General features: G+C 33.4%; 10 protein-coding genes and 1 pseudogene across 28 annotated transcripts; 6 read left to right on the top strand and 5 right to left on the bottom strand.

The window, feature by feature from the left end:
• Positions 1-7,948: 7,948 nt before the first annotated feature.
• LOC145936425 (tubulin gamma-2 chain-like) lies at positions 7,949-11,077 on the top strand (annotated as a pseudogene). Its single transcript, XR_014425394.1, has 8 exons — positions 7,949-8,220; positions 8,472-8,672; positions 8,773-8,919; positions 9,083-9,218; positions 9,294-9,600; positions 10,022-10,153; positions 10,345-10,527; positions 10,672-11,077. The product of XR_014425394.1 is annotated as a tubulin gamma-2 chain-like (transcript).
• Positions 11,078-16,188: 5,111 nt separating this feature from the next.
• Positions 16,189-33,214, bottom strand: Hppy (MAP4K3-like protein hppy). 6 transcript variants are annotated; one of them, XM_083038495.1, is made up of 21 exons: positions 32,878-33,214; positions 32,741-32,798; positions 32,319-32,474; positions 31,899-32,131; positions 31,552-31,815; positions 31,226-31,421; positions 31,040-31,143; positions 30,736-30,803; positions 29,875-29,958; positions 28,928-28,966; positions 27,254-27,307; positions 26,463-26,530; positions 26,191-26,337; positions 25,651-25,829; positions 22,037-22,241; positions 21,768-21,951; positions 21,288-21,565; positions 21,000-21,083; positions 20,833-20,925; positions 20,626-20,752; positions 16,189-20,239 (listed from the first exon to the last, which is right to left on the bottom strand). In XM_083038495.1, exons 1-21 carry the CDS (start codon positions 32,989-32,991, stop codon positions 20,140-20,142), a joined length of 2,835 nt encoding a protein of 944 aa, XP_082894621.1. In that variant the 5' UTR covers positions 32,992-33,214; the 3' UTR covers positions 16,189-20,139. The 6 variants fall into 6 exon arrangements, with proteins under 6 accessions (XP_082894621.1, XP_082894630.1, XP_082894640.1 ...); XM_083038504.1 differs by lacking the exon at positions 27,254-27,307 and having other exon boundaries at positions 32,878-33,213; XM_083038514.1 differs by lacking the exon at positions 29,875-29,958 and having other exon boundaries at positions 32,878-33,213.
• Positions 33,215-33,270: 56 nt separating this feature from the next.
• Mrps9 (mitochondrial ribosomal protein S9) lies at positions 33,271-36,393 on the top strand. Its single transcript, XM_083054941.1, has 9 exons — positions 33,271-33,285; positions 34,599-34,755; positions 34,873-34,976; positions 35,060-35,233; positions 35,308-35,387; positions 35,506-35,581; positions 35,875-35,917; positions 36,004-36,119; positions 36,388-36,393. The coding sequence occupies exons 1-9, from the start codon at positions 33,271-33,273 to the stop codon at positions 36,391-36,393; spliced, it is 771 nt and encodes a 256-aa protein (XP_082911067.1).
• A 1,064-nt stretch (positions 36,394-37,457) lies between these two features.
• Positions 37,458-48,287, top strand: LOC145945308 (uncharacterized). The gene is made up of 4 exons (XM_083054261.1): positions 37,458-38,196; positions 39,132-42,052; positions 45,165-47,900; positions 48,149-48,287. The coding sequence occupies exons 2-3, from the start codon at positions 39,163-39,165 to the stop codon at positions 47,879-47,881; spliced, it is 5,607 nt and encodes a 1,868-aa protein (XP_082910387.1). The 5' UTR covers positions 37,458-38,196; positions 39,132-39,162; the 3' UTR covers positions 47,882-47,900; positions 48,149-48,287.
• Positions 42,183-51,193, bottom strand: Argrs-m (arginyl-tRNA synthetase, mitochondrial). Of its 3 annotated transcripts, none has more exons than XM_083038635.1 (6): positions 50,871-51,193; positions 49,604-50,759; positions 49,337-49,464; positions 49,025-49,248; positions 48,781-48,946; positions 42,183-44,373 (listed from the first exon to the last, which is right to left on the bottom strand). In XM_083038635.1, exons 1-5 carry the CDS (start codon positions 50,904-50,906, stop codon positions 48,796-48,798), a joined length of 1,695 nt encoding a protein of 564 aa, XP_082894761.1. In that variant the 5' UTR covers positions 50,907-51,193; the 3' UTR covers positions 42,183-44,373; positions 48,781-48,795. The 3 variants fall into 3 exon arrangements, with proteins under 3 accessions (XP_082894761.1, XP_082894757.1, XP_082894751.1); XM_083038631.1 differs by lacking the exon at positions 42,183-44,373 and adding an exon at positions 45,367-45,499; XM_083038625.1 differs by lacking the exon at positions 42,183-44,373 and having other exon boundaries at positions 48,619-48,946.
• Positions 51,194-51,769: 576 nt separating this feature from the next.
• On the bottom strand, positions 51,770-54,379 carry Dnz1 (DNZDHHC/NEW1 zinc finger protein 11). The gene is made up of 4 exons (XM_083038736.1): positions 53,650-54,379; positions 52,960-53,241; positions 52,708-52,866; positions 51,770-52,620 (listed from the first exon to the last, which is right to left on the bottom strand). The coding sequence occupies exons 1-4, from the start codon at positions 53,760-53,762 to the stop codon at positions 52,341-52,343; spliced, it is 834 nt and encodes a 277-aa protein (XP_082894862.1). The 5' UTR covers positions 53,763-54,379; the 3' UTR covers positions 51,770-52,340.
• A 132-nt stretch (positions 54,380-54,511) lies between these two features.
• Positions 54,512-56,036, top strand: Pex10 (peroxisomal biogenesis factor 10). The gene is made up of 3 exons (XM_083038698.1): positions 54,512-55,205; positions 55,294-55,545; positions 55,618-56,036. Exons 1-3 carry the CDS (start codon positions 54,903-54,905, stop codon positions 55,930-55,932), a joined length of 870 nt encoding a protein of 289 aa, XP_082894824.1. The 5' UTR covers positions 54,512-54,902; the 3' UTR covers positions 55,933-56,036.
• A 215-nt stretch (positions 56,037-56,251) lies between these two features.
• Edtp (Egg-derived tyrosine phosphatase) lies at positions 56,252-60,574 on the bottom strand. The gene is made up of 6 exons (XM_083038555.1): positions 59,400-60,574; positions 58,746-59,308; positions 57,847-58,163; positions 57,328-57,754; positions 56,902-57,255; positions 56,252-56,823 (listed from the first exon to the last, which is right to left on the bottom strand). The coding sequence occupies exons 1-6, from the start codon at positions 59,484-59,486 to the stop codon at positions 56,697-56,699; spliced, it is 1,875 nt and encodes a 624-aa protein (XP_082894681.1). The 5' UTR covers positions 59,487-60,574; the 3' UTR covers positions 56,252-56,696.
• A 637-nt stretch (positions 60,575-61,211) lies between these two features.
• Positions 61,212-114,823, top strand: Siz (Brefeldin-resistant Arf-GEF family protein schizo). 11 transcript variants are annotated; one of them, XM_083038451.1, is made up of 10 exons: positions 87,552-87,882; positions 100,325-100,721; positions 109,503-109,865; positions 109,974-110,255; positions 110,358-110,622; positions 110,749-111,111; positions 111,225-111,601; positions 111,717-112,372; positions 112,448-112,789; positions 112,980-114,823. In XM_083038451.1, the coding sequence occupies exons 2-10, from the start codon at positions 100,528-100,530 to the stop codon at positions 113,252-113,254; spliced, it is 3,117 nt and encodes a 1,038-aa protein (XP_082894577.1). In that variant the 5' UTR covers positions 87,552-87,882; positions 100,325-100,527; the 3' UTR covers positions 113,255-114,823. The 11 variants fall into 11 exon arrangements, with proteins under 11 accessions (XP_082894527.1, XP_082894606.1, XP_082894577.1 ...); XM_083038433.1 differs by having other exon boundaries at positions 87,552-87,951; XM_083038417.1 differs by having other exon boundaries at positions 87,552-88,115.
• A 2,241-nt stretch (positions 114,824-117,064) lies between these two features.
• Positions 117,065-118,882, top strand: LOC145936454 (uncharacterized). Its single transcript, XM_083038709.1, has 5 exons — positions 117,065-117,679; positions 117,854-117,986; positions 118,103-118,323; positions 118,413-118,560; positions 118,646-118,882. Exons 1-5 carry the CDS (start codon positions 117,386-117,388, stop codon positions 118,708-118,710), a joined length of 861 nt encoding a protein of 286 aa, XP_082894835.1. The 5' UTR covers positions 117,065-117,385; the 3' UTR covers positions 118,711-118,882.
• Positions 118,883-120,709: 1,827 nt separating this feature from the next.
• Deltacop (coatomer subunit delta) lies at positions 120,710-123,741 on the bottom strand. The gene is made up of 8 exons (XM_083038274.1): positions 123,563-123,741; positions 123,309-123,348; positions 122,807-123,030; positions 122,333-122,721; positions 122,078-122,248; positions 121,666-121,979; positions 121,256-121,572; positions 120,710-121,168 (listed from the first exon to the last, which is right to left on the bottom strand). Exons 1-8 carry the CDS (start codon positions 123,563-123,565, stop codon positions 121,079-121,081), a joined length of 1,548 nt encoding a protein of 515 aa, XP_082894400.1. The 5' UTR covers positions 123,566-123,741; the 3' UTR covers positions 120,710-121,078.
• Between the last annotated feature and the right edge of the window lie 13,581 nt (positions 123,742-137,322).

The following is a 137,322-nucleotide window of genomic DNA, read 5'->3' as shown; positions in this document are numbered from 1 at the left end:
TTGATTATGCATATATATGAATATGTATGTACATTTATGTTTATGCATATATATGAATATGTATGTACATTTATGTTTATGCATATATATGAATATGTATGTACATTTATGTTTATGCATATATATGAATATGTATGTACATTTATGTTTATGCATATATATGAATATGTATGTACATTTATGTTTATGCATATATATGAATATGTATGTACATTTATGTTTATGCATATATATGAATATGTATGTACATTTATGTTTATGCATATATATGAATATGTATGTACATTTATGTTTATGCATATATATGAATATGTATGTACATTTATGTTTATGCATATATATGAATATGTATGTACATTTATGTTTATGCATATATATGAATATGTATGTACATTTATGTTTATGCATATATATGAATATGTATGTACATTTATGTTTATGCATATATATGAATATGTATGTACATTTATGTTTATGCATATATATGAATATGTATGTACATTTATGTTTATGCATATATATGAATATGTATGTACATTTATGTTTATGCATATATATGAATATGTATGTACATTTATGTTTATGCATATATATGAATATGTATGTACATTTATGTTTATGCATATATATGAATATGTATGTACATTTATGTTTATGCATATATATGAATATGTATGTACATTTATGTTTATGCATATATATGAATATGTATGTACATTTATGTTTATGCATATATATGAATATGTATGTACATTTATGTTTATGCATATATATGAATATGTATGTACATTTATGTTTATGCATATATATGAATATGTATGTACATTTATGATTATGCATATATATGAATATGTATGTACATTTATGATTATGCATATATATGAATATGTATGTACATTTATGATTATGCATATATATGAATATGTATGTACATTTATGATTATGCATATATATGAATATGTATGTACATTTATGTTTATGCATATATATGAATATGTATGTACATTTATGTTTATGCATATATATGAATATGTATGTACATTTATGTTTATGCATATACATGAATATGTATGTACATTTATGTTTATGCATATACATGAATATGTATGTACATTTATGTTTATGCATATACATGAATATGTATGTACATTTATGTTTATGCATATACTATGAATATGTATGTACATTTATGTTTATGCATATATATGAATATGTATGTACATTTATGTTTATGCATATATATGAATATGTATGTACATTTATGTTTATGCATATATATGAATATGTATGTACATTTATGTTTATGCATATACATGAATATGTATGTACATTTATGTTTATGCATATACATGAATATGTATGTACATTTATGTTTATGCATATACATGAATATGTATGTACATTTATGTTTATGCATATACATGAATATGTATGTACATTTATGTTTATGCATATACATGAATATGTATGTACATTTATGTTTATGCATATACATGAATATGTATGTACATTTATGTTTATGCATATACATGAATATGTATGTACATTTATGTTTATGCATATATATGAATATGTATGTACATTTATGTTTATGCATATATATGAATATGTATGTACATTTATGATTATGCATATATATGAATATGTATGTACATTTATGTTTATGCATATATATGAATATGTATGTACATTTATGTTTATGCATATATATGAATATGTATGTACATTTATGATTATGCATATATATGAATATGTATGTACATTTATGATTATGCATATATATGAATATGTATGTACATTTATGATTATGCATATATATGAATATGTATGTACATTTATGTTTATGCATATATATGAATATGTATGTACATTTATGTTTATGCATATATATGAATATGTATGTACATTTATGTTTATGCATATATATGAATATGTATGTACATTTATGTTTATGCATATATATGAATATGTATGTACATTTATGTTTATGCATATATATGAATATGTATGTACATTTATGTTTATGCATATATATGAATATGTATGTACATTTATGATTATGCATATATATGAATATGTATGTACATTTATGATTATGCATATATATGAATATGTATGTACATTTATGATTATGCATATATATGAATATGTATGTACATTTATGATTATGCATATATATGAATATGTATGTACATTTATGATTATGCATATATATGAATATGTATGTACATTTATGTTTATGCATATATATGAATATGTATGTACATTTATGATTATGCATATATATGAATATGTATGTACATTTATGTTTATGCATATATATGAATATGTATGTACATTTATGTTTATGCATATATATGAATATGTATGTACATTTATGTTTATGCATATATATGAATATGTATGTACATTTATGTTTATGCATATATATGAATATGTATGTACATTTATGTTTATGCATATATATGAATATGTATGTACATTTATGTTTATGCATATATATGAATATGTATGTACATTTATGTTTATGCATATATATGAATATGTATGTACATTTATGATTATGCATATATATGAATATGTATGTACATTTATGATTATGCATATATATGAATATGTATGTACATTTATGATTATGCATATATATGAATATGTATGTACATTTATGATTATGCATATATATGAATATGTATGTACATTTATGTTTATGCATATATATGAATATGTATGTACATTTATGTTTATGCATATATATGAATATGTATGTACATTTATGTTTATGCATATATATGAATATGTATGTACATTTATGTTTATGCATATATATGAATATGTATGTACATTTATGTTTATGCATATATATGAATATGTATGTACATTTATGTTTATGCATATATATGAATATGTATGTACATTTATGTTTATGCATATATATGAATATGTATGTACATTTATGTTTATGCATATATATGAATATGTATGTACATTTATGATTATGCATATATATGAATATGTATGTACATTTATGATTATGCATATATATGAATATGTATGTACATTTATGATTATGCATATATATGAATATGTATGTACATTTATGATTATGCATATATATGAATATGTATGTACATTTATGATTATGCATATATATGAATATGTATGTACATTTATGATTATGCATATATATGAATATGTATGTACATTTATGATTATGCATATATATGAATATGTATGTACATTTATGTTTATGCATATATATGAATATGTATGTACATTTATGATTATGCATATATATGAATATGTATGTACATTTATGTTTATGCATATATATGAATATGTATGTACATTTATGTTTATGCATATATATGAATATGTATGTACATTTATGTTTATGCATATATATGAATATGTATGTACATTTATGTTTATGCATATATATGAATATGTATGTACATTTATGATTATGCATATATATGAATATGTATGTACATTTATGATTATGCATATATATGAATATGTATGTACATTTATGATTATGCATATATATGAATATGTATGTACATTTATGATTATGCATATATATGAATATGTATGTACATTTATGATTATGCATATATATGAATATGTATGTACATTTATGATTATGCATATATATGAATATGTATGTACATTTATGATTATGCATATATATGAATATGTATGTACATTTATGATTATGCATATATATGAATATGTATGTACATTTATGATTATGCATATATATGAATATGTATGTACATTTATGATTATGCATATATATGAATATGTATGTACATTTATGATTATGCATATATATGAATATGTATGTACATTTATGATTATGCATATATATGAATATGTATGTACATTTATGATTATGCATATATATGAATATGTATGTACATTTATGATTATGCATATATATGAATATGTATGTACATTTATGATTATGCATATATATGAATATGTATGTACATTTATGATTATGCATATATATGAATATGTATGTACATTTATGATTATGCATATATATGAATATGTATGTACATTTATGATTATGCATATATATGAATATGTATGTACATTTATGATTATGCATATATATGAATATGTATGTACATTTATGATTATGCATATATATGAATATGTATGTACATTTATGATTATGCATATATATGAATATGTATGTACATTTATGATTATGCATATATATGAATATGTATGTACATTTATGATTATGCATATATATGAATATGTATGTACATTTATGATTATGCATATATATGAATATGTATGTACATTTATGATTATGCATATATATGAATATGTATGTACATTTATGATTATGCATATATATGAATATGTATGTACATTTATGATTATGCATATATATGAATATGTATGTACATTTATGATTATGCATATATATGAATATGTATGTACATTTATGATTATGCATATATATGAATATGTATGTACATTTATGATTATGCATATATATGAATATGTATGTACATTTATGATTATGCATATATATGAATATGTATGTACATTTATGATTATGCATATATATGAATATGTATGTACATTTATGTTTATGCATATACATGAATATGTATGTACATTTATGTTTATGCATATACATGAATATGTATGTACATTTATGTTTATGCATATACATGAATATGTATGTACATTTATGTTTATGCATATACATGAATATGTATGTACATTTATGTTTATGCATATACATGAATATGTATGTACATTTATGTTTATGCATATACATGAATATGTATGTACATTTATGTTTATGCATATACATGAATATGTATGTACATTTATGTTTATGCATATACATGAATATGTATGTACATTTATGTTTATGCATATACATGAATATGTATGTACATTTATGTTTATGCATATACATGAATATGTATGTACATTTATGTTTATGCATATACATGAATATGTATGTACATTTATGTTTATGCATATACATGAATATGTATGTACATTTATGTTTATGCATATACATGAATATGTATGTACATTTATGTTTATGCATATACATGAATATGTATGTACATTTATGTTTATGCATATACATGAATATGTATGTACATTTATGTTTATGCATATACATGAATATGTATGTACATTTATGTTTATGCATATACATGAATATGTATGTACATTTATGTTTATGCATATACATGAATATGTATGTACATTTATGTTTATGCATATACATGAATATGTATGTACATTTATGTTTATGCATATACATGAATATGTATGTACATTTATGTTTATGCATATACATGAATATGTATGTACATTTATGTTTATGCATATACATGAATATGTATGTACATTTATGTTTATGCATATACATGAATATGTATGTACATTTATGTTTATGCATATACATGAATATGTATGTACATTTATGTTTATGCATATACATGAATATGTATGTACATTTATGTTTATGCATATACATGAATATGTATGTACATTTATGTTTATGCATATACATGAATATGTATGTACATTTATGTTTATGCATATACATGAATATGTATGTACATTTATGTTTATGCATATACATGAATATGTATGTACATTTATGTTTATGCATATACATGAATATGTATGTACATTTATGTTTATGCATATACATGAATATGTATGTACATTTATGTTTATGCATATACATGAATATGTATGTACATTTATGTTTATGCATATACATGAATATGTATGTACATTTATGTTTATGCATATACATGAATATGTATGTACATTTATGTTTATGCATATACATGAATATGTATGTACATTTATGATTATGCATATATATGAATATGTATGTACATTTATGTTTATGCATATATATGAATATGTATGTACATTTATGTTTATGCATATATATGAATATGTATGTACATTTATGTTTATGCATATATATGAATATGTATGTACATTTATGATTATGCATATATATGAATATGTATGTACATTTATGTTTATGCATATATATGAATATGTATGTACATTTATGATTATGCATATATATGAATATGTATGTACATTTATGTTTATGCATATATATGAATATGTATGTACATTTATGTTTATGCATATATATGAATATGTATGTACATTTATGTTTATGCATATATATGAATATGTATGTACATTTATGATTATGCATATATATGAATATGTATGTACATTTATGATTATGCATATATATGAATATGTATGTACATTTATGATTATGCATATATATGAATATGTATGTACATTTATGATTATGCATATATATGAATATGTATGTACATTTATGATTATGCATATATATGAATATGTATGTACATTTATGTTTATGCATATATATGAATATGTATGTACATTTATGTTTATGCATATATATGAATATGTATGTACATTTATGTTTATGCATATATATGAATATGTATGTACATTTATGATTATGCATATATATGAATATGTATGTACATTTATGATTATGCATATATATGAATATGTATGTACATTTATGATTATGCATATATATGAATATGTATGTACATTTATGATTATGCATATATATGAATATGTATGTACATTTATGATTATGCATATATATGAATATGTATGTACATTTATGATTATGCATATATATGAATATGTATGTACATTTATGATTATGCATATATATGAATATGTATGTACATTTATGTTTATGCATATATATGAATATGTATGTACATTTATGTTTATGCATATATATGAATATGTATGTACATTTATGTTTATGCATATATATGAATATGTATGTACATTTATGTTTATGCATATATATGAATATGTATGTACATTTATGTTTATGCATATATATGAATATGTATGTACATTTATGTTTATGCATATATATGAATATGTATGTACATTTATGTTTATGCATATATATGAATATGTATGTACATTTATGTTTATGCATATATATGAATATGTATGTACATTTATGTTTATGCATATATATGAATATGTATGTACATTTATGTTTATGCATATATATGAATATGTATGTACATTTATGTTTATGCATATATATGAATATGTATGTACATTTATGATTATGCATATATATGAATATGTATGTACATTTATGTTTATGCATATATATGAATATGTATGTACATTTATGTTTATGCATATATATGAATATGTATGTACATTTATGTTTATGCATATATATGAATATGTATGTACATTTATGATTATGCATATATATGAATATGTATGTACATTTATGATTATGCATATATATGAATATGTATGTACATTTATGATTATGCATATATATGAATATGTATGTACATTTATGATTATGCATATATATGAATATGTATGTACATTTATGATTATGCATATATATGAATATGTATGTACATTTATGATTATGCATATATATGAATATGTATGTACATTTATGATTATGCATATATATGAATATGTATGTACATTTATGATTATGCATATATATGAATATGTATGTACATTTATGATTATGCATATATATGAATATGTATGTACATTTATGATTATGCATATATATGAATATGTATGTACATTTATGTTTATGTTCTGTTTTATATATCTGAGTTAGAAGAATATGTTTTACAAAGAGATCAGTGGAACCTTATAGTAATGCAAAATTTTATGTGATAAATTCGTAAATTAAAAATAGAATGTGCATATTTATATTTATCAGTATATAATTTTACTTTTATGCATTGACAAAAGCATTTCTTTCTTCTAAGTTTGGGATTTTTAATTGCAATTTATTTAAATAATACCATAAAGAAACAAATGTAACGCGTGCTTTGTAATATTCTAGTAATATTCTAATAATAAAATTGCGAGATAGTCTGTACAGACTGAAAGCATTTACTTTAAAAGGTCAAAAGAAAAAAACAATAACACTCATGATCAGCAGAAACAGTAAACCGCTGAAAGCATAACGTAAAGCACTCACTGAGCCATTTCCTCTGCTGAAAGCAGCCTATACAGTTGTGTGTGGTTTTTTCGTATCAAGAAAATAAAGTGATTTATATTTGAATTGTTAGAACGTTAAAATGCCAAGCGAGGTGATAACTTTGCAGCTTGGCCAATGTGGCAATCAAAGTATTACATGTTATTTTGTCTCATATAATATAAATCCTTTTCATACGTTTTATAATTTTTTGATACAAATGCTACAATATTTCCAAACACTTGCAAATATGAAAATAACGAATATCTTTATCGTCTTTTTTTTTACATTATGCCTCAATTTTACAAACTTAAAATTTCTCTTTTATTATAATTTGTATTAAAACCTATATATTTTCTTTCTTAGAATAAAATTTATATATTTTTATACATTTTTTTTATAGTTGGATTTGAGTTTTGGAAGAGATTATGCACAGAGCATGGAATCAACCCAGAAGGAATCTTGGAAGATTATGCAATAGAGGGAACGGATAGAAAGGATGTCTTTTTATCAAGCAGATGATGAGCATTACGTACCACGAGCTGTGTTATTAGATTTAGAGCCTAGGGTTATTCATACGATTATGAATTCTTCATATTCAAAGGTAATACGCATCTTATAATTTTTATATATTCTTTTTATATACCTATATAGTTATTTTATAATTGACATATAAAAATCAACATTTTTTAAATTGTTACAAGCTATACAATCCTGAAAATATCTATTTATCAAAACATGGGGGAGGCGCTGGAAATAACTGGGCATCTGGATACCATCAGGGTGAAAAATTACAGGAAGAAATCTTTGATATACTGGATAGAGAAGTTGATAACAGTGACAGCTTGGAAGTAATTATTTTTATTCTTTTACATTTTATCATTAATAATATATGATTTTAGTCTCATATCTATAATAAACATATGAAAAGATTAGTGTTAATTTCTTGTCATATAGAGTTATATACAGGTTTAAAATTTTTTAAATACTATTGAAGGGTTTTGTCTTATATAGGGTTTCGTTTTGTGCCATTCGATAGCGGGAGGTACAGGTTCTGGTTTGGGATCTTTCATGTTAGAATCTCTTGCGACAGATTTCCTAAGAAATTAATGCAGACATACAGTGTCTTTCCAAATCAAGATGAGATAAGGTAAATATGTACTGAAAAACAATTCGAATTTAACATTTCAATTATTCGTATTTAACAATCAAATTTTTATTATAGCGATGTTGTAGTACAGCCATATAATTCATTGCTAACATTAAAAAGGCTGACTCAATGTGCGGATTGTGTGGTGGTTTTAGATAATACTGCTTTGAATAGAATTGCTTCAGATAGATTACATATTCAGAATCCCAGCTTCACACATATTAATAAACTTGTTTCGACAATAATATCCGCCAGTACAGCCACTTTGAGATATCCTTCGTATATGAATAATGATTTAGTTGGTTTGATTGCACCGCTCATATCAACTCCTCACTTACATTTCCTAATGACTGGATACACTCCACTTACAACTGATCAAGAGGTAACTAAGAATCAGAATTCAGAATTTATCATCTCTTATGGTTGGCTTACAGCATGTTAAGTAAAAGTATTATTATGACAATGTTGCAGTTGAGTTTGAATGATAATAGGCTTCTTTAGAAAGTCAGCCATAAGAGACGGTAACTTTTGAATCTTGCTAATGATTATTTATATCCATTTATAAAATAGATAACATTTGTTAATAAGTACTCTGCGTTGATACCACTGCTTCGTACACATGTGTGTGTATGTGTGTATTGTATATTTAGTATATAATCTGTATTTATCAAAGTTCAATCTGATTTAAACTTTAAGGCTTGTTACATAATTGTCACGTAAAAGAAAAATTATCTTATATATTGCTAATTATGACTAAACTTTGTAATTATGATGTATTCATAAAAAGTATTGTTTAAAAACAGGAGCCATCTGTAAGGAAAACATCTGTTTTGGATGTAATGCGACGATTACTGCAACCAAAAAATATGATGGTTTCCACAGCATTAGATAGAAATGCATCTCATTGTTATATATCTATCTTAAATATAATTCAGGTAACATTCCTTAAAAATAATCTAAAGTTTAAGCTTGATCTATTCTTTTATGGAACTTTAAAATGATTTAAAATTATGATTATCTTGAAATTCACTTAAGAATCAGACATACAAGTTATAAAACACTTGGTACAAAAGATATAATATATTAAAAGATATAATTAAAAAATATATTTAATAATATATTTTAGGGTGAAGTAGATCCAACACAAGTGCATAAATCTTTACAAAGGATTAGAGAACGAAAACTTGCACAGTTTATTCCTTGGGGTCCAGCTAGTATACAAGTAGCTCTTTCAAAAAAATCTCCTTATATACAAAGTACACATCGCGTTTCTGGTTTGATGTTAGCTAATCATACTAATATATCGTCAGTGAGTATTTTATTCCCATCCAATATTACACAGCCATTAAAATTGATCACAATATGTGATTTGCAATATTGATTGAAACTTAATGCTGATAAACATAATATATATATATATATATATATATATATATATGTATATATTTTTTAGCTTTTTGACGGAGTCTTACAACAATATGACAAATTGCGTAAGCGAGAAGCGTTTTTGGAACAATTTCGTAAAGAAAAAATGTTTGAAGACAATCTTGACGAATTGGATAATTCGCGAGAAGTCGTAGAATATTTAGTGAAGGAGCATCAAGCTGCAACTCAACTCGATTATCTTAGTTGGAATCCAAGCAAAACAGATACATAAAATATCTAAGAAATACAAAATATAAGTGTGATCATAAATATAAAATTATATTATATTATATATATAATATTATATAAATATTATATAAAATATTATATATTAGAAGAAAAATATTTCTATTGCTTGTTTTCAAAATTAAATATTTTTTTTCTAAGATTATTCTACAATTTTAGAAAATATAATGCGAGTGATTAATTTTTTATAATTCCATTCTGATATTTCTGATTATTTTATATTAGAAAATATATTGTTACCTGAAATAAATATTTTATTTATTAAATATTACTCGAAATAAATATTTTATATTTAATAAATATATTTTCTAAAATTCAATATATATATGAATATGTAATATAAATTCCACGCGCATGCGCGAGAAATAGAATACACGATTTATTAAAATTATTATTGATTAATAATACGTAAAAAATAATATAATAATGTATTTTATATTTTATTTATAATATAAATATATATATCTATTATTTATTTTTATTATTTATATTTTTTTATTGTAATATATAATTTAATTAATTTTTATTTATGCAAGACCGTGATTACAATAAATTGTACAGAAAACAGAAAAATATACATTTAATAATAATAAAACATCATTAATTCTACTAATTTCTTACTAATTCTATTTTTCATTTAATGGCTTGTCGATTAGCGATTTTTATTTATTTATTTGATTTATAATCTCAGGACTCTTGCGCTTATTCAGTGGCAGAATCTGCGAGAAAAATCAGTTTTCATATATTTTTGTTATTAATTTACAGATAATTATTAATGCAATTAACGTGCAATAATACGAGTCTTTTAATATCTTCGATAATTCATCTAAATTAATAGATTATATTTTGCGAAGAGATTTAACGAGCAATAATATATGTCTTATTGCGCTCGAAAAATCGTCTGAGTTAATAGGGGAACATATTTTGCAAAGAGGTATAGTGTAGCAATATGTGTCTTTTCAGGTCCGAAAAATCATCTGAGTTAATAGGAATACATATTATGCAAAGAGGTAGATCGAAGTAACGTCGGTAATAAAAGTTGCTAATTTATCGATAACGTCGATAATTTACCAACAACGTCGATAATTTACCAACCTTCATTACCGATGTTACTTCGAACAACCTCTTTGCATAACATGTATTCCTATTAACTCAGACGATTTTTCGGACATATTAAAAGACATTTATTGCCGCACTATCGACACTACCTCTTTGCAAATTATATTCTCCTATTAACGCGGATGATTTTTCGAATATATTTATTGCTGCACTATCGACACTACCTCTTTGCAAATTATATTCCCCTATTAACTCAGACGATTTTTCGGACATAAATGACACACATATTACTGCAGAGATAGTGCAGTCTGTTCTATAGTTATACATATATATTTTTTTTTTTTACATTATTACTTTATATTATTTGTTATATATTTTTACATTATTATTATTTTATATATTTTATGCATTATTTAAACAGATAAAAATAAGAATAATAATTAAAATAATTAAAAAATAATGTAAAGAATAATTATATTATTTTTTTTCGAAAAAGTAAAAGTTTGCGCAATTAAGTTATAGAACATTCTATATATAATTATAAAGTTTTTAACAAGATGATCTTGGAAATAATATGATTGATATGCTTAAAATAATCTAAATACAAATGCAATAAAAATATAAATCAAGGTTAAAGAAATTTTTAAACGACCAACTGGCTAGTGATAATGCGTTTATTTATCGTAAAAATATAAATGTGTACATAAATGTATATATATATATAAATGCGTACATAAATATATATATATATATATATATATATATATAAATGTGTACATAAATGTATTTATATATATAAATGTGTACATAAATTAAAAAGTTAAATGTAAAACGGTGACATAAAATAATGTAGTAAATGTAAGTAGTATAGGTCAATAAAAGTAGTATAAATCAATAAAATATTAAAAGTTAATATTTATAATAATAAATAATAAGCAAAATTAATTAATTTGAAACATTATAATTAAGGGATTAAATGCAAAACAGTGATATAAAATAATGATGTAATCAATATAAGTGGAATAGGTCAATGAAAGTAGTGTAGATCAATGAAAGTAACATAAATTAATAAAAACACTATCAATCAATACATATAACAATAAATAATAAGCAATATTAATTAATTTTGACATCATAAATTAAAAAGTTAAATGCAAAATGGTGACATAAAATAATGTAATAAATGTAAGTAGTATAGGTCAATAAAAAGAGTATAAATCGATAAAATATGACAAGTTAAAATTTATAATAATAAATAATAAGCAATATTAATTAATTTGGACATCATGATTAAAGGGTTAAATGCGAAACAGTGATATAAAATAATGATGTAATAAATATACATATATATACGCGAAAAGATATAGCAGCGTTAAATTAATCATTTATGAGATATTGACGCTAAATTGAGAATAAAATAGTCCATTGATTTTAAAATGGAATCGCGCATAATTCTGTATTCGCAAGCTACCTTAAAGTTGCCTCTTTTTTGCGATGTTGATTAGCTGCCTCAATTTGCATTGTAAATTATATTCATAACATCGAGAGGCTGTCATTGTGAGGGTTAGCAGTTTGACAGTTTGTCCAAAATAAAATAAAATAAAATAAAATAATAATATGTTTTAATACTTTAAATTCGATTAATATTTTTGACAGTTATTAGCTGATTTCTGCGTCAAAAAATATTAATCGCGGATAAAGTATATATACATATATTATAACTATATATTATAACATATAATTTTATTTACAATACATTATTATAATTAAAATAATAATATATTTTAAGTAATATAATATGTTATAATACTTTATCCGCGATTAATATTATTGACAGAAATCAACTGATAACTATCAAAAATATTAATCGAGTTAAAGTATTATAACATATTATTTAAAACATTATTTTATTTTATTTTATTTTGGACAAACTGTCAAACACACTGCTAACTCTCGCGATGACAGCTGCTCGATGCTATGAATATAATGCAGTAAATGCACAACGCGAATCGAGACAGTCAATTAGTATCGCAGAAAAGCGACAACAATGTCAATAACATGCTTTTTTTTAGAAAGGGATATCTGGCGCTTTATTTTGTATTTTTCATTTTTGTCTCGACCAGAGAGTCGGCACTAATAAGTATATCTTCGGGTAAGTATCTCTATAAATTATAATTAGGATTCATCAACAGGATGATGGACTGCAACATTACAAACTATACATATATTATATTTTTTTCCTTTAGATGGATTTTATTGCGGGAAGGTCTATTTACAGAGAAGTTTGTCTAATTGTTTCTATATAGATATATTGGTAAATTAAATACGTTTGCGCGTAATTATATAAATTATTTTCTTTCTCTCTTTCGCAATACTGTATTTATATAAAAAATGACTAAAACGAAGACTCGGCGAACGCAAGATTAACATATGTATATATGTAATACGTTATACACATTATATACAACTTTCGCGTATAATTACAGACTTAGTCGCTAGAGTACAGTTCCAATTAATATTTATTTATAAGGAAATTCTCTACTCTCTTCTCTTTCATCGGTGTATGTAATACGTAATTCTAGATTATAAAGAATAAATCAACGTCCTCTTTCGCAATTTATCTCTGCTAAATTTTTTTTGAAGGGGAAGAGGACAGCGTTACATAATATTCTTTAAATAAATAATTAAATGCGCGTAACGGAGTAACATTTGGTGAGAACCTTTTCTTTTTATACAACAGAAGCTCTTTATATTCCTCAAAATCTCTCTGTACGATGATTAACATTTATATTTCTGTTTCACTCTCCTCTAATTCCCGGTTGGAAGAATAATTTTGTTCGTTTTTGTTCTACTTGTATCGCTACGGCTTTTTAGTTAACAACTATTACTGATATATATCGGCAATTCGTATCTTCAAACACCTTCGTCGGCTAACAAAATTATCGGAATCCATTTTATTAGATATTAAGTGAATATCTCTTTGAATTTACAATATATATATGTCAAGAAATTTTATTAAATATATTTATTTATGTTTATGTATATATATATTTCTCTCTTTTTTTATCCATCTTATGTAATTTACGAATTTGCCTCTCAAAATATTTTGTATATCTTTCTGCATGCAAAACGTAATATACGTATTGTTGTCAATCGCCATCAGATTCTTAATTGGAAATAATGATAAGCGTACATGTGCATGCTTAATCTTCTATGTCCTTTGGATTATCGGATTAACATATTTTTTTCTTGAAACCAACATATTTTACTGAAAATACTTTTTGACATTAAAATTTACTGTATCATAAAATCAATTTTAAAGAAAATCATTTTTTTGGGTAATTTTTTAATTAAATAAAAATCAAATAATAATATAGAATAGATTAGGAATCTTTATGTACAGTAAAATTCTGAAAATTATATTATATTAATTTATATTTTATTATATTAATTTAAATTAATATTATATCATTTTAAAACCGAATAAATCCGAGGGATAGAAGATTAAGGAATAAATATATATTACTGTCTCTCTACACGTTTGCTATGCAGATTTCAAAGTTCAAAATATGCGAGAATCGAAGATTTTGGAACTCAAGCATCGGTACGTAGAGGCAAACCATGTAATATGGTCAATGTGTACAGGTACATTTTATCGCTGTATCAATTGTCCTAGCACTTACACGTGTATTACATACATGTCTGCGCAAAGGGACTTTTCGAAGATTTTTGCTAATATGGGTGTACGATACTCTTTTCGCAAAGTGGACGCAACGATTCATTAATATAAATTAACAGTCGCATATCTCTGTATTTCGTTTCCTGAATCTGTTTAAAAATAACGAGCTTCCCTTTTTTTAAATCTTTTATATTAATTTATTAAAACGTAAGATAAATCTTATCTTGTTTGAAATAATCGTCTTGAAAAATAAATAATAAAAGTGCGAATTATTCATGCGTTTTATTTATTTGACAATCATATAAAATTATACTGAAATATAGAGATATCTCTTCTATTGCGTCTTACACCCATACTTACTATAAATTTTTACTATTCTCTTGTGAAAATTATAGAATAAAATTTCATTTTAAATCGTTAGCAGAACATGGATATGTTAAATCTACACAAAGTGCATGTGTGTGTATGTGTATGTGTGTATGGCTTTTTAGTTGACATAATTGTTTTCTAATACTTGGTCTGTGTCAGAGAATTAAAGACTCTCTAATTATGTCTTCTATCTTTTTTTTTCTTCGCTCTAAAATTTATTCTTTTTTCTAGATTTGTAAGATGTATATCTATTCTGATGTCGCCGATGTAGCTATCCTTTTTTTCCTCCCGTGTGATTCGTTCGATACGATACTCCGAATAAAATTATTGTCTTTACAATAATACAAAAATTCACATCAGGTAACATTGCAGTTACTATTTACTGTTATTTTTATCAAAATATCTTTTAAATATGTATTTCTCCGGAAAAAAGCAGAATAATCTCGCGCAAATAAAATCGTCCATACAGAGTTAAAATAATATCTATCCCTTCAAATCTGACATTCTAAATTTTTTAATAACAACCTTCTCAGATAACTTTTCAGCTGAATTACATCTGCATCAAATAAAGATAATAATTCTCCGCATTTCTTTTTTTCGATATATATCACAATCTTCCTCCTTCTTTTAGACATCGTAAAAAAAATGTATATCGGAAATTCGCTTATCGCAAAAAGCAGATTTATACTTCGTACACTAAGATCGCTCGAATAATTCTTACAATATTAATAAAGCGGAGATTGTCAGCTAAATAAATGTTGAAATTACGTGATTTCACGGATATTATCAAATATATATGGGGAAGACAATTGTATGTTTCTATTTACCTCTGTTTATAATGAGTATCGTGTAGATTTGACGTAGAATTTGATCGAACGTGGAATAAATCGACAATTGATATAAGAGCGATTGACAGAAATATCAGCAGATTCTTTCGATCAATTGCGCGATGCAAATTAAAAATTCCGCAAAGTCAAATTGCGAACTTAAATATATATATGCGTGATATATTCTAATATTTTAAAAATGTTATCGCTTTGACTTATATAAGGACTTATATAAGCGCGAAAATTCAAGCGAAAACAATAAGACACCGATTCATAACTTTGCTAGGGTATATTTTGAATTTTTTTTTCCGATAATATATAGTACTTTCTTCAATAATCTATTCTCTATGTACAGAGAAAAAAGATCCATATAAAACATTAAAATAGTTCAACACTCCGCACAGATATAATTTCGTGAGTTTCGCTTTGACGATTCTTTACAAGTTCGATTTACGTCTTTCTCTCACCAAAGAATTGTAAATTAAAGATTCTGACTCAAGGCAAAATCTCGACGATATAAACGGAAAAGTGCCAGATACTATATAAATATATATACATATCAGTCTGAAGCAAATAAAATACATGTTTTTTCACGCGACCAAGATTTTCAAGAGCTTCTGATCTTCTTATGTCATAGTGTGACTGCAATAATGAATAATTTGACTATAATGTGTGTCAACAGATAAGCTCGCGAATTAATTACGCTTCCTCGCGATAAATATCTTACGAATTATAAACTAAAAAAAAAAATGTATATCGTCATTATGCATCAATTATAGTCAATATAACGAAACGATATATCTTCACTAATTAATAAAAATTGGTCAAATATTCCAAATTAAAAAAAGGGAATGTTTTTTGGTTCAATCATTATCGATCTATAGACAGATCGATCGGATTTCAACAAATGTCCCAGGATATAAGTTGTACATTTAATTAAAGCGAAATCTCTCTCGTTAAATACTCAGTTTGCAAATATCGACTGCGCAAAAACATAAAACGCGGTCGACAATTCTTCTCGCCTAATAAATCCTATATGTAATCCAGCACTCTTCCTCCTCAAGGATTATAGAAAGTCTACTGTAAACGAGAAAATACATTTTCTCCCAGTCTTGAAACCGATCACATGAAAGTTATATCGCGCTCGTCGCTTCACAGATATATACTATATAATATCGTCATTGACGATATATGCAATATATATTGATAACAAAAATGCTGAATATAAAAGAAACTGCTGCGGACAAATATATGCGCTCTCGTGATCTCTGATGCGAATTATATATGCGACTGATTTATATAAAGAGAACGATCGGAAAAATTGCATTAAAAAAATTATTTTAATTCCTCTCATCTGATTTTGTTCGCGTGACTGCTTCTTTTTTTCCCATCACATATATCACAGTGGCGCTTCATCAGAGAGCACTGTATGACTCGATAAAAGAAGCGTTTACTTCGTAAAGCGAAAGAACGGATATCGGGGATTATTGTTGCGCGCAAACCAAGGCTGATGATCATGAGTTTATTACAGTCGCGATCGATATATCGTGCAAACGAAACGATTCAAACTTAGCAATGTATTGTATATATCTCAAGATAGATATATATTCGCTATCGATGACAATTGTCGTGCAATTTATATATATATTTCAATATCGCCGAAAAATTAGAGACACCGCGAGACGAACGCAATGTCTGAATAAAGCTAAATCTCTCTCTCGAAGTTGTGATCCCATGCCTAACGAAATGAAGCTCGAATAGCATAATTTTTCGTGCGTACGCAAGAATGACACACTGTGTACAAGTGAATTTTTGTACTGCTTATACATTGTGTGTACATATAATATATGTGTACACGATATATTATATATAATTCACATAGTGGAATTCATTTCTACGCGAATCTTTCGAGAACGTTTTTTTTTTACGGGGCGTTATACATCGATTAGCTACTTTCCTTCTATGTCGTTGCCGTTGTTTCTACGATCTATCGTCTTTGGAAGAAAATACACGTAGCGTCCCACTTCTACCAGATCGAATTTGAGTGCCAGATTCGTTAATTAATTAATTCAGAACTATTTTTTTCCTTAACAAAAACTTTTGTTTGGAATACTGATGCAGTTAGAAATAGCGAAAAATAAAAAGAAATATTAATTTAAGTAAAACTGAATAAAAACATCGTTCATTCAATTTTGTATTTATATGCAGAAATGTGTAGATGTCGAGAAAATGGAAAGATTGTAAAAAATGACACGCACTTTTATCAAATGCGTCAAAAGATCCGGCCACCGGAAATTCGAATCTCGTGAAAGTGAGACAACAAAGATATATTAAGCTGTAATCTCGATTAATGTCACACAGATTCCGTCAAAGTTACATGGAAATTCCATCGGATATTGTATCTGAATGCAGCGCTTTAACCTTCGAAAACTTTACGCGACCTTCTCTGTGTGTAAGAATATAAATATTGTCACGTCTAGAGAGAGAATAATCTCCCGCACTCGTCGAAAATACAAAACGCATTAACCTCTTATCCTATTAAACGCTATTACGATCAAAACGGTTCTCGAAGGCTAAGAGCTAGAATTAGAATATAGCGCGATTCTAGAAAAAAAAAAAAAAGATAAAATCCGAAACTGTACCATTTTGTACAGCGTTGCAAGAACTTCGTTGCCTTTAAAACACGCTGCGCAACAATACTCTTGCATTATATGTTCTAGCTAATTTAGCTATATATATTATAACGTCGGAAACACGGAATAATCTTCACATTAGTTTTACAGCTCCCCTTTCCGAGGCTTTAATTTCATCATAAATCTCTTTTCGTAATTGTACATAGTTTATATAAGAGCGTAATTTACACATGTATAGCTATATAAACTAGGAAATCGCCTTTTACAAGCAGTACGGCTTTTATTGGCTTCATTTAATCAGGCATAAGGATATACATACATATTCTCTCTTTTTTAAGTTTCGTGTCTTTCTGTTAAACTCAATATCTTCCCCTATTGCAGTGCGCATCTATTAAAAGAACTGTCCAAGTTCTAAACGCCTCTCGTTAAAAAAGTTACCGCGAGTAATTATCAGTTTACGCGATATCAACTACTATCGGAGAGACGGCGATAATCCATCGCAGCAGCGTTGGAATTGCACATTGCAAAGTAGTGAAAATAATTAATTGTAAAGCTTTTACCTCTCTGCATATACTTTAATCTCACCGCTCTCTCGTAGTCGTTCCACGTGCAGTTCAATCACAAATCGTCAAGAGACGATGATGCAGCGTGTGACCGCGTGCTAGCGATTTGAAAATTCATATTTAATAGCTGGCTTCGTGTCCAGCGAGTATGTAGAGATCCGCCCCTTCCGATTCAGTCAGCGTACCACTGTGAACCAGGTGACTCTCCAACATCACAACCCTGTTTAACACATAATTAATCTTACTTTCTTTTTAATTACGAATATTAATCTTATTTATATCTAATTATGAATATGAATAATAAATTCTATAGATATACAGCATTCTAGTTTAAAATATTTTTTTATATATGAAATATCTCTAAAAGAGAAAAATTATTATTACCAAATCAATTTTGATATTATGAGTTAACATATATCAATACCAAGCAATGTAGAAACTTAATGAAATATCTCAAGTTTATTTTAGATCACAATTAAAGTTCCAATAAAAAAGAGATTTAGAAAAATCTCATTAATGATTCTTTTTTAATTATTCTCTTCCAAACTCTTCTATTGCGTTAATATGCATCATCTCCTCAAGTCTTTTAAAACATTTAATACATACTTGTCTGAGCCTAGTAGCCTGTAAGTCCTGCTCGGATCACTAATCTCTTGAGTAACTTCGCCATTCTTGAAACTTCTACCTTGCATACCATGTTTGTGGAACGCCAATACACTATCTGGTAGACAAACTGAAAATAAACGACACATTGTTTTATTCACAAAGACTATGATATAGATTGCGAATGAACAAAGTGTTTTGTGTGCTTACTGATAGATTCAATCTGGAAATTAAACTGCAGCTCTGACAGCTGTTTCTTGCTAACTCGGGGTTTCCCCTGTAAAGTCACCATCTTCACCACGTCTAAAAATACGAACATTTAATTTATAATACATTATTGTATACGTGATAGTAAAATAACTTCTAGTAATACTCACTATCGTAACAAACGAGTATTGCATCTTTCTCGAATTGTGTGACATTAATAACGTTCAAATTCTCTCTTCTTGGTATCACAGTTGCTGAAACAGTATTCTTATTTAAAAAAGGATAATGATTCTTCCAAATATAATGATTTTAAGAAATTATCAGATTTTTAAAAATAAAGAGAAAATCAATTACAAAGCTTTTTGTAAAAAAAAAAATAAATAAAAAATGAGATCAATAGGGGTTATAATTCTTTGTAAACAAATAAAATTTGTCAGACATGTATGACATAAGAATACCTGAACCATCCATATCTTCTAATTCGTCACTGTGGAACCAACTCGCTCCTGAGTTCATATTAATCAAATCCAATTTCAATTTATTTTGCTGATATGGCTGCTTAACCGATACACATACCATTGGATATTCCATCTCAGGTGTGATAACCATTTTAAAGACGTTTAGAGGCGACGGTAAAACGCAGTCGAAATGCTTCAGAAGCATAAATTTATTCAATGGATCGTACCATTGCATTAGGAATATACCAGCCGGCATCGCGCCGCACAGATATTTGTACCTGTATGTTTAAAAAGATAGATTATTATATTTGTTGAATTTTATTTAACTGACAAGCTTAGAAATATAATGGATTATTGCGTATCTGATTTTTTCTTTACATGTAAAGACTAATATACTTTATTTCCCTTCCTATTTCATCAAAGAGTTTTACTTTGTATATTTTACAGAAAACGTATGATAATTACAAAGTTTTCACTCACCCATTATATGGATTCCTCCCAACGCAGCATTTGGTACATCCCTTTGTGTCCGGCACCTTTGTAGTGAGGGCGAATTTCCTAGGGACTAATCTCTCTGGTATTTTATTCATGTGCAACGAAAACCTATGAGTCTGTTTACTTAGCATTGCTAATAAGTCGTGCCTATACAACTGAGGCGTCTTTCCTACAATACATATCAATAATATTATTCAGAAGAATGAATCGATCATGCAGCAGCATCAACGATAACAATTTCAAGGTGCGCTTACCGGAAAGGGACATGAGAACATCTTTAATAACGTACATCCAGATAGTACGTCTCGGATATAACTGGTCTATCGCAGTTTCATGGAGCTCGTTCAAGTTCAAATTGTAAATCCCTTCCTCTGCCGCGATCAACAAGTGCTGATCCCTCGTATCCGGATGAATCCAACTCGCGGTACAGTGTATTCTCAGCGGACAGCCATTGAATACCTATTGAAATTTGCAACAGAAATAAAATAAATAAGATTTTATACGTTATCGAGAAATAATGCAGTAAAAGAAATACTTTCACGTAATAAAATTTTTGTAAATAATAATAATAATACAACAGGAAATAAAAGTTCATTATGAAATCAAATGAAAGCTAATTATGAAACCAAAAATATTAAATAAAATAATTTGCTAACCCCCCCAACCCCCATTACCGACGTCAGGAGACGCTAGTGTGAATAGGTATATATGTATATGAATGTGTATGTACATTTATGTTTATGCATATACATGAATATGTATGTACATTTATGATTATGCATATACATGAATATGTATGTACATTTATGATTATGCATATACATGAATATGTATGTACATTTATGATTATGCATATACATGAATATGTATGTACATTTATGTTTATGCATATACATGAATATGTATGTACATTTATGTTTATGCATATACATGAATATGTATGTACATTTATGTTTATGCATATACATGAATATGTATGTACATTTATGTTTATGCATATACATGAATATGTATGTACATTTATGTTTATGCATATACATGAATATGTATGTACATTTATGTTTATGCATATACATGAATATGTATGTACATTTATGTTTATGCATATACATGAATATGTATGTACATTTATGTTTATGCATATACATGAATATGTATGTACATTTATGTTTATGCATATACATGAATATGTATGTACATTTATGTTTATGCATATACATGAATATGTATGTACATTTATGTTTATGCATATACATGAATATGTATGTACATTTATGTTTATGCATATACATGAATATGTATGTACATTTATGTTTATGCATATACATGAATATGTATGTACATTTATGTTTATGCATATACATGAATATGTATGTACATTTATGTTTATGCATATACATGAATATGTATGTACATTTATGTTTATGCATATACATGAATATGTATGTACATTTATGTTTATGCATATACATGAATATGTATGTACATTTATGTTTATGCATATACATGAATATGTATGTACATTTATGTTTATGCATATACATGAATATGTATGTACATTTATGTTTATGCATATACATGAATATGTATGTACATTTATGTTTATGCATATACATGAATATGTATGTACATTTATGTTTATGCATATACATGAATATGTATGTACATTTATGTTTATGCATATACATGAATATGTATGTACATTTATGTTTATGCATATACATGAATATGTATGTACATTTATGTTTATGCATATACATGAATATGTATGTACATTTATGTTTATGCATATACATGAATATGTATGTACATTTATGTTTATGCATATACATGAATATGTATGTACATTTATGTTTATGCATATACATGAATATGTATGTACATTTATGTTTATGCATATACATGAATATGTATGTACATTTATGTTTATGCATATACATGAATATGTATGTACATTTATGTTTATGCATATACATGAATATGTATGTACATTTATGTTTATGCATATACATGAATATGTATGTACATTTATGTTTATGCATATACATGAATATGTATGTACATTTATGATTATGCATATACATGAATATGTATGTACATTTATGATTATGCATATACATGAATATGTATGTACATTTATGATTATGCATATACATGAATATGTATGTACATTTATGATTATGCATATACATGAATATGTATGTACATTTATGATTATGCATATACATGAATATGTATGTACATTTATGTTTATGCATATACATGAATATGTATGTACATTTATGTTTATGCATATACATGAATATGTATGTACATTTATGTTTATGCATATACATGAATATGTATGTACATTTATGATTATGCATATACATGAATATGTATGTACATTTATGATTATGCATATACATGAATATGTATGTACATTTATGATTATGCATATACATGAATATGTATGTACATTTATGATTATGCATATACATGAATATGTATGTACATTTATGATTATGCATATACATGAATATGTATGTACATTTATGATTATGCATATACATGAATATGTATGTACATTTATGATTATGCATATACATGAATATGTATGTACATTTATGATTATGCATATACATGAATATGTATGTACATTTATGATTATGCATATACATGAATATGTATGTACATTTATGATTATGCATATACATGAATATGTATGTACATTTATGATTATGCATATACATGAATATGTATGTACATTTATGATTATGCATATACATGAATATGTATGTACATTTATGATTATGCATATACATGAATATGTATGTACATTTATGATTATGCATATACATGAATATGTATGTACATTTATGATTATGCATATACATGAATATGTATGTACATTTATGATTATGCATATACATGAATATGTATGTACATTTATGATTATGCATATACATGAATATGTATGTACATTTATGATTATGCATATACATGAATATGTATGTACATTTATGATTATGCATATACATGAATATGTATGTACATTTATGATTATGCATATACATGAATATGTATGTACATTTATGATTATGCATATACATGAATATGTATGTACATTTATGATTATGCATATACATGAATATGTATGTACATTTATGATTATGCATATACATGAATATGTATGTACATTTATGATTATGCATATACATGAATATGTATGTACATTTATGATTATGCATATACATGAATATGTATGTACATTTATGATTATGCATATACATGAATATGTATGTACATTTATGTTTATGCATATACATGAATATGTATGTACATTTATGTTTATGCATATACATGAATATGTATGTACATTTATGATTATGCATATATATATAAATATGTATGAATATATATATAAATATATATAATTAATATATTATATATTAATATATATTAATATATTAATATATTATTATTATATTTATATTTTATTTATATATATACATATATATATATATACATATATATATAATATATATATAAATATGTATTATATATAAATTAAAAGAAACAGTTTTGCTGAATTCGTTTAAAAAATATAAGTAAAGAAAAACAAACATTAAAGAGCTATCGACGTCGTTGATCCTGAAATAAAAGCTAATCATGAAACCAAAAATTTTAAATAAAATAATTTTGCAACCCCCCCTCCCCCCCATTATCGACGTCAGGATCCGCTAGTGTATAAGTATATAATAAATTATTTTATTTATTACTGATTATTATATTATTTAGATATTACATATTTTATTACGTGAAAATTTCTTTGTGCATTCTTTTACACGCACATAAGAAAATCAAATAAACTCTTTTGTAAGCTGACCTTTGAGAAACACGCTCCCATATGCACTTTCGGCGTGGGAGGTAATCCATTACTAATAGGTCTTGGTGGCGTGTGCCTTTTTCGATCCCTCCTCCTCGGAGGAACGGGCGGTGTATCCGAAAGTAAATCGGGACTCATGCTTTCCCTATCTCTATCGACTGCTATTTCATTGCTGTCACCTAAAAAAAATTAAGATTGTCTAAAATTTGATTGAATAAACTATATATTAATATCGATAATTTCTCAAGATATAACGTTTTTTTCCAATAAAAAAGATAAATAATTAATATATTATGTGTATATTGTATTTATATATAATATTTATATATATAGTATTTATATATAATATATATTATATATTATATATAATAAATATTATAATATTTATATATTATTATTATATATTATTAATACATTAATATTAATATTATTATACAATTTATATTTAATATTTTATATATTATATTTAATATTGTATACAATATTTATATATAATATTTATATTATCTCTCTGAAGCACTAAACTCATGACGCTCTTACCATTTGACTGCGCAGATTCGTCCCTAGGTCCGCTATCCGACAATGATCGTTGACGTTGACCATTCACGGTTGTTAGGGACTGAGAATTGTTAACGAGACCGTACAATTCGTCCACAGAGCTGTGACGTCGAGGACTTGCCTGAGACCCTGTGCGAAAAAATTTACTCTTTATTATCTGAACGCGCTAGTGTGAATTAAAAGGAAACAGTTTAACTAGATCATACGCGACGAAGTGTTTTTTTTCTCATCAATCTCCAGTGTAAATCACTTACCGGACACGTTGTAATAGGGGCAATGGACCTCGCAATCGTTCGATGATTCCCCGAGTGGGAGAGTGGCTCTAAAAAAGAAAGTGCAAAAATGCAAACATTATGATTTTATTCTCCTCAAACGCTTTTATTTTATTATGAAGGAGGAAACATACATGTTTGTTAATAGAGACCAAATAACATACAAAAAAATAATTTAAAAAAATAAAGCATATATTAATCGTAAATTATAAAATTAATAATTAGAAGATTGTGTATTTCTCTGAAATATACGTGACTTAATAGATCTTCGAATAAAATGTGATGCAAAAAAAACAAGTTAGACATGTGAAAGCTGCATATTTCAATCAGATTTTAGTAAGTCACAAGGCAATCGTGTTATCAAAGAGTGTTAACAAGATCAATCGTGAGGCCTATTCTGGTGTTACGTAATATACATAGAATGAATTTTTTTGCCAAATATTGTGAATTGAACAAACCGTAGGCAAAAACAGCCATGAGATATTCTCCACGTATAATAAAAATCACAGCTTTTCTTCCTCTTTCTCTCACATCGATATCATTTATAAAAAAAATTAAATCATTCATAAAGTATGTTAAATTAAATATTTAAAAATACAGATATTATTACAGTAAAATACATATCTAGAGTTATATTAATATGTTTTTCGACGTGTAAAAATACATAGAATCAAATAAATATTTGATAACTTTCACGATAATGAATCAACTAAAGAAATATATGTGTGTGGAAATAAAAAAATTATTTACTGTAATTTATTTTATCTACTTACTGCAGGGAATATAGCTGATCGCAATGCCCATCGACCATCGACATTGCATTCCCCCTGCACACATGAAACTATGGGTCACATACTATAAAAATTAATAAACTCGTTTCTCGATACTGCCCAAAATATTCTGCGCTTTAGAATCTTGTAAACAATATATACGTAATTGCGAAAATATAAGATGTTTGATAAAGCGATAATACTGTTTCTCCTTTTTAGATACATTGTACGTTTACATTGAAAATTGTTAATTTTAATAATTATTATTACTATAAATATGCTTTAATGTGCACATCTCTTTCTTTTTTAAATATCATAATTTTTTATATTTTATTCATAATATATATCTTTTAAAGAAAAGAGTTCATAGAAATTTCCATTTCCTACAATCACACACAATTTTCATAAATCTCGTTTCAAATCTTTAGTATGAGATACTCTTATGAGTAATCTTATATTATTATACAGTTCGATAAAAAAACATAAGAAAGAGAGTAATTATTTTCTGCAGTTTTTTTTAACTATTAGATTGTAACAAAACTTTTCCAACACATATGTAGCTATAACACAGCAATTTTGATCATAAAAATTTCTCAAAATTGCAAATGATAGAGCAATTTGAAGGCAAGTATCAAAATTTATAGCGTAAAAAAAAACTACAAAAAATCTTCTTTCTTATGTTCAAAAATTATTTTTTTATGTAACAATGTTATAGAATCGAAAGAGGCAATCTTATATGATATGTGTATGATAAATGTATGATAAAACGTATTGAAACTGTAACTGCATATAAATTAACAATTCTCTTTCTCTTCGTATTATAGATACAGAAACTTCCCCACCATCATGGCTGATACATTTTAGAAACAACTTTAATGTGTCAAGATGATTGAAAAAACTAACATGCAACAAATAACATCAAATGCATAACACAGGAAGAAAGCATAATTCTACATCTATCTAAAATTGTGTTTGTACACTGACAATGAGAGAAAATTGTGTGTATTTGTCACTGTAATTGCACGATAAAATAATTATAATTCAGATTTCTATTTTTATAATTATTACTACTATAAAGTTAATAATATAATAATCTTATTTATATAGAATAATAATCTTGTATATAGTTGGCATCAAAAATAATTATAAATTATGATAAATGATAACTGTTTTTTCTCTCAGTGTAATATCAATATTATTTTAATCACGCTGCGGATGTTGATTAAATTTGTGATAATTAATTGTGTTTTCTAGAAACTTATAATATATCATTTTAATCACTTTTTCTTAGTTATATTTAAAAAATATATTATTTATATTAATAATATATATATATATATATATAAATATAAATATATATTTGTTTTTTAGAGATCTCTTTTATAATTTTTTTTTTAAGTATATTTAGCTAAACTAATTTTCTTTAGGATAATTTAAAATTTATACATGTAATTTGTACGTAATTTCAAAGGAGTCTTTTGAGACTAACACGAAACCGAAGACAAAATGCGCGTTAATTCGAATTATGTTAATGTTTGCAATAAAAGAAGAAGATATCGAAAGAACATAAGCGTATTAATTGTCCGAGTAATGCAATTTACAAGAATTATTACGCAGTTATTAGGATACATAAGTGCAAGGTGCAAGGTGCAAGGGAAAAGGGTTACCTGCCAATACCTTAGCAACAACTCCTCATCAATGTACTGCAATAGACTCCTGTTGGGAGAAATTATTAAAATTACAAACTGATCAGAAAAATCAAAAAATATATTAAAAGAAAATATAATTGGAAATGTGGATTACAAAACAAAATTTAGGGCGTGATGTGCTACGGGAAAAAGGACTAATAGTGAGAGGATATAAGTATTATTTTTTTAAAGCCGAATATATTACGTTAAGTTGTTAAGATGTATTGAAAATACTCGGGCAATCTCTAATTTTCGTACGAATAAAACGGCATTTTTAAAAAGTCTTTTCTTATCAGACATTTTCTCTAAATATTTATGAAGAAATGCATAATTTTAGTTTTTAGAATAACTAATTCTAATAGATGAAACCGCGATATCTTGGTGTATGTACAAATATATCTCAAATAGTGATCGTACTTACTTTAATAAAATGCATGTGTACGATATATCAGCAATTCTTCGACAAATTTACTAATCAATCATGCATACAAGCAATCGTATCTATCGCCTAACATGCAAAAAGTGGTGTACTGTAATTTCGTATACACACAATACATTATTAAATGTCTGTCCCGTTGAAATGTACCTGTATAATTGTCTTTTATTATATAAAAAAGAGTTTGATACCTGGTTAAAAAGCATTGTTAACTCTATCCGAATAATTCTTACATTTAATTTATACGTTTTTTAGGATCACTTTGACATGAAAAAATTTCAATGCAATCTTTATATGTTACATTACACAGTTATGACTTAAATTGCTTTAATGTTATACTGGCGACAAACCAATCAAAACTTTTCAAATATTTATAGCATTAAGAGAATGTGAATATAGCGTGTAATTGTGTCGATAAAGCTACATATTTTTGTTATGTTAAAAATAAAAAAGGATTTTTTCCACTCCAGACACCAAACCGGGAAAAATATTGATATTACCTTATAGTCATATGAAATATCTCTGTGCCAGTTTTGCTACGACGTTTCGATATTTTACTTGTCTTAAGGTTTGCGCCAAGTGTACTGATACAAAAAATGAGCATGTCTTTATCGATTCTCTGAGTAATTTAGATACTTTTTATATATGGTAAGAGTCGAAAAAAAAAGGATTAAAAAAAATAACGATTGGAGATGCGAAAATTGCAAAGGACAAATTCCTGTAACATATTCCATATTTAAAGATTTTGTAACATCTGATTAATAATCGCCTATTTTGTTTTATAAGAATTTTCTCTCTACCTATGTTAAGATATTTCAGAATATGATGTGTTGCTGTTTTAGGTGTAAGAGTAATGAATGTATATTCTTCTCTTATTTAAGATTATGATTTGAAACTAGTATGACATGATGTAAAGCAAAAGCACATGCCATATGCAATGTACTTATTAGTTACTATCAACCAAGAATAAAATGATGATAATCCTTATGAATGTTGATGATCCTTATAACACAGCATACTGCATTGCTGTCTTGTTTAATAATATATATGACAATTGCATTTGGCTCTCACAACTTACTAATCTTTGTAATCGATATATGCATATAGGTGATGAAGACGAAATACATATTGCAAAATCAAAATACACACACATATATGAATATATATATGAGGAACTGTAAAATCCTTTTACAACATCAAACATTTCTGAAATCCTATACCAGATATTTAGAAGACATATATTTACGAGACGAGAATATTTTTGAACAAAACAGCAACTACCATATTAATGAAGGTGATAGAGAAGCTTTCATGTTTTCAATGTTCTCTTTCGCAAAGAATGAAAGTACAAAACAACTTACTTTTCTTGCTCGTCTTCAAACGCGGAACCAATCCCACAGTCCGGATGCACATCGCAATTATGTACAGCCTGTATATACAGATCAGATGTTTTCATTGTCATAAATCTTGCATTAATTATTTCTAATATTTATATTGGATTATTTAATACAATTTAATAATTTGATATATAAATACTAAATTAATCATTGTAATATTGGAAAAACACTTAGCTATTGCAACTCTTTTCTCCATTAATGACATGTTCAATAAAATATGCTACAGTAAACAATTATAAGCAGAGCAAAGCATTTGCAATGGACTTACCTTGACATTATTCATGATGTCCATGATATCCCACGCCGGATTACTGTCCACAGGTGGCGACATAGAGTCTCTGTGTAATGTCCCTCCGTCAATGTTGATCTGATCTGCAAGACAAATTATAATCACTGAGTTAAACTGTAAAATGTACAGTCCATTAGTTATTATTTGCCATTAATCAATGCTTACCATCACTATCTAATTGCGATATGGGACTCTTTGGCCTAGGCCTTGCAGTGTGACGCGAGGCTATTCTTTGCGGAACATTGGGTACCGCCCCGTCTTCGTCAGCTTCTAAATCGGCAAACATATGACTGGGATTCGATACCTTTTGCAATAATTCTAACGCCAGTCTTTTATGCATCTCCCCTTGGAAAAACGCGTGCTGCAGAAACATAGAATAATTTCCTTCAGATTAGCATGCAATTCGGCTTTGCAGATATTTTTCTTTTTTTCTTTTCTCGTCACACATACAAAAACAAATCTCATCGATCAATGAACAAAACAAGACTAACCTGAAGCAACTTCTCCGCTGTCGGTCTTTTCTTGGGATTCTTCGTGAGGGCGACTTTGACGAAATTGTGAAACGTTGGACTCCACTTATCGCGATCCTTCAATGTTGGTGGTTTAAAGCCCGACTTGGACATGAGAAATAGAGCGCGCATCGGATGCAGATCAAACATCGGCGGTTGCAACTCCGCCAATTCTATCGCGGTTATTCCGCATGCCCAGATATCGCACAGCTGATTATATCCACCTTTCCTCTCCACGGCTGCAACCTGCACAAATAGTTGCAAAAATATTAATTGCATTGATCTTTAATGGAACTCATATTAAATATTGCAAGAAACTGTGAAAGTACCTCAGGAGCCATCCAGTAAGGTGTACCAATAAAACTCTTTCTCTTGTTAATCGTCGCAGTGATCTGTGCCGATACTCCAAAGTCTGCCAATTTTACATCACCAGCCTCGGTCAATAATATATTGGCACCCTTAATATCACGATGCATCTTGCCCATACTATGTAAGTAAGCTAAACCAGTGAGGGTCTCCCGACACATGTACGCTATTTGTATTTCTGATAATGGTCCGGTTACTAAAAAGATATATTAAAGATATAATTATTATATGTATTATAACTTTGATTAAGAAAATAATTATCACAAAAAAATGTTAATTTATAAATCACTATAAATTTATATTTATAAACTTTTTACAAACGTGAATTGAATATTAATTGTCAAATTGTTAAAGATATAAATATTAATCAATATTATACATACTATGATATATATCCTGCAACGATCCACCTCCGCAGTATTCCATACATATCCATAATTTGTCTCTCCTTAAATAACTGCCATAATACGCAATAATATTTGGATGCCTACAGTCCTTCATCATTAGAATCTCCTGTTGAATGATTGCAAAGTCGTCACCTAAAAAAACATACAAATATACTGTAAACTATCCTGCTAATTCTGATAAAATTCGTAATAACTCAATATCAAATCAGTTTATATTTTAAGAATTTTTCTAGATTTCAACATCTGGACAAATAAAACAATTCTGCATGTCCTCTTTACTTTTACTCCACATATTTTACACGAGTAATCATGATGATACACGGAGAAAGCATTCCATATCAAAAAGAAAAATGAAAAAAAGTCAATCGTCCGACAAACCAAGTACTCATCACGCTTACCTGGCTCCAACTTGATAACCTTAATCGCTGCGAGATCGTTCATGGAGAGACGTTTGGCCTGCGAAGAGGGAAGAGGATAATTGATAATCTCGTCGACGTCGTCGTCGTCGACGGAGTGGAGCCGAGGGGATACTGACCTTGTAGACGTCGCCGTAGGTACCGCTGCCTATTCTCTGGATGAGCTCGTATTCATCCTGAGGATTCCTGCGACTTATGTCACTCGACAGCGCGTTCGCGTTCACCGTAGCCATCGCGGGAGCGGCGAAGAGAAGACAGGGAAGGCGAGAGAGGAGCGGGACACCACCTGGTGCTGCGCGCCTGGACGTGGCTCTCAGCCACCGCGACCTGATGCGCGTTTACGTGCAGCCGCACAACGCAACGGAAACATTTAACCCCGTCGGGATGTCACACCGTCCCACGAATCATCGCCATTGTCCGTCGACAACAGCTGAACCGCTCTGACATTGGCCGCGGAACCGTTCGTGACGTCATAGATTCTCTCGACAAGCACGAAGCGCGAATCGACCTAGATGGGAGAGTCTCAGGTTAGAATCTGAACCAGGTTTTCCGCGCATGCGCAATACACATTAATATTATTAATTATTTTTATTATTAATATTAATATTAATTATAATATTAATAATATATTTATATTATTTATATTAATATTAATAACTAATTATTTATTTATATTATTTATATTAATATTAATAACATTAATTATTTATTTATATTATTTATATTAATATTAATAATATTAATAATATATTTATATTATATGTTTATATATAATATTTAATATTAATATTATTATTAATATTAGATATAATATTATTTTTTATTATACATATACAATCATGGGCGCCCATGGGGGGGTAGGCAAGGAGGGGCATATGCCCCCCCTTGGATTTTAATATTTTAATTTTTTCAATTTAGAATGATAATTATAATTGTCAACCAAATAATTTTTTGTTTGAAAATAACATTAATATATATCAAAATAATGAATAGTGTCTATACGAGCCAACAATAGTGTGTTATGTATCTTATTTTTTAATCCTTTGTCCTTCACAACTTGACAAAAATGGTGTGTGTGTGTGTGTGTGTGTGTGTTTGTACACCACACACACACGCACACCTAAGTATATGTACACTCTGCCCCCCCTAGAAAAAAGTTGTAAGGGCGCCCATGTATATAATTGTCTCAGATTATTAATATTAATAATAATTATAATATTTAATTTATTATAATATATATATATGTATTTATATTTATTATTATTTATATAACTATAATTATTATTATTATTAATTATTAATAATAATTATTTTTTAATTTTTTGTAATTTTAAATAAATTATATATGACATGTAAATTATTATAAATAATAATATATTAACATGATATTCGGGGATATTGCGTTCAAAAATTATTCGTCGAATAAAACAGCGTCTGATTGACCAATCAGGATGGAGAAATCTTTTTTGTTTTGACAATTCATAGGTAGATTTTCGAACACAATCATGAACGTGTGAGTTAATAATGAAAAGTTAGGCTACCGACTCCGAATTTTATGTTAATTGAATAGTAGTTTGTATCTGTTTATCTCAAACAATTATGTCTGTTTTCACACGTTATTTACATTTTCGACGTTTCGGGATTGCTATAAGTAACAATGCCGCTGTTTTGTTTTCGGATGCTGCACAATATTCGGTAGGTTCAAAGTGAAAATAAACAATGAGATTTCGTAGGCTTGAAGCTGTTAAAACTATTAATCCAATGCGGTTTTTCTTATATTTTAATCATATTTATGTTAATTATTTCGCGATTGTATGTACTGATTATTTTATAATTGCAGAATCATATACAACATGTTAAATCACGATTATATACCACATCTACCACTGATGAACTCAACGAAATGTTGTCTGTTGTCAAGTCTGATGAGGCGAAGAAACCAGCTAAGAAGATGAGCAAAGCTATGATGATGTACTTGCAACGTGCGAAAGATCATGGTAAGAATTTTTCTTTTGTATATTAATAAATTAAGTAACATTTTATACAACTCTTTGTTAATATTAATATACTTTATATAAAAGATATTTTATAAATCTTTTATTTACATTTTTCAGATGAATTCATGAAGAAAGAGATTATAGAATACGAAATAGGAAAAAGACATCTGGCTAATATGATGGGTGAAGATCCAGAGTTCTTTACACAAGCAGATATAGATGTATGTAATTGTATGAGAAAGGCTATTGTTAATTTATGGAAAATATCTAAGGCTGATATTCAGAGTCATATCGTTACTTTCAGAGATCAATTGAGTATTTGTTTCCATCGGGACTGTTCGATCCTAAAGCTCGACCAATGATGCGACATCCAGAAGAGATTTTTCCAAGCCAGAAAGCAGCAGAGTTTGATGAAACTGGAAGACCTTTTCATTCTATGTTTTATACCTCTAAACCAAATTATTATCAAGTACTATATGTAAGTTTCTGTAATAACGTTTATGAAAATATTAGAGAGCAATTAACAGTTGAAAACATTATTTTTGCATACAGGAAATTGTGGAGAAAATCAAATCTTTAAACAATATTGAAGATTCATTAATACGGCAAGGAACATTACCTATGGATAAAATGTATGTTGAATATCAATGACTTACATTGAAAAAATGAATTGTACCACAATATAATTTTATAAACTTTATCCTATACAAGCATATACAATTAGTTTTCAAGATTATACTATATTTTTAGTAATCTGGTAGGTTCTACATGGTTACCAAAACAGGATATTGAAAACCAACTACTTGAAACTCTTAAAGATTTGGAGGTGAATAATAGTAATATTAATAATAATACCAAAGTCTATGCAATTCTTTATAAAAAACACATGATTTAATTCATAAATGTAATAATTTTTTCAGTACAACTATTTTATAACATCACTAGAGCGATTATGTGAGCACCCACTATCAAAGCGTGAAAAAGATTTCATTATGAAGTATCGTAAAGTACTCGTTACTCACTCCAGTGAGATAACTATACTACCTGTAAGTTATATATAATAATGACAAGGAAAAATATAATTATGATTAATACAGGGACTTATTTTTATATGCACAGTTGGAACATGACAGCACAGGAAGGCCTTATATTACAGTCAAAAGTAAGTAAATAATCTTAATATTATCAAATGACTAAGAAATATTTTATATATATGTATATATATAATCAAATTCATTATGATTTAAGATTGCTCGAGAAAGTCTGCAAGAGGTGTAGTGACAGTCTGGGGAAATGGTTCTGGCAATATCACTATTAATGGACGTGACATCACATACTTTGAAAATATGCATCATCGGGAACAGGTGAGTTAATCTCGATATTTTATCCCTTTTAACGATTTTTTAAATAATTTTTATGTGTGTCGAAAAACATAAATTAGATTTATGGCATTACATAAAGTTTTTAGATTTTTACAAATACATTTGACATATTATTAAATATTATACATAATTAGATATGCAAATTAGTGTATATATGTATGTATATAAAATTAAAACTTTGAATTAAGATTCTATTACACAAAATTTGTCTGAAAAAAATGAGGGCTTAAGATCTTATTATTGTTTATAGATTTAGAACTAAATCTTTTTTAAAATCTTTAATAACTTTTATTTTAAATATCTTTATCCTAATCAGAAAAGAGTCAATATTATATTCGTTAAAAAATATTCTGCGTTTTCATCACTTGTTGAAATAAAAAATAGCGACACGTTCTATCATATTTGGACATATGATGGAAAATTAAGCAAACAAAATAAAGTTTTCTGTGAATCTGTATGATAATACTTCCTAAGAAAAGATCAAGATATCTAACTAAACTATTCTTATAAATACATATATACGTGTTGTTTGGTTTACAATCCACTTCTCATTCTATTCTAACTATATATGTATTCCATTTTTTTATACGATAATTATAAGTAATATAGCATCTATAAAATAGACAAACAATTAAATTTTTTACTTAAATCTGTTTCTTAGTTAAATGTAGAATAATCTTAAATGACATTAATATCGATCTCAAGATTGCTTTTACCAAGATATCTCTGATATTTGTAAATATTTGTCTTTTTAATTATTTTAATGATAAAACGATTACTTTTCACATTTTTTATTATACTTATCTTGAAAACGCAGAACGAAATTATCATAGTCGAAAGTCAAAAGACTGAATTAAAAAGATCAATCTTAGTCAAAATTCATATTCAAATAATCTCGAAGTTAAATAGAGATGCTAAAATTTTCTACATAAATAAAAAGAAGTTATGTCTATTACGCCATATAGTGATTAGATAATTATGTTAATTATCAAACTAGCACCTCAAAGTAGAATTATGCAAAAAAGAATATTATAAATGCTACTTTAGACATTCAGAGAAATCGCTTAAACATATCTCAAATCGATCAAGTTTATTGAACTTGAAACATTTGATTAAAATGCCTTTTAAGAGTTTGTTTCATGAAGAAACAACCGAATTCTTCCTGCTTATAAAAACTTTTCGATTTCTTTTGGCTCTTATTTAATTTAAAAATTTATTTATTTTATATTAATATATTAATTTTATATTAATATATTAATTTTATATTAATATATTAATTATTATATTAATATATATATATATATTATATTAATTTTATTTATTATATGATTATCAATATTTTAATATAAATTTTAATATAATCATATTTCAACTTTCGCTCTCAATGACACGTTTCTCCTGACTTTCAAAGTTTTCAAAATGCCACTGTCTTTTTAGATCCTAAATGTATCGTATTGTTTTTGCGATGCATTTAAATTTTAATTAGAACAGGGAAACTTTTACTCTTCTGTTAACTGCTGAAGATGAATATATCTAAATATTTGTACATCTTTTTGCAACAATGCGCTTACATTGAACTTCAAGAGATCCTTAAGAGCAAAAATCTACAATACAGCGCAGAGTGCTAAAAGTTACGATGAATTTAATTAACACCGATAAGAGAGAAAAGATTTATTATCTACCTCTCGGACCGGATACATCATGAAGAATTTGAAGAAGAACATCGACACGATAAGAAGAAAACATCGGAAGAGAATCTATTTTCTTATTCCTCTTCCTCTATGATGCGTATGGCTAAAAATGCGAAGCGCGAAAAATATGCGACGTCCTTGAAGAGGAAGATGACCTTCTCTGCGTATCTGCGATAGCCGGTCGGTTTTATCGAATTCATATAGCACCCAAGCCAGTATAACCGGTACACGATGGAGCCAGAAGTCTATCTTTATACGCTCTCTCGCTCTCAGTGTTAATCGGTCTAGCGATAGAACGAGGTGATGCGATCGAGACGACCCTCAACTCCTGGCGTCGAGTTTTGTCTTGTGTCGTAGATGTGTGCAAGGTAAACTTTCTGGAATGATCTGCATCATCTAAGCCAGTTATCCAAGATATATTCATGATAACCGAGCTGTGAAATTAAATCTGAGATATATCATTATCTGAGGGAAAGTTTATTATTTACTCGATTCACGAAAGACTGACTGATACACAAAGGGCATTTCGTAATGTTTACCTCCGTGTAATTGAAGTTTCCATCTTTACTTTCGCGTATATTTAAAATTTATCTTATTTGGAAATTTATTTATTTTTTATTTCTATTTAGCTTTTCAATATTTTATTTTTATTTAGAAATTTTTATTAATTTTTATAAATTTTTATGTTTATTATTATTATATTTTTATATTTTTTTGCATAAATGAGTAATGCTGCGAAACGTAATTTATTATTTCTTATCAAATCTGTAAACTTTCTGTATTTTTTTCTTACCTTTGTAGTGTATATGCATGATATATCATTATTGTACCAAAATACATTATCGGTTTAATTAATTTTTTTAAAGATATAAATCTCACTAGCTCGAAAAACAAATTACAGATTGCTTCTCTTAATTATTTAACAAATTTTGTAACAATTGCATTTTTTATCTATAATTTTAAAAGAGTATGTTGCTGAGTATTATATTATTAAACTTTCGCTTTTTTGGAAAATACTTTTTTTTCGAATATTTTCATATAATTTTATTACATTTTAAATGTCTTATATATTTCTCGTTTTATATATCGCAATAAATTTGCAAAATTATTTACAAATATTCTCCACGTGCTTTCTGACATTTTACGACATTTTGAAATTTACATACAATTTTTTAAATAATTATATAGACACGAGATCGTGAAAGGGAGGGCGGGGATTGATTCAATTTATCAGAATTTAATTCTTTAGTCGAGATTACTTTTTGTCAATTAATTTGTCAAAATAGATGTATCACATTTATAGGTAATTGAATGTAAAACGGCGACAGGCGAAGATGGCGGATAATTTCAGCAACAGATTCGTATCCTTCTCGGCGAAAGAGACAGAGGAAAACAACGAAGAACATGGATCACTGAAAACAACCAACTCGGTTTTATTAAAGCGCACGAGTGCGGCTTCCTTGTTCCTGACTCGGTTGAAGAACAGACGCGCCTCGTCCAAGCAAGACTGCGAGCTCGAAGGTGGTCGTCCTCAGTATGAGTGCCCGATCCCTTCGTCCTTCGACAGCCCGATAACTTCCGCGGCTCATATGGAAGACTTCTTCGTCATCAGCGAACGCGCCTGTGCCGAGGAGATCAATCGCACCTCCCTGCGCATCAACGAGGACTTCCTCGGCAACGTCCTGACGGAGCACAGGAGACGCGTGGCCTGCAAGTCACAGCTCTGGGAGAACCTGGAGTTAAGCGCGACGAACGAGACCACCCTGGCCGAGTCGGTCCTGCCGGCCCCCAACTCGAGCGACATCAACGTTCTGCTGATGCAGGCGAGTTTCATGGGTCGCGCCGATATCATTCGTCATCTGTGCCAGAACGGTGCCAACGTCAACTACGTCGAGCCCGAGCACGGTCTCACCCCGTTGCACCTGTGCGCGTTTCGAAACTGTCTGGATGGCGTCAAGTATCTGATGGAACAGGGCGCGAAGGTCGACACCAGTACGAAGCACACGCCGTTTCATTACGCTGCCTTCGGGGACGCGTTCGACGTTGCCCAGTACTTTGTACAGCATGACATCAGTCCGGAATCATTGAACGATACCGAAGAAACGGTGCTGCACGCGGCAGCACGCACCAACGCTCTACGCGTGCTGTCTTTGTTAGCTCCTAACAGCAAGGAACTGAATCGCCTGGATCAGGACGGATATGCTGCTATCCATCACGCGGCTGATCGCGGCGACCCGACTTGCCTGGACGTGCTACTCAAGGCCGGCTGCCAGGTAGACCTGCTTACTGCTAAGAAGAATACCGCTCTGCACCTGGCCGCAGAAGCCGGCTGCGTGGACAATCTGACTCTGCTGATCGAGGCGAAGGCCGACCTTCAGCTGAAGAATCATCGAGGATACACGGCTCTGCACCTGGCCGCTCGCTCGCATTCCCTGGAATGCGTGGAGATACTGCTGAAGGGTCACGCGCTTCCCAACGCGGAAGACGACGAGGGTCGGACGCCGCTGCATCTGGCCCTGGGCAAGTCCCTGATGACCGACGAGATCACCGAGCTCCTGCTGAAGTGGCGAGCGAACGTGAACAAGGCCGACAGATACGGTTACACGCCGCTACACATCGCCGCGTCCAACGAGCTGTCGCGATGCGTTAACGTACTAATAAAACACGAGGCGGATCTCAGTGCGAGGACCATCGGGGGTAACAGCGCCCTGTCCATCGTTCTACGTAAGACCCCGACTTCCCTGGACGTGTTCGAGCGTAGACTAGACTCGTCTCTCACCTTGAACCGACAGGGATTCGCGGGCGAGCTCGAGCTGCAACTAGACTTTCATCCGCTGTTGCAGCACCGACGAAACCGACAGAGTCGCCTGCCCGAGATCGATTACCTCAACACCTTCGTGAAGGAGGGCTACAAGGAAATTCTGGAGCATCCGTTGTGCCAATCCTTTCTCCATCTCAAATGGCATAAGATCCGAAAGTATTACGCCGCCCGATTGCTCTTCTATCTGATATACGTGATGATATTCACGAGCTGGGCGATAACCGTTCTGGCGCACAATTGTTACAGCGAATCTAAAATAACGAACAAAACCGTGATTGAAATAAATAACAAAAATAATATAACGTTGTGCTGGGAGAGTTCCTTGTACGCTCGTCTTTTCAAATACACAAAGCTACTTCAGGGTACGTGGTGGGTGCTGGTGATACTCAGCTTACTGGAGGCCTTCCGTAAAGTGAGCGTCATTCCCAGTTATCGTTCCGTCAGACAGTTCTTCCAGATCGAAAATCTGATCGAGTGGTTCGTAATATTCAGCGTGTTCGCCACTTCGTACATGTACGGAAATGTAGAGTGGCAGCGTTATCTAGGCGCCTTCGCCGTGCTCTGCGGCTGGAGCAACCTGATGCTGATGATCGGCCAGCTACCTGTATTCGGTGCCTACGTCGCCATGTTCACCAGCGTACTAGTGGAGGTGTTCAAGCTACTTCTGGCCTACGCTTGCCTGCTGATAGGCTTCACGGCGAGCTTCTGCGTAATATTTCCGCGTACCAATTCGTTCATCAGCCCGCACCTCGGTCTCGTCAAAATTCTCGTGATGATGACCGGCGAGCTAAACTTCGAGGACCTCTTCTTCGCGACCGAAAAACACTACGATCAATTCAAAGACAACCGTTCGGCCTCCGGTATCCTCCTGCAGATCACGGTCGAGCTCTTCTTCCTACTGTTCCTCCTGTTCGTGACGATCGTGATGATGAATCTGCTGATCGGTATAGCCGTGCACGACATCAAGGGCCTGCAGAAGACGGCCGGTCTCGCGAAACTCGTCCGTCAGACGAAACTCATCTATGACGTGGAGCTGGCGATCTTTTTCGGATTCACGCCGTCGAAGCGCTTCGCCAAGCTCCTGCGGTGCACGTTGCTCCTACCGTCACCTTTGCGCGCTGTTCTGACAGTTCGTCCGTTGAACCCCAGAGAGAAGAGGCTGCCGCGCGACGTCCTCCTGGCCTGCTACAGGATCGCCAAGGAGGGAAACGGGCAGAACAACTTCGTCGTGGCTCGCAAGAAGAGTTACTACGTGAAAGCGTGTCTCGACGGTGACGCGAGCCGTCGTCGCGACGAGGATATGCTGATACAGGATTGCAACAAATTCAGGGACGATATCGCGCAGCTCAGAGAACTTTGCGAGAAGAATCATACTCTGCTGCGAGAGTTCGTGAAAGCGCAGGGTGCGAATAAATGAAATTGTCGAGACGCTAGAGAACTTTATATTCGTTGAAATACTTGAATATTCCGCTCCAAGTCGACAATTTGGAACAAATAATTAAAATAGCGCAGAGTCGCTTCTATTTCTTACATATTTTTCAGAAAGCTTGTTAAATCTTTTTGCTTTATTTCCGTGATACAAATATGATCGGATGTCCAATAATCAGTCGTATTAATTCCGTCCATTTTTATACATGAATCTTATATTGAAAAAAAATACTATAATTTGCATAATAAATGCAAATAAATTAGTCTGTCTTTTACGTAATGATTATAAAAGAGATATTCTATTATGAGAGAAAAAACGCTACTATTCCAATCCTCTAAAATACATGTATTTTCGAATATTTAGTATGCATGTACTTTGTATTCCTAATCACCAAAGTAACATTGGTTTCGTGACGCGGATACTAATATGCGTATATTGATGGGACCTTAGAGAAAACAGGACGATCTATACGTTATTCTAAACATTCTTTCACAGTTGTGCAGGTTTTTATAAGATGTGCGGTTCGTCAGAAAAATTTCCTTATTTTTAAAGTCAATATATCTAGTATATAATTAACCGGCTCAGCGTATTATTTTAAGACCGGTATAATTTAATTTTCGTGGCTTTACGCCTTTTGCTCTTTATTATAACATATTTCAATATTAATTCTCTCTTTTTTTTATCATTATTATAAGTTTTTGTAAAACTACATTAAATTTTAAATCTAAATAAATAGTTATATACGAACTATTGTTGCGTATTTTATTGATCAAGAATTATTGTTAAATGCACGAGTAAAATTTATATACAAATTGAATTTAGTAGAAAACTTAAATCTCGCGCTAATCAAGCTTTATTTTAATATTTTCAATCAGATTCGAAGAATACATATACATGCACATACAATGTTAACGGTATGCGTAGGTCGACAATCAAAAACCGGTTCCTTTGTGCATAAATTCTCTCATATGATCTCAACTTTCAAAATAGGAAACCCGGCAACGAGATAAAACGAGGACGTTGAATTATAGATTCATTTCTTGGAGAAGGAGAACTTAGTAGACTAAAGTTTAAGAACTGTTGAACTTTGTACTTTGAACAAACGCTATTTTCTATGCGCATATCTGTCGGATTTACATCGTCACGCAGATGATTTGATACATATCTTAATTCTCCGAAGTGGCCTCCGCGGTTGGGAAAAAAAGTTTTATAAAAAATTTATTTCACGTTCCATTGCGTCGTGAGACCCCGAAGGAATCTCTTCTCTTGTCGGCTCCTAAATAAAATCACCGCGACGTAAAACTATTTCGTGTCTCGAATTCGATTCGCTATTTTTTTTATTAAACAAGTACTAACGCGAAATATATACATATTTCATGTCCAGCGATTTCGTGCATCAATTTCAAATTTTTAGGCAACTCGAGAACATCAGAATATCTTGGCGGAGATTTTGCAAATATACCGAAAACGAATACAAAATTTAAAAATTACGCAAACGAGTCGTGATATTATATTCGCGATTCACGCAGTGAAAGTCGTTCGACTAGAGATTCACGTAGTTCGAGAAGTTGCAAAAAAAATCTCTGGCGAATTTTTTAAAATATAAAAAATAAACCCGCTATTTAAAATTATTAAAGTTTGCTATAAAGATTAATGCGCTTAGAGGACTCAATTTATGCAGTATAAATACTTTTATATGCGTCTTCTTATCTCTTATGCATTTAGCCTTCATCCTCATTGATTTTCAGCAAGAGAAACACGGTGATTAAGAACAAATATCTACATCTATATAACAATACTTTCTCAACGATAGCAAATATAAATGATAACAAATCAATCTGTCCTAGAATAAAAGCGAGTACCTCTTCCAACATCGTCCAGATTAATCCGGATTAATTCAGCAGAAGGACGGTTTACTGTATGCACGAGAGAAGTAGATCTCGATATCGACCTACATCTCCGTCTTTATATTTATATATTTTGTCCGTCGCGCTTCTACCTCCCTGCTCGCGAATTCTTCTTCTCCCGTGCAATCGGCTGATCGGGCAAGAGATGTATGCAGAGTAGGTACATCGTGCAGTACGTGTAATGCGATCGTACGAAGTAGTCAAGTCCTCCGTAAATCGTCGATAAAGATCGCCTCAGCAATGACAGACATCTCCAGCTAACGTTATCTTCTTTGCGTTAGGAAATGTGCCTCCTTCTTCACGTTAGGAAATCCTTCTCGACGTCCGTCTTCGCATTTCAAATAGGTCCTTCTTGGTCAGTTCTTGGGCTCTTATAAATACGGGACTCCTAAGGCAGGAAGATCATATAATGAAGACTATACAAAGTCGTCGATGGTGAGAGAAGAGAAGTCATGTTGGTGAAAAACATTATTGGCCTCTTTTTATCATTTAAAATCTTGACTTATTAAGACACAGTGAATATATATATTTTAACGCGTATATTTATATATACAAAATTAGCATCGATATTTCTGTTGGACCTTCAGTGATAAACTAGGAACGATATATTGTTAATGCAAATCGAGAGAGAAGATTAAATGTATACAAAATTCAACGTGTGTGCGAATGCGATAGATTATTCCGTTTATTCTTGCGTCAGAGAATATAAAATATATCGGCAATAAGAACCTAAAAAAACTTTAGCCGCGAGATGTCATTAAGTTCAGATAAATGCAAATTATTAAGTGATTAAATCGGTGCAGCTCGGAGGAATAAATAATTGGAATGTCATTAGCAGCGAATCATCGAGAATTACTTGGTGCTAGTCAATTGCGGACGCTTACGTCGGAAACTAAACACATTGTACACAATAACATATCCGGTGTAATTGAAATAACTCTGAGAAGGACACGTGGATGACAGGATTATTATAATCACAAATGGTTCGAACGAGATAAGATCTTGAGCATGAGAATGCAGAAATAACTGAGATAACAGAGAAAAAACGATTGTACAAATAACAACGATCAAGTCACTAGATCGCAAATGAGTCGAACAAGATCGGATTAAAAAAATATCCTCAAATTTGACTCGAAGAAATAGAGAAGAAGGCAAAATTATCATCCTTAATTGATAAATAAATCTCGATTCTTGGCAGGATGCACGAGAATAAGCGGGAAGAAGTGAAAAACACGAAGACGGACACTTTGTCCCTACCGATTATTCTCGACCAGGATAGGCAACGTCTCTACTCCAGCTTCAACCTGGGTCGTCCCAAGGATGATTCGCTTTCCGCGAGACTGGCCTCTACCTACAGATCCTTGAGAAGCGCCTACGCGGCGAAGGATGACGATTGTCCGTCGCGAAAGATCACCATCATCGATGACATGATCGCGGCATCAGAAGATAGCGAGCGGATTGAGATCGATGCCGGCGTGCCGCCCCCAGTGGACGAGTCCCTCTTCTTCGACAACCTGGAATGTTGCAAGAATCATTATGTGAACGGCACGAAACTGCGATCGGCGATCTGGTCCATCGTCGACCTGGCAGAGACGAAGCTGTTGCTCAACATGGAGAAGAGCCGCGCGCTGCCGGAGGACGCGTGCAAGAGCGAGAGATTACGGAATGTCGCTTACGTCTGGGCAGCCTATCGCGGTCTACTACATCTTCTGCCGGAGCTGGAGAACGCTGGTGCGCGTTACGATTATGTGGAGTCGCGTACCGACGTGAACGCCATCCTGGCGGCGTCGCTGGGCAACCGAGTCGACTGCGTGGAGTACCTGATAGGGCGAGGCGCCGACGTCAACTACGAGAGTCGCATCACTCGTTACACGCCTCTTCACTTCGCGGCGCTCGGCAACAGCTGGCGAGTCGCGGCTACGTTGCTAAATAACGGCGCCAAGCTCAATTACATCTGTCAGGAGGTGGTCGAACCGGTTCTGCACAGCGCGGTGCGCGCGAAGGCGGTGGAGACGGTGCGACTGCTCCTCGAGCGCGGTGCCAGCGTCGTCGAGAAGAATCACCTGGGTCAGACGCCGTTGCACGTGGCCTGTTTCGTCCAGTCGATACCCTGCGTCGAGCTGCTGTCGATTACCGGCGTCAACGCCGTGGACAGGAAGCACAGGACGCCGCTGCACTTCGCCGTGATGAGCACAGACTCGTCCGCCGAGCTGGTGCAGCTGCTGCTGAAGCGCGGCGCTCATGTGAACGCGGCTGACCGGACTGGCTTCACGCCTCTTCATATTGCTGCGTTGAACGAGCAGTCGCGGTGCGTCGACGCGCTCATCTGGGCGGGGGCAGACGTCAGCGCGACTACCTGTACCGGACTGTCAGCGCTGAACGTGGTGTTGAAGAAGATCCCCGAATCCTTGCACGTGTTCCGACAGCGACTGGACGCCTCGATCAGACTGAGCCGGCCGGTATCGCACAACCGCGAGTTCGAAATGCGGCTGCACTTTGACATTCTCTTTCCCAGCAACAGTCAATGCGAGACCAGCTTAATCAACACCTTCGTGCAGGAGCACCGGAAGGATCTCCTGTCGCATCCGTTGGTCATGGCCTTTCTACACCTCAAATGGGAAAAGATACGCAAGCTCTATCTACTGAGGATACTTCTATACGCCATGGCGGTGATATGCATGACTACTTACGTGCTCACGGCTTTAGCGTACAAGTGTTACAATTATAACGAGGAGGCTGCCGCCGACAGCTCGAAGATATGCGGCAGCAAACGAGCGGCCGACTTCCTCTTTCGCAGACCGTTCATCGAGATCCAGTGGTATTTCGCTCTAGTGTTGACGTGCATCACCATACCAAGGAAGATATTCGGCTTCATGGTCTTCAAGTCGGCGTTGCAATACTTCTCCAACATCGACAACGTCCTGGACGGCGTGATGATCGTAAGCGTCTTCGTCACGTCCTTCATTTACACCGGACGTACTTACGATTGGCAGAATTACGTCGGCGCGTTCGCTATACTTTGCGCCTGGACCAACTTGATGCTGATAGTGGGCCAATTACCAGCCTTCGGCACCTACGTCGCCATGTTCACGCACATCCAGTTCGAGTTCGCCAAGCTGCTGTTGGCGTATTCCGGCCTGCTGATTGGCTTCACCATCAGCTTCTGCGTGATATTCGCGGGCGAGCCCGCCTTTGGTAATCCCTTCACCGGTCTGATCAAGGTCCTGGCCATGATGGCCGGCGAGCTGGACTTTGAGGGGTTCATCAATCAGGCGGATAGTAATTCGACGACAGGCGGCTCCTTCGTCATCTATAATCCTTTATCGGTTTGCTCGCAGATCCTCTTCATTCTGTTCATAGTGTTCGTCACGGTGATTCTGATGAATCTACTAGTCGGTATCGCTGTGCACGATATACAGGGTCTGAGAAATCACGCCGGACTCACAAAACTGGTGAGGCAGACGAAGATGATCCTCTTCACGGAGATGATTCTGCACAACACTACAATCCCTTACGCTTTCCGCAAGTGGATGTCGGATCATAAGATCGGTATTGAAAATAGGAAACGCGTGCTCGTGGTGAAGCCACTTAATCCGCTCGAGAAGCGATTGCCCAAGGATATAATGAAGGCCGCTTACGAGATAGCGCAGAAGAACGTCACCTTCGCGAATGACGACGTCAATCTGAACGATCACGCTGACTGGTTGAAGCAACGAGGAGAGAACGAGGAGGTCCCCGATACCGCCCTACAAACGACGATCGAGAAACTGATCGCTATGATGAAAGTGAACGAAGATGCTGTAAAATTGTTGAGAGCGCAATTATTAGAAATGAACAAAATGTTGGAAACTGTCGTAACAACGTTGGCGAAGGAACAATATACAACCTCGTCGTAAATCAGATGGTTCGATATCGGTATGATTCGACGCTCTATAATCGGCTAATGTCATAATTGATCTTTTATCGAATAGAATTATTTCTGCATTTCTATCGTTATTTAATATTCAATATTTTTATTCTCCAAGTTTACTTTTCTCCATTGTAGCTACATCTCTTTCTGCGACTGACAATTACACCTGATCGAAATTCGAAGAGATCTCTTGACTTATACCTATACTTTAGATGAATTTTCTTTAATGTTTCTTACATTTTATCTGTTACAGATTATATTTCCATTAATTTTTACAAACATGACCGATAAGGTGGACATCGAGGCCAGAGTTGAGCATGGAGGACCTACTGGTCAATGTGGTGCTATACGGTGGGGGATCGCATGGGCTTTACGCAGCTTCATAGACAGATCATTGATCGAAAAAATGCGAGTTGGTAAGAAGCAATCGATACGAGAAATCACGTGCAAATATAATTTTTTAATAAGATAACTATATATTTGTTTAATATTTTGTCTTGAAACTATTATATTATGAATTAAATATATATATTAAATAATAAAAAATTATATCATTATTTATTTTCAAACAGCTGGACTTTTAACGAAAGATTGGAGAAGACGCGAGAGGAAGAAGTGGGGTCAAGAGGGTGCTAGGAGAAAATTCACTTGGAAGAAACGTTAATCTACTTATTCTAATATGGTGTAATTTTCATTATGTTACGTATAATAAAATCATATATATATAAACAGTGCTATTTTATTGCAAAAAAATATTACATAAAAATATTACTCAAAGAAAATATTACTGTTTATTTTTAAAAAATTAAGTTATCCCACACGTATATTTTACAATATATAATTACTACAGCGAGATTAGAAACGATACACAGTGTTGCGACTCACCATTTCTTTGCTGTGTTACATTTCCTCCAGAGGCATTAGACCAAGCAATTTCATACCTTGTGCGAGAACATTTCTGGCAACGTGAAATAACAGCAGTCTTTGACCAGCAACGTCAGGCGATTCATTTTTTATTCTCAACTCTTTGAAAGCCTTGTTAATTGCATGGCTATGTAAAAAAAAAAAACTATACATCGCACAAGTAGATAATTATGGTAAACGTTTGATGCGTAGAATATGTACTTACATTAGGTGAAAAAGATACCCCGTTAATATGCAGGGTTCCATTTCTACGTACGACTTGAGTACTATCTCTTCGAATTTGGCAATTGACATGATTAAGTCATCGACAACTTCTTCTCGTAAAAGGCTCGGGTCGCATTCAGAAGGTAAGACAGCACCGCAATTGCGCTTCAAGCTAACGAGTCGACAGTGAGTGTATTGCAGCTTCACACCAGTGTCCCCTTTCAACTGACCTTGCAAAGAGAAATTAAGAAATCAGATCATTGAATGTAAAATTAGATAATTGTGCGCACACACATAATGATAAGAAACTTACATCAAATGCTGCATTTAAATCGAATGTGTAATCTCGTTGTCGTCTTTTCTTCAAATCGTTAATTATCATCGCGGAAATGCCTAATATATCCGAGCTATTATCTCCCGAATCTAGATGAACTTTGGTAGCTGAAAAAGATATTGCAAGATAATTAGATCAATATTAGATATTATATTTTAATTATATTATATTATATTTTATTTTTATCTTATATTTTAAATCTTAATTTTTTTTAAATAAAAATTTAACATTTATATTTATACATACTATGTGAGTCCAATTGTTTCTGCTTCATGATATCTCTAGTGGTATTCAAGATATCTTCCAGAAACATTGTGTTTCCCTTTCTCGTACGCATACCATGTAATCGACCGAAATTTACATGCTTCAATCTATCAACCCACGGCATTTTCATTCGTCTTAATATCTCCAACAGATTTGAGAAATGTTCAGCTTGAGTATTATCCACTACGTAATACATACAGTCAAAATTATATTTTTCAAATCTGTCGATAGCTGCGGCGATATCTCTAGCTATGTACAAAGTAGAACCGTCGCTTTTGATTAAAGGAACGATTTTATCATTATCTAGATTTACAACTTTTCTATTTTGTTCGTCCATTATTAATAATTGCATTTTCTCCATTAACGTAATTATTTTCTCTATATTCTTGGCATTGTACATAGATTCCCAATGATACTCGTCGAACGTAATACCAATTCTACCATAAGTCCTCTTCAATTCTTCGATAGTGTACTGCTTAAACGTTTTCCATTGTTCACACGTGACTTCTGTGCTAGTTTCCAAGTTGTTGAATATTTCTCTCGAACGATCTAATATAGAGGGATCGGTTTCAGCCAACTTATTGGCGGTAATGTACGCCTTATATAAGGCCTTTATAGGATTCCTTTTCATCTCGTCCTCGCTAATATCTGCCATTTCAACTCCCAATTGAACTAGACCGTATTGCGTGCCCCAGTCACCCAAGTAATTTATTCTCTTGACGTTATTTTCTACAAAGTTGTTGATATTAGCGATGTAATTTCCTACTATTGTGGATCTTAGATGTCCTAGGTGAAAGGGTTTTGCAATATTAGGTGAACTGAACTCCACTATTACATTTTTCTTATTATTGACAAAAGATGGAGCCGATACTGTGGAACAGTTATGCTCCAAAATTTCCTTAATGCATTTCTCTCTGGTAAGATTGAAAGAAATTGCATTGTTTTCTATACCGACATTAAAAATACTACTTGGATCATTATCTATGATATTCTGTGCCTTATCTTGCATATTATATTGTCTAGTTTTTAATGGAAGTAAAAAAGAATAGACTCCATTTGTTTTCTGTGTTTTAAAATGCAAGTAAGATGCGATATCAGGCATGTTTATACTGTTATCATTTTGTAAAGATTTTGTAATCTGAAAAAGAAAACACAATTGAAAGATGATTAAAGATGTCAAAAGAGATTCACTTTTCTGTAATTTATCTCAATAGTAATAAACATTTTTATATTACAAAAGAAAGAATACCTTTTTTAAAATTGCAGTCCTCAAACTATTACTCATAATGTTTGATAATGTATAAAACAATCGATTATGTATTTTTTATTTGGAATTATCTTTAATAAAGAAGTGACTAGCCGGAGCCGGTATTATCATAACACAAACTGTGTGTGATGTAACATCAGATTATATATTATTTATTCATATACGAACAATGTTGGACAAGGAAATCAAAAATATTTAGCGTCATAAATCAAAATTGATGATTGCACCAGTCGAGTTTATTAAATACAGCTATATAAATATAACTAAATGTATGTAAAAAATAAACAAACACTGATCTAACCTAAAAGTACTTGCAAGAAATATAAAGTTCTAGATTCAGGACTACCAACATTGAAAAATAAATTTTCCATTAGGGTATATTTACAAAGAAATGTTTGAAAATTCGCCTAAAATTTGATTGACCAATCAGGATGAAGAGATCTTTGCTTCTGATTGGTCAATTAAATGCTACTTTATTCTTATAAATAGATATTTGAACACAACTTTTTGACACAAAAATGCATGAAAAATATACAAAATGAATTAATAAGAATTATTAACACTTTTAATATCTTTGACAATGTAAAAATTAGAAAAAATTTTATAAACAAAAATTAAACGATGAAAAAGAGATGATTATAATTAGTCGCAATGATATATTAACATAAAACTTTAATTCATTATGTTTAATTAACAAAATATAATTCTTAAGCAACAAAACAATATAATTAATTAATAAAATTGTCATTAATTATCAAGCGTCTGATATCGTAATTTTAGATATGATAAAACTTATTTTGAAATCATAAAAATTGTATTATATTATTAATAATAAATTTCTTTTAAAGTTAATAACAACTTTATTTTCTAAAATACCACACAATACAATCCTTGCAGCAAATAAAAATTATTAGGCGAGGATAAAGAGTTCTAGCAATAATTGCTATCAATTAAAGAATTCACATTCTTGCATATATCACATATTATTCTTAAATATCTCAACTTTAAAAGATAAAAAAATTAATTTATTAACATAAAAAAAATATAGATTACATTTTCATTTATATACTGTTGCCATATGTATATGTTTCAACATAAGCAATATTAATTAAAGCTATTGTTTGTTTACAGTTTAAATATCTAATTATATATAATGTAATATATAGATATAATGTATATGTATATGTACTAATCATCTTATTATATGAGAATATAATAATAATGATGATAGAGTTCTTTACAGAGGTAGGATATATAAATATTTTATTTTCGCGCCGTAGAAAAATTATAGCTACAAGTCTCAAATCTATAATAATGTCAATATATAGTCCATATAAAGACATATTAAGTTAATAATCTAAGAAAAGAATTGCTAATGAAAATTGTTATATAGAAAAATAATATAAAAGGAAATAAATACTGTGTGCAGACATAATACTCTCGTATTTAATTTCAAACTTCGTGATCAATTAAATACGCATCCTTCCTGAAGGAATAACGTGGCGGATTGTGACAAGGCAGCAACCAAAATATCGGATGACTCTTGCCACACACTTGGGACAAAAGTGTAAACGTTCGTGGTGTATTCTTATTGTGATAGCGCTGTTGTATACCTTGTACGCGTTCCACAGCGGTTTCATCGCCCAGAATCGCTTGGAACTGATCCACCAGAATCGCTATGACGAACATACCGAACAATGCAGATTCCAAAACTAATATCACACAATGTAAACTGCAATACACATCAATATATAAGCTTTTCAGTTTTCATAGAGCATTTCTCTAAATAAGACATTCTCTAAGTAATACAGGTACGTACATGCGATTTTGCTTGATTGCAATGTCATTATTGCACTGCGGGCAGTCATAAATCCATGATGCAATAACTAAAACAATAGCGTATATAGCTAATGCACCGACATATACCAGAAACTGTATGAAGTATTTTTGATTCCTTTCGCCAACACAATTATTGATCCTAAAAAATTCAATTATAAGAGTTAATTTAATAATTGTAAATGTAATTTTTTAAATGTATAAATAATATCTTATTTAATACTATAATAGTTACCAGGGACAATGATGATCCATTCTCCTAATGCAACGTTTGCAGATTCTACAATGGTGCGCTCTAGGTGGCCTATATGTTTCGCATCTAGTGCACACTGTCCAATCGTCCTTCTCATCACTCTCATGATCATCATTACCTCCAGAAACATGAATATCGGAAAAGTCCATTCTATTTTGCGGTAAGGGTACTATACCAGGATCACTGCAGACAGCTTTCAAGTGTGCCATCATTAAAAGAAGTACAACTGTGTTAAATGCTACTACATGGAAAGGACCCCATAAGCTAAAACAGAATAAAAAATAGTATTGCGTTAAAAATAATATCTAACTGTTATAATTATAAAAAATTTTTTTAAATGTTATATTTTAAAGAGTAGGAAATCTAGGAAATATAATATTTTAATAATTCTGATCTAATTATTTTTAATTAATAAACAAGACTATACAAAGTATTAGAATCACTATGCATTCTTTTTCTCTAGCATTACAATTTTTTTTTTCAATTTATAATATTTACAGTATATAATAATTCTTAAGAGATTTTCAAATTATTCAAGTATTTTATATTTATTTATATTTTAATATGCCAACTTTTATAAGGATGTGTTGCGTAAAATATGACATAACATGACACGACTGTATGACGATTATTTAAATGTTAATTCCTGTCGATCAAACTTGCTGTACAAACCTGTCTTGCATGGTATACAACACAATCCATCGTACCACAACGTAATCAGCGTAAAACACCGCTATATAGGTGACGATAATGCATATGATGCCACAGGGATCCCTGACGAACATTTTTCGTTTTCACTAACGGCAAATATCCCACCCGACTCTCAACAATATCCCAGTTCCTCATCACGTTACACACAAGTCTCATGTCATCCGATTATCGTCGAACGGCTGCATATTATATATTATATTATATTAATCGCTTGACATTAAATTCGGACATCCGTCAATGTGTCGATCGAGACGACGTATGTATATGATACATCATCCGCGCAAAACCGTCGCGTCTGACGATTCTGACGGAGGATACGACACGAAGGACTCTCTATTCGAGTTTTAAGACTTGGATAAGGTTTCTCGATTTTCCATGGAAAAAGGGAGCGATCGTAAGAGCCGATCTGTCAAACGCAGCAGCGGAACAGCTGTGATAGAGACACTTGAGCGAGAGTCCGACTAATTCACCATTTTTGTAGCCAACGTACACGTTACATGAACAACTCGTTGTCCCTTTTACATCGCAAAAGACGTGATGGCATAAAACGATCCGTCGACGAATCGTTATGTAATAATTGGGTTCATTAGATTAGAATCGTGCAATGTACTATTTTATTTTTTTATCGACAATCGCGCAAATGATATAGAATCTCTATGTCGTTCCTATTGGCCGGTTCAGATTTCACTGCGCAATCAGCTGTCAACTCGACAGGTTCGCCAAAGAAAGTGTGCGCAAACTTCCGCGTTTCTCGATTATTATGTAATTCTGTAAACATTTATTTCTAAAGAAAGAGAGGTTCTTTAATTTCCTTTTCGAATTTGACAGTCGTAAAAATTAATACAATTTATTTTTACGATTAACATGTCGCTTTACATAATTTTTATTCATTATTTGGACAATTCGCGCGCGATAAAAATCTAATTTGATAAAAAAAAAAGATTTTATTCTTTATATCATTTATTTTCACATTTTCTATTTTTTTTTTTAATGTACACTATTTAATGTCATATGATTTTTGAGCTACTGCGCATGCGCGAGAAAATCTGACATTTGACACATCGTGACATAACTCTAAACTCTAACCACAAAAAAGCGAGAATGAAACGGAATGCAAGGAGAGAGAGAGATGACTTATTTGCATTCTCGTAGGAGACTCCCGCGTGACTTTGCATGATTTTAATATATACGGCCACAACACAAACGTGCGTTAAATGAGAAAAATGGGAACTGTCAAAAAGTGGTCCACCCGTAAATTAAAATGCGCTAGTCAAGCGGAGATATTGCGATCGCATCAACGGGACGATGATTTCGTGAAAGATCTGAGGCAGAAATTATCCGAGATACTGCACAACTTTGGAGTACACAAACCGTTCTTTCACTATATTCAGTCTGACATTCCGCTCAAATTAGTATACTTTATCTTCACGTCGGGGATGGGAAATCAAACCCTGGGCGAGGAATATACCGGTATAGTACAGGCTAATCTAGAGGCTCGCAAAGTTCCAACATTAACTGTAGGTTTCAATGAGAAAGTTTATTATGTTTATTTTCTGCAGGAGATCTTAATTAAATTCCAAATTTCTCTTTTTTTTTTTTGTTAAGGTCAGAGTGTTGGCTGCGATCTTGGAATGTCTCGGAGAGAGAATGTTGCTCAAATTATTGGGACAGTGTCAAGCTTACGTGAACCGGCCGCATAGCGAGCTGACACCAACAGCAATAACGTTTCTTAATAACTTCCTGACCAAACTGCGCACAATGATACCTATAATTGTGTTATTCCACAAAGGAATATTTTATATATATGGTAGATACTATAGTCTGGGTCGAAGAATTGTTGAATTAGATCATACAAAGGTAAAACCTTAAAATTTGTAATATCATGATCTTATTATTCTTATCTTTATATGATTCTGATATGATTTAAAGGTATACGGTCCTCGACCAGTGGATACTGTTAGCTGGGGATTAAGGCTGTTAGGAATTGGTACTCTAATTCAATGTCTATTAAGAATTTGGCAGTGTAGCAAGACACAAGACACTATAATCACAAGTATATCTAATACAAAATGTATTAGTCATAGTTGTCAATTATGCCTCGAAGCGACAGCAACAACCGCAACATTATGTGGTCATTTGTTTTGTTGGACTTGTCTCAGTGAGTGGTTACACGTTAAACCACAATGTCCATATTGCAGAGAATATGTACCACCATCAAGAATTGTACACGTGATGAATCTATAATTTTCTGTGATAGTTGATTATATATACAAAAATGTAAAAAGAGCTCTTTAATATTATATCTTTAATTATTTTTGAAATAAAATTTTAAAACAAGGGCATCTTGATCCTTGAAATGAAATCTATATTCAGTAAAAAATAATTTTACTTATCCTTCCCTTCAAATTTGTTAAAATATTCTAAAATATAATTTTAAATTTTACAATGTTTTATTGATTTATTTATTTGTAAATTTATGCAAATATTGATGTCTATTAATAAAAATTAATATTAATTCTATATGGAAAGAGATAAAACTATTTATGTATTCTATGTAGACATGTACAAAAATATTGACTTTTATTCTATTATTTGCACATATCATGTCGTACATAACATTTTTTGAGAAACAATAATATACAATTATCTCATTTTCGTTATATAAATTGTAGTTTATAAAATTGTCAATTGGACATAAGTATATTATTAACAATATAGTCAATTTTCTCTATTCTAAATTCTCTGTATTAAATCAACTGTTTTTCTTTTGCACTGGCACTTATATTTACATGTTATTATGTAATCACATGATTATATTAGATTAAAAAAGTGAGCGAAAAGAAAATGTATATTTTCTCATTTTGCTTACTAGAATAAGAGTGAAAAGTGATGGAAAATACTCTTCGAAATGCTCGGAGTCCTCTGATGTAATTTAGAACAAAGAAAATCGACTGTAAATTCATGTTCTTAGACAGTCAATAACAGTATTTCAGTCATGTGCGTCGAGTCTAAGTCATTCCAACAATATTTCCAAAATATTGGCTAATACCACTTGCCTCGTCCTTCCATCGAAATCCATGAGGCCCATAGGCTTTACAAAATATATTTCGGAGGCAACGCAACCGTTCCTTACGTCTAAAATAAAATATTTTAATTCAATTGCAGATTAAAAAAAAAAAATTTGATGCAATCAAAAAATTGTTAAAAACTCACTGTACAGGCTGAGAAGCAGCAACTTCATCATCATTTGTGTTTACATTTCCTTGTAATGTGCGTGGAGTTGTGCAAGCTGCACATGAAGGCTTACAATCTAAACCAGGAATCAATACACTGTCCATATAGGCAGCATTAGCAGACGTTGAACCGCACAGACTGCCTGTCCCTGTCACGAGTTGCCACGAATCAACTGAAGATGTTGAATCGTTCCGTTGTCGAATCCGTCGAGTGTTATGCGGTATAGGAACTCCAATCGGAGATGTACGATTCGCGGACAAAGATAAACGCGATCCTTGTGTGGTACCATCCTCTTTATTTGGAGACACATTGAGTGTTCCAGATGCAACAGTGCTGTAATAAATATAGATATGTATAAACGATTGATCGGAATATCAGATCAATATTTAGAATTAAAATAATTACACATTATTTCGAGCATCCAAATCCTGACTGTCCGAATTATCGAAAAATACAGTCGTTGAATCACCGTCTTCACTAGTTTGTTCAATAGAACTAGATGAACTGAAACTAGGAGCGGTAATCAGTTCAAAGGATTCGGCGTTTATTGTGATAGTTTCCGGTTGCGAGTCGCTGGACTTAGATGTTTTTTCGTTACATTTATAGTGTATACTGAAATCTTCAGTTTCAATATATTTTAGGAAGTCAAAGCAAAAGAAGAATATCTCCTCTCCTTTATTTAGTCGATCTCGTAAATCGTGTCCAAAAAGCAGCCAATCATAGGCGATAGTGTAATAAAGTAATTGATACGAATTTAATGTTTTATGAATTACACCATCGGCCCATAGACTAATTCTCAATAATGAAATAAATAATGGTGTACGATCCCAACCTGTAAATAATACATTAATTTCATTAGAAAATTTCTTTTAAAATTTTAATAGAAAGAAAAAATATATATAATATATTGTACATTTTACATACCCGAGATGCAGTGAATCAATATTCCATTATTATTATCGTTCAAATATATTAGTATTAATCTTAAATAATTCTGCGTTAATTTGACTAGATCCCATTCTCTATATTTATTCCAGGTGATTCGTAATTGATCGGAGGGGCCATCAGGTACACGGATTATCGCGTCTACATAATTCTGGTACCAGTCAAATACCAAACCTCTTGATCGATAATCTTTTTTTCTAAATTCCCTGAAGAATTCACATCCAGGATACGGCAGTGAAATCAGGTTAAAGTCATCGTACCTTTTCTCCTGGTCTACCTTCTCCGATGAAGTTACGCTGAATACCAAACAAAAGAGCTCTGTTTAAGGGTCTCTAAAAGTGGATTTATAGAATAAAATAGACTGCGATTGGACTAAGAACTATTATGGATGGAACTTTACTACATTTGCAAAGATGGACATCTTCTTTATTGGAATAGTTATTGTCTATTGTGTATGCAGTTCTCTTCTCAAAACTATACATATTTCATCCTAAACATTATTATTACAAAGTATAGTCTTTATTAGATTTTTTTATTTAATAAAATAGTCTATCTATCTATCTATTTAGTAAAATTATCTTAATATAAAACCATCTTTCTTTTCTTGTATATGTTTTTATTACACAAAATTTATATTTCTTTCAAACTGTAATAATTTTTCATTTTTTACATTTATTGAACAAAGTTGAATAATTAAATAATTCTATGTATTTAATTTTTCTTTCCCTTTCAAACATTTGAACTTTAAAAAAAATACACAAATACATAAAAAAAAGAGAGAGAGAGAGAGAGAGAGAGAGAGAGAGAGAGAGAGAGAGAGAGAGAGAGAGAGAGAGAGAGAGAGAGAGAGAGAGAGCGATACTTAGTGACAGCCTTACTTCAATCCAAACTTGACCTTCTTCTTCTCAACCATGAAATCAACGATGGTTCCCACATGAAGAGTCTTCAGGAGTTCTATATCATACAATCTAAGATTATTTTTCATGTCAGTAAACTTTGAATCTTCTGCAACTTCTGCAACTTGTGTTTGGCTTTTGTCTACTGATGGATCTGGTGATGTAGAACTGGTACCAGTTAGATTAGATAGGAAAGTTCTACCCATCATTTCTGGCTTAATGGATAACGTTGCAGATCTGCATACATGTCTACCCTTGTAAAGTATCACCGGTGTTGGGAATCTTGAATGACATCTAGCGAATCTTGACTCTTTCATCAATTTCCTGAGATTATTTTTTAGATATATAGTTTCAGTCATGCTTTCTCGTATGTGTAGCGCTGGCAGTGGTGTATCACATTTTTTTGAACTTCGCAATTTATCATGCTCCAATATTATAAGATCTCTAGGATAATGTCCACAGAGGTTGCCATCGTTGTTGTCAATTATGTGATAATCATAATCGAAAGACGCGAGCAGCTTACATTTTTGCATAATTTCTTGAATCTGTAACAAATATATATCATTAATTAAATATAAAAAGTTTAATAGTACTAAGGTGTATAATTGTAAGAATATATATTTATAGGACAATTACTTTAACATCCTTAGCTGTGGCCGTATAAGTGTTCTTTGTAAAATATGTGATAAGGTTTTCTAGATCGTTTATATTAATGTCAGTCATGATTTTTCGTGGACAGATGCGTTCTCGAGATTTGCTGTAGAAATATTGTTTGACAAATCTTCCTGAGGAGGCACTAACTTCTTGCAACTGTTACAATCAAACTCTTGGGGCATTAGTTATCCATCGGCCAATATCTTACATGGCAGAGATATAACACAAACATTAAATTTAAGGAATACATATATCCAAAATACAGAGTTTGCAGCATCGCAAATTGACATTCATCAAATTCTTCTCCCCACAATTCATCTTCAAGGTTTGACGACACAATCTTTTAATATACAAAATATTTTATCGTTATATATAGAATTTTCTATTACACATATGTTTGACCTTTACCTCACACATACAATTGACAACAAAAAATGCAATGTCAGTCACAATGAAGTCGATTTGGAATGATCAATATAAACAATGCAAAAACTTTCAAAACATATATATATATATATATATGAAACTTGTTTGTTCACGTTATTCGATCAGCAAGAAATCTCAAATATTTCTAAAATTCTTTGATTAATTTTTTTTAATTAAAAGCTTTTATAATATGAAAAAATGCATGAAAAATCGGGGAATAATCAAAATTTTGTCTCTACAGTATTATTTCGAGTTTGGGAACTTTGTAAGACGGTGCTTCTTATTAATCACAAGAAAGCGAAAGAGCAATTAACGAGATATAATAAGTTATTCGTGCGAACAGTGAAAAAACATATAACCTGTCAATGCATCACATTTCATACAACCTTGGGTCTTTGTAACAACGGCCAGACGTATATTTTTAGAATATTTCGCGTTCTCTGAAAGAATCCGACGCGAGTGGGTGTTTTTCTTTTTCTTTCCCCTCCCGTGACAATATTCCGAATTATTTTATTTAAAATATATCGCGAAAGAGATGCTAGCGGTTCTCGCACTTAAGAAAAAAATGAGACGGGGATCCTTTCATCTCGGCACGTTTGAATTTTCCTGCATTTATCACAAACGATATATATTCACACATACGCGATGTTATATCTCGCGATCACGTTTCGCGTATCGTAACGATATAAAGTAAGGTTACTCCTTGATTTGGCGAGAGACGCGCCTTTCCCCCTCCACCATCTTACACGTCATCGTGACGACACATCCGTATCCGTGTTTCCCACATACGTGTGAAAGTCACGTTCAACGGTCGTATTTCGTTATCGCGAATAAACGTAGACATTACATATTGAATCCATATCGAAAAGTAAACGCGACGAAATTAATCAGTCTCGATTCTCAGTTAAGCTCTCGTCTCCAACGTAGTTTTCTCCCCTTTACGGGAATCTGTATTCGCGAGATATCTGTATAGAGAGAAATAACCAACGATTTCCAGTAGTCATAAAATTTTGAGAAATTTGCGAGTTAACGAAGCACGAAGCAATTTGAAGCAATTCGTATTTAACGAGAGAAAAAGGTACGAGAAATATATGCATCCTCTCTTTCAAAAACAAAAAAAAAGAAAAATAATTTTTCGTCAAATATGGCTGCGATTCACTTGATGCTACAAATGCTTCATTTGCAGTATTTGTAGCATCAAGTGGATCGCAGCCTATATTCGATACTCGATAATCGAGAAAGAGCGCGCTGGTTCGGGATCGGAGCGCGCGATGGCGCCACGCGATCAGCTGAGCGCCGGCGCGCATCCGCGTCTCGCCCGACGCGGCGGACCGGCGGAATCGAACCGAGACGGGGAAACGGCGGACTCGCGGCCCGTCTCGCAATATGGCGAGTGTACGATGAGGGGATGTCGCGTCGTGCGTGCCTCGTCGGTGCTGTCTCGCGGGTTCCAGTGACTCCAGTGATATACGTTCCATCTATCGTTGTGATATGGTGTCCCGTGACTGGTCGCGGCGCGTCGTGAACCGGCGACGCGCGCCTCTCGCGTGAATAAACACGCGGGGGTCGAACGGACGACGTTTCCCGGACGTGGGGTGGCAGCCTCCTCCTCCCGCGAGCGTAACGTTTTCGCGTCGCGTACGACGGGAGCGCGAGGAATACGCGCGCGCGCGTGCGGCCGCGGTCGGTGAAAGTAAACAAATAGTTATGAGCGCGATCCTCGGCGGCGAGGCAGCGCCGCCGCCACCAGGCGCGCTCCTGGACACGGACGTCGAGGGCATCCTCGAGGAGAAGAACCAGCTCATCGGCCGCCAGTACGCCGAGATCGAGAGGCTGCAGCGCGAGCTCGCCGAGGTCGTCGGCGAACGAGACGCCCTGCTCTGCGAGGTGTCAAAATTCAAGTTCGAGCGCGAGATGACCGACCTCAAGCGTCTGCACGATGACAGGTACGTGGTACTTTTTCTCCGCTTCGCGAAAACGAGATTTCGAGATTGTATATGTGTGTTTTTTTCTTCGATCTCTCTCTGTGTATCTTGTGTATAGCAATTCTTCTCCTTCGCGCATCTGTGTATACATTTTTTTTTCTTATTCCGAACACGGAAAGACATGATTTCGCAGCTGCGAAAGGAAAAATAGATTCGATCGAAGTGAAATTAATTTACTCGGGCCGAGAGTGGCCTCCATATTTTTTTCTTCGTATTAACGTTAATCCCCCGTTCGCGTTTTATGCACACCTATACTTTTTGTATCCGAACAATACAAAGTATATATAGCAACATTTTGATCGAATAGGAAAAAATAAAAATACGCTTCTCAAAACTAACAAGAAAAACATCTGATCTCATTGAATCACATTCTTTTAAACGTCTACTATTTGAAATGAAATCAGTGATGTAAAATGAGATAAAAAATTGAACTAAAATTTGATATATAAATTTAGAAATGGATAGCTACATTTATAGAAATTCAAATTTGTTTTTCATTTAAACGAAACTGTATTGGAAGTGTCGAAAATTATAACATGGCGTTTCCTCCTTTTAATTCGTCCCCCTCTTCGAGCAGAGAGGAAGGAGGTGTAAGGCAGGCGCAGAAATTACAACTAAAAAGGGCGGTTCCACACGCATCCTTTTCCCGCGCGTTTTTCTCCTCTCCTTCGAATGTTCGCGCTTCGATTTATTCGCGATTTGCTCGCGTACTTACGCGTTGTTCATTTCCCAATTTTCGCGTACAGGTCCACCCTACAGTATAGAGTGTCTGGCGTGAATTGTGTTAGGAGGGTGGTTCGCCCTTCTGCAAGTCGCAGGACACGTCACGTTGATCTCCTCCATCTCCCCCTTCTCTCTCTCTCTCTCTCTCTCTCTCTCCGTCCTCGGAAAAAGCCATCAAATATCAATCACCGTGAGATTGATATTGCAGCAGCAAGCGTGCGATCGCGTTTTCGTACAAATTCTCTGACAGATATATCATGATGCGAGCGAGTTGACGTGGATATCCGTGAATCGAAGGATGCAATTCGCATATACGCAACGAAACGCGATATGGTATGGTGTGTACCTCGTTAGATTAACTTTCTATTCGGCAATGTTGCTGTTTCTGCGGCCGTCAATCGAAATCTATGATCGATGTTGTTAAGCTCGCAAGCCCTCACAGCGCAGGCAGTTTTTCTTTCTTTTTTTTGACGATTCGAAAATACGATTTAAAAAATATTGATCAGTCCAAAAAGTTAAAATAGAATAAGTTAAAAATATATTTTTTATTATATTTCTAGCTGTTTTTTTTTCTTTGTTCGATTAAAAGTTTCAGCTTCGATTCTATTTCCTGCAAAATAGTATATAAAGAGAGAATTTTTTCTTAGAATTTGTCCTGAAAATCAGGGTAATCGTGGGACAATATGGTATGGAAAGAATTTTATGAGAATTTCTCTGATTAATATTTATCACAATAAAAAAATAATAATATCTGTAATAAAATAATAATATCTGCATAAAATATAAAATATATGTTTGATTAATTTTACTATACTTTTAGTAAAATTAATCAAACATGTTTTATATTTTATTGTAATAGATATTATTATTTTTTATTGTGATAAATATTAATCAGAGAAATTCTCATAAAATTCTTTCCATACCTATAATGTCCCATGATTACCACCATTTTCAGGGTAAATTCTAAAAGAAAATTCTCTCTGATTAATTAACACAGTTCATCGTTGCTTTAATACGCGAGATTAATGCGTTTAATATCGCATTATTTCCCTTCAATAATTTCTGATGGTTAATTTCGCGATGACCCTCTTATCGGAAATGTCGAGGAAGGTTATCACTTTTATGTGAATTTTTAACACTTCCGTACATATCTCTAGATAAGTTTTAAATTACATTATGTTATCGAAGCAATATTTTCATTCGACGTTAATCGAAGTATGTAATTTTGTCATCATTTATTTTCTCCTTCGAGTTCCCAGATCGGTCTCACAAATTTTTAAGCTTCTACTCTTCAAATCGCTTAATCACTCAAGAATTATATAGGTGCCTCAAACATTCCGCTAGGAAAAATATTGATTCCATACGTGTCGGGGATATTATAAAGATAATTTTGAAAGACGTTCTCCATTTGCTCGCCGTCGTTTTATGCAAACGCGAATCTGTCGATGGAGTAGGTATATAGTCGCAATGATTCGTCCCATTAAGCTCAGCCCTGTGTGTTTTATTTCATTAACGTTTGTATATATCGACGTACATTGTATATATCCCGGTGCTGTGGATGTTTAATGTGCTGTGTCGCGTACGACACCGTGTCGATAATGCGTGTTATTAAAGCAAACGTGAAACAGAGACGATGGCGTACGCCTATTAACGTTGCAAACGCGTACACGCAGACAAATTGATAATCTATGACAGACCGAAGGAGGGAGGAGGAAGAGTATACCTTGTGTCCGCGTCATCGAATTACAGATATAGAGACTGCGCTAACCGCCTAGTCGATAATATGCGATAGGCGTTTATCCGATGTATGGATGCGAAATGTCGCGAAATATATTATAATTTAGCTCGCACACAAGAGAGTTTATCTCTCGCATCCTCTCTTCGCATATTGTGAAATCAAATGGAACGATAAAAGACGGAAATTCGGTACACGATCGAACTATTGACGGAATGAGACACTAAATTGAAATAATAATTGTCAATCAAACGATTTAAATTAATTTTATTATCGTGGCATCTTTCTCCAAATTCTCGATTTTCGTACAGAGAGAATTTTCTCTTAGAATTTACCCTGAAAATCATGGTTGTGGGACAATATGGTATGGAAAGAATTTTATGAGAATTTCTCTGATTAATATTTATCACAAGAAAAAATAATATATATTACAATAAAATATAAAATATGTTTGATTAATTTTACTAAAAGTATAATAAAATTTACTAAAAGTATGGTAAAATTAATCAAACATATTTTTAAAATTCTTTCCATATCAGATTGTCCCACGATTACCATGATTTTCAGGATAAATTCTAAGAGAAAATTCTCTCTGTGCGTAAAAATATTTCCGACTTAAAATGTATCGTTAGAAATAAAAAAAAAAAAAATAATTTAATAGATGATAATTGTCGATTGAACGATTTCAGTTAATTTTATCATCCTCGCATTTTTTTTCCAAATTCTAGATTTTTGGAAAAAATATTTCCAACTTAAAATGTATTATCAGAAATAAAAAAAATAATTTAATAGACAAATAATTTAAAAGAAAAATTAGTATGTTACTTTTCGAGTATGTTACAAAATTAGAAACAATAATTTTTGTTCATTAAAGTTTTGCGAACGCTATATATTTCCTTCGCTGTATGTGAATGTCGTGTTTAATTCAACCGCGCGCCACAAAATCGTATTATATCTTAATAAGGATAATTCGAATGCGTACGGGTCGCGCTCATAAGCGTTGTATTCCCCTAATGCATTGTCGTGAGAGTATATACACGTTAGGGAGTGTAGTAGACACACAACGAGACCCGGTAAAGTAATCACACACGTATCGTCCATCTGGAAGAGAATAAGCGCACGATGCGTAAGACGTTCCCACAAGATATAGACTATAGGAATAAAGATATAACCGTGATACGTGTAGTTACGCGCAGCGTATATGTTGTAATAATAATTAACAATTACATCGGGTGCTTTGTAATTCCTTCGTGGCTTCTCTGCCATCAATCTTTGCCTTGACAGTTTACGGATACATAATTTTTCCCCTTTACACATTTTCCTGGTTTGATACCGTCGACAAAAATTTTAAAAAAATTGTCTCCGCACGCTAGAGAGGTTTTTATGTAGGTATATTATACATTTCGTGTTTAAAAATCTTTTTAAATGCATTCGGTGTTTTTATATTTTATAATATTTTTACATTGTATATATTACATAATATTTATAAGTATTATATAATATTACATTTAAAAGTATTACATAATATTTATTATATTTTTTTGAAGAAAATATATATATATATCAAATTTTTATATATTTGTATTATATATAAAAATATAAATACTACATTTAAAAAAGTAGGTATTATATATACTCTTCTCTCTAAATACTCTTTTAAATGTAATATTTATATAATACAAATATTATTGATTTATTTTCCAAAAAAATATTGTATATAATATAAACACACATTTGAAAAAAAATTTATATTAAATTCTTTCATATATTTTTTTTTCACTGCTGTTGCAACACATGGCTTCTGAGCTGACAGATGAGAGTTTGTACGGGTTTTAAAAGGGAAAATCAGACGCCGTAAATACGAGTGCTTAATAATCGCGGCGGCAAAAGAAAAAAGAAAAGAGATCTTTGAGACCGTCCGAAGTAGTGACCTTGAAGCATCCTATTGACCTGCTGAGGAGATCTCTTCTTCGCTTTGTGTCCGTCCAACTTTACGCGCTCAGGATTTAATATATCTGGGTTGCAGAGAGAACCGGTCCTTCCTGCCCCCGAACTTCGGAAACTTTTTATATGTATATGTGTGTGAGCTCTTTATCTCACGCGCTCTTTCAATTGTGTATATCGTATATCCCGAAACTACTGCTGTACTCGCAAAATGCTAATCGAGCAAACACGTGTGTGACGCAAATGACGCGCTTGATTTATTCCTGGATTGTGTGTCGGCGCTTTTCTAGTCACCTGAGACACGAGCGCGAGAGACCGTTTATTATTATTATTATTACTATTAATTTTTTTTTTTTCCGTAAAAAGCACAGCTTTATGTGGTATTTCGTCCGTAAAAAGGAATGCTCGATTGCAGCATTACACACGACGAGGTCGACCGGTCATGCCAAATATATCTCGTACATAATTGCGGTTGCCCTCGTATATACAATTGAGAGGTTGGGCGATATTTGACACAGATTCGCGCATTCGCGCTCTCGCGATGCATCCGGTATACCTATTGTTTCCAGAAATTTATTGCGTTTTTGATGTCAAAAGTATATCATACAAATTTCAGACCTTTATCTCGTGCGTTCCCGGTGAAATTTCCTCTCCTCCCTCCGTGTTTCTTGATAAATAATCAATTTCTAACATCTCGTTGTGCTCTCCTGTTTTATTTTTAATTTTATCAGCTGCGCAAACAGTTTTTCTCGAGTAAGTCATCCCTTTTGACGTCAATTCTCTCTTATCAAGGTTAAAATTACGTCAAATGAATAAATGCGGTGCGATCTGTAAATTACTCACTATATTCTCGCGAAAAGAAAAAGATATTATAATAAATATAATAAAATAATAATTTTTTTTGTTTGAATAATCTGAGGATTTTGTGAGGGTGCGAGGATACTCGTAAACGTTAACAGATTTATAATTAAAAACGTTTGAAAAATTTCACGGAGATTATAAAAAAATGAAAGGAAAATAATTTAAACGCGGAAGAATTATTTTTACGAATAAAGATACACGAGTGTGTATACTTTACAGCTTATCGAGGATATTTCTTAAACGTTTTTTTCGGTTAATTTTATGTATTCAGTAAAACAAATCGATTGCACGGTGAATATTCGTTCAGTGTTTCCTGGTCTATAGACGAGAGAATCGACACGGTCACATGGCATAGGAAGACGTAATACTTGGTCGAAAAGAGATTTATGCTTCCAAGAAATGGCTGCTGTCCTAACAACGCTCGTGTCTCTTCTCTTACATCTGGCGCGAACATGTTAAAAACGAGGCTCTTGTATACGACACACTCAAACTTACTAAACGCCGACAAGAGTTTTCCCGCGTCTCCACCCATATAGTGTATCTCCTAGACGGTTCTAGATTTTTTTTTCTAAAACGAGAGAACATCTCTCTGCTTTGCTCGCGCGCTGCGAGAGAGTTCTGTAGATATTTTAACCTCTCTAATTACTTCAATTGCTTCAAATCATTTTAATTATCGGTTTAACCAGATAACTCCGAGAGTTCTCATTCGACACATACATACATATATATGTATGACCGTAGGATATTACGCTTAAGGTCATGCGCGATTCATCTCGTTGCGCATAGAGCTGATGATTGCAACCTACTCGAAGCTGTTTCGCCCCGTTTGCTCTTTTTGTCTCCATTGAGTAACATTTATACACGTCGATTGACTCTTGATCGCCTTTATCGGATGTAGGCAAGGCTTTCACGGCGGTTCCAAAGTACAATTTCGATCTTCCAATGAAACGATTAGTCGCGCCCGTTATTGCGTGACTAATTGGCGTCGGTTAGCATCGACGGTCGCGAAATCGCTAATCATCGACGTAAAATGCATATAGGATATGCGTAGAAAAAATACACACACATTCACACAGAGAGAGAAAGAGAGAGAATGCGCAAATGTTTTTGTTGTCATCGCCTGGTGAGAGGATTGCATTTGTCTCTTTCTCTTTCTCTCTTTTCTCACTCACTCTCTGGCAACGACGAAAATAGTTTATTTCCTGCAACGTGGACCACTGCAAAGAGAACTTTAGACTTTTAATCCTACTTCTCTCTCTCGAGCTACTGCACGCGACAAGGTATTATATACTCTAGCTTAATTGAAATCAGCCATTCGCGGGACCTGCAAAAAGCATCAAAACAATGACAGCATTGTTTATTTGGTATTTAAAATCCTTTAATTTTAATTAACAAATATTTTTCACCGTCCAATTAATTCTCATTTTGATTGACGTCCAATAATCGATTATTGATGTGCGCATAATTTACTCTCGACGATAATTTAAAAAAATTGCGTAAAATTAGTTCCTGTAAAAAAAGATTTAATTTTATATTCGGAATTTAATTCGCAATCCTGGAGTTTTGGTCAATTAACGTTTTTAACGATGAAGGAATCTCGAATTTGCTGTACAAACTAGACTAAACAAGCATACGTATTCGGTACAAATACGGAGATCGGACGGAAAGAAATCGATTGAACAAGAAATTGGAAATTCTTTTCGCGCGGTTGTGACCAGTAGCAGGCGTGGTAAATCATCGAAAAAATTGTATTCTCATCTTAAGTATATGCCACTTATTTTTATAATATTTCCCCCTAAAATAAGCGCCAAAAAGATCCTCTTAATTTAAGAGGAAAATTCTCTAAAGAGATATTCTTATTAGATATTCTTAACATGCAAGAATATATATACTTAATGGGATGTTTTTTTATCAGTGTATTATTGAAATTATTAATCGTGATAACAAAAAACAATCTTACAAATGGACATTTGTTATTTATTACATGTATATTTAAATGTTACACATATAATTGAATATTTTTTATATTTTTTATGTATTTGACTATAGTTAAATACACATTTTTGCTTATTATATTATTATTTTTAATATTAATTGATAAACTTATAAATTTATTATAAATTTAAATAATTTAAATAATTTTATTTTATTAATTTTTATTTTAAATTTATTATTAATTTATTATATTTATTTATTGCGGCGCTGGAAATTGCAAAAAAAATTAAGAATATATTCTCAATTTAAGAGGATATTCCAAAGATGAAAATATCTTTATTCATTAAGAATATCTATTAAGAAGACTTATTAAGTATGCATTTCAAGAAAACAATTTTTTTGGTGATTGCATTACCAGATAAAGCAGGTTCGGCATTTCGGCCAAGGTTGTTGCTCGCCATCAACAACGGAGCATCACTGTCTTGTTACTGTCACTACTTCGCAAGGTAGCTCGAAATATATGTGTATGAAATCATCGTCTTGTAGCTGCCCAGTGGCGCTCAGATAGATGTACCTAGATTGAGATAAACATGCCACCGTGAATGAGCGAATTGAAAGTTCAAGGGAAATCTGTTTCATGCAAAATTTTCCATGCGCTCGAGATCTTACTATTTATATCTAAAACGGATCGGATGTCGGAGTCTGGAGAGAAAGAGAGATCTCTATGGACTCCGATTCACTTATGCGCTTCTATAGATAGCCGGTAGACCACACGGACTAGAGAGTCTAAATCTAAAAAAGCTTCTTCCCCGTCTACCAATACTTTTAAACTCTCCTAGAGCTCTCTTTATGTCTTAGAAGAAGGAGGAGAAGTAGCGTGTTCTTTCGAAACCGCGGTCTGAATAGATAGATAAAGCACGCGTGCACCGATCGAAACATATCTCTGATGTCGAAAGGTCGATAAACGGAAGTCTCGAGTCTCCGCGAGCATCGACGTATGAAGGACTAAAAATGCAAATTGCACGCGGAACCGACACGCCACGTTATTTGACACGTGCAGAGAATTTTTACGTCATTGCCCTCTCTTCCGTGCACTTCTCAAGGTATCTCTTCGAGTATATCGAGGCGGCGACGGTCCGAGTTATATCATATCGTACGATGTTGCTGCGCGGGCGGAAATAGCGCCTGACAATCGATAGAATGGACCGATTTCCCGGCCATGTCGCGTGACTACAATGTCTCGAATCTCTGGGCGAGTGTCTGAGATGGACGATGATTTAAATATGGAAATGGGGCACACGGTTGCGCTGCTTCGTTCCCTCTTTCTGCGACTAAATCATATACAGATGTTCCTATGTGTATCATACAGATGTCCGTATGCATTAGACTTTTAATGTCAGATTGTAAGACTCTTCGCGGAACAAGATATGTGTCACACTATATTTTTATTCAATATGCTACCTAGTCAGTTATACACGTGCTTACCTTTTTTTTTTTTTTTTTTTTTGTTATAGACAACTATATAAGAATGTAAACAAATAATTTTTTTTAAATATTTTCATCTGAAAATATTTTTTTTCTATACAATTTTAATTGAAGAAATAGTAATAAAAAGTAAAATAATTATAGATGTAATAGTTCAAATTAAAATTCAATTAAATGTCCTTGGAGAAAAAATTGATTAATTTATTTATTATTAATTATAGTAAATATATGATAAATAAGATTAAAAAAGTAATAAACTAGAATTATTATAGTAAAATCATGAAAAAAGATTATTATATCATAAACAGGAGAACTAGAGTTTTGTAAAGATACACAGAGAGAATTTTCTCTTAGAATTTATCCTGAAAATCATTGTAATCGTGGAACAATGTGGTATGGAAAGAATTTTAAAAATATGTTTAATTAATTTTACCATACTTTTAATAAATTTTACTATACTTTTGGTAAAATTAATCAAACATATTTTATCGTGATAGATATTATTTTTTATTGTGATAAATATTAATCAGAAAAATTCTCATAATATTTTTTTCATATCATATTGTCCTACGATTACCACGATTTTCAGGATAAATTCTAAGAGAAAATTCTCTCTGTATAAAGTTCAGTTTATTTTTGGGATTTAAATCCAGTGCACTCTAATTCTGCCATATTAAATTGATAAGAGTAAAGAAAAATATATTAATAATTTAAGAAATTTTATATACATTTATAATTATTCGCGACAGTATAATTTTGAGATAATTCGCTACAGTGACTTTCATGTCTATTGTGAAGTGCTCAGGATTTTGTAGTATAAATTCTTCAGACATCGCGTGCAGAGAGAATCACACTGAAGCACAACGAGCTTTACCGCGTTACTTTTATATTCCATGCCACGAGGATTCATGCCACATATAAGGCTAGATTTAACAGCCCGATGTGTTGCGGGTTAAATGGATCGCGGGTCTCTCACAAAGCTGCCGTTCGTCTTTTGGCCGAAATATTGCAACGGGGTCGCTACTATATATCGATTACTGATTGAGAGAGTACATATAGGATATTTTGGCTCGCTAGTCGGGTATATAAAATGTGGCGCGCGAATCTGGAACGCTCCAATTCGAGTATAGTGATATAGACGCTTCGACGACCGCGGTTGATAAACACTTATAAGGACTTATAAGGACCCTATCTCTCTCTTTCTCGCCGCTAATGTAATCAACATGATGTGAAATCGTGTATCGATACGACGGGGCACGTGTATCGACTATTCCGTAAATAGCCGGTCAAATGCGGCGACGTGTATTTATATATTATTGTGCGTGAATACTTACTGATAAAAACTGTATATTTTTTCTAACTGTATAAAAGAATTTTTCTCACGTGAAAATTTTGTTCAATGTTTTGACATATGTATTAAGTACCTATATTAGCGACTGCTTCTCGAGCAAGAAAAAAAAATTCCGTCAAAAAATGAACCGGAAAATAAGATCGCGCTATTCATTTGTATCTCCGGAGGAGAAAAAGAGCCCATATTTCTTCTCGTCTCTCCTGGGAACTATTCGCGTCGTGACGCTTTTTATTATAAGGAAGGTCTTTTTTTATTTCGGCGCATTAATCGCGCCTTTCCTTATCTTTCATTTTCACCGGACATCCTGCAGTTTACGACCAGCTTCTCAAACTCGAGACGCGAGTTATTGACAATCGAAACGGTAGCGAAACTATAAAGAGACAAGTGTGATAAATCGTTGGATTCTCTCGTCGTATTGCGTGTCTGAATGCTGGGTTTATATCGTAACATGCACATGTCCGCAATATATGCATGTATATGTATGCGTGTTCTGCAAAAACAGAAACTTGCGGCGTTTATACAATACGCGAACTGAAGCGTCGATTTCTATCTGCGGCAGATATACGCCGTATATATGGTATATGGCAAAGTTGCTGAATAGAACAGTTCTTGCAGTTTCATTGACGCTATAAAATCGATACTTGCCTGTGTGATTGCCCCGTCTCGCTAACAATAGCGCGTTGCAACTCCATGCGGAGAGGAAAAATTAATAATATGAGATAATTCAATATATCTATACACTGAGAGAATTTTCTCTTAGAATTTATCCTGAAAATCATGGTAATCGTGAGACAATATGATATGGAAAGAATTTTATGAGAATTTCTCTGATTAATATTTATCATTTATCACAATAAAAATAATAATATCTATTACAATAAAATATAAAACATGTTTAATTAATTTTACTAAACTGCATGGTAAAATTAATCAAACATATTTTATATTTTATTGTAATAGATATTATTTTTATTGTGATAAATATTAATTAAAGAAATTCTCATAAAATTCTTTCCATACTATATTGTCCCACGATTACCATGATTTTCAGAATAAATTCTAAGAGAACATTCTCTCAGTGTATAATATCTGCTTATATAAAAAAATAGCAAATAATCATTATTACATTTACAAAATAAATAAAAGATATTTTCTGCGGCAACTCGATTTAATCTCGACGATTCATTAAGACGTTATTTTATTCCACGTTTTTTATTTTTATTTAAATCCCTCCTTTTCTTTGCTCCGATGTCTTATTCTGTATTATATCCTCGTTATTTTTTATTTTATTTATTTTTTATTTTATTCATTTTTTGTTTTAGTCCGTGTTTTTAATTTTTATTTAAATCCCTCTTTTTCGCTTTGATGTCTCATTCTGTACAATAGTTATTTTATAACTATATTATCATTCTGTTAATAGTTATTTTATATTATCATTCTGTATAATACTTATAATAGTTATTTTTCATTGAATGTGCAAGAACCGTCTCGCGGTTTACCTTTGTAGCAGCAACTATAACAATTCATTTGTTTTCACATTCGACGTGGGCAGAAATTACTGTATGTAGTTGCAACAGAAGTGACGCCGGTTGCTTTTGGTTTTGAGAATTGTGCGGGGTTGAAACGAGGGAAAGAGAGAGTGAGAGAGACAGAAAAAGGTCGTGAGAAGGGTGGAGTGTCCTCTCTGTAGCGATGTATAATTACGCGAGTACCTTAATGCCTTTGGTCACGCGAGTGCCAGGCATGTATTGTCCACTTCTTTTTCTTTTTTTATCATATATATATATATAGAAATAATACATAGCTAACGATTCTCCCTTTTCTTTTTCTTCTTTTTTTAATTAATATGACATTTGACGTATATAAGCGCAAATTGAAAAATCGATTTCGAGTTAGTGTATATCGGTGTGTATATATATATATATATATATATATATATATATATATATATATTTGTGAGAGAATTTTCTCTTACAATTAGAATTTACCTTAAAAATTATGGTAATCGTGGGACAATATGGTATGGAAACCTGCTACTAAACTGCATAGTAAAATTAATCAAACATATTTTATATTTTATTGTAATAGATATTATTATTTTTATTGTGATAAATATTAATAAGAAAAATTCTCATGAAATTCTTTCTATTCCATATTGTCCCACGATTACCATAATTTTCAGGGTAAATTCTAAGAGAAAATTTTCTCTGTGTAGAAATTTTTCACAGACATAAAAGTTATAATAAAACGATGCAATATCATCGGTTCTCGATTTTCGCAAATAGGGAGAAATGTATATATGCATCAATCGTCGCGATTCCGTCCACGTGTGCCTGTAGCATCGAAAGTCCAAGAGTTCATGGAAATTTTCAACTCTTCAACTCCCGTTTTTATTACTCAGCTATACCCGCGATTGATCGTGTGCGCTACTCCGAATAGGATCGTCTAGCCGGCAATTAATGTACGCCCGAGAGCTTTTCCGGGGGATGACGAGACGCGGAGAGGAGAGAGACGCACCGTTTTCATCTCGATCTGACATTCGGAGTCTGGGAGGGAAGGGAGAAACGCGTAGCTCTTTTTCTCACGAAAGAGAGCGACGAACGCATCGTCGACGTCCGACGTCGCGACGCTCTTGCGTACGAGGAAGAGGAAACTGACTGAGAGAGAGATGGAGAGAAGCGCTGGGCGAAAGAGAGAGAGAGATTCGTGGGGACAAAGGGACGTTCTGGTCGTGACGACGGCGCAGACTCGGCGAACGCGGGCGTCCCGACGCCCTTTATATCGCGATGCTGATGCCAGTAGTCCTCTAACGATTCACATCGTGTACTCTTCCCATTCACGCGCACCGCGGAAAAACGGCGCCGCGCCTCCTCTCCCTCATCTTCCCGTTCACCCACACGTTCCAGCCTCTCGTCCTCTCTTCTCCCCAGGTGTTCTTTACCCATTTTTCTCTTCGCGAAATTCGTTTTTTCGACCGTGCGAGTGTGAACGCGTGCATTTGGCGTCTGTTACACGCGATTGCACGCGCGTGCCAAGTGCAACGACGCGTGTGCGTCATAGGTCCCTCCAGCAGACATAGACGATAGGCTTCTTCTTCGGCTGAATAATAATGTCCAGGTAAATTTCCCTTTCAAGGGATTAACGTTAATTCTCTCATTAATCTCCGACTTTACGAATTTCTTTTTTTGTATCTCTAATCTTTTTTTTAAATTCGTTTATGCTCGATATCTGCGAGTGTCCCGACTCTTTATAGCCGCGCCACCCGCGAAAATAAAATACCGTTCAGGCCGAGTGCACTCTCGGGCCGCCCACGCGCGCCCGGTGTGCACGAGAGTGCATCGAGATGCAAATTTGCATGGGTAACGTCACGACAAGAGTTGTGAATGGTGGTGCGACCTTGCGGTTGGAATGCAAAGTATGCTGAATCGGCGCAAGGATCGCGCAATCACCGGATAAACCTCGACGTAAATCGGCGATGTATACTATACTACTACTACTACTTTTGCTACATCACCAGGTGTTGCAATTATCCGATGCGTTGTATATTGTAACACGGTGACCTTATTTCTCGTAAATGACAATCTTGCATTTTTCACGACGTCGCGTTATTCTCCTCCAGAGACCATCATAACAAACCCGAGAACTTACTCGTATTCCCTTTGCGCAAATCACGAAATGATTTTCTTCTCTCATCACACGACGTATATTATAATTTGTATTTATCTCAATTTTTTAATATAAAATAGTTTGCATACACTGAGAGAATTTTCTCTTAAAATTTATCCTGAAAATCATGGTAATCGTGGGACAATATGGTATGGAAAGAATTTTGAGAACTTCTCTGATTAATAGTTATCACAATAAAATAATATCTATCACAATAAAATATAAAACATTAATTTGATTAATAGAGAAATTCTCAAAATTCTTTCCATATCATATATTATCCCACGATTACCATGATTTTCAGGGTGAATTCTAATAGAAAATTCTCTCTGTGTAGAATTAGATATATTTTTACAGAAAGCTATTTTTATTTTTTTTATGGAAAAATAGATAATCGTGTGATGTTGCCAAGTGTGTGCCTGATTTTTTATACAGAATGCATTTCCAATACAAATTCGAATACAAATGCAATAGTATTATTATCGTGTGGTTTTGCATGCGCGAGCTTACATATTGGGACTTTCAGTTTGTTCAAGTGGGCGTCTCTCGCGAGAGGAGATAGCCGTACTTTCTACGCGTTTCCACGAGAAACCGTATATCTCATTCGATTAAGATTGACCGGCTCGTTAATTATACATTTTTCTTCTCGGCCTCACTTATTACGACCGGAGTACGCATTATTGTGTATCTCGAGGCGGGAATTACATTACAGTTTAACGACATATTTCTACCTACGTACTTAGGCGGGCACGTGGGTAAACTTAGCATTAAAGGGAATGGCCGTTCAAGGCGAGTCTTTACGTAGGTCTAGCGTGAACCGACCACAAATGGTCACAAGACCACGTCGTCGCCGCCATATTGCCATATCGCCAAATTACCCGTGGATGTTTCCACCACTTCGATTTTATTTACCGTGTATATTTTTCGAAACGCGGCGAATGTATCCGTGATATTCGTAAAATTTCGCTCCAAGAGTAAAACGAACGAAATTCTTTCGCCGCCGGATTGTTTGTTGGCTGGGAAAGAAAGACATAAATAAAGTCGACTATAAACATCTGATTCTCCTGCTTTAATGAAATCTCTGGGCGACAAATCTCTTCTAAGAACTTGTACGGAATGAAGCTTGAATCGGTGCCAATTCGCCGAGTTCTAGCACGGCTGAAACAATTGGATTTTGTCGCGAAAAAGGGCCAATGTCAATTGGCCGAGATCCGTTACCGGATTTCCTGAAATAGGACGAGTCTTACACGCAATCTTAATGACCTAAGTGACTTTTTTCCACAATCTATTCTCGAATCAAGGATCTTTTCGTAGAACAGTATTTGCTGATGCAGAGAGAGAGAGAGAGAGCGAGTTATTAGAATCTATCAGAATACAATAAATATAAAAATTCGAATTTATAAAACGCAACAACAGTTAATTAATGCAACTATATATACGCATCTACATACACGCAGCCAGCATATTGTTTCGGCTACTGCGCTATTGATTTTTTGCTGTTTGTTTCGTCGACCCCACGCACGACCCTTCGACGATTCCGCACCCTTCTGAATCATTCAGCATTTATTTCTGACGGTGGTGTTGGTGGCGGCCGTAACAGCCCTCTTTAATATATAGGGACGCTCGCGTGCCTATTCCGTACACACGTTCCACTAATTTCGATCGAAATGACTCACGCACGGATGACGACGATGATGACTCGCGCGCGTGTCGTTTATTTATTATGTCCGCGCGAAATCTCCCTGACGTGTAGGTGTCTGTTTCGCGAAAAAACACGCGCGGAATTGTCCAAATTCTAAATTCGGGAATGATTCGGGGTAGATGGAATTCTCGAAAATATACAAAATCAGATCCCGATGTGAGTGACTGACTGACTGACTGGCTATAACAGGGAACGTGAAGAATATATTCAACGGAGCTTTCGCTCTAGCGTGCGAAATGGAACGTCTCGGAGAGTTTAGCGTCGCTGATATTCGTCGCGCTACATCGTTGGTCTTTTTTAAAAATTTTTTTCGCGAAAAAAATACGAAGTACGAGGGTTTTACGAGGGCGTTCGTTCTCCGCACTGTTTTTTCTTATATCGATCTGTTTTATGACTCCGACGGGGATACATGCGTACAACACCCTCTCATGGTCGTCATACGTCACGAAATCGTCACGGTACGATACGCATAATACGTGTTGTACTATATGAAGATTACTGTTATTGATTACCGCCGGGTCGTAGTAGAGTAGTGGTCGATAACAGATCGGTGACAGAAGGGATATAAAATATATATGTCGTTTCGCTTTCGCGGAATCTTCGCTCGATAATGACTTAGATTACGTCACAGCGGGGGAAGAATAGGGAATCTGGTGGGTGTATAATTGACTGAAAACATGTACATGCGAAAATATTGCGCTTATCACTGTCAGCTGTGTCATAAAATATCGGACAATATTAATTTACATTTCGACTTCCCAAAATAATAAAATTTATGTATTAAAAAATACACATATTAATATATATAAGATATATAATATTAATATTATATATTAATATTATAATTTTATATAAAACAAAATAAATATATATGTTTAAATAAATTTCGTGCGCATAGTTTAGTATTGATGCTGATTAATCTTTCTATCAGATAAATTTTTATGAGGGAGGATTAAGATTACGTGAAGTTAATGATAAGATATACTTCCCTCATTAAGTCTATTCTATATATAATTATGACATATTATTTCTATCAATCTAACGTTTTAATATCGAATTCGTATACAGGCGAAAGATCGATTCGATCGTTTCACGGTGTCTCTTCTTTTTACGTACATGACCCTATCGTAAGCATATAATGATATACGAGAGATAAGATAATGGGTCCGCAAGATTGCCATTGTTGCTATCGGTCTTAAGTATCGCTGTGATCATTATACCGTATAATTCTCGCGGACATTCGACAATTTTCGATCGTTTATGTTGGACGCAATGTGTTGTTTCTCAATGTGTTGTTATAAGAGGGCTCATTACAGGTACATATTAAACTCTTTTACATTTTTTAGTGTTCACATATACTTAGATACGCGCGAGTGAATGTGAAATGTGAGGTGAAAGTAAAATTGATAACAGCCGTATAGAAATTTTTTTTACGAGCGCAAAATCTCGCAATATATTTAAAAATATATAATATATATTTAAATATATGTATATATATATATATATATATATAATTAAATATATATATATACCTATACATATAGGGTTTCCGATAATAATCGTAGGAAAGTCTGTATCCATTTTGCGATCTTCGCAATAATTAATTAGAAATTAATTAAAAAAGATTGGCCAATCCTCGCGAATATAAATATGGAGCGAAAAGAGCCCACTGTTACACAGTTGCTAGGCGCGATACATAATTAAACTTGATTATTAATCCCAATGCATGCTTTTTATCGCACACGCGCCTATAGTAACCGCATAACATTAAGCTATCTTTGATAGCTTTTGATTCGCGTGGATTGGCCGGTCTTTTTAAATTAACTTCTCATTAATTATTGCAAATTAATTTCTCATTAATCTCTCGCAAAACAATAAAAAATTTTCCTTGATTTAACCCGCTCTACCTACACGAGAAATACACACGATTATCATCGACACCCTGTATATATAAAATTAATAATATATTTATATATATTGTGAAGATTACTATCGAATTCTGTCGATACAGATTAACGCGTAATTAAAAGCTCTGCGTTATTGCAGAGACATTATTTAAAACGTCAAACATCGCATTTCGCAAGATGGTTTCTATTAAGAATGACGTATCGAAGATATTTTATTGCACGTCATAAATTTGCGCGGATTAGTTAGCATATAATTATAGCTCCACGATTTATATGGTTGAGTTAATAAAAATTTTAATTGCTATATTAGCAGCCATTTTCTATGTGATAGCTCATCGATAATGAGCGTCTAGACTCGTGGTCGTTGAGGTCACTTTGATCGCTGCCACATTTAGCACTCACGTATTATTATTAATTACGAAATATACTAATAGTAGTAGTATGGCAGGAAGAGCTAGTTTACGCAGAGAGCGCGGTAATTAGAAGTTAGAATAGTGCGTGCTGTTGACACTTTGTCTTCGTTCCCGCGTAAGCGTGCAATTGCCATTTTAATTACCGAGAATTAGCTACGGTGTGTCGGCAACGATAATTACTCGAAAGCTGTGAGCGACAGTGTTTTTCGTCGAGGGAAAATCGAATCGGCCGAAAACAAGCGTCATATATACAGGGTGTATCTAAATAAGTACGAAACATTTTAGGAGTTAATTCTTTGTCGAAAATTTAGGAGGGTTTCTTATATATGAACATATACTCTTATATTCCTCCCTGAGGAATTAAAAATTCAATAGGGGTTGTTAGTTTCATCCCCTTATAACGATACAGGAAGATAAAAAAAATATTAATAAATATCCACCAAGTTTCCATTTTTTTAATTTGTCTGAAATTTGAGAAAAAAAAATAAAAACTTAATTTTTACCTCCCTTTTTGGAAAAGTGTAACTCCTCAGGGAGGGATATAAAAGTATATGTTTATATAAGAAACCCCCCTTAATTTTCGACAAAGAATCATCTCCTAAAATTTTTCGCACTTATTTAGGTACATCCTGTATATGTATATAACATATCTGCAAAACAATAACACTGTCGAGCGAAGTTTCCTAGTCGAGATCCTTGCGGCGGCGATCGGCAACATAAAACGCAACTTTGCGAGGCACGACTAAGTAAAGTAATCGCATCGCGGTGAATGGTACTACCCGGACTAGGTCAGTCCATAACTATCATAGGCAAGGTCGTTTCTCCCATCCGCCTGTTCCTCGAATGCACGGCAATATGCATGCACCGTAATGTATGCATTATTATTGTATAGTTTAATGTAGCGAGCGAAGAAGGCAAAATGGAACGGTACGCCTGAGGAGGAGTAGAGTCTTTTGCGCTTTCGAAAAATCGCCGTCTCGTAATTGCACAGACGTCACAGCCGTGAACAGCTGTGACGTTGAACGGACGTTCGAAAGGGATTACTGGAAATATCGGATTTATTTTATACCGTCAGAGAGCGAACATTCCTCTGTCGATCGAATCGAAAAGTCTCCAACCGAATCGATGACTTATGTCGGATTCTGTGTCGGAAATGTTCCCTCTATCGCGAACAAGCATCAAATGCATTAAAAGGTCTTTACATCAGACAAATATAAAAATTAAGTAAATTTAATATAAATTAATTTTTTAAATATAAATTAGTAAATTAATTTTTAATATTAATTAGTAAATAAAAATTATTTTTTTCTTTATAATAAAAGGATCCAAATTACTTTAAATTAAAAATTAAATTTCGATAAAATTGTTTGAGAAAAAAATCCGTAAATGTCGAGGTTTAGTTTTGAAATTTTTTTTCTCAAATAAACGCACAGAGAGAATTTTCTCTTAGAAATTACCCTGAAAATCATATGGTAATCGCGGGACAATATAATATGGAAAGAATTTTAAAAATATGTTTGATTAATTTTACCATATACTTTTAGTAAATTTTATTACTAGTTACTTTTAGTAAAATTAATTAAACATATTTTATATTTTATTGTGATAGATATTATTTTTTATTGTGATAAATATTAATCAGAGAAATTCTTATAAAATTCTTTCCATATCATATTGTCCCACGATTACCATGATTTTCAGGGTAAATTCTAAGAGAAAATTCTGTGCACATATAAAAGATTATTATATCGCCACAAAAAAATTATCTCGATATTAAACCGTTCTTTTAGCTTTACGCCGCATAATTTGATCCGGGATACACGGTGTTTGGCGCATCTCATAAACGACATTACGGATAGTTAAAGAATTTCCGAGCGCGCAGTAAACAAGAGAGATATTAAACGCCATGGGAATCGTTCTCTTCTCGTTCGCGTAACCGCGCCGATGTGTCGGTAGGAAGTGCATAATAGAGCAGAAAGTGAGACACACAATCCTCTTCCTGAAAAAGCGATAACGATACCGCCGGTAATCCATGGCGAAGAGAACAATGGCTCTCGCGGAGAGAATCGCGAATCTTACGACTTTTTCGCGTTACGCATTACACGAATATATTATATATTTTTTTCCCTGTCTTTTTCTCAGAAGTAGAACAGTTTTACCTGATGTATCGCACCGGATATACCGAGCGTGCTTGTGGATAGACATGCATAAGCCGTTCGTTAATGTGCTAATTGTAGACGCCGCATCTGAATACGTTCATAGTCCGCGAGTCAAGTGGATCGCGTGAAAAAAAGGCGCCGCATTTTAATAGCGAAACGAAAAAAAATAATCTTATCTCGAGGTGTTCACATTGTTGCGGATCTCTACGCGATAATCGCGTATGTATATTTTTATTCATCATTATGTACATACATTAATAACGCCAGGAAAGTATTAAAAAAGTTGTAAATTTTATGATCACGTATAGAGGGGAACGAAAAATTCGGCTGTTCAAAGAGTAGAGAACTAAGTCTATAATTCGACCGATTATTGTTTCTCGCGAAGTAGATATATACCCGATGTACCCGCGTACAAGCGCGGTCGCGCAGTCTATTTCGATGTCAAAAGAGAGAATGTCGAGCGACCGACTGGAAAGAGCTAAAAGCGTCCGTTGACTTGCGGCCAGCTTGAGAATATTTTCACATCGGCGGAAGAATGCGAACCTATATAACGAGCATGTCTTTTCGAGAATCGGGTAATTAAAATGTACCCCAAAAAATATTAGCCGCACTATAGCTCAATTTTAGCTGTCCCTCTATTACCTGAAATTTAATTACCATGCCTAATTTTAGCTATAGTATAGCTAAAAGGGAAAATTCTCCAATTAAACTGTAGCTATGGTGATTAATATTTTTTTCCATGTTATCGATATTTTCTCGAATATATTACAATATTTTCGTAAATGCGAAAAATAAGGAAATTCGTGAAGAAATTCTTCCCTTCTCCCTGTTTATTTACAATTCTAATACACTTTTACCGAGTCTTTTTTCAAGCGGAAGAAAGTATAGATAACTCGTTTCAATTTTCTTCAACAAGAAAAACCTTATATACAAACCTCTACGTCTAATATTCCGGATGTGTGGTTGGTTGAACCGCGAATGAAATCAATATGCAAAAAAGAAAAGGGAGGAAAAATTACGCGTTATCGGTATATATAACTTTCACCGTTCGAATGTGAGATTCGTGAGATATCGGAGCTCCCTATCGGAGCGATCGACTTTATAATCAGCGCGCAAATTTCCAATTTCAAGTCTGCTCCTATACCGAGAAACTTTTCCGCCAACGTGAACGAGCCAAGTCGGTTAGGCGAGTGATGTTGTATTATCTCTACCTCGAGTAGGTACTGCTTTAGCAGTAGTCGACCTCGATTTCCATCCATCTATACCGGTACTTGAACTTCTTACGTCTATATCTGATCGCACACTCTGCAATGGAAATTGATTGCCTGCATTACGGAGTTTATAACAATAAATATCAAATCGTTTTCGCGGTTTGATTAATGGCACCTTATTTTCACGCAATATTTGCACTGCGAATGCAGTAGCACGGCTAATATATTGAACAATAATATATAGACAAATAGCGCATGAAACACACTTGATTGAATCACAATCTAATTAATCCTTTATTTCCAAGCTAGACGCTGAGCAACTCGTTGAATTTTCAAGCATTTTTTTGCACCTCATTCTTGTAATACACAATATAAAAGACTTGCCGCTGTAAAAAATTAATTTTGTATTGAAACGATAAGAGATTTGTGCGTTAAAAGATTCAAAAAAAAAAAAGATATACGTTCAAATACTAATAGGGATTTAAGTCGTTTGCGCCAAATTAAAGTGTGGAGTCTTTTTGACGCACGATATTTATGTTCATCGCGATTCGTGAGGTCGAAAATGAAAATCTCTCGCCGGTGAATCGCCGGACCGGTTAAGTGATCGTATTAAAAGCCACATCTCGAGTCCGCGATGCTGCGAAATCGACACGGTGAGGTGCGAGGGAGCGATTAACTTCTCGGTGAGAGTAGTTTCCTCCGCGCACCATAGTCCTAAATACTGATTTTGTTGATGCTCGGCAAGCTCGGAGAGCAACTCGCAAATTTACGATCATTAAACTCGAGAAATTACCTTCTTATCTCGACGCATCTCAATTTATAGCGATGACTTGTTTGCCGTAAATTTAATACGCGCCGCGTATTAATCCCGCGTATAATTAATATCCACCGCCTAATAACACATTGTTGCGTCAGTTGCGTATTTATATCGGTCCTCTAATAAACCCCCGCGACATCCTCGACAACCAAATATGTATCAACGTTCCCGTTTCAACGGGGGTTTTAAAATGTGAGAGAAAAATTATTTTTGGTGGAAAATTTAAATTATCAAATTTAATTAATATTATATTTTATATATAATATTAATTATATATATATATATATATTATATATATTGTTATATGTATATAACAACGAAATGTATCAATATTTTCGTTCTAACGAGGATTTTAAAATGTGAGAGAAAAATTATATTTTGGGGAAAATTCAAATGCAAATAGTATATATACATATGCATAAATTCAAAATGGCAATTTCAGATTAATTAAAAAGAGAAAAAATGGATTTTTAAAAATATTATATACATATATAATTTATATTATAATATATTATATATATTATAATATATGGCGAGTTTTTTAAATTCATTAATTGACCAATCGCATAATGCGATTGATTAATCGATGAATTGAAAAGTAATATTAATATTATTTTATATTATATATAATATATAATAATAATATTAATTATATGTTATATATATTATATTATTAATAATATTAATTATAGGTATATTATGTAATAATATGTGACGTATTTGATATAATTAATATCCTTTTAATTTAATATATATATATATTGTATATATATAATATTAATAATATTATTTTATATATAATATATATATTATTAATAATATTAATTATATATATATTGTAATATAATAATTAATTTGCGCGAAATAATAATATGCGACATATTTGATATAATTAATATTTTTTTCTTTAAAATGTAAATAAAATTACGTAATAAAAGCACACTGAGAAAATTCTCAAAGAGAATTTTATCCCGTGGCATTTTTCCTCTTCGTGCTCTTCTTCGCAGTAATGGATGCACCGCATCGGTGTACATTCAATCCACTCGTTACCGTTCCGGCGCAGTGTTTGTATTAGCCTCTCGAGCGCGGGTTACCCGAGCATAAGTGCAATGCAATTCAGACACACACGGTCGTATGTATCCTGTTGGTCCCATCGCTGCGAATCGAGCGTATATATGCTCCCCTCGTCAGGTTGAAGACACACTCCGGTCTAAAGCGAAAGTCGAACGCGATCTCTTTCGTTCCCGGCCTCTCCTCACCTTCGGCTGACCTCCCTCGTTCCTTCTTCTTCAGGCGCACCTTATCTGTCTGTATACATATATGTATGCTCCGTCTTTATTTCTCCGTTTTCCGGAATATATTCTTGATTCGTCCCTCTCTCTTTTCTCTTTTCCTCTCTCTCTTTCTCTTTCTCTTTCTCTCTTGTGCAATGACAAACCGTCTCCGCCTGGTACGAGCTAATCGGTACTCGTTATATAAAGTGACGACCGCGCGACACCGTGTCAAGAACTCTGGACTCGTAAAGCGGATGGGTGTAAGTCGAAATTTATCGATTTTGACGTAAAAGGGGCAAGTTCGGTAATTTTTGATGATTAAAAAAAATAAAATTTTGAAATAAAATCCAGAAGACGATTATTTTTGTTTATTATTGAAACGAGAAAGAAGTATAACAAAGTTTACATTATGATAACAAGATTGAAAATACAAAAATGTCACATACGCACGAACAGTTTGTTTTGTTTTTTTTCAGATAAAAATTTCTTTATAAACGTTAAAAATATCTATATTATTCTGTAGAAAAAAATAATTCTGAATTTAAACAAAATTGTATTATAATAGAAATTATAGACACGTAGATCTATTTATTTTTTTTAATTCGTCCTGAAAATAAGCATCTTTCTCTGATTCTGAATTTTTGTAGGTTTCTGCGAGAGAGAATGATTTTTTAGGCTTTTTACATTCTCTTCTGCTGGCTTAGATGTTGGAACTTTGCCCCGCGAAATCACTCGTCTCATGACGAGTATATCTCGGAACGTGACATAAACCATTCGCACTTACCAAAACATTCATTAACGTTTTAACATGGACAGCGCGAGTTAGACTGTACGATACGTGCAAAAGATGACAAATATTCTGTCACTTGTTCGAGTCGAACATATATATTCGAGCGAAATTTCACTAAATTTTATCGCATTGCTGCGATTTCGTAATAGTCGTAACCGTAAAAAATATACGGGATTATATCATATCGTAATAAAATTTTTTATTACAATTTTTATTACGCTCGATTCAATAATTATGAAAAATACTGAAGTATAATATGGTAAAGAATTATAGAAAATACAAAATACAAAATAATGATAACACAAGAATGACTGATAATAATCGCAAGAAATAAAGATTATATCATAGCGTGATAAAAACAATTCTTATCAATATCTCATGATATAGATATAATAATTATAAAAATTGTATAATAAAAAATAAAAACAAATAAAATATTTATAGAATTGAGTTAATTGCTTGATATAAATAGGAATTTAATATACGATGAAAGGAGAATTTCATAACGTCAACGCTTTGAATTTGAACGGTTGCAGCACTTTGAAGATATTCGCTGTCACGGATCGATAAATATTATTCGGTTTTATATTACTTTCGCGTAAAACTTAGCCGTCATTTAACTTTTATATTACACATTATTATTACGTAAAACCGCAAAATCGAAAAAAATGTTTTCGATGTTGCGGCATTCGTTAACGGGCGAAAATTCTGCGGTTTACATAAACGCGAAGTGAGAAATCGTTATCGGTATTTCGTTTAATAACATCTCTATGACGTCTATACGACGAAAACACAATTATGGGAAAATAAGCTATTCAAGTGTTTCGGCGAAACTTCGATATCTACCATTTATCTGGATCGAGTAAAGTGATAAAATGATGAATTCCGGTCGCGCGAGACAATTTATAATTTCCGTTTGCTTTGTATACCGTGGGAATTTTCATTCGTTGCATAATCGGAAAGAATTTTCGCTATTTTTTTCTATAATAAATATTTTTCTTGTGTAGCTTGTGTCGATCGATGACAATAGCCGAAATTATAAATAGCCTCGAGACGCGATCGTGAATCGAAGCGTAACAACGTCAGCTAACAATGAGCGAAAGTTCCTCGGCTGACCATCTCGACGAGAAAGCAAATGGAAAACGTCACGCCGGCGTGTTTTGTAAGTTAAAATATCGAGTCGTCGTTGAAAGACAGGAGTAAAATCTAGCGACAACCATGTAAGATATATGTAATTCGACAGTTACCGAGTAATATACCAATGTAAATCGAATCGAAATTGACGCAACAAGTGGAAGGAAATATTTATTCTCGTCTCTGTGCAGTTCGATTAATATAAAAATATTTTAATATTTTTTTTTTTAAGGACGTATTTTTGATGCGGATAAAAATTCGAATCGCTAATCGCGGATTACGTAATTTAATTTCGGTGGACGATGATTTCATAGAGGTCCTATTTTCAGGCCGCAGATCGTTTCGTTTGGCGCCAAATTTTTCTCGCCGAGCAAGTGTCATTAATAGCGATGATTCAAATAAAGAAGAGTTATAATTATAATTATATTATAATATTATAATATAATCAAATATTATATATTATAATTATAACAGAGAAGAGTTCCAAAAAATTATTTAAAAAAAAATAAAAAATATGATTAAAAACGATTTAAAAAAATAGAGAACATTGTCGAATAAAATTGATTATTAAAAAAAGGATCGAAAAATTCATTGTCAAAAAAAAAAGATTGATTAAATGGAAAGCCAATAAGTATTTTTATAAGCGCGATATGGATCTTCTTTGAAGTTATTCGGCAGCAGCGGTAAAATAGTCGCGTAGTCGGGAGTTCTAGTCGCGGTTTCTGTGAGAAACTAAGTCGTCATCGTCGTCACGTCACGTCGCCGTGTCTATCTATCTATCGGTCAGCTTGCGCGGAGGTGGGGTATACATCCAAGTCAGCCGCTCGACGACGGTGTCCCGACGTGAACATCCAGCTCAGTCAAGCTGAAACCGCGATAGAGCGAGCCTCTCGCCGCGTTTCACCGTTTCTCGACGCCATTCGCTGTCCAGGAGTGACAAATCCGCGGTAAACCGCGATTTTCCTCGTCGCGAGTGCGCGAGTCTATACCTGCAGGTTCCCTCCCTCTCCCGCCAGGTGATAATCGCGCGATAAAAAATTAATAAATAAACGTGTGACAGTGCCAAAGGATACGCGGGATGTAAACCAAGTAGAATATTAAACTACTTCGGGACGAATTCATGATGCTACCGCTGTCTTCAAGCTGGCTAACCAGGCGGAACTCACTTACGGGATATGATGTCAGTGGAATAAACGAAGGGGACGTGCGCCTTATCGGTAGTCGACGTACCGATAGGCCTTAAAAAGCGCGCTGAATCATCGCGCGCGCGCTTAAAATTGACGACCCGTCATTTACGACTGCGGTTGGCCTTTATACGAAGTGTCGCGCAAAATTGTACGTAGATACCAGGAGGAAAGAATTGGGTGCACTTTGTAACGTGTTTTTTTTGTTTTTTTTTATCGAATCGTCTATAAATGCAACCGCGATTCGAAAAGAGAAGCACAAGAGGGTAAACGAGGTAAAGATCAAAGGGATCGAAACCTATTAAGCGAATCTATTAAGCGCATCTTTGCGCTCTCTCTCTCTCTCTTTCTCTCCTCTCTCTCTTTCTCTCCTCTCTCTCTCTCGCATTATTACACACAACGGAAAATCACGGTAGGACAGTCAGAGAGACCGCTGTCTCGCAGTCGGCTTTCACGACGATATTTACACTCGACTGCATTCTGAAAATCGCACGCTGTCAGTGCGCGACGATGAAAAAGAGGAAAGAGTTTCGTGTAAAACGATTCTATTAAGAACACTAGATAAGGACGCTGTATATAAGGCCGTGAGAGAACGGTGTAAACGAGAAATAAAAGATTCCAACTAGCTAAATTTCAAACAATCTGGTTATTTGAATGAGGAATATAATAGAGTGAGTCACGTGTAAGAGTATTAAAATTATGAGAATAGAATAAACGCAGGGGGAGAAGGAGAATAGAAAATATTTAGAAAGTTTATAATCTTTAAAGCCTGATGATATTTCCAACATATGTATATTAGAAATCTCTGGCAGAGATTTTTTAACACCGAGGATTAATAACGCGTTGAGAATAGTAGCGATACTAGACAGCAAAGCATAGAAGAATATTTATTAAGAAAATGTAACTTGAAGGTTTTTCTTTTACGTAAATACATGAAATATTTTTGTCTTAAATTAAACTAGCAAGAATATTAAATTGCGCACGCGAAAAAAAGTAGAATATATTTCAGTAGTTTACATTAATTATTAGATATATTTATTTTATATGATTAGTCGAGGAATGATAAACCATAAGCAATAATCCGCAAAAATACGATAACTATTAGAGAAAGTGCTTTCTTTCGATCGAATATCGATAAACAAAATCCAGTATAGAAGTGAAAACAAGATCTAGCAAAAATCTGCTCATTTACATCCGTTACACATGAATATTTACAAATTATATCGTACAAATTATTCCTATATTCCTCGATCAAGAGAGATAAAGAAAAATGTCGCTGTCAATTTGATTAAATATTCCGCAGATACTATATATTTACGGTTTATATATTCTCGCAAAAATGTGAACTTCTCGCGTCGATTTTCGCGTCGGTGAACCGGCTGGGGCTTTTAAAAGTATTGAAAATTCGCGGACGCGCCGAAGCGAAATGAAAGCGGAGTCGTCTCGACAAAGTGGAGTCTCCATCGCGGTGGTCACGTGTATTTTATACGGGCCGTCAATATATAAACTGCTACGATAATGATATGTATTAAATTCACGCCGTGTGCGTCACGAAGCGGCGCCTGATGTTCGAAAGCAATTTGGGCGATGTGTATCCCTGTCGTCGTTTGGTCTTCCCGAATAATCCGTAACGCATCTGTGTATACGAGGGGATCCTCTTCGGCATGATTTTCCATTCTAAATCAATCGCGAGAGTAATATATGTACGCGCAGATTAAATTAATGTTCGCATCGGAAAAAGTTAACGGAAAAGTAGTATTTTCGCATCGCTAGATAGAGATTGCGTATTGATTACTGAATAATACCGCGTCAAGGAGAGAAATAATAAATTGTACATGATAATCCGCCTCGCAATATCCTTGAGAATTTTAATTTAAAGTTAATCAATTTTATATGTGATACAAAGAAAATATTTACAATATATAGCTTACGTATGTATATATATTTTTTTACTTTTCAAGAAATCATCTATAATTAATTTTCTAATAATTAATAATTTTTCTATATAATAATTAATAATTATTATGAATAATTAATAAGTATTCTAATAATGAAAAAAGCTTACGCGTTTTTATTGCTTTACAAAATATACACTGACAATGAGAGAATTTTCTCTTAGAATTTACCCTGAAAATCACGATAATCGTGGAACAATATGGTATGGAAAGAATTTTATGAGAATTTCTCTGATTAATATTTATCAATAAAAATAATAATATCTATTACAATAAAATATTTGATTAATTTTACTAAACTGCATAGTAAAATTAATCAAACATATATTTTATATTTTATTGTAATATAGCATATTGTCCCACGATTACCATGATTTTCAGGGTAAATTCTAAGAGAAAATTCTCTCTGTGTACCTATTTTCGTTTTGCATTATTTTTCTCTCACTATTAGGATATATCTGTATAATTCTTCGGTTAAACGAAGAATTATGCATCCGTGACGCGGACTGACCTTCCTTCGCTCCAACGTGACCGGAGTCGTGTCGATCCGGTATAGCGGATTGGGCCGTAATACCGAGATATAGCGGATTGGCGAACGTCGCTCGAAATGATATCGGTTTAAAGGTCCGAACACGTTCGGAGCACCACGCATATGTATGTATATATCAGCGAACTGTACGCGAACGCGATAACTGTGTTAACAGCATCTTATGCACACGCATCGAGCACGTGGAGTACGGACACGTAGTACAAATAGCATATTATCGGTACCGTTAATACCATTCGCAGCGATATCTAGTTGCCCACGAGGAGAATGTTGCATATGTACATACGTTCGTGTGTGGGAGCGAATTCTCCTTCCCTTCCGTCTCGCGCCTTTTTCGCGTGAGAGACTCGGATACAATGATATCGGGATAATCGAATCCGGTGCGCGCTTTCGAGCGACTTTTATTCGCGGACTGATGTGCTTGAAAAATGCAAAAAACATCTCCCGCGACGAGGAAGCGCGAGTTGCGGGATCTCTCTACTTTCGACTACGAGAAGTCGCGCTTTTTACACTTGGTTTCTTTCTCTCGAGCCGAAATATATGCATATCTCATTATTTTGCATATAGAAAGTAGCCAGACGAATTTGACAGCTCGCGCAGCGAATGAATACAATTAAAAATCGAGAATAAATTATTTTGCTACGGGTGTGTGTTAAAAAAATGATACTGCAGAGTTCAATCAAAAATTTACGCGGATTTGCAAATGTACACAGAGGATTTTCTCTTAGAATTTATCCTGAAAATCATATGGTAATCGTGGAACAATATAGTATGGAAAGAATTTTAAAAGTATATGTTTGATTAATTTTACTATACTTTTAGTAAATTTTCCTATACTTTTAGTAAAATTAATCAAACATATTTTATTGTGATAAATATTATTTTTTATTGTGATAAATATTAATCTGAGAAATTCTTATCCCATGATTACCATAATTTTCAGGGTAAATTCTAAGAGAAAATTCTCTCTGTGTATTTATTTATTAATTTTGCATTTTTGCGACGTTAAATTGTTTAAAAATCCTCGAAAATATTTTTATATCTCTGTACTAACTCAGAAAAGTACTATTTTCAGCTCTTATCTCGCGCGAGGAAAAGTCTTCCCGCAAAAATGGATAGCCCGCGTTCGTTATCTATTTTATTATTCAACTCGAACATCTTGATGCATTTTCCCGAAAGTATCCGATCCGCACGGATTTCGCGAGGATAAATTTATTTCTCTCTTTCCCCGCCGACGAGATGTGTATATGTCGAATAAAATGCGCGAGGCCATGTATTTCCTACGCTGCGTTTTATACGAACCGTTATCCGCAGCCGGACATTTTTGCCCGCGTTTAGTCAACCGAGAACTCGCGAGCGCGTGTAGGAAATAAATAAAAATAAAATAAACGACTACATATATATATACATTCTTGTGGAAAGGCACCGATGGAGGGTTATTTGAAAATTTGCGAAAGAGAGAGAGAAATCTCTCGCGTATTGATTGACACAGACCGCGCGGGATGAAATTTATTCAATCTCGAAAGGAATAAAAATACCTCTCGATATTTAGCGGAATTATAAAAATAGTTGGCATAGCAGCGCTATTATGAAAAATTTAATAACAGATTGAAAAAGTTTTGCAATTGATTTTTGCACACGTTTATAATGTCACCAATTTTATTATTAATTTAAAATAATAAAAATTTAAAACGATAAAGAGTTACGTCTCTCTCATGAAAGAAACGAGTTTCTTCTTATTTTTCCATATTCTCAGGATATTTTTTATATAGATATGAATAAATAATAAAAGACAATGTATATATTTATATGTTTCTCTGTCATAAGAATTTGAAATTTAGATCAATGCACTTGAGTAAGATAATCTTTGAACAAAGTTAAATACACAGAATATTTGTATACAGCTAGATATAAAAACATTTTCGTTTCGTCTAATATTGTGCAAATTTCACACTCTATTACGTCACTTGGAAATTCACTCGCAACCTCCACGTTACAGATATAGTATAGTTTTCCCGCTATTTATCACACACTTCGGTCTCGGAAATACCGTGTCATTAGGGAACGAGAAAAGTAGATACCCCTATATAATACGGGAATAGGAAAAAAGAATAATATCGCGGCTTTCGTGACTCGCGTGCGCGCAACTTATTATACCCGATAGTATGCCGACGTGAACTTATTATTAGAGTGTGACGTTTCACCGAAGTAAACCTGTGAACGCCGTTATTACGCGTAATCCGTTACAGGACTGTTGAAATTGATAAAAATGGCCCGGTTCGTGAAACCGAACCTAGTGACCCGGTCGAGTGCCACTTTTGGATCCTTGGTGCAAGAAAAAAAATCGCGAATCCGTTCATTCCCGTCTCGCGGAATCGCTTTCGCTCAGCTTTTACATATTTTTTATATTATTATATATTATTTTTATTTATTTTTATTTATTATTTTATTGATTTTTTATATATTATTATATATTATTTATTTATTATATATATTTTATATATCTTATATACACTCGGCCAAAAAAAAGCGGTTAAAAAATAGTAACAAATTGTGAAAGTTCGAGATTATAACTCAGCTAATAATTATGATATCATCAAGGTGTTTAAAAAATGAAAATGAAGCTTGAAGTCTGTAGTTTGAGAAAATTTTAGTACCGATTGCGTGAAATGATTAGTTTTGCAATGACAAATGACAGAGTGAGGACCTGCAAAATTGATAGAAGGTTCACTTTCCTGAATTGCACAGCTGACTTGCAAATCAGTTGACGTAGCTCAATGGGATAAAAAACACGTAAAATATCAAACTTTTCTTCGTAAAATGCGCTTTGGCGGAACTCGATACGATAATTTTTCGCTGAGTTATCTCAATTTGAAAAAAATCGATTTTTCAATGACAAATTATGATTTAAAATGTGTATCTGCTATCTTTATTAATTCGATCCGTTGCAATTCTATTCAAGAATGTTGCATTGAATGCGGGTTTGGAAGCGATGCAAATCGTGCCGGGCATCTCGCGCAAACAAAGTCCGCAACATTCTTGAATAGAATTGCAATGATTCGAATTGATAAAAATAGCAGATACACATTTTAAATTATAATTTGTCGTTCAAAAACTGATTTTTTTTCAAATTGACATAACTTAGCAAAAAATTATCGTACCGAATTCCGCCAAAGCGCATTTTAAAGAGAAAGGTTTGAATTTTCACGTGCTTTTTATCCCATAGAGCTACGTCAACTGATTCACACTGTGCAATTCAGGAAAGTGGACCTTCCATTTATCAGTTTTGCAGATTCTCACTTTGTCATTTGTCATTGCAAAACTGATCATTTCACGTAATCGGCATTAAAATTTTCTCAAACTACAGACTTTAAGCTTCATTTTCGTTTTTTAAATATCTCGATATCATAATTATTAGCTGAGTTATAAATTCTTAAACTTTTACAATTTTTTACCACTTTTTAAGTGTACCGCTTTTTTTTGCCCGAGTGTATTTTGTATATTTTTTATATGTTTTTTATATTTATATATAAAAAAAAATATATATATATATGTTATGTTTTCAAGAAAATTATATATATATATATATATATATACATGTGTATATATCTTTTCGCCAACTCGCTCGCTCACGAATGCTTCCAACAGAAATCACTCTTAACCTTTGCCACTCGGATTCGCTTAGATCAGTCTCTCACAGTCGTCCGCGTCTAGTCGGCAAAAGGTGTACGCTCGACCGAAGCTTTCTCCCGATCGTTAACTTTTACTTTTGCCACAGGCGAATTGAGCATCTCAATGTGTTTGTTCCTGTGTATATCATCTGCATCGCCGCGAGAAGGAGAGACAAGGCCGGCTCCGAAATGCGAAAACTTTGCTTAATTTATTGTTTTCGCGCGTTTTTACTCGTATGTGAAGAAAACTCGTTGGTAAATTGAGGTGTTAAAAGGAATCGTGGCAAAAAAATAGAATGATTAGCAACATCAGCGATTTCGTCGAATTGATTCTATCGATGTGTTTTTTCAAGAATATTGGCTACGAAGTTTAAATACATCTTTAAAATGCGGTTTGGAAAATTTCAATATAATCATTTTTATGTTAAAAAGTGTTTGACATATTATTAAATAATTATCGTAAATTTGAAAAAAGATAAGATATTTTCTATAATAATGTCTTGCCTGATAAATATCGTCGTGTGTCTCTTTTCAAAAGAATATTTTTTGAAAAAATAATTAAACGAGACTTGAAATAATTGAAAACAGTCGACTATAAAATATAGATTATCTCGAATTTTTTTACAAAATCTTAAATGGACTTCTTTGACGGACAACTATTAAAAAGAGATGTATCAGCTGAGGAGAGAGATGTAACCGCGGATATTCTCATTTCTCCTGTTACGTGGAGTGTATTTTGCACACGTGTTTTTCATAGGCTCAGAAAGAGAGAAAATGAGAAAGAGAGAGATAAAGAGAGGAAGAGAGAAACAATAGCCCGCACAAGTTTGCCCAGATGGTGCGAAAATTAAAAAACTGGAACGCGCGTACTCGTTGAAACTGTCACCGTGTATTGCATCGCAAAATCCACATCGCGCAACATTACCATACGTGAAAGTACAGGCGAACGTATCTGTGTATACGCTATTATTTTTCTATTTACAGTTCAGCGGTGCGATTTAAAGAGGAATAATAAATCTATCGGTGTGTCAAACGTATATATAAACGTACCAACGTCCTTTCCTATAAAAATTATGCGAGAAATGCGGACGCGACATTTATCGCATCTTCTTTTTGCATGGCACATTTTTCATATCTGTCTTTTATTCTGCTCTTCTTTTTATTATCTGAATTTGTTTCTCGAGTATTCTGTAATTTAGACAACAGAGATATCCATGAGATATCTCCGAAACAATTTTTCTCAATTTTTTCTTTGACGTTTTTTAGATGTACATATGACATATATAGAAGATGTATAATTATATATATCGTTATAATATATATCATAAAATTATATAATATAATATATATTACATACAATACAATACATCATATTATACACAGAGAGAATTTTCTCTCAGAATTTACCCTGAAAATCATGGTAATCGTGACAATATGGAAAGAATTTTATGAAAATTTCGGGTGTGTGAAGTTGGCACCCCTATGTTATGCTATCATAGTTCTGTTAAGAGTTCTGAGTTATTTAGAACCATAGGAAGAGTTCTTGATAATTTTTAGAAATAGTTCCGGTTATTACGATAACGAAAATCAGTTTCAAAAAATAGGGATGCCAACTTCACATATTTTTACACATCGAGTTCTAATAGTTTTGAGCAGAGTTTTAAGGTTCTTTTTAATAGTTATATATATAGTTCCTGATTATTTTTTGAAAAAGTTCTGCAATTTTTAGATAAAAAAAATTTACTCACCTCACGGTTGCTCCTTTGTTGCCCGATGCCTGCCCGGGCCTCCTTCTCGTAGAAGTTTCGAAACACTTGCACTCGCGTTATTTTTTTTCGTTCGCGACGCGCGGCGACGCCCGGGTTTTAGCTATCACAATCTTCGACGCGTTTCGGTAAAACGCGAGACTCGCGAGAGCTTATTCGCGCGCGAATAAAACCGAAGCTCCATTTTCGTGTCGCCGCTTTTTCCAAGACCCACTTTTCGCAGGGGCTTATCGAACGAAGATGATCAAGAGAGCGACTTCGCCGCGACGCACTCAAGTCGCCAAAGGACGCAAACGAGACGAATATTGAACGAGATTCACGGCCGACGAGATCAATCTCGCGCGTGCGACGCGATCGGATTTATACGATAATTAACCACCAAAGACGCTAATTAATACACTCGTCCTTTCGCGGACTGGCAAGAAGCGCGCGACCATTGATCATGAAGAATCGAAGAAGAGCACTGGAGGTGGAGCTAGACTAGCACTGCCAGGTTCGGAACGCGCAACGATACGTCGCGCCGAGTCGTAGTGGTGGGGCATTGTAGGGGTCGCGACGTGGGAGCTCGGCGAATCACGTCGCGACTACATATCCTTACCAGGTCGTAGTGGTGGGGGTATGTAGTCGCGACGTGATTCGCCTAGCTCCCACGTCGCAACCTCTACATACCCCCACCACTACGACGTGGCGCGCGTATCGCTGCGCGTTCCGAACCTGGCAGTGCCAGTCTAGCTCCACCTCCAGTGCTCTTCTTCGATTGTTCGTGATCAATGGTCGCGCGCTTATTGCCGGTCCGCGAAAGGACGTGTATTAATTAGCGTCTTTGGTGGTTAATTATCGTATAAATCGGATCGCGTCGCACGTACCAATATCGTAATCGCGATAGCTAAAACCCGGACGTCGCCGCGCGTCGCAAACGAAAAAAAATTACGCGAATGCAAGTGTTTCGAAACTTCTATGAGAAGGAGGCCCGGGGAGGCATCGGGCAACAAAGGAGCAACCGTGAGGTGAGTAAATTTAAATTGTTTAATAGTTACATAGTTCCTGATTATTTTTTGAAAGAGTTTTGCAATTTTTATAGAGATAAAAAAACATACTTTCAATATCGAAGATATTTTAGAAATATCTTCGATATTGAAGGTACGTTTTTTTGTCTAAAAATTGCAGAACTCTTTCAAAAAATAATCAGGAACTATATAACTATTTAAAATAACTATAAAACTCTGCTCAAAACTATTAGAACTCGATGTGTAAAAAAATGTGAAGTTGGCACCCCTCTTTTTTGAACCTGATTTTCGTTATCGTAATGACCGGAACTATTTCTAAAAATTATCAAGAATTCTTTCTATGGTTCTAAATAACTCAGAATTCTTAACAGAACTATGATAGCATAACATAGGGGTGCCAACTTCACACACTCGAAAATTTCTCTGATTAATATTTATCACAATAAAAATAATAATATCTATTACACTAATCACTAAAATATAAAATATGTTTGATTAATTTTACTATGCAGTTTAGTAAAATTAATAAAATATGTTTTATATTTTATTGTGATAGATATTATTATTTTTATTGTAATAAATATTAGTCAGAGAAATTCTCATAAAATTCTTTCCATACCATGTTGTCCCACGATTACCATGATTTTCAGGGTAAATTTTAAGAAAAAATTCTTTTTGTGTATATTATATATATTCGATCTTTTAATGCGAATCTATCGAAATTTCTGTCCCACGAAATTTAGGCACGAAGGGTTAAACTTGAAACCCCGATGTGAGAGCATAATAGCGATTGGAAATGTCTTTTGTGCGCCTTAAAAATCGATCGGGTTTCTTTTCCACGCGCATTAAAATCCTCCCTTCGCAGTTCAACGACCTGATCCCGCGGTAAGAACTTTAACGCAGATTCGGAATATCTATCCGGATTATAATGGTGCACCACGACGGTCAAAGCTTGAATTGACCTGTATTTCCGAGCGTTAGCTCGGAATCGAGAATCGAGACGAGCGTATAACAATGTGTATTACGCCGGTGGGAGGCCGCCCCACCTTTCATTCGACTTTGACAGTTCCATTATGGTATCGAAGCTAACGGCAAAGCAGAACGGGCGTAGTTGATGATCGTGAATCAACGCGCGCACCGGCTCGTCGGAGGTATTTTTATTGTTCTTTTTTTTCCTCTTTTGCGCAATCGGGGAAAAACGTGCTTTCAATGTACGTATGTACACATGGAGAGCCATTGTTCGTCGTCGGAAAGTTTAGCGTGTCTCTGTCTGTCGTGGAATTAAATTGCGATAAATGTGAAAAGTGCTCGTGTCATCGATCTCTTCCGTAAAATGTCGATTTAATTCGATAAGCGATGGTTTAACGAGCTTTATCCCATCCGCCTTCTCCAATTAATTTGATGAGTGTATTTAAAAAGTCTCGCGCATTTCCTCTCCTTGAATCGATATTTAATTTTGCTTACTCTTTTTTCAACTTTAAGAGGAAATGAGAATTTTTTGTACGAAACGAAAAGCATAAAGTGGGATCGTATGCAAATCGTATTGCCAAGAATATTTCGATATGTGTCACATCATTTAAGGTTGTATTGGCTGTACATTCCCTGTAAAAAGTGACTGAATTCAATTATATATATATATATAATGGAATAATAACATATTTTTAAATTAATAATACATTTTTATAGTTATTTGTATTATTTGCTGTCGTTTCTTATTTTTATAATTGAACCCTCGAGGAAGCATTTTTGAAAATCTTGGACATGCCTTGTGTGTATATGTAAAAAAATATTATAAATATTAAATAAATAATATTAATATATAAAATATTAGATGTTATAAATATTAAAAAAATATATTTAGACAGCAAAGATAATTCCAAATTCTAGTAAATTTCATTTATTTACAAAAAAATTAATATGCTATAAAATTGTTATAAAATTTTCATAAATTATTTTGAATAGTAAAAGCATTTTTATAAAACAATGAGGTTTTTGTCATTGTTCTTGTTTGCTATATATAGCATAACATTGCTGTGTTCCCATATAAAGTAAAAATTTCTATAATTTTGTTGAATCGTAATTTGTTCATTCGAGATATGACACATACAACCTTAAGATGTTTCGCGAACGCGGTCTCATTCGCGCACGAAGGATTTCTGTGTGCTCATTATTATTCGCCGTCTTTGACTTTTTCGTACGTGCGTCCCCGATACGAAGCAGCAAGAGACAAATTAAACGGTATTTGTCGCCAACCACATAAACTAATTGCACGCGTTAATTTCGCCGAAATTTCATTCGATTTATTCGAGTTCGCAAATTTTGCTTCTCGATAAACACCAAACAATAAATGGATTATTATAATCGATGGCACGCGATTGTTTATAAATTCGGTTACCACAATAATACCAAGCGTTATTATACAAACGATATTATATACATTCCGTATTTCGAACCTCTATATGTTTTTTCTCCAAGTATTGTAATATTATTATAAAAAAGATAGAAATGAATACGTATAAAAAACTTCAATCAGTAAATGCTGTAATATTTAAAAAATCACTATGCATATCTATATCTAACGCATTTTGACGCATGAAAGTATAAATATAATGATACTTTCATTGAAGAGAAATCATTAACAGCAATAAGTATATCGTATGTAGATATCGCACTGTGATACACATGCAGTTACGCATGTATTAATTAAGTATCGTTAGAAAGTTTTAACGATTGCCCATGAATCAACCGGAAAAGATGGACGAGTGAAAATACGACACTATTGATCGCCAGAGAGTAGCTCAGTAATAGTTAACCCAATTACTTAACGTCCAACTTTGAAGCTAAATTCAAGCTGAAATTTAAGCTCGTCTCTATACTCGGGAATCAAATTCAGATTTTGAGAATTATTACATTAATAAGGATTGATTTATACAAATGTGATATATGTATATATATATATATATATATAAATTTGCTAAAATATTAAACTATCATCTTAAACTTTTACGACGATAATTCAATAAAAAATTTTAAATAGCTATTTCAAATTTGTCTTATTAATTAATTTACAATGATCGTTTGTTAATCAAATCTGTCTTGTTAATAAATCTTCGATTTCGCACGTTTTTACATGTTTCATGATAAATTGACATTTGATAGACGAAAATATTGCCATTTAAATTGAAAATCCTCAATTTGCGCGACGCAAATATTGACGGAGATATAATGGGTCGTCCCCTCCGCTTTTATCGAATTTTAGATCCGTTGGATACCTATCGTATTCTCTCTAACGTGATTTCTTCGGCACTTGCCGATTAACCAAAGAATGCTGCCGCTGTAACTTATTTTCGAATCGAGTTAAACCGCGACGATATGATGAGTTCGCCGGCGAAGCAAGGCTCGCGACTCATTCCCGGGAAGAACGGTGAGAATTCTTGTGATGAACAGTGATGATCATCGCGTATGTACACGATGATCGAGCCACGCAGTGACAGGGTGACGGTCTGCTCGCCCCAGACCCACCAATGTTATCAAGTAATACGAACTACCAGAGTGCACCAAAGTTCGCGAAGTTCGAGGATGGTGACCGTCCAGGAGAGGGTCGTCAGATCGCGTCTTCAATTGGGTTATTCCACGCCGACGTCGTTCATCAATCGGTACATATATATATTTATCATTTTTATCTAATCGCAATAAAACGTCAACGACATGTTCGAATCGCCCGATGACAGATGGCCGATATCAATTCACGTGGTGCATATTGAACACGTCCGACTGTCAAATAATATTTCGCATTATTTTGTCGGATTTTTTCTGTTTTTCAACAACTCATCTTTAGTCAAATAATTATGTTTTGCAATGCATAATTCTTATTATTTTCTAAATATCTACACAGAGAGAATTTTCTCTTAGAATTTATCCTGAAAATCATGGTAATCGTGAGACAATATGGTATAGAAAGAATTTTATGAGAATTTCTCTGATTAATATTTAGCACAATAAAAAATAATATGTATCACAATAAAATATAAAATATGTTTGATTAATTTTATTAAAAATATAGTAAAATTTATTAAAAGTATGGTGAATTTAATCATATTTTTATTATAAAATTCTTTCCATATCATATTGTCCCACGATTTGATTTTCAGGGTAAATTCTAGGAAAAAATTTTCTCGGTGTATAGATGTGGAAGACTTAAAAAATTTAATTTATTTTTATGTTAATATGTGTCTATGATGCTTTGATGTTTTTTATATCCTATGATATTTATATATTTTTATTTATTTATATACATATATATATTTATGAAAAAAATATATTATATATGTATGTGTGTATGAAGTTATCAAATGGATAAATTCTACTGAAGAAAAGGAAACTGCATCAACGGTACTAACGTCCCTATCGGCGCTATCTCGATGAGATTCGCACGAGTGTAATTATCATAGTAATTTCTCTAAAGCGGCATCATCATCTTGCGCCTCTTCCTCTCCAACACTAACCGATAAGCTCGCATACACACGAACGTGTCAGTATAGAGAGCAAAATTATTTCAAGTAGAGGGATCGCGCAGGCGTACACGCGCATCATCCACGTTGGTAATGGCAATCAACGGTTGTTAATTGCTCGATGATAATTAGTCCGCGGCGGCGCGCGAGCTCTTCTTCCTCCTATACCATATATAATGGAGAGCGTGCTTTAATAATTTCCGTAATGAATTCGAGATACAAAATACATCGCGCGCGTATACACAATTTGCTATACAGTACACACATATGTTAGCACACTTACCACGATGACTTCTTCTTCTTCGTCTTTTTCTCGATATCAGAAATGTTAATGTGCGCCCTGCGCTCTCAAAAGCCGCGCGTTCAGTTGTATCAGACGTACAACTTTTAACGGCGTACCGTTAAACTTTATCTACAGTCCCAGAACGGAAATTCTAGACTGGTGGAATATATTTTTTCTCGTTTCCGGATATATATCATTCTTTACATCTATATTTTTCTTATATTTTTATATTTTTTTAAATCTGTTTTTTTTTCACTTATGACGTAGAAATTATCCTTGATCAGAGAGATCTTAATAATAATGTAAAATCCTTAAAATATAAAAAAATGTCTCGCTATACGTTTCGAAGATAATCGTATAAATATGCGAATGACGTTGAAAACCTATCGAGGGGATTTTTGCGTGAATCGCGAGAGTTTATTAGTTATCGTTTTGATATACCGTAAGACGTTACGCGCGAATAAGCGACTTTATATATGTAATAGCCACTTGCGCAAATCTGCGACGAGGCGTCGCAAAAGTAGAGCACACAAGAGACGTCTTTAAAAGACGTAACTTTCCGAGAGCCTTCGTAGAAGTGAGCTGTCAGTCGATTTCCACATCGTAATTGATCGCGAGAGTCGGTGCTTTTATCGAACTATCATCACTTTATATAAGACTCGTACAGCTCCGTTGATTGATTAATTCAAAATACGAAGTATATTTTCATTTCTCTTTTATATAATATTCTCTTATATATGCTAGAACAACACAAGCGTGCCATTCCTCGATTTTATATAAAAATGAATATTTTTATATGAAGTTTGTTTAAACTTGATTAATATTTTTTGACAGAAATCAGTTGATTAAAGCGTTAATTTGATAATTAAATTTTAAAATAAAAATGTTATAAAAATTAAAATAATAATGTTATAAATAATATGTTATAATACTTTAAACTCGAATAATATTTTTTGACAGAAGTCAGCTGATAACTGTCAAAAAATATTAATCGAGTTTTAAGTACTATAACATTTTATTTAAAACATTATTAGGTATTTTAATTTTTATAACATATTCTTATTTTAAAAATTAATTAGCAAATTAACACTTTAATCAGCTAATTTCTGTCAAAAAATATTAATAAAGCGTTAATTTGCTAATTAAGTTTTAAAATAATAATATGTTGTAAAATGTAAAATAGTAATATGTTGTAAATAATATGTTATAATGCCTTATCTGCGATTAATATTTTTTGACAGAAATCAGCTGATTGTCAAAAATATTAATCGAGTATAAAGGATTATGACATATTATTTAAAACATATTATTTTAATTTTTATTACATCGAGAGGCTGTCATCGTGAGAGATAGCAGTTTGACAGTTTATCCAAAATAAAATTAAATAAAATAATAATATGTTTTATATAATAGATATGTTTTAATACTTTAAATTCGATTATAATTTTTGACAGTTATCAGCTGATTTCTGTCCCAAAATATTAATTGCGGACAAAGTATATATTATAAGTACATAGTATATATTATAACATATTATATTATTTACAACATATTATTATAATTAAAATAGTAATATTTTGTAAGTAATATAATATGTTATAATACTTTATCCGCGATTAATATTTTTTGACAGAAATAAGCTGATAACTGTTAGATATTAATCGAGTTCAAGGAATTATAAGATATTATTTTATTAATGTATTGTTATTTTATTTTGGACAAACTGTCAAACTGTTAACCCTCGCGATGACAGCTGCTCGATATTATGAATGTAACGCACAACGCGAATCGAGATCCATTTACATAGTTAAAGAAAATATATGTATATTTAATATATAAAAATGTATATATATAAATTTATATATTCAATAAATATATTACAGCACATTGTAAATTGTAAATGGATCGGTTAATATGCAACATGATATGACAGAGAGACGCGTCATCCGCCTGGGGAGAATCCGCAATATGCAAATGATTTACATTGTGTGCATTTAGGCCAATGATAATGAACGTAAGTTATCGCAGCACGGTAATTCAATCTTCTCTTCCGAGGACAAAGGACATTTGCATGTACTTTGAAGATATATCGAGTTACTTACAGTTAAGAAGTTAACAAGACGCTATACGTATCATTTGGAAACTTGACTAATTGTAAACGCGTTGTATCGTTATCGTCACATCAGACGCAACGATAATAACGCTTTAATGTACTCTTTCGATAGCATATGTGTGCCACGATGCACGGATACTTTGACACATTAGCTCACACATTTATAGAGACGTGTGGAGATTTAATGAATATAAAATAATATCACAAATGTAAAAAAAAAATAATAATGTTATTTCACTATACTGATAACATTCGAATGAATATCATATTCTATAGCGTTTGAATATATTTCCAGAGAAGACACAATGACAGTTTAATTTGACATTGATGTACATATATAGCGATGAGTTCTCATTTTCCATCCTATCACATTTTCGAGAAACGTCATTCAATGTTTTTCGAAATCTGTCTTATTTAAAAATATATTTAAAGAGATTTGGCTGATCTGCATTTCCTTTTTCCTTCTTTTTCTCCAACAATCATGTCAAATGCAATTCATGAACATTTGTAACATTCTAAGTGGATCGAAAAATGCACTTGCCTTCTTTTTACCTTTCATTTCATCAATGTAAAAGTAATATAAGAAAAATGTATACAATGTATACATATATAAGAAAGGAAAAAGGAATTTTTGGATCAATCTCTGATATCTTTTTTCCAAGACATGTGGTCTCTTGGCGGATCAAACTTAAATAATGAACACGCGGAACAGGCTGTGTCGAAGCACCTCTCGAAAGGGGGGCAGAAAGAAGCCGTGCATTTGGCAGCCTAAGGTATCTTCCCCAAAGAAAAAACATCGAGCCAGGTGCGTGTCGGGGCATCACCGGTATACAGGGGCCCGATAGCACGCGCGCATCGTGGCACGCGAGTTCGACGATGGAGGAGCAGATGTTCCTTCCTTTTGGGCTCTAATGCCACATTGCGCTCTCTCCTCGCGTTTATTTATCCTTATATTCAGGGTCGACTTCCAGCGTCTGCTCCGAAGTGCCTGCATCCTGCGGGGCCTGATGTTCTCATCTCTCGAGGAGAGATACTTCCATTTTCCTAAAAGTACACAGAGAGAATTTTCTCTTAGAATTTATCCTAAAAATCATGGTAATTGTGGGACAATATGGTGTGGAAAGAATTTTATGAGGATTTCTCTGATATCTGAATATTTATCACAATAAGAATAATAATATCTATTACAATAAAATATAAAATATGTTTGATTAATTTTACTATGCAGTTTAGTAAAGTTAATCAAACATGTTTCACATTTTATTGTGATAGATATTATTTTTATGATAAATATTAATCAGAGAAATTTTCATAAAATTCTTTCCATACCATATTGTCCCATGATTACCATGATTTTCAGGGTAAATTTTAAAAGAAAATTCTTCAGTATACGATTGACTAAAAATATCTCGAATCCATCTATAAATATTGTATATATTTTTTATATTCGATAATTAAAGTCGTGACGTTACTTCTTTTATAATATTTACCTTTTTTCTATTCAAGAAGCAAATATCTGGGATTCTTCTAGCTTGAAATCGAAATTCTTTGATTAATTTTGTAAAATGGGATATAATTTTAATCGGAAATAATCTGAAATTGTTTCATTCATACGATGTAGAATATGTTCCTCTTTCGAGAAGATGTTGATGTGTCGCATTTTCTTAATTTAATTTTCTTTGTATCTAGGACACACAATTTCCATTCCTGTGCGAGGTTTGCAAGAAAGTTTTCGAACTTCAAGTTTTACTCTATAAGAGTACGAGATTAAGAGAAAATATCGCTAAACCATGATGAAAATAATGAAAATCATTTCATTCGCAATTTTATCATGTCGAACATCCTCTCTCTACATGGTTTCTAAGCTTCGAAATTTAATTCTAATTTGAAAACTGCTTTTACACATCAGTTAGACGCCTTATTTGACTATGTCTGTTAGTCGAAGACATCGCGTTTATATGGTTTATCCACATTATCGTATAACGTTTAATGGTACACGCACTGATTACGGCAGAAAAATATGCCTCGCTCACGAGAGCGATGCATTTTATAGCGGAACCATCGATTTCTCGACCGTCTGTTTCGATCCAGAAAAAAAATTGTCCAGTCTAGTAATACAATTCTTACAAATTATACAAGTATGTTATCATTATTTCTCTACCTTTTTCGGATTCGAAGGGAGGAGGGGTATCTTTTATCATCATATAAACCTAGAACTCTCGTATTCGCATGTTTCTTGGAACTCTCGACTGCACACAGAGAGACTTTTCTCTTAGAATTTATCCTGAAAATCATGGTAATCGACAATATGGTATGGAAAGAATTTTATGAGAATTTCTTTGATTAATATTTATCACAATAAAAATAATAATATATCTATTACAATAAAATATAAAATATGCAGTTTAGTAAAATTAATCAAACATGTTTTATATTTTATTGTGATAGATATTAATCAGAGAAATTCTCATAAAATTCTTTTCATACCATATTGTCCCACGATTACCATGATTTTCAGGGTAAATTCTCTCAGTGCAGAAATTCTGCAGCTCGTCTCATCCTCATGTATATTATTTGTCATACAACGTTGCATGTTTACGCTATATATATGCGGATTCTTACATAAGTCGTTTAATTGACGAGCATTGCGTAAGAAGTCTCTTTGCATAGGAAAGGTTGAGTGTCACGGTCGAACACCGTCGTCGTGCACCTGCCAGATGCACAACGACGGATATATAAGGGCGTATATAACACACGCACCTTTATTTGGGGGGAGGAGAGGGAGGGGAAGGACTCGTGCCCCTCGTCTTCGTGATCCTTTCGAGATTTCTTGCCTGGCCGAAAAATAATCCAGCTGGCCAGCTGCCGATGTTTCTTAGGTTCAGTTCGTCCTCGGCTTTCGCGGTGGTCGGACATCAGGGAGATTCAGCGCGTGTCCTGGGTGATCGGGTCCGCGGATAGAGAGAAGAAACGGTTCCGCGTTGTAAATTGTGTAATTGCGCGAACGAGAGAGAGTCTCGTACCGTTGTATACACATCGAGGACGAGAATATCGTGCACGCAATCATCATTCGGGATCATCGCGATTCGATACACGTGGAAAATCGACCGAGTTCTCGGAAAGCAAGATGATCGTTTGCGTTCCCCATTTCAGGGGGTGAGTCCTTTTTATCTATACGATCCACATATGTACATATATATACCGTATAATCGCGTGTACGTGCACGCGTCTGTCTAATAATTAGAGACACCTGGCAGGGAATGCTCCACTACGCGATATTGTTATCTCATTTCAATTATCTCTCCTTATAGTTTTACGACTTTACTTAGGTTGCTTTATGTGTCTGCGCACTCTTTACACGGGTTGTAAGGAATTGTTTAAACTTGTGGTACATTCGAAAAAAATTCTGTATATGAAAAATTAAAAATCTGAAATTTTTTTATTCTCGAAAAGTATTTAAGAGTTTGATCAGATTTTTTAACCATCAGAATTTGAGCTTCGTTGATTTTTATTATATAATAAATATAATTTTTTTTGTTGTCTTTTTAATAATGTCTCTTTTTAGCACATTTTTAATGACGTTTTTAGCATAATTATATCTTTTTACACACACACAATTTTACGACTTTACACAGGTTGCTTTACATCTGCGCTCTTTTATGCAGGTTGTAAAGAATTTTACTTGTGGTGTATTATGGCGAAAAAATTCTATGTATGAAAAATTAAGTTAAGAATCTGAAACTTTTTTATTCTCGAAAAGAATAAAAATTTAAGAGTTCATTAGATTTTTTATTGTCAAAGTTCGATTTTTGACGATTTTTATTGTTGTCTTTAATAACATCTTTTTTTAGCACATTGTTTTTAATTATGTTTTTAGCACAATTATCTTCTTACAAAAAAATCTTATGACTTTACGCATCCGGTTGCTTTACATCTGTGCTCTTTTACACAGGTTGTAAGGAGTTTAACTTATGGTGCATTACAACGAAAAATAATTCTATATACAAAAAATTAAGTTATATGAAAGTCTAAAACTTTTTTATTCTTGAAAAAAAAAAAAAAAAATTGAGTTATTTTTATTGTTGTTTTTAATAACGTCTTCTTTTTTAGCACATTGTCTTTAATGACGTCTTTAGCACAATTATTTTCTTACAATCTTACGACTTTATGCAGGTTGCTTTACGTATCTGCATTTTTTACGCAGGTTGTAAGGAGTTTAATTTATGGTGTATTATGGCGAAAATTCCATATACGAAAAATTAAATTATATAAAAATCTGAAATTTTTTTATTCTCGAAAAGAATAAAAATTTAACAGTTGATCAGATTTTTCAATCATCAGAGTTCGAGCTTCGATGATTTGTTGTCTTTAATAACGTTTTTTTTAGCACAATGTTTTTAATTACGTCTTTAGCATAATTATCTTTCTACAATCTTACGACTTTACACAGATAGCTTTATGTCTGTACTCATTTTTACGCAGGTTGTAAGGAGTTTAATTTATGGTATATTATTAGCGAAAAATAATTCTATATACGAAAAATTAAATTAAAAATCTGAAACTCTTTTATTCTCAAAGAGAATAAAAATTTAAGAATTGATCAGATTGTTTAACCATCAGAATTCGATCTTCGATAATTATTGTTGTCTTTAATAACGTCTTTAGCACAATTATCTCCTTATAATCTTATGACTTTACACAGGTTGCTTTACGTCTGCGTTCTTTTTTACGCAGGTTATAAGGAGTTTAACTTATGGTGTATTATGACGAAAAAGAAAAAAATTCTATATATGAAAAATTAAATTAAAAATCTGAAACTTTTTTATTCTCGAATAGAATATAAAAGAGAATAAAAAAGAGATTTTTTAATCATCAGAATTCAATCTTCGACGATTTTTGTTGTCTTTAATAACGTATTTAGCACATTGCAAAATAATTTAATCGATTAAAAAATACAAAATTCAAGAAATATGAGATACTTATTATTATTATTAAATACTATATTCTATACTTATTATTATTATTATAATAAATAATAATAATGGAATATATATAACATGTAAATTCTTAACATGTAGACGTTTCGACTTACTTAATCTTCCTCAGTACAAATTCTAACTTAAACAAACGCTTAAATAATATAATAATTTAATTCGTTCGATATACTTTAATTATGATATTATTTAAGCGTTTGTTTAAGTTAGAATTTGTACTGAGGAAGACTAAGTAAGTCGAAACGTCTACATGTTAGACATTTCGACATGTTAAGAATTTATATGTTATTAATTTTAAGAACATGATTAAATGAATTTATTATATTATATTATATCTATTTATTTGCTCGTTAGTTGGCCTTTCACTATATTCCATTATTATTATTTATTGCGTTGCATTATACGAACCTTTTTGTCTTTTTGATTATTATTATAATATTATATTATATAAGATTATATTATACAATATTATTATTATATACTTATTATTAAATACCAGACAAAAGAGCTAAATCATGCACTCTTTAAATGCGCAGCTTCCCGACGAAGGTGGAGAGGCCCCTGGTATCGCACGGCAATTCGAATCAGGTCCATCACGGCAACAGCATGCACGGCGCCTACTCGTCCGGTAGTCAGACGTCCCTGTCGACGACGTCGTACATTACCGGCCAGTCCTACATGCAGAACCAGAATTACGGGGCATCCCCGTATCCCTCCGCGAACGTGCAGATATATCCATCACACGGCTCGACAAGCTACTCGCAGCCGCAGAGCTACGGTACCGTGGTGCAGGGCTTCGGCGGACAACCGCAGTCCGCTGCGTATCAGCAGAGTCAAATTCTAAAAAAGGGATCGGTCCGCAACGGCGACGTCCTGAAACGATGTCGACTGCAGACCGCGTAAGTCGTAATCTTATACTCTCGCGATAAAAATTGAGAATCGATTTTTGGAGAGATTGCGGTGGATGTAGAATGCATATAGTTAAAAATGAATCTTGGAATTTGCAGGTACGAGTTGTCGCAGGATCTGCTCGACAAGCAGATTGAGATGCTGGAGCGGAAATACGGCGGCGTGAAGGCGAGGAACGCCGCGCTGACGATCCAGCGCGCCTTCCGAAGGTACACGTTGCTGAAGAAATTCGCGGCGATCACAGCGATGGCCAAGGCGGAGAAGCGACTGAGCAGGAAGCTTCAGGAGGTGACGACGGATCGTTCTGGCAACTTCAATGATCACGAGAGAATGGTTTACCACAGTCAGATATACATTCAGCAGGCGCAGTCCGCCAACAGGTAGATACACATATACATAAGGTGTTTCTCTTTATTTGTGCGGCTGGTACTCTCCTCTATGTCAAGTTCACCGCGACTAAACTGACCGCTGAATCCGAACAGGCCGATGCCGATCCGCAGCATGTCTCTGAGGGAGAGGCGGCACGTGGACAATTCCCAATCGCCGATACCGAGGAGTCAGAGCGGTAGATGCGAGGTTCAAGTTAGCGGCCATCAACACACGAACCATAGCTTGCACCAGAGCGGCAGACACACGCCCTCGTTGGCGCCCAGCCCGTGCAACCGGCATCAGCAATTACCGCCGAGTCCCTGTTGGGAATCGAGCTCCCAGGAGAGCGGTTCCAGTATCCATTACTACAATCCACAGGTGAGCCGAGTACGAATCGTAAACGGCGAAGGAAATGATCTCGATGAATCGTTTCATAAAGTTAACGATTATAGTTTGTCGCGCGTGCGCGCTTGAATAAAAATTTTCGCCCCTTTATTTACACAGGAGGCCTTGTGTGGTCTGAGACAAGAGACGCCGCCGCGAGATCTGCTGCGGACGCCGTGTACGTCACCGTCGGCGCCGCACAATCTAACGATGATATCGCAAAGTTGGAACAACGCCAATCAGCTTGGTCCTGGTAGAACGTCGAGAGGAGGAGGTTCCGGCAAAAAGGTCCCGCCGGAGGTGCCGAAGAGAACGTCCTCCATCACCTCGAGATCCATGGAACCGCGTCACAACGGTCTCAGTAAAAGCGTGGAGAACGGAAGTCTTAGTTCGGTGCAGAGCTCCGGCAGCGATTCCACCAATTGCGAGAGTTCGGAAGGTGACGCTCAGAGAGGCTCACCCGTCTGGAAGCACAAAGGAATTGTGAGTATACCTGATTTCTTTCTTGCTTTCTTTCTTCGCGAGTAGCGGCGATTTTTTGAGGATGTAAGCGAAAAGCGTCGTTAACGGAACCTGTATTCTGATTGTGAAATTAGTCGAGTTCACCGGAGCATCAGGAATGTGCGGGTCATACCACGGACGCGACGGCTATGGCTGCCAACGTTAAGGAGCTCGGCCATTCGCACGCCAGTTCCGGCTATCAACTTCCTCTGATGGACCATACGGAGACTCTGCCGACTCAAACAAGCTACAAGGTATCAGAGACGGTGAGAAAGCGGCAGTACAGGGTCGGCCTGAATCTCTTCAACAAGAAGCCGGAGAGGGGAATCAGCTACCTCATCAGACGCGGATTTTTGGAGAACAGTCCGCAGGGGGTCGCCAGATTCCTGATCAGTCGAAAAGGGTTATCCAAACAGATGATAGGAGAGTATCTCGGGAACTTGCAGAATACTTTCAATATGGCGGTACTTGAGTAAGTGGTTTCAATATATGTACTTGTGATATATTTAAATTAAATATTAATTAATATTTTTTAATGATACTTTTATGATGATGTTAAGTTATATAATTTTACTCACAATTTGCAGATGTTTCTCCCAGGAGCTGGATCTTTCTGGAATGCAAGTGGATGTAGCTTTACGAAAGTTTCAAGCCTACTTTAGAATGCCTGGCGAGGCGCAGAAGATCGAACGGTTGATGGAGGTCTTCAGTCAACGTTATTGTCAGTGCAATCCTGATGTAATATCGAGGTTGCGATCAGCAGATACCGTTTTCGTCCTGGCCTTTGCAATTATCATGCTTAATACGGATTTGCATACACCCAATTTGAAGCCCGAACGCAGAATGAGACTCGAAGATTTCATAAAGAATCTTCGAGGAATCGATGATTGCGGCGACATAGATAAAGATATCCTGGTTGGCATTTACGAACGTGTGAAGGATAACGAATTCAAGCCGGGCTCCGACCACGTGTCGCAAGTAATGAAGGTTCAAGCGACCATTGTTGGAAAGAAGCCAAACATGGCGCTACCGCATAGAAGATTGGTATGTTACTGCAGACTCTACGAGATACCGGACATTCACAAGAAAGAGAGACCCGGCGTTCATCAGAGAGAGGTTTTCCTCTTCAACGATCTGCTCGTCGTTACAAAAATTTTGAGCAAGAAAAAGAACAGCGTAACTTACACCTTTAGGCAAAGCTTTTCACTTTGCGGCATGGTGGTTACTCTATTCGAGGTTCCTCGTAAGTTTCCGCAACGCGAAATATATTGTCGCACATAACTATCATCTTTTAACTACTATATTGTCTGTCTTGCAGATTATCCATACGGCATAAGACTCTCTCAGCGCGTCGACGGAAAGGTTCTAGTCACATTCAACGCTCGAAACGAGCACGACAGATGTAAATTTGTGGAAGACCTCAGGGAATCCATCAGCGAAATGGACGAGATGGAAACTTTGCGTATCGAAACTGAATTAGAGAGGCAAAAGAGCAGTAGGAGTGCGCGAGGTGGCGCAGAAAATAGAGATTCCGGTGTCGCCGACGTGGAGATATGCCCTTGCCCGGGCGCTTGTTCTGACAGAGCGGAGACGGTCGACGTCGACACACAATTGAAACGTTCCGCCCTCAGTAATTCCCTTCTGGATATACACGAGCAGTGTGAGTAAAAGTATATCTTTGCAAATTATATACATATACATATATGTAATAAATTCTAATACATATATAATATTATAATATATATCAATTTTATATAATATAATATATTTAATATATATTTTATATATATATATATATATTAATTTTATATAATATATTCAATAATATATGTCACCTTTTTTGCGTTTAGTTGCCGGTGAGAAGCCGCAGCGTCGTGGAAGCGTGGGTTCTCTAGATAGCGGTATGTCTATTTCATTTCAATCTACTTCCGCCAGTTCAATGAGCCAGGGCATTAAGCATCCCGGACAAGTTCATCCTATTCACCCAGGAGCTACGATCCCTGGCCCCGGTGGAAAAGGACTGGCTCAGCAGCCGTCTTTTTTAGGAGGCCTCTTCGCCAAACGAGAGCGAAAGCTATCGCAATCTGAAGAATCTGGCCCGTACAGTCGCACTACGGAAGTATAATGTGTGTGTATTCTTCCAGTAATATAAAATAAAAGATACATCTTTGTATACTCGTTCTATTGTAGTACGCTTTGTGTTTTTTTAAGAAAGCAAAGGCCACGTCTCGCTACGACGACGACAATTTTAAATAGCAATAATTGCACTCTCACGAATTTGCTTATATTAATGTAAAATCGTTTTTTCCTTTTTTCGGAGTCCCTCATACATATTTCTTCAAAACGGAAGAAATAACGCACTTAAAATGCAAGCAGCAAGACTGCCACACACACGCGCGAGAATTGTTCTATTATATTAGGACACACAATAGAATAGTATGTCGTTTTATACATATAATCACGAAGCGTGCTAAGGAATGAGATAATTGATGGCGGATAGAGCCAAGACTAAAACATAAAAAAAAAGACCCGAGGACATCAATTTAAACAAAGATTGGGCAGGATCCAATCGAGATCATCTGGCGTATAAAAAGAAAAAAAAGTTTAATCTATCCTTTTTCCCCTCCCGCGTATAAAACGCGTGTATAGTATTTATTTATTAATAAAAGAAAAGAAAATAATGGACACTTTTCATACTGTATTTATAATTCACGCGATACGCGATTGAACGATAGAATTGTGTGTAGATAATTATTACATTTTGCTTAGTTTTACACATATTATATATATATATATAGATGTTAATAAGTATAACAAGCTGAAGAAAAAAAAAAGAATTGTAAATCACGCGAATATATGATACACCTTTATCAAGAGAATTTTAACAGCGTCATTATTGTCAGCGAGTACCATATTATTATCATCGATTCTCGAGAGAAATATTGTAAATATAATAAAACATAATAAAACGTTCGGAATATAAATTATATCGTGTGTAACAAAAAAAAAGAGTTAGAGCGCATAAGCGGAAACGATAAGCAATCTTTATCGATGTTAGGTGCATGTTGATGTCTAATGATTTTTATTATATCGGAAACACGTGAAGTTTGTGAATGTAGAAGTGAAATAAGACTCGACATAAATCACATGTTCATCATTATAATACGACCTACTGGTAATCGTTCATGAGAAGTAGTTTTGCTTATTGTATGTTGAAATTTTGACTCAAAGTTGTTCGCATTTTCACAAAAAAAATAAATAAATAATTAAAATAAATAATCCATTATATTAAATATATCCATCATTAATTCGTTTCTCGTTTTCCGCGACGAGTAGATGATAGAGATCTAAGCGTCGTAATAATGTTACGAGAATATAAACATACGCGAAACGCAAAAAAAAAAAAAAAAATATACAAGAACGCGCATGCCTTATTTACTGCCACTGAGTAAAGTAAATCTTCGCGCGCGAGGGAGAAACGAAATAATGATATTATATATAATATACATACGTAGAAAGCTCGGAAGTCCAAGAGCTGTGGAATTGTATGACAGACTAATCAATCGTGTACATAAACGTCAGCCAGCTGTAAGCAAAGCAACGGCGTTCATTAATTAATTTAACGATAATTTCCCGTTATAAAATAACGCATCTGTATAGGAGGAGTGTTTAATATATTTAAGTTTTATCTTTATCTCTATATCTTATCTCCTTTCTCTTTTCGATAACCAAAAGGATTTCTTAATAATACTATGAGCAAAAGAGATGCTTTCGATTTTGCATCGCATTCAGCGATAAATTTGTAAACAAAAAACCTACATTAATTTAAAATTATATAAGATTTATAAAATTAAAATTATATTAAGATTTACTGATACAAAACACGATATGCGATCGGTCTAAAAATGTTCTATGTACAAAGTTCTTCGTGTAAACTTCGGAATTTTGCGAATGAAAATCTTTCGCGCGCAAAAACTGTTAATTAAATTTTATATGTATTGCATGATCGAAATAACGTTTTTAACTTTACGCTTATTATGTTTGCTAATTGTATTGTCAATTGATAATTCATTATACTGTTAATGAACTTATTAACGTTGCAAAGAGGATTAAATGTTGAACACTCCGTATTTCATTGACTCTGATAACAAATTAAGAAAGGAAGAGAAAGAAACAAAGGACGCGCGTAATTGTTGAAATTGTCGGCGGACAATATTCGTAGCTAGTTGACAATACATCTTGTTTACAGAAAAACAAAAATACGAAGGGAATATTTCCATGCTTTCCTGTTGCGAAATTTTTTGATATTAATACAGACACAAGCTACACAGATAATCGATACCGATATTCTAATCTTTTTCATCTCACGCAATGATATACAATAAACGCTCCTGTACGAAAATATACAGAATTTTTATTCGCAAAAATAACTTTTAAATTTCGCGAATGTACAAATGTAAACAAGATCGACTTAGACGCAACGTCAATGTCAAGTATAGCAAATATAAACGTGAACAAGATCGCGTCAATTTCTACAACTGGCTGCTCACTCAAGTATAATCCGAATTCTGTGATAATCTTGCGAGGACAAAAAGAAAAAGACTGATTAGGAAGATCCAAAACTTTTACTACAATATATGTGTATATATATATATATTATATATGTATATATGTATATATATTGTCACTTTTGAAAAAATAACATATTGAACGCGATAAAAAAAGACATGATTTCAGCATATATTGCCTCGCTGCCTTTGAATTTCATACTTTTTATCACTATCAACATCGTCATTAGTCGTTTTAAAGTAGAATATTTGTTGAAAATAGATTCGATTAGTCGAGAAAAATAGATTGCACCAAATTGGCGCGATCTTCGCAAAATCTTTTGAGCACGTTGCAACATCACCCGACTGCTTTCCGATTTGATGAGAAAGCGTGTAACTAACAATAAGATCAGTTTCCCAATGCCAAATTATATTAATAAATTCCTTCCCTCGTTAGTTTAAAATTAATGCTGTAAGCATACTGTGTTAATAAATAACTCTGAGTCTGAAATGCGTGTGTTAATTATATCTTCTTATCATCACATACTGTATCTTTTTAAAGCACTTGCAATTAAAAACTCGTTCATATATCTTTGCTACAGATAACAACAATATGATTCTTTAGCGAAAAAAAATTAATTTTGTAATCCGAAAAACAGTCTACTATTTGGAAACGTTCCATTCTCTCTTAACAAATGTTTTTTATTCTCATTATAATAAAAAATACCTCATACGATTATTTATGTTGCGAAATTCAGTATATAATAGTAAACATTATAATCAATATTTAAATAGAAACTAAGATTCAGGATATTTTATCTAGTTATTGTAATATATATTATTTATATATAATAATTATTTATTATATGTACATTTTCTCCTGCTACTCTCTAATAACATCAATAATGATTAATAAATCTGTCTCTAATCAGCGATGATAGATGAGCTTTTTTCTTTCATTTTTTTTATTTATCTGTTTACGGTTTTAAATTTACAATTTCAGAGCCAGAATTCATCTCAAAATCTCCGAGAAAAATCTATTCATTATAATACCCTATGCTGTCTCAATTAATCTTAAAGAAATATTTATTGTTCATATATGAAATCATAATTTTTAATTTGTATTTATCATTATAAAAGATTTTGACAGAGAGTCTCTAGAAAGATCAAATATAATTACTATAAAGATAAAATCCGTGATACATTAATCATTTAATTAAAATTTAATAAATAATCTATAATCTAAAATTCATTAGATGGATTTTTGATCGGTAATAGCGTTTATTAGCAGTAAAATGTATCTTCTAATAAAGCTCGTATATTTTAATGAAGAGGTTTAATTTAGGCGAATTTACGAGTTTAATCGAAGGTAGAAGTCGCCATTTGAAATGTAAAATGCTTCCAAATTTTTATACGTCATCCTCGTGTTTTCTTTGCGGTATAAATGATGTCTAATAATAAATACAAAGTATCTTAATTAATCACTGCTATATTTTTAAGCAGTGAAATAATACGCTATATATCTATATATAATATAGATGTAATGTAAACAATGGTCTTCTGCTGTAAAGTGTCATCGACAAGAAACGTCAAATCTAACCTCTAACATGTGACATATCTGCTTTATGCAATTTAAGAAAACTTTTATCTTAACAAATAGGAGCAGAAAATAAAATTGAATCGAACTCGATATTCGATATATCTTATACATGAGAGATTCTCCTGAAAATCTATATTGGACCATCATGGAGAATCAGGTTCATTCGGAGATGATCATGAAGGAGGAGGACGAGGAGGAGATGAAGGAGGACCGATGTTCCACCGAAAGCAACAAAAGCATCACCCCTGACGCTTCGGCGATCGGGATACGACCGAAACCTCTCATCTGCAAGCCGGAAAACGTGAGCATCGGATGCAAGTCGGAGCCGATCGAGAGGAAGTGGCAGTGGGCCCCAGGAGCTTGGCAAGACGCCACCAGGACGAGCGCGTTTCAGCCCTATAAGGTACATTTTTTCAATTAAAATATACATATGTATCAATTTAGACATACATATATACACACATATCAACTTCAAGATTGGAAGATTTATTTATTACAAAAGACTTATGTATATGTGGACGGAATGAAATATTTGTATATTTGTTTATCTGCAAATATATTTGTTTTATATGTACAGCCACCCACCCTGCTGACAAATCTGCAAAGAGGCAACACTCAGACCCAGATACATCAGCTCTACGTGGAGAACGATATCACGTTTCATACTCTGGCGGGTCAAGGGGAACTTACACACGAGCATATATCTTCAAGTATATAATCCATATATATATTTAATATCTGTACAGTAACTTAATTTGTAATCTTTGAATTATGCATAATTATAGAAATGTAATAGAATAATTTATCTTTTATATGTATTGCATAGATTCGATAGATGCGACTGATGAGAAGGGATTAACAGCATTGATGTGGGCCTCTGCTTATGGACAGTTGGGTACTATTAGACAGTTGCTGAAATGGAATGCCAAAATAAATCGCCGTGGACCAAAAGGGGAGACAAGTTTGCATCTGGCAGCCGCTTATGGTCATTACGATGTTGTAAAATTATTGTTAAATCATGGTGCTGATCCTAATGCATCTGACGAGGTATATACATGTTGCATTTTTAAACAAAATCTGAATATATTTAATAATCTATTGATATTTAAATATTAATAATTTCTGTTCTCACATAGGATGGTAATACACCACTAATCTATGGAGCATATTTCGATCATCCACGTGTGTGTTATGAATTGTTAACAAAGGGTGTAGAAGTAACATATACTAATTCTTCGAATATAAGTGCTTACAAGGCAGCTATAACGAATCATTCGATGAATGGTAAGCAACTTTATTCATATAAACATAAAAATTATTATACAAGAGAACAAGAGTAGTTTACTTATTCTGGATTTATTCTTTGCAGCTAAAGCAGTTATTGAGAATCATCTTATACCACAAATTATAAATATGCCAATAGATGAATTGTAACAATTATTTATATATATTTTAATATTTGTAAATATTTGTACATGTGTACTTTTAGAAATAAAAAGATTAATAGCAATATCTTTTGTGTGGTTGCAAAAGAAAAAAGTTTTATAATAGATATCTTTCCAACATTGTGATAGGAAAGAGAAATGATGCACAAGTGTTAAATATTTACTGAGATGAGGTATATAAACTTACGAATATTTGAATAACAAAATTCGATATATATATTTGGTAATAATACAATCCTTTAAACTTTAAATGTAACTTAATTTATGTAATTTATGTTCTAACATAAACAAAACACATAAAATGTAATTTAAAAAATCTTTTAGTCTAGTATGGTTTTATTTCTTCGGAATGTTTCTTTCCTAATTATTTTTCTTTACAAAATTTGGTAAAATAATTAAAAGATAATTTTTTAGTTTGAAAAATTTAAATTAATTAAAAAAGCACTTAAACTCGCATTAAAAAGTGCTTTTATATATATATCTTATGATGCTTTGCACACCAAAAATACTTCTCTCATATTTTATACACCGAACAAAAAGCTTTTTTTTTGCAAGTACTAACTGTATGCCTTCCTCATCTTGTCCTTCCACATTGCAATACTCGTAAATGTTGGTTTTTTTAAAAAACGAACAATTACGAGTATTGCAACATGGAAGAACAGAATGAGGAAGGCACACGTTAGTATCTTGAAAATATTTATGTCGTAATGTGTTATAACCGATTGTCTGTGTTATTCTATCTTGCTCTGAAAGCAGAAAAGTTCGCGAAATAAATAAATACGCGAAAAGATTTGAGGAAAATTTTTTTATTAGTAAAATTTTTTTTAGCAGGTGCTGTGTCTAATATATATCTTGCCAAGTTCTGATATAAAATTAATATAAAATAATATAAAAATAATAATAATAATTGAAATCACTTTGAGTATTTTATTTTTCTTCTTTTATTATCAATTTTCTTTTGAAATGCAGTATTTTCTTTCTTTTTCTTTTTTTTTCTCCTTATTTCGGCATTTTATTACAATTTTCGCGTAAAAGCTGTCATCGATATTTCACATCATGACTAAATATTTTAATAATTGCTAATAACAACGTTCATAGTGATACATATTGTATTTTTTATTATTATGAATTTTTTATTTACGAGTATCATCAATTTGTAAAAATTATTTAGCATTATTTAATAAATTTAATTTAATTTAAAACAGGTTATGTGTCCCATATGTGCAACGTGTCTCTTACGACGTTCGAAAAATCGTCCGAGTTAATAGGGGAACATATTTTGCAAAGAGGTAGTGCAGCAATATGTCTTTTAATATTTCCGAAAAATCGTCTGAGTTAATAGGAATACATGTTATGCAAAGAAGTTGTTCGAAGTAACGTCGGTAATGAAGGTTGGTAAATTATCGACGTTATTATCGACGTTATTATCGATAAATTAGCAACTTTTATTACCGACGTTACTTCGATCTACCTCTTTGCATAATATGTATTCCTATTAACTCAGACGATTTTTCAGACCTGAAAAGACACATATTGCTACACTATACCTCTTCGCAAAATATGTTCCCCTATTAACTCAGACGATTTTTCGACCGCAATAAGACAATTGCTCGTTAACTATTTATATCTTCGCAAAATATAATCTATTAATTTAGATGAATTATCGAAGATATTAAAAGACTCGTATTATTGCATGTTAATTGCATTAATAATTATCTGTAAATTAATAACAAAAATATATGAAAACTGCAATATTTTTGTGCCGTATGGGTAGATGTGAATTGTAACAATTATTTATATATATTTTAATGTTTGTAAATATTTGTACATTTAGAAATAAAAAGATTAATAGCAATATCTTTATGTGTGGTTGCAAAAGAAAAAAAATATTTTATAATAGATATCTTCCCAACATTGTGATAGAAAAGAAAAATAATGCACAAGTGTTAAATATTTACTGAGATGAGGTATATAAACTTACGAACGAGTAACAAAATTCGATATATATATTTGGTAATAATACAATCCTTTTCTCAGGCGCGTTATTGCAATATACTAAAATATATGTATCAAATAAAAAGTAAATATACGATAAATTTTCACGATCCAATTTTTTTGTTCTAATTAAGATATATCTTCTTTTTTACAAACTTATTCGGCACCGGACGTCTATTAAATGATATAATAATAAAAAGATATGTGTGTATAAATATACCAACATATGCTCATCGATCATCGAGGAATGACTATGACAATAAAATTAGAACTCGGTTATCAATCTGGATTATTAATTGTAAAATTTTCTGAACTATGCCTCTATCTTCTCTTATATGCGCAAAAATTTAATCTATTATTTCTTATACAACTTCATAATTATCAGTAAAGAATACACTTTCTACTGAATACTTAACGGGGCTGTCATCTTCTACAAGCAAAACTTCGCTAACCTGGAATGTAAAAGTATGACAATTATTAGTTTTCACATGGATTGGTATAATCTTGTAATTTGTGCAATAAATTCGTGTATTCTATACCTTGATTTTGGCATACGGCGTTTTAGATGTAAACGAAATGTGAAGTGGGAAGAAATCTGCGGGTGTAGAAGAAGGGGCCGAAAATTCCATCGAGCCAGATTTTGTTGAAGCATCGATCACCGGTAAGGACCAGACTAACGTGTTTCGTCGTCCCTCGTGCGTGTACTGTCCGTCGCATTCGCTGACAATAGGGTTGCATCCGATAGATAGAGGAATGTTTATCTGGACGTCGTTCAATTCGAGATCAGCCTGCTCCAATTCGTACTCGATATTCACGTCGCAGCCGCCCTCTCCGTTTTCAGAAGGCCAACAATTTACTGTTACAAACGATATTAATTAAATATATATACTCTTTGATTTTTACAAACTTAACAAAGTTGATTTATGCGTACAATTGATGAATCTCTTACTTGAAATTGGTAATGCTGTCTCGTCTTGGGCTTGGAAACGCCATTTCAACACACCCACGTCAGTGTTTAACGGAAATGGTTTTGTGGGTACTTTCAGACCTATTTGACCATGCGCTCTGAATAATTCCTTGTCCACGTTTGGATGAGTCTGTAACTGAATGCCTCTCGTGTCCTTGTTCTCAACTTGCACGCGAATACGTCCCCATTTTTCGTCAGAGATGTGTAAAGTCACCAAGCCGTGCAACTCGAAGTTCTGTAAACCTCCGTCCCGACCGACACGTACGTTAAGTCTCTCCTCTTGCCTCAAGTGAACCCTTTTGATGAAAATGTGTTTGTTTAAATCAATTTGTTGCTGTGTATAAATATTTACAATTTTTCTTTTATAAATGCATGCACTTATGAAATTACATACAATTCTGCGTTCATTATTTGAGGAGTGATTGGTGTCAATTTCGTTCCAGGAGCAGCAAGAGGTCCTGATACAACATTCTCACCCTCCTCCTTCAATTGATCAACAAAAGAGTCAACATCTCGAGATTTGCTACCCAATTTCATTGCACCCGGTCCAGCGTTGACTGGTTTTCTGAAAAGAAATCAGATATAATATAGAGAATGAAAATAATTGCAGTATATAATTTACAGTCTGGTAAATTAGAATTGATCATACTGTTTGGGCTTATAGGAAGGTCTAATTGGTTCAGGCACAAAATTAGCTGTATCACCGACAGCAGGAGTAGCTGGGGTGCTACCACTTCCATATCCTCCACCAAATCCAGGACTTTTAATTCCACCCTTCTTGTTAGCTTCCATCATTCTTTGCCTCTGCAATTCCTTAGCTTTCTCGCGCATCTTATTTTTAGCTTCGCGTTCCTGCGTCATTCTTACTGCTTGATAAACCTTCTCCTCATGCGAATCCATTTCTACAAAAGTTCTGATTTGTGCTAAATTAACATTCTCCCTATAGCCTAGTGCAACTATCTCGTCAAATGCAAATATCAAATTGAACGCATTCTCCGCTATTTCAAGTTCGTCCATCGAGTTGCAATATTCTGGAATCTGAAAAGTTTTATTTTATGTAACGCTCTGGCATAACAAAACTTTTTGATGATTATTTGTGTCCACAATGGATCAATCTACTTACCACTCTCGCAAAGAGTCTCAAAGTTTCCAGATCCTCCAAAATATTGCTAGCCTTGGTTGTGATAAGCAGCATATATACTTTCTCGAGAGGCTGATAAACATATCTGACGGATTCAGTTTCCACGAATGTATGCTGTTTACCCGAGCTCATCAGTTTGGGGAACGCAGCGAGTAGGCCTTCTATTCTCGCCTTTGTCATCTCGACGAACTGTCGAGAAATTATGGCTGGAAAAATGAATAATCGCGAGTGAGCTAATCTAGTTGCACTAGTAAAAAAAAATTTTTTTAATTATAATAAATAAATTCAGCATGACAGAAATTTTTTACACGAGACTTGTATACACAATCAACACCATCTGACACTTTGTCTATTTCTTCGCGAATAGAAAGCAAAGAAACATCACGATATAATCATGTGATTATCTTAATCGAGCCCCGGGCGATCTGCTATCGAAACGAGACACGTATACGGATACATCGAGGATAGATATCGTTTCACTTACTCTTTCCGGCTTTGGTGCATACCGCAGCAGCGATGAGTACCTGGAAAGAGAAAAGATAACACTGAATATTCCGAATATACATATATTCGGTGTCATTTGCGGGATAATCGCGGCTCGGCTGGATTAATGGATGACATCTGTGCGACGTCGCGGATCCGTCGACGATCCTTCGGCGACCAAAGACGCGCCTTCGCCGGCGATTTCGATTCGCGAGGATTCGGTAGACGGATATCCAGAGAAACTTGATCACTCACCATTTTAACGAGTTAATTCCGAAACGTCTGGTAATCGAAATTCGAGCGTACTCTCTCACATGGGAGAACCGCTGTATATCCACTCTCTCCACATCACATATACAAATACACGAAGGAGGCGAACAGAGGGCGCGATGTGCTGACGTGTGCCATGATGAAAGATGTTTCGTCACGAACTACAAGTATTTATGTAGTACGGAAACCCTCGAGCGCATCTCTAGACTGCGTGCGGAAGAGACGCTTTGCTCGACCAATCGGAACGCGAGGATTAAAGAGTTCTTCGTCCTGATTGGTCAACGCCAAATACCGCGTCCAATCGCAGCGTCGATACGCGACTCGCTGATCTGCTCGTCCTACTTGTACTCTCTTGCACTTTTTGTTCATTCGATTCGAGAAGAAAAATGGAGTGCAGAAGGAGTGAAGAGCGAAGAGGTCTCGTTGAATTGCGTTCATTTATAAATATCAAATATATCGAATTACGTTTACACGCGTTACACAAGTCTGCTGTTTTGAAGATTTCCAAGAAATGGAGAAAAGGTAACTCGTAAGGTAGGTGAAGGAGAAAGAAACGCGATCTTCTTCGTCTGACTAAAGTTTTCGCGGGAAGAGGCGAGAAAATGATCCGCGGGGTTGAAAGACACGATGATGTATTATGTAGAAAATTAAATATTAATACGATTTTTGTTTCCTCTCCAATTCAGATTCTTATTTTTCTTTTTCAAATATCTCATATATGATTTTTTTATTGTAATTTTTGCAATGTCTCATGGAATTGCGTGAACTGTATAATATTCTCTGATTTTCTATATTTATTCTATATTTAACGGATTTTATTTCATCGCGATAACATTAGTTCGCGAATATTGTGCAATATTCCATAAACTCGCGAAATAAATAAGGACAATTAATTGATTTTGAAAACATGCTATAGCTATTAAACTATCTCTTGTTAATTGAGTTTGAAATATTCAAAATTAAAATATAAAAGTAAAATAAATAAATATTCAATATTCTTTTTCTAGAGAGAAATCTGCAGTGTAAAAATGTTAGAGATATTTGATATATTATTTGCAGTAGCGTACGGTAGATGGCGCCACTCGACAGAAATCTTGCGTAAAGACGACAATCTTTGGCGGGAACAATCTCGTGTCGTCGTTGGAAGGATCGCGCTGTTCGTCTCCGCATATAAAGTCTCAAAAAAGGTAAACGAAGCATTATATTCCTTATTATATACGTATATGTGTGTTGTATTAATAATTCCTCATCTCGCAAAGTGATTTTCACGCACAATTTCTCGTCGCAAAATCCACATTTCCGTAAATAACCTAATAAAGCACACTTTGTCAGACTATTTCTTCTTAAAATTATATATAATTTTTTATATATAATATTTGTTTAAATTATTATCTATCATTATTACTCTTCGAAGGCATCGAGCATATTTTAACGATCTTTGATATCTATGTTTCTAATTAATTCATATATAGCAAAAATATTTGTATATTTTTTTATATTCGAAATTATTTACGCTCAATTTTCCCTTGATTTCCTCTTTTTCGATTGGTATTGAAAATAAAGAAAGGGGGCGCGTCAGCGTCAGTGCATGCAACCGAATTCGCCATTAGTTAATCGGAAGTTTTAATTCGTGTCCTTCTCTCTCCGCGAGTCGTGTTATTTCGAGTTAATCGGTGGATTAATTGTACTTTACTCGATCGAGGGTGCAAGAAACTCTTGCGTTACATCGTGCGCATCGATACCATCAAAAGTACGTGATGTAAATTCGAAGGAGACGCGATAATGACACGCGATCGAGTCGTATAATAATCAATAAGGTTATATCATCATGGCATCAAATTTCGATCGATGACATCTTCCGCAGGATTTCTCCTGACCCAGGATCCGGAAGGCGCAGCACGAGTCGGAAATTGACGGGACTGAATGAATCGGTGAGTGTATTATTATTCATCATTAGATGTTTGCATCGTACAGTAATTTCGACATGTGACCTTGACGGGAGAAGTGTCTTGGCGAATTTCGACGGAAGGATCGATCCCGATCGATGTCAGAGTCCCTTGTTACGACAATAATTACGATACTCGGCTCGGAAAACATCGGAAACATCCCGCTGGTGTTTCGTCAGGTATACACGACCGTGCGTTAATTTAGCAGGGCAACCATTATCGCCCTCTCTCTCGCACATCTTCGTCGACGCGGAAGATGGACGGTTCGTCGCTCGCGCTGTCGTTATTATTACGTCGCGTCTATTTCGCTCGCGTTTCCGCTCGGACGGGCTTGCACTTCCGCTATTCTCGATCTTTGCCTCCGAATCCCTCTTCCTTTTGCTATACGGATGATCCTTGGCTGCGAGCAGCTGTGTATTATTTATCGTAAAACGTAGTGAGCGAAAAGAAATTTGACACTATTTGCAGGTAATTAAATATTGATGATTTCATGAAAATAATCGAAATGTTTTTCAATTTAATCTAATTACAATAAATTTATTTAATTATTTAATTTTAAAATATTTTCTTATAAATAAATTTCATAAATAACTTAAAATTGATAAATTTATGTAACTTAATATGGCAGATTTAATTGCAATGGATTTAAATTTTATTTATACAGAATAATATATAAATATCTTTTATCAAATAAATTTTTATACTTTTATAACATTACAAAAACTTTAACTCTTCTATATATGATAGAATCATTTTTTTCATGATTTTACTATAATAAATTTTTATCTTACTTTTTTTTATTATATTTATAATGATTAATAATACATTATTAATTAATTTATATTCTAAGGCTCTAAGGTTACTCTCAATTGAAAACAATTATCCCTATAATATTTATTTTAATCTTTATTGCCACTTCGTTAATTAAAATCTTATATCTGATAAAATGTTTAATAAATTTAAAATAAATTGGATTTATATATAACAGTTAAAAAAGGTCATGAAATTCAAAGTGACTTGCACACAGAGAGAATTTTGTTTTAGAATTTACCCTGAAAATCATGGTAATCGTAGGACAATATGGTATGGAAACAATTGTATAAAAATTTCTCTGATTAATATTTACCACAATAAAAATAATAATCCATCTATCACAATAAAATATAAAACATGTTTGATTAATTTTTACTAAACTGCGTAGTAAAATTAATCAAACATATTTTATATTTTATTGTAATAGATATTATTTTTATTGTGATAAATATTAATCAGAGAAATTCTTATAAAATTCTTTCCATACCATATTGTCATATTGTTCTACGATTACCATGATTTTTAGGGTAAATTCTAAGAAAAAATTCTCTCAGTGCACGAATCTTAAATTTTATATTTATGACTCATATTTTAGATTCACAATAAAGCGTACGCCCTACTTATTGCACTGGTTCCTATTGCCATTTTTTATTTCTTTTTGATCAAATTTTATCATCCAGAAACAGATTTTAACGCTTTCGTGTTTCTCAATATTTTATTTAAATTTTAAATATACGATTTCTTTATTATTGTTAATAAGATAATATATATGGAATATGTGTGTACGGAAAGTTAAGGTCGAAAATAATAAAAACAAGATTTATTTTTTAAAAATTATTATTGGTTATTGATTTTATTATTTATTATTAATATATTAAATTATTTATATTATAAATTATTAAATTATTTTTTATTATTAAATTTTATTTGATAAATATTATTTATTATTAAATTATTTTTATATTATAAATTATAAAATTATTATTTTTTAAATTATCATGGTGACTGGTTATTGAACGTCTAAAGAAAATTCATGTAGAGAGTTAATTAAGAAAATTTACCGTGGAAAAAAAAAGAATTTAGCGCCTTGCGCTGAAATTTGATTTTTATCAAGGTAAATTCTCTACAAGTGATTGTAATTAATTAAGGGCACTGCTCCTTTCCCGCGTCAGCATCGCCATTATTATTATAACCGCTGTCAGCAACAGCAGCGGGGCGGTCGACGAGAGGCTTTTAGAGGAAAATTAAGCCCGGGTAAACGGTTAACAAAGAAATTAATGTACGTATCGCACTTACACCGCCATCAAGCCACCCAAGCAGCAACGGAGTGACTGCGAAGGGGACGAGGGGCAGTGCTACGCCGGCTAACCCAATTAACCTCTAGGCTAATTTGCTCTACGTGCTTAGCACGGCACTCTTTTGCTAGCGTAAGCAACGACCATCTTGATAATACGGGTTTGGGGGGATCAACCCCCTTTTTTTTCAGATTGCGCAACACGCGGATCAAGACAAGCGGCACGGATTAAAAGGAAGAATGCGCTGACGTCGATTCATCGCGGTTCTCATCGTCCTGTAAAAGGCTGACTTCAGGGTTGGCGACGACGCAGCACGACACATTGCATGTGTGCAAATGTCGGCCGATATTAATCAGCGTAAATTGATTAATCAGCGGACGCAGCAGCATCGCAGCGACTGGTGAGTGATTTTATAGATCATGCATGAATTAGTATTTTTGTCTTATCTGCGCATTTTGTTAATGAGGGGTAGACGAAACCACCGACTACCCAGAAATCACATAGAGAGAATTTTCTCTTAGAATTTACCCTGAAAATCATGGTAATCGTGGGATAATATGGTATGGAAAACATTTTATAAGAATTTCTCTGATTAATATTTATCACAATAAAAATAATATCTATTACAATAAAATATAAAATGTTTGATTAATTTTACTACGCAGTTTAATAAAATTAATCAAACATGTTTTATATTTTATTGTGATAGATATCATTATTTTTATTGTGATAAATATTAATTAGAGAAATTCTCATAAAATTCTTTCCATATCATATTATCCCATGATTACCATGATTTTCAGGATAAATTCTAAGAGAAAATCTCAGTGCATTAGTGGCTCGGCCATATTTCGCCGAATGTGTGTCGATCTTTAAATTTCTTAGCCGAACCTTTTAAATAATATTACTGCTAATTCATTTCGCTCGCGTTATCGGCGAGAAGATTGAGTCTATCTCATTTTTATTTCTAAGAGGGAGAAATCCCTCTGTCCTTCTATTTTATCGCAAGAAGCCTCAATACGTTATTCGCACAAAGTCTGGCGATTTGCCGCCAGGAACTTCCCTGTGTATTGAGTGCATTCAATATTGAATTTTATGAAAATTGTATGAATTTGCATTTTTCGATGCCGCGAGAAAAGCGTCATTACCGATGGATTCGATATGCGTATAACGCGAGGAATAAAAATTGAAATTTGTATTTTACGCGCGACAGAATTTTTTTTTTAACGTTACGTTTAACACTCACACGAGAGAATAGAGCGATACGTGATGCACTTTACGGCAAATTGTCGCGTTTTACGTTATTATAACGAGACGAGAGAGAGAAAGAGAAGCGAGAACAAGTCTCGCGTGCGTTCAAAGGGATTACGAACGTCCTTCGCTTCGAATAGAGACGTCCGTTTCGTTATAAATATTACATTTTAACTCCTTTGAGCGGCCGCCGCGCAATCCCGCGATAAGTTGGAAACTCGTAAGTAACTCTATTTCTGCAATTACCAGCGCGGTAGACCACGGTAGAAATTTCCGTGCGCGCGGTTTTGCAGGGAATGCAACGACCCAGGGGGAGGAGGATATTAGTGTAATATCAGCGCGAACGAAAGTTCCAGAGAGCGAGATAATAACAAGCTTAGCCATATTTCCATTACGTCCCGAAAATAACGGAATATCGGCGGAAATCTTTTCACGACGTTTGTCAAAATTAATGGAAGCCTTTCAAGCAAGAATCTCACGTTTAGATGGAGGTCGATCCCTGATTTTTCAATACAAGAATCACTCGATCCTCGCGAATGTTAAATTTCGATAAGAAAGCCTGGCTTTTTATCGCGATAATTCCGGAAAATAAAAAAAAATAACTAGTGATTTATTAAGGCTCTTTTGTGAGACATATTAAATTTAAATAGACTGTCTTATATGTCTATTCAATTAAAAAATTAAATTAAATAGACACTTGCGCCTATTTAAATTTAATAAAAAAAGTACAAAATCACCGAAGATAAACTAGTGTACGTACACACCGCGGAACGTTATTTCACAGTGGTCCATCGCGAAATCCGCGCTTTCAGATGCAAATGTAATGGAAAACGCAGCCTCGTCGGGACAATCGCGCGCGAGACCACCGAGATTCATTGCTGTTTACCGCAATTTATTTTCAGAGCCTTCCGCACGCGCACGCTCCGAGTTCTATCCAAAGAAGCGAATTAATACGCGGAGAGAGATCGCTATTCTCGATGTTGTTCTTATCTTATATACCGACATGTTGTTTACAGATGCGCGTCTTTCGCGATGGCTCGAGAAAAATTGCCATTATTAACTTGACGACAGATGCATACACAGAGAGAATTTTCTCTTAAAATTTACCATAAAAATCATGGTAATTGTGGGACAATATGGTATGGAAAGAATTTTATGAGAATTTCTCTGATTAATATTTATCACATTAAAAATAATATCTATCACAATAAAATATAAAATATGTTTGATTAATTTTACTATGCAGTTTAGTAAAATTAAACATATTTTATATTTTATTGTGATAGATATTATTTTTATTGTGATAAAAATATTAATCAGAGAAATTCTTATAAAATTCTTTCCATATCATATTGTCCTACGATTACAATGATTTTCAGGGTAAATTCTAAGAGAAAATTCTCTCTGCAGTGTAGGCTTTACTTGAGTCTCTCGCGTGGAAAATGTGTTTGCTGTATCGTCAAATTAGCAATTGTTGCATTAATAATGTATGTATATTCATCTATTTTCTCAGAGAATTTCTTATTTATTATATATAAAATATTACCAAAAATATATAAATATATATATTGTATATATACATATAAAATATATAAAAAATATACACAGAGAAAATTTTCTCTTAGAATTTCCTTTGTGAAAATCATGATAATTGCGTGGGACAATATGGTATGGAAAGAATTTTATGAGAATTTCTCTGATTAATATTTATCACAATAAAAATAATAATATCTATCACAATAAAATATAAAATATGTTTGATTAATTTTACTAAACTGCATAATAAAATTAAACATTTTATATTTTATTGTAATAGATATTATTATTTTTATTGTGATAAATATTAATCAGAGAAATTCTCATAAAATTCTTTTCATACCATATTGTCCTATGATTACCATGATTTTCAGGGTAAATTCTAAGAAAAAATTCTCTCTCTGTATAAGTTAAATAGATAATATAAAAAGTATTAATTTATATAGTATAAAAAATATATTAAAATTATATATATTATTACTAGCTTATATATTTCTGCTTCAAAGTTTCTACAATTTATTATTGTTACGAACGCGTTATGAAGATGAGATGTACTTGCTGCTACAAAATATTAACATTGCTCGCATATAATCGGCGCGGAGAAATTAATTGTTAATTGCTCGGAAAGAAATTAAATGTCACGCAGTGGTGCACGATGCGACGTTTTTAATTAAATGTCTCGACGGTTTCTCTCTAATAATATATTTCTTTTTCTCTCTTTGTCTCGATCGAGTAATTAAACTATACAACTAATACAAATCGTTTATGAAAGTTAGGTGAAATTTATATATATATATATATTGCGTTATTATAATATATATTAAAACTTAGTTTTCTTTCATAAGGAAGCTTGTTTATAATCGATTCTTCTTCATTTCTACATTTTGAACGATTATCTATGTTTTTTATATTTATATAATAATCTTGAATGTATAACTGCAAAATTTATATTCACTGTTTAGTGTAATTTAATTTATTTTGTGGGGAAAGAACACTGGCACGTAATTCAGGCGAAGCAGTTTGAAGCAGTTTCATTGTTCCTCTTTTCCGTTAAAGGGAGGTCTGCGTACAAATTTACTTAGCTTGAACGTGGAACTTTATGAAGGCTGTAAACAAGATAGAGATATTCGGGCGATATATGTATATATATACGCGTGCGCGAGGAGGGGCTGGGAGTACACGTAATCTTATTAAATGGATTATTGCTGATGTGGGTCAGCGGTTTCGACAAGGCCGGCGAAAGACCGGAATTCGAAGGGAACGCGGACCTTGCGGTAAAGTTGATCGGCCGTTTCGCCGTGAATGAAAAGACTTGATAGTCCTTCATAGTTCCCGATATCCCAGAGCGATCATCAAGCTAAGGCTCCCGCGTTCGCGCTTCCCTAATGATGACACACCCCCCGGATAAATTAATCTCCCTGTGTACGATCGTTCGGTTATCAACATCTCTCTTCCAAAGAGCAGATCCTCCCCAGTGATGTGCGTATAGGATTTCCAGCGGGAGGGATAAATCCCTCCTCCATCTTGCCCCGGTTGTCCGTCGTTGTTCGTCCGGATTTGATTAATTAAGGACCGCGCGAGGCGATCAATCGCCTCGCGGGGACAATAAGGCGAATATGCGTGTATTAGCTCATTGACTGATGATCGAAGTCGTGACCGAGTTCCGATTCGGCGCGCGAATATTCCGTCCTGATCCTCCTTAGATTCTCTCTCCTCCCCTCTTTTTCTCTCTGCACCCTCTTCGCTGTCGTGAACAATGAACAGCTTTTTGTGATTAACGAGGGCGTCCCGTCCCTGTTATACTGTTCTTCAAGCTTCCCCGGTCGATTGTTTCACTTGATTAAAGCCGCATAATCAAGCCGTCGGTATGGAATCGTAAACGGTACGATTGTATACGGCGCGATATTTCGCGCAAAAGTTTCGCCCGTGCGGTCGCGACATTCAATTTAGCAGAGATTGCATTTAGATTTTTAATTAAACGCGAAATGCCAAAAACGTAAATCAAGTTTAATTGCCTTGCTTAACGCGTTAGATTTTCTTTTTTAAACGTGTCATACTAATTATTTTCTTCTAATTTTGCGAAACAATCCACGTGCCATAAATGTCACGTTTTCGTGAAATTTCCTTATTACGGTTAAACGGTTGTACGATTATTTTTTCTTTTCCGCGTAAAATCATCGATTATTTTTGCGATCGATTCTCAATGTCGTCCGCGAAGATTTACGAGGTAGAGAGTCCTTCTTTTCGGCCTGCTTTTCTTCGAGGATGTCCCGATCAGCGATGGGCGGCGTCTTTCATTCGAGCTGCAGTTCTTCCACTTTGCTAAGCGAGGGTTTGCGCCACCATTTGTCGGACCGTCCATTCATCTGATGTGCGTCGGTGGTCGGTCGGTCGGTCGGTCGGTCGGTCGGTCGGTCGGTCGGTCGATGGATTCTCATCGGAGCGAGATGCAGCAACTCGCAACAAGCGTGCTCTCTGTCCTTCAGAGCGGCGAGAGGGGCGAGGGAGAGAGGGAGGGAAAGAGAGAGAGATGGAACGCCCAGAGGAAAGCGGGAACAGAGGGATCCCGGGAGCTCTATCGACCGACTTCTCTCATCCAGCATCCCAGCTACGGAGCCGTAGGTAGTAGTTGCAGCTGAAATCTCCTCCTACTACCACTCTGCGATTCTCCCTCCCTCTCCCTCTCACACACTCTCTCTCTCATTCTACCTCGCCATCCCGATTCCATCTACCACCCTGTGTCCCTCTCGCTCTCGCTCTCGCGTACGAGAAGAGGCGGCTCTCTCGCTTCAGCCACAGCGAACTCTTGACATTTCGCCGTGCCAGTGCACCAGTTCCCTATCCCAGCGAAAGCCCAGATGTCCTCCAAGGCTTGTTAATGCGCGCTGATTGCCAACATCGTGCCCCGTCGTTTTCATCAAGCGTGAAGGAGCGCGAAAGGGGCGGGAGAGGAGGGCGGGATGAAGAGGAAAGAGGCCGAAAAAAGTCAAGAGGGACGAATTTAGACGGAAAGATGGAAACGCGCGCGTTTTATACCGCACGTCGAAGGGCACGTAATCTAAACGTTGATCTCTAAAAAAAGATGTATGCAGCTTCCAGACGAGATTCCAGATTTTTACAAGATGATATAAAATAATAAAGCGAACACGTGCGCGGCACATTTGTTCGGAACAGAAATCGTGTCTTTATCTCGACGAGATTTCGGCCTCTTGCCCCTTACGTGTCCTCCATTCTCCCTCGTCCATCTACCTTCCGCTCGAACGACTCCGATCTCTGACCCAAAAACTTTACGCGCTGTAAAAAGAGATTCTCTCCGTCCGGAGAAATTGGAAAACGATTTAAGGCGGCGACTTCTCCGACTTTTCGGTCCGATAAGAGACGACGATATTAGAGTAGCGATACATTAGGACGGTGAATCTTCGAGAGGAGAAGAAAGAGGCCTACACGGTTAAAAGTCTACAGCTACGTCGAAAGGGGGAGATGGTTAGGGGAATGGTCGATGGTGATGTTTCCGTGCCGGAAGTACATTATTTTATTCATGCGGTGCCACGTCGGGATTGGCGCAAACACACCGTGCGCCGAGGCACGGCTAATTTCCATATGCAAAACGTCGCTCTGACGTCGAACAAAGTCGGAATCACGCGGATTTGCCGTGTAGCTCCGGTTCGGTTCGGTTCGGTTGCTACAGTAGTTGATTCGTAGTAGCTGCGCGAAATGGCTACCGAACACGTACGTTTTCCAATAATATCGGAAGGTAGAATCGCGCGCTACTGGCCTTTGACCTTCTCTTCCCGCGCGACACTCTCTCCGTTTTAAAAATATCCCTCTTTGTCGAGATAAAATTATAAATCTTAGAAAATGCAGACGTATTTGAAGCTCTATTCATTCCTAGGAAGGAGTTTTTAACATTAATAATTAACCTCATCTCTTTCAGAAGAAGAGAAAAAGAGAATTCTCATCGATCAATTAAACTATAATTAAAATATCGAATTATATATATTTTTTAATTATTTAATTATTTTATTTTCTCTTTTTCACTCTCTTTCTTTATCAGGCAGTTTTTGACACATTTAATTTATTTAAATAAATACACGAATTAATACTCTTTTTTGTACCGCGTGATCTTAATTTCGCGACACAAAATTATTGTTCGTCGCGATAATAAGGCAGACAATGTAGTCCGATGAGACGACGGCAATCGATGCGAAACGATCGAGCGTTTCAAGGAGCGTATTCCGCGCGGAATCGCCGCCGAGGATCGGCCCTTTTTCCGCAATTTCATCAGTTCTCTTCACGTGCGAACGACGTCGCGCCGGTCGCGGAGCAGCAATTTCCATTGCATATTCAGGGGCCTAAATGCTCTGTCGTTGCCAGCAGTCGCAAAGTTATTACGGCCGACATTTTCCGCGCAAACGAGATAGACGGGAGGGTAGGTGTACGAGTGGTAAGAGCAAAGAAGGGAGGATGGAAAAGTCCGCGCGCGACGGATTAATTTTCTCTCGCTTTTTCTCTCGCTGTCTTTTACGCACTTTTTTTTCATTCGACCCGATGAATTATATATTGTAATGTATATAGGTACACTCTCTTTGCAAGAGAAGCGATTCACGTGAAAGGAATTGTCGACTCGAGCAGCGAACTTTGTCGCGCGACGAACAAATACGGATATTTCTTTTTTTTTTTTTTATGCAAGAGAAAAATATATTGTATGCCCTAAGAATGGCTTTATGGAATATTCGGATTTTACTGTTTCTTTATCCTTAGGGCCAATTTCAAGTCCGGGTAAATTAGCACACAGAGAGAAAGTTTCCTCTTAGAATTTACCCTGAAAATCATAGTAATCGTGGTACAATATGGTATGGAAAGAATTTTATGAGAATTTCTCTGATTAATATTTATCACAATAAAAATAATAATATCTATTACAATAAAATATAAAATATGTTTGATTAATTTTACTATGCAGTTTAGTAAAATATTAATCAAACATGTTTTATATTTTATTGTTATAGATTTTATTATGATATTATTTTTATTGATAAATATTAATCATAGAAGAAATTCTCATAAAATTTCTTTTATACTATATTCTCCCACGATTACTATGATTTTCAGGGTAAATTCTAAGAGAAAATTCTCTCAGTGCAATGGACATGAAAGTATTCGTGACATTCATAAATATGAATGCTTGGTCTTGGCCACCCTGCTAATTTTAATCATTGATTATTTTAATCGAATTTAATATTGACATCAACTGACAATAAGTAGGAAACTATCGTGTCAAAAGCTGCTCAAATCTTGTTCGTAATAATACGAGATCATTTCGCAAAACGACGTTGCATCCCCAAGTGCAAGTTTCTCGATATTCGCCGACTCGCGAGATAGGAACGAAAAGTAGGTTGCGAGTCCTGTCTGAAACGCTTTGTTGTAATTCTCACGTGGTTCGCCGGATTTCGGCTCATCACGTAAAACGATATTACATTATCTTCGGACATGCTCGTACCGCTCTATATTCGCCCTGTAACGATCGTGGAAAAGGGGAAGAGGGGGAGGAAGAAACTCCGTAATGGCGGCACACGATCCGTATGCATAACATTCGACGTCGGTCTATGTACTTTGTAGACGGAATATATGTAATCTTCCTCATAGAAGGCCCGATGTGTGCCTGGGTAATCCGATGATCGTCTGCGCTACACAATTCAGGCTCGTAGCCACGATTTGTGCCGTTATCGATCCGCAACTGTAGGTATGTAACGGATAGACGTTAGGTATCTTTATGAAACTATAGCTCTCTCCACTGCGGAATTTCTCTCTCTTCTTCTTCTGTGTATAAAATTGCACGAGGTTTTAGGGCCACTTAACTCTGATTAACTTAATCATTGATTAAAAGGTTGCCAAAATAATTGTTGCGATATAATTGTATTCCTGGCGATATTATCGTCAGAAAAACAATTGGTCACACTGAATTATTTTGTCATGTTAGCAACCCTTTAATCAACGATTAAGTTAATCGGAGTTTGGTCAAAGTGGCTCTTATATGATTAATGATACATCATCACGTTAAGCGATTGCGATGAAAAGAATAGGTACTTAGCGAGTAATATTTAAGAAAAGAGTCGGTGAAAACCGATTTCCCGTCGTATTTCAGTGTAATCTCCTCACTTGAAACTCGTCGGCGAAATTGCAAAGTTAAATATTGCATTTTCTGTCCTCGGGAATACACACGGTCGTGCAAAATAGTGACTTTTATTCTTTACATGCTGAAACCACAAAAATTCAGTTTCGCGCGTTCCGTGAAAGTTTACATACCGCGATATCTTTTGTTACCTGTACTTGTTGTTGTCAAGCTTTCAACTGCGGTATGCAAAAAGTTGTTTTAAAATCAACGACAAAAACATGAGCTGTACTACATTTATAACATATTGCAAGATTTATTATTTTATTATTTATTATTTCTATATTAATCAATACAAAAATATATATATAATCAATAGTAAAACTATCAAATTAAAATGACGAGAGAAGTCCTAATTGATTATTCATTTAAAATTTTACGTATACGTATACTGAAAAAATTTTCAATTTTTGCTGGACGCATTATATAGGACGAATACAATGGTAATTAAAATAATAGTTAAAAAAAAATATATTAAATATTTTTATTTAAAATATATAATAGAAATTTTTGAAAAAATTTATATTGATTTTAGAGATATTCTATTTTTGTATATATTTTATGTATTATTTGAAATATTATTTCCAATGTTATGTGTAATAAGGAAAATAATTTAAAAAGCTACAGAACAAATACGCATTTATTTTAAAAGTATAGCGATTGTTTATTTTTAATATTAATTTACATAAATAACTAATTTAATAAAACATAAATAGAAACTGATTTGTAAGA

The sequence above is a fragment of the Prenolepis imparis genome, unplaced genomic scaffold (genome assembly GCF_030444845.1).
Source record: "Prenolepis imparis isolate NDT839.2.m4 unplaced genomic scaffold, iyPreImpa1.0 SCAF_1, whole genome shotgun sequence".
NCBI lineage: Eukaryota > Metazoa > Arthropoda > Insecta > Hymenoptera > Formicidae > Prenolepis > Prenolepis imparis.
The sequence above is the reverse complement of the archived record's forward strand: the minus strand, read 5'-3'. Positions and strand labels throughout refer to the sequence as shown.

What these genes read in the sequence shown, in the direction of transcription:
- Edtp (XM_083038555.1), bottom strand. Translation starts at nt 59,486, where the DNA reads ATGACTGACATTAATATAAACGATCTAGAAAACCTTATCACATATTTT. An exon ending in ATTGATTCACTGCATCTCGG is followed by an intron (nt 57,755 to 57,846) that starts GTATGTAAAATG and finishes TATTATTTACAG; the next exon opens with GTTGGGATCGTACACCATTA. An exon ending in GCTGCTTCTCAGCCTGTACA is followed by an intron (nt 56,824 to 56,901) that starts GTGAGTTTTTAA and finishes ATTTTATTTTAG; the next exon opens with ACGTAAGGAACGGTTGCGTT.
- Mrps9 (XM_083054941.1), top strand. An exon ending in ATTATTATCAAGTACTATAT is followed by an intron (nt 35,234 to 35,307) that starts GTAAGTTTCTGT and finishes TTTTGCATACAG; the next exon opens with GAAATTGTGGAGAAAATCAA. An exon ending in ACATTACCTATGGATAAAAT is followed by an intron (nt 35,388 to 35,505) that starts GTATGTTGAATA and finishes CTATATTTTTAG; the next exon opens with TAATCTGGTAGGTTCTACAT.
- Hppy (XM_083038495.1), bottom strand. Translation starts at nt 32,991, where the DNA reads ATGGCTACGGTGAACGCGAACGCGCTGTCGAGTGACATAAGTCGCAGG. An exon ending in ACATCATGAATAATGTCAAG is followed by an intron (nt 30,804 to 31,039) that starts GTAAGTCCATTG and finishes CTGTATATACAG; the next exon opens with GCTGTACATAATTGCGATGT. An exon ending in GATGAGGAGTTGTTGCTAAG is followed by an intron (nt 27,308 to 28,927) that starts GTATTGGCAGGT and finishes TCATGTGTGCAG; the next exon opens with GGGGAATGCAATGTCGATGG.
- Dnz1 (XM_083038736.1), bottom strand. Translation starts at nt 53,762, where the DNA reads ATGTTCGTCAGGGATCCCTGTGGCATCATATGCATTATCGTCACCTAT. An exon ending in TTGTATACCATGCAAGACAG is followed by an intron (nt 53,242 to 53,649) that starts GTTTGTACAGCA and finishes ATTCTGTTTTAG; the next exon opens with CTTATGGGGTCCTTTCCATG. An exon ending in ATGGATCATCATTGTCCCTG is followed by an intron (nt 52,867 to 52,959) that starts GTAACTATTATA and finishes TGAATTTTTTAG; the next exon opens with GATCAATAATTGTGTTGGCG.
- Pex10 (XM_083038698.1), top strand. Translation starts at nt 54,903, where the DNA reads ATGAGAAAAATGGGAACTGTCAAAAAGTGGTCCACCCGTAAATTAAAA. An exon ending in GCAAAGTTCCAACATTAACT is followed by an intron (nt 55,206 to 55,293) that starts GTAGGTTTCAAT and finishes TTTTTTGTTAAG; the next exon opens with GTCAGAGTGTTGGCTGCGAT. An exon ending in TTGAATTAGATCATACAAAG is followed by an intron (nt 55,546 to 55,617) that starts GTAAAACCTTAA and finishes TATGATTTAAAG; the next exon opens with GTATACGGTCCTCGACCAGT.
- LOC145936454 (XM_083038709.1), top strand. Translation starts at nt 117,386, where the DNA reads ATGAGAGATTCTCCTGAAAATCTATATTGGACCATCATGGAGAATCAG. An exon ending in GCGCGTTTCAGCCCTATAAG is followed by an intron (nt 117,680 to 117,853) that starts GTACATTTTTTC and finishes TTATATGTACAG; the next exon opens with CCACCCACCCTGCTGACAAA. An exon ending in ACACGAGCATATATCTTCAA is followed by an intron (nt 117,987 to 118,102) that starts GTATATAATCCA and finishes TGTATTGCATAG; the next exon opens with ATTCGATAGATGCGACTGAT.
- Siz (XM_083038401.1), top strand. Translation starts at nt 61,551, where the DNA reads ATGAGCGCGATCCTCGGCGGCGAGGCAGCGCCGCCGCCACCAGGCGCG. An exon ending in TCCATTACTACAATCCACAG is followed by an intron (nt 110,623 to 110,748) that starts GTGAGCCGAGTA and finishes TTATTTACACAG; the next exon opens with GAGGCCTTGTGTGGTCTGAG. An exon ending in TACTCTATTCGAGGTTCCTC is followed by an intron (nt 112,373 to 112,447) that starts GTAAGTTTCCGC and finishes TCTGTCTTGCAG; the next exon opens with ATTATCCATACGGCATAAGA.
- Deltacop (XM_083038274.1), bottom strand. An exon ending in GACAGCATTACCAATTTCAA is followed by an intron (nt 121,573 to 121,665) that starts GTAAGAGATTCA and finishes CGTTTGTAACAG; the next exon opens with TAAATTGTTGGCCTTCTGAA. An exon ending in CGCCGTATGCCAAAATCAAG is followed by an intron (nt 121,169 to 121,255) that starts GTATAGAATACA and finishes TTTACATTCCAG; the next exon opens with GTTAGCGAAGTTTTGCTTGT.
- LOC145945308 (XM_083054261.1), top strand. Translation starts at nt 39,163, where the DNA reads ATGGCGGATAATTTCAGCAACAGATTCGTATCCTTCTCGGCGAAAGAG. An exon ending in AGAGTTCGTGAAAGCGCAGG is followed by an intron (nt 42,053 to 45,164) that starts GTGCGAATAAAT and finishes TAATTGATAAAT; the next exon opens with AAATCTCGATTCTTGGCAGG.
- Argrs-m (XM_083038635.1), bottom strand. Translation starts at nt 50,906, where the DNA reads ATGAGTAATAGTTTGAGGACTGCAATTTTAAAAAAG. An exon ending in GGACTGCAATTTTAAAAAAG is followed by an intron (nt 50,760 to 50,870) that starts GTATTCTTTCTT and finishes TTTCTTTTTCAG; the next exon opens with ATTACAAAATCTTTACAAAA. An exon ending in GAAACAATTGGACTCACATA is followed by an intron (nt 49,465 to 49,603) that starts GTATGTATAAAT and finishes TATCTTTTTCAG; the next exon opens with CTACCAAAGTTCATCTAGAT.